Below are 107,500 nucleotides of genomic sequence, written 5' to 3' on the forward strand. Positions count from 1 at the left end.
CAAAGTTACCTAAAAGTTTCCCATGATTCATAGGATGAGATTCGACCTCTACTGAGCATATGCCATTATTTCTAAAACAACCGACTAAAAGTCTATCTTAGCATTTTCTTAATGGACTCCAAAATAGGGACGTGTGAGGGGCAATGTAGAATGGCATTTGTTTTACCATTTATTATCTTAATTTTTTTCACTAAAGGATAAAATTTGTTCTCTTCACCCTCTATCTCTACCCCATTGCACCCCATTTCTCAGCCAAATCAGCTAAAAATTTAAATTTAAAATGGTGAGGGGATGATCTATACAGGAGAACCTACACTGCCTATGTTTCACTTCGGAATGAGAGAGGGAGGGAGCCCCCCAACCCCTCATCACCTGTACGAAGGCACTAAAAAGCAAAGTTTAGAGAAGTCTGTTTCCTGGTCTTTCTCCAATGTGCACCAGACTGGACGTTCTTGTTCCCGGCGCGGTGCCAGAGGTCAGGCAATGCCACAGCATGAAGGTAACACCAGAGCATCAGATTTATAAGAAGATTTAAGAGGCAAAAGTGATTTTGCTAATAAAACAATTTAGCTCTGTTATTGAGTAGAACACAAAATATGCATAAGTGTTCAGGGTAAAACTGAAGATTTCAATAAATTTCACACATTGGGTCCTGCCTTTAGACCTCCCAGGGATCTTTACTCAGGACATCTCTGCAGAAAAGATTCAGGGTCGGCTAGCTACCATATCTGAAAAGCCATTATGACAAAGAAGAACATCTCAAAAGTCATCAATGCATCAGACCTTTACCCCCAAAATGACCTAATAACAGCTACTATGTATCTGCTCTTTCTGTACACCCTGTCATTCAGTCTCCACATTAATAACCTGGGACCTGAATATAATCATCCTCAGTTTAAGGTGAAAAGGCTAAAACTTTGAAAGGTTATATAACATGTCCAAAGTCACACAAGTAAATAAAATTTTCACCCTATAATCTGACTGATTCCAAAGCCCATTCTCTTAGCCAGAATGCTCCAGCTACTTCTGTCTGGTGACATACTGGTTTCCTATCCCCACTCTGACTGGAAAGGATTGCCTTGGACAAAAGAAAAAACAACAAAACAAAACAGCCAGGGATGCTGTGGCAGGTGGCTTGATGTCTCATAGGCAATTGCAGTAACAATTTCTCTTCAAATAGATAAAGTGCCAAAGTCATTTCTCTTTAGTTATAAGCAGTGAGAAATGCCATGCATGTAGACAGCAATCTGTTGAGCTCTGAAAAGTAGTGATGCATTCAATTTTTTTAAACTTTTCATGAAAACAAATATTTTTCAGTTGTTTGGAGCATTTCAAGATGTGGAAAATATCAAAGCAATTACCTTATGGAATTTATGACCAAAGTTTCATGATGATTCCTATCTTGTTCTTAGGAGTTTTCCAGATTGATAGAGTGTGGCTTACTCTAATTGTATGAACGAGATTAAGTAGCCTGTAAAACAGACCTGCAACCTAAACAGGTATAATCAGAGAAAGATCTGTGAGAGGTTATTTGCTAAAATCTTATTCTAGAGATTTTTCCATATGGTTCAATGTAGTTTAGTTTTTTAAAAACTAAAAGTCTATCTTATATAAACAAAAATGCCTAGCCAACATAAGGAAATTGTTTTAAGGGTTTTTATTAAATATGTATGCCATATATTTCTTCTTTTAAGCAATTACAATATTCACTCTGCCCTGGGAGGCTTTCTTCCTAGTGATATTAACACAAGAAAAAAGATTCATTGGCATGAATACGATATTTAACTGTTCAAATTAAAAGCAGACCTCAAAGCAGCCTTTCAAAGAGAGTATTTGAAATAACTTTCTGTGAACTAAAGCTGGTAATGACTTGGGGGGAAAAAAACACCTCTCTGTCCTTTCTCCACTCATATCCATCTACTCTGAGCCAAGGTATTCCCTGCTAATCATACATATTTTATTTTAATCCAACTTTCTAGGCACCTTAATTTAAAAAAGAATCCCATAGTGAAGTACTTAGTCAACACGATGAAGGTTCCCTTGCTTGTGCAATTTCTGTTTCATGACAGCCCTCCCTTTTTATAGTTCTTTTCATCTCTTTACTTTAAGGACTTGTTTTAGACTATAATTATTCTTGAGACCTGTGTTAACACAACCATTAAATCTTGTATAGGTGGATGATAAATTGGGAAGCTAACAAGTTGTACGATCTTTTTCTCAGAATTCTTCTTGTTTGAACTCAACCACCATAAAGCAATATGAAGAAATATCTATATTTCAGAGAGCAAAACGTACACACACAAACACACACACAAAATTTTACTGTCAGAAAATCTAGATATTATGAAAGATTATGGATAATACCTTGAAAATAATTCATTTCTATTAGCCTCTTGGCAAGTGATTTGGGGAAAACTTCTAAAAAAGTTATGTCATAGTTTACAAATTTTACTTTTGGTAGCTTTAACCATTTTAAAAGCTCTGTGGGCTTCCCTGGTGGCGCAGTGGTTGAGAGTCCGCCTGCCGATGCAGGGGACGCGGGTTCGTGCCCCGGTCCGGGAAGATCCCACATGCCGCGGAGCGGCTGGGCCCGTGAGCCATGGCCGCTGAGCCTGCGCGTCCGGAGCCTGTGCTCCTCAACGGGAGAGGCCACAACAGTGAGAGGCCCGTGTACCGCAAAAAAAAAAAAAAAAAAAAAAAAAGATCTTAGTCTTCCCCCTCCATCTCTCCAGTAGGAAATCATTGAATTGGCGTTTCCCTTAAAATAGAGGTAACATAGAATTCAAAGGTTTTTTGTTTTTCTATAAATAAAAACACTGAAGTGAAAATAATCTTATTTTCATTTTCAAAAATGACACTTCAGAACTTTGTCAAAAATTCCAGAGCAAGCAAAATAAAGATTGTACCCAATACCCTCTTTTCCCATATAGCTGAAGCTGCATTTTATAGATATTTCAGCCCATACCTATCAAAAAGAAAAAGAAATTCTGGGACAAAAATCTGTATTTGGGGCCTCTAATGCTGATCCTTTGCATCTTAATTAATGGTTGCCCATGACCTGGAGCACCAAGTATTGCACTTCTGGCATTATTTGTAGTTGGCTAAGATTCAATTAATTGAAATTTTTTGCTGTTGCTGAAGAAACTGTGAAATGGAGTATTTATAATCATGGATACCTGATTTTTATTTACAGTCAATTGAAAGAAATTTTACATCAGTGACTGAGCTGCAACATCTAAAGTTCAGGATGTCAGAAACACTTGACTCTCAGATGCTTTTAAAATGTTTTTAAAAACATATATGTAATATGTACTTTTTTTCTTCCTATGGAGAAAAATGCCCATTTTACAAAAACTTTCTACTGTGGAAACTTCCTACTGTGTCGTGGAAAAAAATAAAGTTACATTAAAGTCCACTCATCAATTGCTAATTAAATAATTCCTGATGCTCCAAGTGGACCTATAGCTGAGTTTGACAGTATTTTATAGGACTAAGTTATATTTTGACTTAGTTTTAATATCCAAGGAAACTCATTTCATAATTGGTAGGTGTGTAAATATGCTGGAACTTCCGGTTCTTTATTTTGTTAGGAAAAATATATTAGGAACTTCTCTTTCCCCTGCCAACTGAAATTACGGAGCAAGTCAGCATGCTTAAGTACCAAACACACCTTTTTCTAGGGATAAAGAAAAATAATATATAGAAGGAAAGGTTTTTTGTTTCGTTTTTTAAGCAGGTTGCATTTTATGATATTTCAACTTCATGTTTTTTACTAATATTAAGTGGCCCAACGACTGCAGAATGTTTTATGTACTATTGTTGCACTGCATAAGATCAGCTCTTGGTAAGCGATGGTATCAAAAGCAATACTGGCTACTATTTATTCTCTGCTTAGGTGGCAATGCAGTAAGTGTTTTACATACTGTATCACATTTAATTTTTATAACAAATCAGTGAGGCTTAACTCAGCTGTCTGAAGTGGCCTGGCCAGGCCCATCAGTGGAAGTTCAAAAAGCACATTTAAGGGAGGCCTGCTCCTAAGTCAATGTCATTTCCCAGACTTGCACAGGTTGTGGCTTTTTAGAGGATTTGAGAAATTTGGTAATCAGCTTCAGCAATACAGGAACAAACTATAATAGGACTGATGTGGGACATGTTGATTAAGAGAATAATTTCCTTCATAATGGTAGTTACCATTAATGGGATATGTACATTTTCTTTCTCCAAGAGATTTCAAAGTTATTTTGAATACTTTTTCTTCTGAAGCTACTTTTGAATACTTTTTCATAAAGCTACTGAGATAACAGGGCATATCCCAGAAAGATTTCATTTTGTTTTTCTAGTAGATTATCAACTGTTTTCCAATATCTGTCTTTACTAGCACAAGCAGTATGGTTTACATTAATAGATGAGGAAAATGGGGATTTTGAAAAGATAAAGCTGAAAAGTTGGTGGCATATTAAAATTAGAACTAAAAACTCTATCATCAAAGTTTTCTTTTTCTTCATATTATGCTCTTTCTATTAAAAAGTATTTTTCTGTAGCTTTAAATAAGTAAAAGGCCATATTACTGACCTATTAAAAAAGTAATGTGAACATTCTGATTTTCTACCATGGAATAATTAACAGGTGAATGAAATTGAAAAGCGCTTGATTTGATGACTGCAGAACATCAAATAACAATGCACAGTTATTTTGAACAACAACTTCCAGTGAGAATTAGCTTTCTGCGGGCCCTCATTGTGTTCTGGTGCCCCATTGTTTATAATTACACATGTACACTGTGATAGTGCAGTCGTTAAATTAGAAATTGAACTTCTTTGACAACTGCAGTGAAACTTGACAAAAGATGAATGTGATTTTTTTGTTTCCCTTCTTCCTTCACTTATTTAAACATGTATTAATTAACTTGTTCTGGCAAGTGTTTAGTAAACACTGAGCAAGGGCATTTCTTTAGTGGTATAATTAAAATTCCCTTTTAAAATGTTTTGCATGATATTTTATGCACAATTTGACTCAAGTAAACAGAGGTTCTAATTCAAGTTTGTAAATGAAGACCATCAGAATTGATAAAACACCCAGCAACCCATTCAAGCACATTGTCTTCCTGTCTAGTTCAAGTCTAGTGTGATGGTCGGTTAACATTAGCCTGAATCAGTTAAGATGTCCCCAACTTCACAGGCCCCCTTCTGCTTCAGTTAGTCTCAGGGAATAAACCTTTAAATGTTGCAGTACCTCTTGAAGTTGTTATACAATATTTATTCAATTAAATTTCTTCAAAGATACTACACCAGGATATTATGAGAAGGATCTAATTTAGGTTATGGATACTCTGAAAATAAAGTGTTGCATAAAACACACTGAATGAATGAAGCTATCCAAATAGCAAGTAGGGCTTCAATTATTTTTTCCCAGTAACAACTTGGTGTAAAAGGTTACACCTCTGTAAATAGTGCTGTCCTTCTGGGTGAGAACAGCCACTGTAGCTTTTCAATGTTAACAGGTAAATGTCCAAAGCACGTCCTCCCTTTTTTGCCATATTTCTCTCTGTGTGTTGGGGGAGTGGGGCTGGTGAGGAAGGTGAAGAGAGATGGAAAAGAATTCATTTTGCCTGTAATGCAATAATTGACCTGAAGTGAGAGATATTTTAAGAGAAGCTTTAAACTCCCAGTCTTTAAATTATTCATACTTCTTTTCCTTTTAGTGATGCTGTAAACAACTCCAGAAAGCAAAGCTTTAAGTGCAAGAATTGTTGGTAATTAATAAGTGATTTACTGGCTCTCAGGATCACTGATGTCTCTAATGATCTGTTTTTAATTCATGGGGGTTAAAACAGATTCTGCCCGATCACTTCCTTCAGACCTCCGGGTTCTCTACCTGAGCCAGCTAAGGGTGAAGCAGAAAGTTATTCCCTCTGGCTCTGAACTGTAGAATCGGAGCCTGCTTTCCAGAGGTAACAACCACTTCTGCTTTTGTAAAAGAAGAGCAAAATAGAATGTAACCCCGACTCCAGCGGGGAGTCTGCCCATTGCTGGGTTTACTTAGCAAGCCCACTAAGCTCTCAAACTAAGCTACCTATTCAGCCTGGCTTTTTGTTTTTGTTTTTTGGTTTTTGGGGTTTTTTTTGGTGATAAAAGTGAGATTTTGGTGTCTAACACTCCTTCGTGATTGTTGTTGTTTTCTTAATTTCTTTGAAGTTTGAAAGAGAAAGAAATGCTATTTATCCGGTGCTGCCACTTAAGACCCTAAAACTGTACTAGTCCCAATTTGAAGATGAGGAAATCGAAGCACAGAATATCAAGCCACTTGCCCACTTCTCAAGACTAATAAGTATTGATGCTGGGATACATGTGGGTGAACTGGCTCAGAGTGTGCGTCTAACCACAGTGCTGTTCTCTCCGTGGATATCAGCACACCAGCCCCAATGTCACACGTGAGAAACAAAAGGTCAGAGAGGTGGAAGAGCTTGCCTGAGATAAATAACGCAGGGAGTAAGAGAGAGAAGGACAGTGAGGCCTAACACCCAGCAGCGCTTCTAAATACCACTGTTGTGGGACTTCCCTGGCGGTCCAGTGGTTAGAACGCTGTGTTCTCACTGCCAAGGGCCTGGGTTCAGTCCCTGGTTGGGGAACTAAGATCCTGCATGCCGCACAGCACAGCCAAACAAATATCACTGTGGTAACTTTTGACAGTATTGCTTGTGTTTATCCTACATATCCATGCCTTCTCAAACCAAACATTCAAGATAACTTGGAACTCTTCTTAATGATTCAGAATCCTTATCATGACTATTCATGTGCTGGATTTCCTCAAGTGCTGTGAGGTTTTTGTATGTCCATTCTTTTTTTTATATTTATTTATTTATTTATTTATTTATTTATTTATTTATTTATTTATTTATTTATTTATTTATGGCTGCGCACGGGCTTTCTCTAGTTGCAGAGAGCAGGGGCTGCTTTTCGTTGCGGTGCGCGGGCTTCTCATCACGGTGGCTTCTCTTGTTGCGGAGCATGGGCTCTAGGCATGCGGGCTTCAGTAGCTGTGGCTTGCAGGCTCCAGAGCACAGGCTCAGCAGCTGTGGCGCACGGGCCCAGCTGCTCTGTGGCATGTGGGATCCTCCAGGACCAGGGATCGAACCCGTGTCCCCCGCATTGTCAGGCAGATTCTCAACCACTGCACCACCAGGGAAGTCCCTGTATGTCCATTCTTACAGTCATTAGTCCTATCATCAATTCAGGCGTTCAGTCATCCTTACATTCAGTCGCTCATGAATTCATCCATGCATCCACTTATTTTACAAATGTTTATCTGGTGTCACTGTGTGTAGACTGTTCTCAGCATAGGAGCACAGAGTGTCGCCTATCCACCAGGGCCGGCTCCTTACCTGTCCACTCTGTCTTTAGTTTTCTGCCTGTCTTTTGAAGCCTTTCTCTGGGCCTTTCAGCCACCCTCTCCTACTAATGGGACTCCAGCCTCCAGCACTCCTTACACTGTCTCTTTAATTTGCTGGGGATTTAGAAACCTGATGATAAATTTGTTCAAATTTTGTCTGAAATGAGAGTAAATAAAACCTAGATGCTGTTTCCATGAGCAAAATACAAATGAGATAGTGAATGTTATGGTTAAAAAGGAGCCTCTAGGGCTTCCCTGGTGGCCCAGTGGTTGGGAGTCCACCTGCTGATGCAGGGGACATGGGTTCGTGCCCCGGTCCGGGGAGATCCCACATGCCGCGGAGCGGCTGGGCCCGTGAGCCAGGGCCGCTGAGCCTGCGTGTCTGGAGCCTGTGCTCCGCAGCGGGAGAGGCCGCAACAGTGAGAGGCCCGCGTACCGCAAAAAAAAAAAAAAGAAGGAGCCTCTAGATTAACTGGGTTTGGTCCAGGTTCTGCCAACCACTAGCTGTGCGCCCTTGCGCAAAGCGTCCGGTCCCTCCAAGCCTCTGTTTCTTGTGTTTGGAGTAAAGGATAAGAATGGTGGTCTCCATTTCAAAGAGTTGTTGTTTAAGACTACATGTTTACAGAGCATTTATCCCATTGCATGGCACAAAGCAAACTTTGTTTGCTGTTCTTATTTAGCTTATACATTTTGTGACAACTATTTTTTACCTCTCAGAGGCCTGTACTGTGGTTATATGTTTAGGGGAGTTGTGAAGATTCAGTTGTAAGGTCGCAGCTATAATGAGCCAGCAGCCTGGCCTGTGACTCCTCAGAGTGAGTTCAGAGCAAGGACTCCAGAGTCTGATGCCAGGGCTAGAGTCTGGCTTCATCATGTACCCATTACCTGACCATAGACAAGTTACTCAGCCTCTGTAAGTTTCAGTTTCTCCTCTGCAGAAATTATAAGAGTATTATCCACCACACAGATTGTCATCAGAATTAAATGAAGACGTATTTGTGATGTGCGCAGCACAGTGCCTAGCACATAGTAAGTTCAGGAATAGAGCACAGCAAATTTAACTATTATTATGAGCTAGACTTCCTATAATTGGCAAAGGCTTAGATATTATATCAGCAAGGATAAATACAACATCTCCACTCCTCATAGCACTTTCATGAGTATGAGCCTTTAAAAAGCACCTGTAACGTGCCAGTCATTTCACAGTGACTTAATGGTAAACCCAACCACGTAACTCCTTTTGCAGTTTAATAAAGTTAAATCTGTTTCGAACTCCTCACGCCCGCTATGACACCCCTGTAGCTCCCAGTCAATACACTCGGGCTGCCTTTTCAATGAGCTATTGGAAGAAGACCAAACTCACTGAAATCATGCGCACTAATGCGCAAGTGGGTTTTGACATCTTGCAGTTTTGTTCAAGCGTCACTGTCTTAAATGGCTGTGCATTCAAAAGAAGTAAAGCTGCCAGAGAGCCTAATGTGCAAGCAGGGAGTAATATGAAACCAAGTCTTTCATAGATTTCTGCAACCTAAACATACATAGTTTGCTACAGAAATGTTTAAAGTTCATGCCATGAATAGCTAGTTAAAGGCATAAAATACTTTCTCTTCTCCTTTGTTCACACAAGTTAAAGAGAGCATCCACAAGCCCAAAGGCCCTGTGGAGCTGGGCAGTCAGGGAATGAAGCAAGCAGGTTTCATTACTCATAAAGGAATGAAGCAAGCAGGTTTAAGAAAACTGCAGAGAATGTGAGATGGCAAAAGACAATTAAATAGCAATTGAACACACAGTGGGCAGGCATCAGTAAGGATCATGGAGAAGCACCAGCACTGATTCAGGAGGCAGCTCCCTCCACTCCAGAAATGAAGATGTCACCAGAGCTTCTGTGGTTTCAAGTTAATCCAGAAATAGGCATGTACTGATCTTTTCTTTTTTTTTTACATCTTTATTGGAGTATAATTGCTTTACAATGGTGTGTTAGTTTCTGCTTTATAACAAAGTGAATCAGTTATACATATACATATGTTCCCATATCTCTTCCCTCTTGTGTCTCCCTCCCTCCCACCCTCCCTATCCCACCCCTCTAGGTGGTTACAAAGCACCGAGCTGATCTCCCTGTGCTGTGCGGGCCGCTCTCACTAGCTATCTATTTTACGTTTGGTAGTGTATATATGTCCATGCCTCTCTCTCGCTTTGTCACAGCTTACCCTTCCCCCTCCCCATATCCTCAAGTCCATTCTCTAGTAGGTCTGTGTCTTTATTCCTGTTTTACCCCTAGGTTCTTCATGACATTTTTTTCCTTAAATTCCATATATATATGTTAGCACACGGTATTTGTCTTTCTCTTTCTGACTTACTTCACTCGGTACTGATCTTTAAAGATGAGTGACTGACTGCAGTTTCTCAATTGTGAAAGGCAGAATAAGAAATGTGCAGGAGGCAAAGTGTATCCTCTGCTAAGATATTCTTTGACAACTTAGGTAGTTGTGACCATCTTACTAGCTAAGACCTCACATAGAATCATTCATTTTATCCTTACAGCCATCCTACAAGGTAGGCACTATTAATATCATTCCACTTTATAGATAAAAAAATTGAGACACACATTGGTCCCCTATTTGCCCAGCCAGTGTTGGGTGGGGCTGAGCTTCTAACCTAGACATGTGACGTGCCAGAGTCTGTTCTTAACCATATTCTGATACTTCCTCTCACAATAAAACAGTTTGGACTCCCCCCGCCAAAAAAAATGTGGAAAACGAACTGTGTCTTTTTGATTCAAGTTTTGGGGTTTTTTGTTCCCAAGTGAGTATTTCAAGCCAACAAATATTCCTTGAGCCTCAACTACATATAAAACGCCCTTTTATGGTGCTGTAACACATTTGATTTTATCTTCATTAATGCAATGTCTGGAATATGATTTTAGAACAAGGGTAATACTGTTGAAATAGGTTCATCTGGAAACACATCAGTTTGCAAACAGACTGGCGTATTATCCACAAATATAAACATTTACAAAAAGTTCGGGCATCATTCGATGACTGCTGCCATAATGATTCATTGGCACAAGAGGAATGCTATGTGATGAAAGATGCCAAGGCTGTTTGACACATTTCAGTGGAGTTCATTACACACACGAAATGGAACCAATTTTACTCAACAGTGACTTTGACATTTACAGAAAAATGAAATGGAGGCTTCGAAATGAAGACTTCATGTGAAATCTCTACCAAAAATTTTAAATTGGTTCTATCCTTATGTCACCACTTCTAGAAGATCAGCCATGTACTACAGACTTATTTTTATTCACAGCAGGTGGCAACCTATTCAAAACAAAGTTCCTTGGGTGATCAGAAAATCAATCGTGAACAAACTTAATTGGCTGTAAAACTCTTCTCTTAGAATAAAGAACGTATATATATTTTTAAAGATTTACTTGTAGGAAGACATGTCCGTTTGGCTTCACTCTGTTTAATTCATCCTGATATCACAGTCCTGTTTCTTTGATTTGCCGGTTTTAATGGAGTAAATACCATCCTTGTCCCCACTGCACCCAAAGATAGTGTGAGAATGGAGAGATTTCAGGCTCTCAAGAGTTGGAATACAATAGGGTCAGGAGAAATGTTAAATAGTTGTAAATAACCAGCTGTCTTCTGCTTCATTGACCATAGAATGTGAGAAGATGTACCGAAAATTCGGAAGGGATTTATGGTACATATGCTAAAAGCATTACTAATGGGTTATGCCAATGGGTTAGGATGACTTATGGGTAGATAATATTCTGTGAGCAGCATCATGCAAAGTGCTATGCTCTAGTATTTCTGTGCAACACCATTTATTTGAAGAAATAATTTCATAACAGATTTTAAAACATTCTCTTACTAGGGTAAATGGTTCAAGTATATTAATAATGTTGCTTTATTGAATGCTTACTTGCTTTCAATGCCAAAGTTAAGGCTCTGCCTGCCAAAGAATGAATGTACTTGGTTTAATTTGTAAGCCTAGATGGCATTATAGTAATATTGCACTGATTAGAATTAATCAAGAACACCAGAACAAATGTATGCTAAGTCTGAATTCTAAAACTTTAAAGTAATTATATTGCTTTTAAATCTGTCTAATATTTGCTTGTTTGTCTGTAAATAGTATAATAAAATCAGTATCTCAAAGCCAGATAATATAGTTGAGTCATTCAGACTGTTATCAAACATAAGTCACTGAAGAAGCAATTCAATCAATAGAGAAGTTTTCTAATTAGCATATTAATTATTTGCAAATAAAAGGTGATTCCAAAGTACTCCAAGGAACTAGAAGACATTGTAGTTTGTCTTCTCATTATATATCTCCTATGAAATATTTTTACATTATTAATTTCCAATGATCTAGTGGAAAAGATTTTGCTAATCAAAGGAAAACTTCAGCCCAGCTTCTGACATTAATTATCACATATTCTAAATTGGTAGGCCCTGAATTAATGAGGCCCAGGCTTCTTCTAACCGCCATGCATTAAAATAAAAGCTAGACTTGATTATGTATTCTTGTGAAGATTGAAGTATATATGCATATTGGCTGCCAGACAAATAAATTTTCAAAGTATGTAATTATCACTGTTATGTGGGCTTTGCCCCACTATCCGTAAACATCTTAATTACCTTCTACACATGACTAAGAAAAGGCTTCTGCAAAGATTCAAACTATTGCCTCTAAGAAATAGAAATCCACCCCCCCCAAAAAATAAATACACATTCTAGCAAAAAGAAAATAAAAAGTAGAGACTTGGTCTATTAAGTAATCTTTTTTTTTTTTTTTTTTTGCGGTACGTGGGCCTCTCACCGTTGTGGCCTCTCCCGTTGCGGAGCACAGGCTCCGGACGCTCAGGCTCAGTGGCCATAGCTCACGGGCCCAGCCGCTCTATGGCACGTGGGATTTTCCCAGACCGGGGCACGAACCCGTGTTCCCTGCATCGGCAGGCGGACTCTCAACCACTGCGCCACCAGGGAAGCCCTATTAAGTAATCTTTTAACTTCATTGCTAAACTGTCATTGGGCTGTAGTTAGGCAGGTCAAGTTTTATTTTTATAGAGTTTTTGATATCTCTAACTCATTTGCTGTTAATGTCATGAGGGGATGGGGGCAAAAAGATACAATATCCACATTGTTTTGTATTCTTTCCATTCCCACTGTCTAATCTTCTGGTTCTTTCCCTCTTGAATAACCATACCTGCTATTTTAAAATTCATTGTCTATGTAGGCCATTACTTTCTTGTCATTTTAGTTTACTTTCTGAGACCTACAGAACGAGCCAGCACATCTGATTACTACTTGCCATGTGGTTTTCCTGTATTCTGACTGCTCAGAAGTCAGCGACTTTCCCACATTTCTCAAAGTTGTGCTATACCAGGCCCTTTCCTTCCTTTCCTTGAACTCATGGCCATTTATCACCTTAAGAATCCTGTTTTTTGCATTTAACGTCATGTTTGGAATATGGGGTTTTTTTTCATTTCATATTTTTAGATTAAAATCTAAAATCTGTATATCATTAATTTCAACTATATTAAATTCTTATCCAATATAATATCAGCATGTTAAGTTACAAGAAGACATGTATGTCCAGTCCCATTTTCACAAGGGCAATATTGCTACATTGAAGCTAGGTCTGATTTTTTTTTCACCTGAATAAAGTAAAGATGATTTTCAAAACTTTAACAAAATGGAAAGGGGAAAAAAACACATAGATTGTATGAATGACTCTGTCCTCCAGTGAACTTTCCTTTTTGCCCATATTCTTCCTAAGGCAGGCAGTGGGCATAAAGCTTCTGCCTTCTCTGTTTCTACACTGTTACTGTGAAATACTGAATCGAAGTCTACACAAAGGCAAACAATTGGCAAACGGACTAATTCTGATTTTTAAAGTGCTTCTATTCTTTAATTTTAAGAGAATTTGACTTGCTTGGAAATGCCTCTTGAAACATAAAAAAAGTATTTAAAGCCTAAGAGGTAACCAAGCTATCTTTTGCAGACTTTTGCAAGCTGCTGTAGATGGATTCTACACTTGCAATGCAAATAATAGTAACAATAGTAGTAGTACTAATAATAACAGCTAATACTTATTAATACCTTACTGAGTGCTAGGCACTGTTTTAAGTGCATGCAATGACTCATTTAATCCACATATAACACCCTATGAGGTAGTTACTGTAATTACCCCCATTTACAGAAGAAGAAACTAAGGTGCAGTGAAATCAAGCATTTTCCCCAATTCACAGCAATTTAAACCCAGGCAATCTGTCTCCAACACTGATAATCTTAACCACTATGCAATCCTGACTATTAAGAAGTATTATATGAGAATTGCTAAGTTATGTATTCAACAGTGTAGAGTTTGTTGGAGTTTTTTTTAACTATAGAATTTCACAGAGAAATCTATCCCTTTAAACAGCAAATATGAGTGGATCATGGTAATTTTAGTAATTTTGCATATTGAGTTTTAACAAGGACACACCCTACCAAGTTGATACAAAAAGAGCTGGGTTACAGCAAAACTACATGTTCTACCATACTTGGAAACTCTGCTTAAATTTGTACCACTTTAAAAGCTTATTACCAGCCAAGCAGAAAAAAATATGAAATACTTGACATTTTGGTATCTGCGATATTCAAAAGAACTAGTATTTAATAGTCAAGTGGCAACAGCTTGTAGAGTTTGCATACAACATCCACAGGGATCGATTTTTCTTTAAAATGGCCTTTAGGAGTCTGCCTTTTAAACAGCTGACACCTCCATTCTCTGCATCCCTCTTTCCTGCCAGCACTGTGGGCCACACACTGAGTGCAGCAGCAGATGTGTAATTCTTCACTGCAGGATTTGTCTATGCAAATAATGGAGAGTGTGGGAAATTAAGAAAAATGTAATTTCCACTGAATCAACTTCAGTGTAATCTCTACTACTAGAAATGAATAGATGTCTTTAGAGGGCTTTTCTCCGTATGGTCTCTCAGTCCCCTTTATATACCATCCACGAGAAGAGAGAAGAACCGCCGTTACCTAATTGATCATCAGTCATTCCACACCTGTACCAAGGCCACATAATGACAAATATAGTTACCTGGCATTTTTCCAGCATGACTAATTGTCACAGTACTAATTCACTCACCTGTGGAAGTTTCAACTTCCCCAGCCTGCTGTCAAGAAGATGCATAATAATGGAATAAAGGTTTAAAAATGCTGAACACTGTGAAATATTTCACTTATATTCCAACAGAAAACTTCCACTTAAACATGTGTTGGGTGGCTATAATTATTCATTGCTGAGGTTAAAAAAAAAACTGATCATATATACATTTACCTGGTAGAAAAATAGGAGAAAAGGGAACAAATCTTTTCTGACATAGAGGGAAAAAAAATACTGATCAGATTACCTACAACCTGTTTCTTTATCTGCACTTATTTATTAACTGTACCAGCTTAATTACTACTATGTTCTACATTACAAAGCCCTTCATTTTTTTATTAGTATTATTTAAGAAAATATATTTTCTATATCAAATAGTAAGATGAAGGAGTAATTTATTGGATTTTTTTTCAAGAAACATGGGAAAGTTTAGGAAGGAGATATAGGCATGTATTACTTAATTTACATAAGATATTAAACCAAATTGTGACATCTTTGCCAGGCACTCTGGCCCAAGGATTTGTTTCAAATGCTAGGTTGTGTTTTTGAAAATTAGTATTTGTCATGGAAAATTATTACCGCAATTATAATAGCTGACTTATCTGAAGATCTTGACGTCGATTGCCCTCACTGTGGTATTGAGGTATATCTGATGTACCTGTGAAAATTACATAGAAATTGTTGGACCAATTTTAATATATATACTTGGTTGCCTCTGATACAAGTAAAATTTAGAGAGAAAAGCCCACCAGGATTTCCTAAAGAAATTGGAATAGAATTGTTCATTTTATTCTTTATTCTATTAAATACAAATTCCATAGGTTGTTCATTAACCCATCCTGTAGTGTTAATTGGGTTGTATGAGGAAAAAAATTTCCTGGTCAAGTTTGGGAAATACTGGATTAAATGCAGGCTTATCATCATTGCTACAAAATTTCACTTCAGAAACATCAATATGTATAAAAAAATATTTTTAAGACAAAAAAACTTCAAAAAAAAAACAAAAAAAAAGAAACCTCAGTATGCTAATGAGCATCCTGAAGGGAAGGCATTAGGTCTTTTCCAAGCTTATTTGACCCAGGCTGTTCCATCACAACACATCTCCGAAGCCAAGAGTCTGCAGAACGGCTTCTGCCTCCACATCACAGGTGCTCGATACACTGTAGTGAAATTTCAACATTATCCACTTTCAATTGAATCAAAACTGTCTGTGATATTCTTTCATGAGGGTAAATATGCAAATAGAATCAGAAACACAAACTCATTTCTTCTAACCAGATCTCACCCCACATACTCGGAGGTAAAAGAGTAGTGAAATAATCCACTCTGGCATGTTGACCTACAGCAATGCTATTACTTAAAATAGGATTTTTAAGTGATAGAAAAGGAGAGAGGAAAACAGCAGCTTCCTACTTCCATTTAGCATACCTGAAAGACTGTTTTCCTCATTTCAAAATTGATTGACAATTTATTTTTTGTTGTTTTGCTATTCAAATTTATGTCCTCTTTTTTTCCCAGAGCTTATTTGCTCTAACGCTGAATTTTAAGCATCTCTAAAACTGCTTAATATGTTATTATTCTTTCCAGATATCCTCTGAGAGCCAAGCCAAGAACATTAAGGAAGAGAGGAGGAATGAGGCTGGATACAGTGCAGTGAAAAAAGACACTTCAGGGAGAAGGGTACCCACTACTCAGAGACTGGACTGTGTCATCAAAATGAGAACTTACCGATACTTCTTGCTTCTCTTTTGGGTTGGCCAGCCCTACCCGGCTTTCTCAACTCCATTATCTAAGAGGACTAGTGGTTTCCCGGCAAAGAAAAGGGCCCTGGAGCTCTCTGGAAACAGCAAAAATGAGCTGAACCGTTCGAAAAGGAGCTGGATGTGGAATCAGTTCTTTCTGCTGGAGGAATACACAGGATCCGATTATCAGTACGTGGGCAAGGTAGGATTCCACTGGGCTCTTTGACATTCTGGTTTTAAAAGCCTGAAGAAGTTACTTCTCATAAATAGATGGGGAAGATGTGAAATATTCCCCCAGTACAGTAAGAACTGTTGCTTATCTGGTAAGACTTTTTTTTTTCACTTGAGTAGTTTCAGGAAGACTGTAGCAAGAAGCTGAGAAATGTTAGCACTGCAACAAAGAAAGAGAAATGCTTCCACTGAAAACAAAACACCTACAACCAGCTGCATAGGATTGTCATAAATCCTTGAATTTTTACTTTAGCTTGAAAAATGTGGTCCAGCTATTCTATAAAGTAGTATGTATTAAAAAAATAGGAATAGAGCGATTAAGCTGTAAGGAAAAGAAGTTTCCTTTTTCTCATTGTGAAAGGAAACATTCTGAGCTTTAGTCCTTTGGCCACATTCAAATTAACTATTTTTTAACTCTGCTACCTACAGCGCCATCCATTCTCTGAGCAAATGGAGCCCTTTGTCCTCAAAACACACCACTGCCTTAGATTTAGTTGTTACTGCTGTTACTGCTGTTTTGTCTTATCTCCAATAATTGGCAAGAGCCAGGCATTTCAAAACTTATGATTTAATTGTGGCAAGGTTCACAAAAGAGAAAAAATGGTTATGTAAAGGTGTTATTTCAAAATATCATCTGACCATCTTATTGACTCCAGAAAGTAAAATGAGGACGTATCGCTTATTACAGCCCTTCCAGATTACTGGAGCTGAGTCAGGGAACCAGCTTAGTTATACTGTCATCATGAGTTTCACTGAAATTTTATCATCAGCTACATTCCCACTGCAGAATATCTGCATCCCACAAATAAGTGAAAAAAGACAGGGACACAGGTTTGTACTTCGTAGGTTCTCTGTTTCAGAACATGGTATTGATAAGAAAAATAATTGTCATACATCCTTTACATAAACAAACTGGGAACAAACATAATAGAGATGATAAAATGTCTTTATGATTACAGCTACAATTTTAGAACATCTATATTTGGATATCACTCAAAAAGCATAAATTTTACAGATTCCAGGGGCTGCATGTTCACGCTTCAATCTGTTATCAAATATCCCTGAATAACCCTGTGCCAATATTCTCTTTAAGCATTTACCACAATAAATGAAGGAAAGCCATCCATGGCTTGGGCTGAGGTAACCAGGCATCGTTCCAGTGAAGTGAATTATTAATGTGGAATAAAGTAGGAGAGGAAGTATTCAGTGAAGGGGTGAACATCAACATGGATCCCCAAGGGTCTAACCGTGTATTTGCTGTGAAATTCACATACTGTGTGACTGCTGAAGACAGTCCACTTACTTGCACTTCACTCCATTTCCTCTGGGAAATTTGAATAGCACTACACTAACAAGGCTAAAAAATTATTGTAAAAATAACAATAATCTTATAATCTTTAAAGCACTTTCTACAATACAAATAACATTATTGTTATAGAAGATTAAGTTTTTTAAAGTGTTGTATTTAAATAATTGATCCCCCCTTTCTTTTCTTTTTCTTCTCAAATTGTGATGCCATTTTACATAAAAATACATGTATTTTTAAAGAAAGGCCAGGTAGGGCTTCCCTGCTGGCGCAGTGGTTGAGAGTCCGCCTGCCGATGCAGGGGACACGGGTTCGTGCCCCGGTCCGGGAAGATCCCACATCCTGCGGAGAGGCTGGGCCCATGAGCCATGGCCGCTGAGCCTGCGCGTCCGGAGCCTGTGCTCCGCAACGGGAGAGGTCACAACAGTGAGAGGCCCGCATACCGCAAAAAAAAAAAAAAGGCCAGATATTTCAAAATACTAGAAGCAACAATGGATAAAACCTCAGAAGAATCAGTTTTATGATTATAATTGTGAGAGGTAATATTGCCATGGGGAAAAATTGCGAGCTGTGGAGTCAAGCAGATCTGAGGCTGCATCGCTGTGCTGCCAATTGCCAGTTGTCTGGCCCACAGCAGGTTATTAACCTTTCCAGACTTTAGTTTCTTCATCTAGAAAATGCATGGAGCAATGCCTACCTACGGCATGGAGTTGCAGTGTAAAGTGAGACAAGAACTAGTGGCTGGCACGTAGTAGGTGCAGAAAGAAGTTATTGATGAAAACTCCATTGTATACACTCTATTAAATCTGTCTGTAATGCATGGAAGTGGATTATTGACTTTTATATCATTGAAAAAGTAAAATGATATAATTAACGGATCTCTCAGTGGCTGGCAAATGTAGAGGACTGTGGGAAAACCCCTTCACAATCACAGCTTCAGTTTGATTTGTTGGATTTGGATATTTTATTGGCAGCAAGATAAGTTTCCTTTCCTCATCATTATCTGCCCCTGCCCCACCTCCTTGAAGTTATAACCCATAAAAAATATACACTGGAAAAAAAAAGTCAAGGGCAATAATTGAAGTTATCGTAGGTGCCAGCATTGCTACATCAGATGCATGTAAGAGGCGTTCTTGAACTATTGATAAGGCATTTTCCTGAATCTGTCTTTGGACTATATGTTTTATCAACAGACAAAGGGATTAGACTACAATTTGTTTTTTACCACAATTAAACGTAGACAAAAAAGAAATATTTAAAAAGAAAAAAAAAGGTTCGTTCTCATGTGGCAACAGGTTGGTCCACTTTTAAAAGATTTGTAGTAAACAGGTACCTGATGAGATTATCCAAGTCCACAAGGTCAAGAAATTTGGGGGAGAAAAAAAAATTAGACTATAGCAGAGGTTCCAAAACTTTCTTGGTTCGCAATGCCTGTAACATCTCGATAATTTTTTCACAATGCCCTTAGGCCAAAAGGAATAATTAGACACAAACAACTTAATACATATTTATGTTCTAACAAATAAGTAACCAAAATAACAATTAATAGAAAAAATAATATTTTTATTTCACTCTTAAATAACCAGTTACTTCCTAATGGAATGTGGGCACATATTGGAATCTGCACAACTTCTCAGATTGGACACCGACCCCTGGTTTCCTTTTCCACATTGATTTTCACACGGTACTTGCTTTTTAACACGGGCACTGTGGGAAACCCATCTTAATAAATATATGACATCATCGAAAGGAATGTAGCACCACCTACTGTTGAAACTGTGATCTACGCTGAGCTAGTAATTCGCAAGATGTCTGATAGCTCGTGTTGCTGTTATTTCCCTCAAATTTTTAAAATATTTCCTGGTGCTGCAGTGAGTTCCCTGCTGCACCCCAGGGTGCCTTGGTGCACACTCTGGGAACCATAGGAATGTGGTTAGATTGGTATATAAAGGTGTACAAAGGCTAATAGAACCTTAAATTGTGCCATTAGCCCTACTAAATAATAGCTACTTAGAGCCTATTCTTGAGACCTAAAACTGAAAAGGTTGATCTGTACATGTAACATATAGAAGCATTAACTAAGGAAAAGTAATGTGGTTGAGCAAATACACTTAAAGTAGAAGAAAGAAGTTTTTACATTATAAGCAGCTGTTTATATGTGTGTTCCTTGGTTCCAGTTATTTGGAGGTAAGTCAATAGGGATGACAGTGACTTCACAATGGGGGAAAATGTGAGAATGGGTATGGGAGCAAGAGGCTACCTGGTGTAGAAGGAGAAAAAGAAAGTCACATAAGCATCCAAGAAGCAGCAGAAGATGGAGTCTGGAGGCTGGAGTGACAATGAAGTGAATATACAAGATCATGCTTTAAAATTGAAGCACAGGGACTTCCCTGGTGGCACAGTGGTTAAGAATCTGCCTACCTATGCAGGGGACATGGGTTCGAGCCCTGGTCCAGGAAGATCCCACATGCCGTGGAGAAGATAAGCCCGTGCGCCACAACTACTGAGCCTGTGCTCTAGAGCCCACGAGCCACAACTACTGAAGTCTGTGTGCCTAGAGCCCATGTTCCGCAACAAGAGAAGCCACCACAGTGAGAAGCCTGAGCACTGCAACGAAGAGTAGCCCCCACTTGCTGCAACTAGAGAAAGCCCGCGCGCAGCAATGAAGACCCAAAAATAGGTTAATAGCCAAAAATAAATAAATAAATTAATTAATTAATAATAATTTAAAAATTGAAGTACAAGCAAAGGTAGCAAGACCTTCCTTCTCATGCTGTCTTAATGCTCCTCAGCATTTCTCTGTGTCCAGTAAGATTAACGCAGAAACATGGACATGGCACAGCTGGGGAGGGATGCACTTGTAAATAGAAGTGAGGAAGGCCAGTTACAGCTGAAATATTAACACCCAAACTCTGATTTATGAGACAGTTCTCAACACCTCTACATACCTGAAAAGGTGGTGGCAGGTAGAGGTATCAGAGTAGAAAGAAGTGGTCTTATATTGGGTAAAAGTTTGTGAGCTTAAGATATAGATGTGGATACGGATACAGATAAGGAAGATGCTATTTTCTGAAACAGGGGTCACAACCCCTGGGCCAGGCGGCCTATTAGGAACTGGGCCACACAGCAGGAGGTGAGAGGCGGGCGGGCACCCAGGCGAGCGAAGCTTCACCTGCCGCTCCCCATCCCTCGCGTTACCGCCTGTACCATCTACCGCCCCCTCCCCCGCCCCACCGCCGTGGAAAAATCGTCTTCCGCGAGACCGGTCCCTGGTGCCAAAAAGGTTGGGGACCCATGTTCTAAAATACATAACCATTTGGGGGAACTTTTATGCTGATTTAGCATAAGTGGCATCTGTGTCTGGGAGCCTGTTAGAACTTTAGAGTCTTAGGCCCCACCTGAGATCTATTGAATCAGAATCTGCTTTTCAACAAAAGCAGAATTTTAGGTGAATTTTATGCAAATTAAAACTTGAGAAGTGCTGCTTTTAACAGTATGTACGTTGTCCTGGGTCTCACTTCCCCAGAGATTCTGATTTAGTTGGTTTTTAATTAAGTATTTATGATCCGAATATGTGGCGAAACTTGAGAACCATTGCCCTAGGAGAATATTATTGGCAATAATTATAATTAGGTGTGGCAAGCTCAGTGATAAAATGGGCACCCCCAAAGTATTGTGGAAATATAAAGGAGAGGGGCCACCTGGGCTCAGGGCTTCAACAGAGCTTCCTAGAGACAGTGATGGTGTTGGGACCACATCTTAAGGGAAGAACAGATGTTAGCCCATCTGGCAGAGGGAGAATTACCAGGACTTCCCAATTAACTGTTTGCAGAAGCCAAAGGAGAGAATGCAGGAGGTTCAAAAAGTCGGAGATTTCAAGATAGAACAATCAGAGTAGTGAAAGTGTCACTGATGCTGGCACAGAAGACAGAAACAGGTACATATTTTCTTGTCAAGGGCTAAAGGAAAGAGTATTTGACTTTATGAAGACTCACTTAGATTATCTTTGGCTTTATGTAAGCTGAATAGAAAAATAAGAGGGAAGCATTGTAATTCCACATTTTCAGAAAACCCCATGCCCCTTCTTCCAGATTTACATAATACAGCAATTCTTTGACAATAGCTGGTATATGGTCTAAGATTAAATTCAATAAGAAAAAAACATAGGTAGATATAGATTAGATTTTGAAGACATGGTTATTCATTAATATAAGAATGAATATCTTTAAAATCTCAAAACTATACACAATTTTAGGCAAAAGATTCGCATTTTATCATTAAACAACCCACAGCAACACTTAATTTCCTTGTCTCCACCATTTTATCCCTCACAATGTTCTTAATCCTCTCCTTCCACACAATGCATAGTCTCCATTAGAGGCATTTAAGATGCTTCTATTTTTAGCAGCATATCAAGAGATCTGTTTTTGTGGAATCTGATAAACCATATATTTCATAGATATTTTCTGATGTTAGCTTTTTGGAAGTTGGTGGTGGTTTCTTTTTTTTTTTCAATCTGCAATTTTTTTTTATTCCTAATATGATTTATCTATGCCTGCCCCCTTGGTTTATTTATTAGTCTTGCTCAAAATCTTCCTATTTTGTCTTTTCTTTTTTTTTTTTTTTTGGAAATTTTGAATTTTATTTTATTTATTTTTTTATACAGGAGGTTCTTATTAGTCATCCATTTTGTACATGTTATTGTATACATGTCAGTGTATACATGTCAATCCCAATCTCCCAATTCATCCCACCACCACCCCCGCCCTCCACTGCTTTCCCCTCTTGGTGTCCATACGTTTGTTCTCTACATCTGCCCTGCAAACCAGTTCACCTCTACCATTTTTCTAGGTTCCACATATATGTGTTAATATACGATATTTGTTTTTCTCTTTCTGACTTACTTCACTCCTTATGACAGTCTCTAGATCCATCCACGTCTCTACAAATGACCCAATTTCATTTGTTTTTATAGCTGAGTAATATTCCACTGTATATATGTTCCACATTTTCTTTATCCATTCATCTGTCGATGGACATTTAGGTTGCTTCCACGACCTGGCTATTGTAAATAGTGCTGCAATGAACATTGGAGTGCATGTGTCTTTTTGAGTTATGGTTTCCTCTGGGTATATGCCCAGTAGTGGGATTGCTGGATCATATGGTAATTCTATTTTTAGTTTTTTAAGGAAACTCCATACTGTTCTCCATAGTGGCTGTATCAATTTACATTCCCACCAACAGTGCAAGAAGGTTCCCTTTTCTCCACACCCTCTCCAGCATTTGTTGTTTGTAGATTTTCTGATGATGCCCATTCTAACTGGTGTGAGGTGATACCGCATTGTAGTTTTGATTTGCATTTCTCTAATAATTAGTGATGCTGAACAGCTTTTCATGTGCTTCTTGCCCATCTGTATGTCTTCTTTGGAGAAATGTCTATTTAGGTCTTCTGCCCATTTTTGGATTGGGTTGTTTGTTTTTTTAATATTGAGCTGCATGAGCTGTTTATATATTTTGGAGATTAATCCTTTGTCCATTGATTCGTTTGCAAATATTTTCTCACATTCTGAGAGTTGTCTTTTCATCTTGTTTATGGTTTCCTTTGCTTTGCAAAAGCTTTGAAGTTTCATTAGGTCCCATTTGTTTATTTTTGCTTTGATTTCCATTACTCTAGGAAGTGGATCAAAAAAGATCTTGCTGTGATTTATGTCAAAGAGTGTTCTTCCTATGTTTTCCTCTAAGAGTTTTATAGTGTCCAGTTTTACATTTAGGTCTCTAATCCATTTTGAGTTTATTTTTGTGTATAGTGTTAGGGAGTGTTCTCATTTCATTCTTTTACTTGTAGCTGTCTGGTTTTCCCAGCACCACTTATTGAAGAGACTGTCTTTTCTCCATTGTATATCCTTGCCTCCTTTGTCATAGATTAGTTGACCATATGTGCTTTCTATCTCTGGGCTTTCTATCTTGTTCCATTGATATATATTTCTGTTTCTGTGCCAGTACCATATTGTCTTGATTACCATAGCTTTGTAGTATAGTCTGAGGTCAGGGAGTCTGATTCCTCCAGCTCCGTTTTTTTCCCTCAAGACTGCTTTGGCTATTCGGGGTCTTTTGTGTCTCCATACAAATTTTAAGATGTTTTTTGTTCTAGTTCTGTAAAAAATGCCATTGGTAGTTTGATAGGGATTGCATTGAATTTGTAGATTGCTTTGAGTAGTATACTCTTTTTCACAATATTGATTCTTCCACCCCAAGAACATGGTATATCTCTCCATCTGTTGGTATCATCTTTAATTTCTTTCATCAGTGTCTTGTAGTTTTCTGCATACAGGTCTTGTGTCTCCCTAGATAGGTTTATTCCTAGATATTTTATTCTTTTTGTTGCAGTGGTAAATAGGAGAGTTTCCTTAATTTCTCTTTCAGATTTTTCATCATTAGTGTACAGGAATGCAAGAGATTTCTGGGCATTGATTTTGTATCCTGCAACTTTACCAAATTCATTGATTAGCTCTAGTAGTTTTCTGGTGGCATCTTTAGGATTCTCTATGTATAGTACCATGTCATCTGCAAACAGTGACAGTTTTACTTCTTCTTTTCTAATTTGTATTCCTTTTATTTCTTTTTCTTCTCTGACTGCCGTGGCTAGGACTTCCAAAACTATGTTGAATAATAGTGGTGAGAGTGGACATCCTTGTATTGTTCCTGATCTTAGAGGAAATGGTTTCAGTTTTTCACCATTGAGAATGATGTTTGCTGTGGGTTTGTCATATATGGCCTTTATTATGTTGAGGTAGGCTCCCTCTATGCCCACTTTCTGGAGAGTTTTTGTCATAAACAGGTGTTGAATTTTGTCAAAAGCTTTTTCTGCATCTATTGAGATGATCATATGGTTTTTATTCTTCAATTTGTTAATATGGTGAATCACATTGATTGATTTGCATATGTTGAAGAATCCTTGCATTACTGGGATATATCCCACTTGATCATAGTGTATGATCACTTTAGTGTGTTGTTGGATTTTGTTTGCTAGTATTTTATTGAGGATTTTTGCATCTATATTCATCAGTGATATTGGGCTGTAATTTCCTTTTTTTGTAGTATCTTTGTCTGGTTTTGGTATCAGGGTGATGGTGGCCTCATAGAATGAGTTTGGGAGTGTTCCCTCCTCTGCAATTTTTTGGAAGAGTTTGAGAAGGATGGATGTTAGCTGTTCTCTAAATATTTGATTGAATTCACCTGTGAAGCCATCTGGTCCTGGGTTTTTGTTTGTTGGAAGATTTTTAATCACAGTTTCAATTTCATTACTTGTGATTGGTCTGTTCATATTTTCTATTTCTTCCTGGTTCAGTCTTGGAAGGTTATACCTTTATAAGAATTTGTCCAGGGCTTCCCTGGTGGTGCAGTGGTTGAGAGTCCACCTGCCGATACAGGGGACACGGGTTCATGCCCCGATCCGGGAAAATCCCACATGCCGCGGAGCGGCTGGGCCCATGAGCCATGGCTGCTAAGCCTGCGCGTCCAGAGCCTGTGCTCCGCAATGGGAGAGGCCACAACAGTGAGAGGCCCGCATACCGTGAAAAAAAAAAAGAATTTGTCCATTTCTTGCAGGTTGTCCGCTTTATTGGCATAGAGTTGCTTGTAGTAGTCTCCTAGTATGCTTTGTATTTCTGTGGTGTCTGTTGTAACTTCTCCTTTTTCATTTCTAATTTTATTGATTTGAGTCCTCTCCCTCTTTTTCTTGATGAGTCTGCCTAATTGTTTATCAATTTTGTTTATCTTCTCAAAGAAACAGCTTTTAGTTTTATTGATCTTTGCTATCGTTTTCTTTGTTTCTATTTCATTTATTTCTGCTCTCATCTTTATTTCTTTCGTTCTGCTAACTTTGAGTTTTGTTTGTTCTTTTTCTAGTTCCTTTAGGTGTCACATTAGATTGTTTGAGTTTTTCTTGTTTCTTTAGGTAGACTTGTATAGCTATAAACTTCCCTCTTAGAACTGCTTTTGCTGCATCTCATAGGTTTTGGATTGTCGTGTTTTCATTGTCATTTGTCTCTAGGTATTTTTTGATTTCCTCTTTGATTTCTTCAGTGATCTCTTGGTTATTTAGTAACATATTTTTTAACCACCATGTGTTTTTGTTTTTTACGTTTTTTCCCTATAATTGATTTCTAATCTCATAGCGTTGTGGTCCGAAAAGATGCTTGATATGATTTCAATTTTCTCAAATTTACTGAGGCTTGATTTGTGACCCAAGATGTGATCTATCCTAGAGAATGTTCCATGCACACTTGAGAAGAAAGTGTAATCTGCTGTTTTTGGATGGAATGTCCTATAAATATCAATTAAATCTATCAGGTCTATTGTGTCATTTAAAGCTTGTGTTTCCTTATTAATTTTCTGTTTGGATGATCTGTCCATTGGTATAAGTGAGGTGTTAAAGTCCCCCACTATTATTGTGTGACTGTTGATTTCTTCTTTTAGAGCTGTTAGCAGTTGTCTTATGTATTGAGGTGCTCCTATGTTGGGTGCATATATATTTATAATTGTTATATCTTCTTCTTGGATTGATCCCTTGATCATTATGTAGTGTCCTTCCTTGTCTCTTGTAACATTCTTTATTTTAAAGTGTGTTTTGTCTGATATGAGTATTGCTACTCCAGCTTTCTTTGAATTTCCATTTGCATGGAATATCTTTTTCCATCCCCTCACTTTCAGTCCGTATGTGTCCCTAGGTCTGAAGTGGGTCTCTTGTAGACAGCATATATATGGGTCTTCTTTTTGTATCCATTCAGCAAGCCTGTGTCTTTTGGTGGGAGCATTTAATCCATTCACATTTAAGGTAATTATTGATATGTATGTTCCTATGACCGTTTTCTTAATTGTTATGGGTTTGTTTTTGAAGGTCCTTTTCTTCTCTTGTGTTTCCCACTTAGAGAAGTTCCTTTAGCATTTATTGTAGAGCTGTTTTGGTGGTGCTGAATTCTCTTAGCTTTTGCTTGTCTGTAAAGCTTTTGATTTCTCCATCGAATCTGAACGAGATCCTTGTCAGGTAGAGTAATCTTGGTTGTAGGTTCTTCCCTTTCATCATTTTAAATATATCATGCCATTCCCTTCTGGCTTTTAGAGTTTCTGCTGAGAAATCAGCTGTTAACCTTAGGGGAGTTCCCTTGTATGTTATTTGTCATTTTTCCCTTGCAGCTTTCAATAATTTTTCTTTGTCTTTAATATTTGCCAATTTGATTACTATGTGTCTTGGCGTGTTTCTCCTTGGGTTTATACTGTATGGGACTCTCTGCGCTTCCTGGACTTGGGTGGCTATTTCCTGTCCCATGTTAGGGAAGTTTTCGACTGTCATCTCTTCAAATATTTTCTCTGGTGATTTCTCTCTCCCTTCTCCTTCTAGGACCCCTATAGTGCAAATGTTGTTGTGTTTAATGTTGTCCCAGAGGTCTCTTAGGCTGTCTTCTTTTTTTTTTTCTGTGGTACGCGGGCCTCTCACTTTTGTGGCCTCTCCCGTTGCAGAGCACAGGTTCCAGACACGCAGGGTCAGCAGCCATGGCTCATGGGCCTAGCCGCTCCGTGGCATGTGGGATCTTCCCAGACCGGGGCATGAACCCATGTCCCCTGCATCGGCAGGCGGACTCTCAACCACTGTGCCACCAGGGAAGCCCTGTCTTCATTTCTTTTCATTCTTTTTTCTTTATTCTGTTCCACAGCAGTGAATTCCACCATTCTGTCACTCATCCGTTCTTCTGCCTCAGTTATTCTGCTGTTGATTCCTTCTAGTGTAGTTTTCATTTCAGTTATTGTATCGTTCATCTCTGCTTGTTTGTTCTTTAATTCTTCTAGGTCTTTGTTAAACATTTCTTTCATCTTCTGGATCTTTGCCTCCATTCTTTTTCCGAGGTCCTGGATCATCCTCATTATCATTATTCTGAATTCTTTTTCTGGAAGGTTGCCTATCTCCATTTCATTTAGTTGTTTTTCTGGGGTTTTATCTTGTTCTTTCATCTGGTACATAGCCCTCTGCCTTTTCATCTTGTCTATCTTTCTGTGAATGTGGTTTTTGTTCCACAGGCTGCAGGATTATAGTTCTTCTTGCTTCTGCTGTCTTCTTGCTTCTGTAGTTCTTCTTGCTTCTGTCCTTCTAGCTTCTGCTCTCTTCCCTCTGGTGGATGAGGCTATCTAAGAGGCTTGTGCAAGTTTCCTGATGGGAGGGACTGGTGGTGGGTAGAGCTGGCTGTTGCTCTGGTGGGCAGAGCTCAGTAAAACTTTAATCCGCTTGTCTGCTGATGGTTGGGGCTAGGTTCCCTCCCTGTTGGTTGTTTGGCCTGAGGCAACCCAACACTGGAGCCTACCCAGCTCTTTGGTGGGGCTAATGGTCAACTCTGGGAGGGCTCACCCCAAGGAGTACTTCCCAGAACTTCTGTTGCCAGTGTCCTTGTCTTCACGGTGAGACACAGCCACCCCCTGCCTCTGCAGGAGACCCTCCAACACTAGCAGGTATGTCTGGTTCAGTCTCCTATGGGGTCACTGCTCCTTCCCCTGGGTCCTGATGCACACTGTACTTTTTGTGTGCCCTCCAAGAGTGGAGTCTCTGTTTCCCCTAGTCCTGTTGAAGTCCTGCAATCAAATCCCACCAGCCTTCAAAGTCTGATTCTCTAGGAATTCCTCCTCCTGTTGCCGGACCCCCAGGTTGGGAAGCCTGATGGGGGGCTTGGAGTCTTCACTCCAGTGAGTGGACTTCTGTGGTATAAGTGTTCTCCAGTTTGTGAGTCACCCACCCAGCAGTTACGGGACTTGATTTTATTGTGATTGCACCCCTCCTACCATCTCGTTGTGGCTTCTCCTTTGTCTTTGCTTGTGGGGTATCTTTTCTGGTGAGTTCCAGTGTCTTCCTGTCAATGACTGTTCAGCAGTTTGTTGTGATTCCGGTGTTCTCGCAAGAGGGAATGAGAGCACGTCCTTCTACTCTGCCATCTTGGTGATGGTTTTCTTGGGGGAGTTTTTCCATAAATTGATATGCTGTGCTTTTTTAAATATCATGAAAATTTGGGTTCTCTTTGATGCTCTAATGTACAGGTCCTCCTAATATGCCTTTCTCTTGAGTCGTTAATGTCTACCCAATTCAATGAGCCACTGGTCATAGGATAATTAGACAGTAATGTTTTAACAGCCCATAAAAATAAAAGTTGTCAGCCATATACACCTTTAAAATTAGGAATGAACAATTATTTGTTTCTAATTACATAATCCAAATTCAGTCAACATGAAGCCATATTTTATTCATCTGAAAGACCATTTAAAAGATGCTGTCATTAAAAGATTGCTTTCTTATATTCCTTTTTTTTTTAAGAGCATAGACTTAGGAGTAGAGACCTCCTAAGGTGATTCAGAGACTAATTAACCACTGCTGCTTAAACAGGAACATCAGATTAAAGCATCTTCATAGCTAACACTCACTGAGTATTGTTTTGTTCCAAACACTCTGCTAAGTGCTTCAGGTGTACTATTGCAATGTATCCTCACCAGTGAGTTTCCACTGTAATCCCTGTTTTACAGAGGAGTAACCTAAGGCTCAGATTCGGCCAGTACTTTAGCCCAAGATCTCTGACTGCTAGAACCTGGCAGTCGACCTCTGTCTGACCTCACAAGTACTCAGTTATATCCCCTACCCTGTGCATCCACTACTTCACAGAGACATTTTGAGGCACAAATGAAGAAACAGTCCTAGAATATGCTTTGGCATTCAATGATTGCATTCAACTCAATACCACAAATACCTACTGAGGACCTGCTGTGTGAAACCCAAGGGTAGAGAGAAACAGAAAAAATATTTAGAGACTACTTTTAAAGAGCTACAGAACTGTGTTGCGTTATTATTCCACACATTCTTTTTAATTTTTCTTGTTTTAATTTCCAGAACACATCAGTGTTATTCAAAATAGTTATAGGTCAGCATTTTAAAATTAGATATGCAATTAGTGGTGTTTCTGGTCATCATGATGAAAAAGTCACTTTTCTTTTTATTTCCCTTGATAAACTCCTCTAAACATCTGTTCTGATTCAGTCACCTGCAATAATCTTTTCTCCCTGTGTCAGGACAAGTGCCTTGGGCACATCTCTCTTCTTCATCATTTAAATTTAATGCTCAGACATTTAACATTTTCATATTTCAACTGGTTAGTATATTTAAGAGAATGTGCCTTCACTTGCTCCTTGAACGTACTTTTTAAAAATGTTTCAAGAAGCAACTTCCCAACTGTCAATAACTGGCAGTAATGCTGATTTTGTTTCCACTGTCGGCCAGCTGATTTCACTTTCTTTATGACAAAAGCTTCAATTTGCTATTTTATGCGTAAGAGAATGCCCTGTGTAACAGCAGTTCTCTGAGTCTTAAACCTCCCTCTCTGCAGTCACTCACATGGAGAGCAGAAGAGTTAGAACGTCTGACCTTGGTCATATACCCAAAGGCACTGTTTGGCTACCTGGGTCACACAAGCAGAGTAAAGTATAGAAAGCCAAACAAGGACCCAATCCCAAATCCTCCAACTTCCATGTTATTATGCCTGTGGACTCCTATATCCTCTGCTTATAATTCAATTTGCTGAAAAAAATGGAGGGATCAAGTTGAACAAAAGAGAGTTAAAGGTTCACATCCTTTCCATTCCCACTGAGTTATTTTGCCTCCGTGCTCGCAAGCCAAACAGAGCTAGAGGCTGTCAGAAAGTTATAGAGACTCTGCATGCTCGTTATAACAAACCCGCCAGAATCTAGCCTATGGACGTTGTTAAGTATTTCTTTACTCATCACCTTAATTTGTTTATGAAACCATGTAAATATTTGATTTGCACCACAGTTCTTCATTTTTTGTCATGTATGGGTCCACCCTAGCAGAATGGGAATATAAATATACAGAATGCCAACATCCCAGTTTACATATCTTTTAAAATCAAAATCCCTAATTATCATTTTGATTGACTCATTTCAAAAATCAGTTAAAAATCCCTGACATATTGGCAGTCAACGGTCAACATATTCTGAAACCACTGATTTTCTTCATTTCCATTGATGTGAATTAGTACATTATTTTAAATATGAGAAACTAAGAATATATTGTAACAAGAAGTATAAATTTAACTTTTAGAGTACCCTACCTCTAGTCAAAATTAAAAACTGTCTTTCTAATATTCTACCCTTTTCTACCAAAAATAAATGGGTTTTTGGAAGGGGTCCTGCCTTTAACAACCTTCATCAAACTTAGAGATTATGTTTAGATGTTAATGTATCATTGGAAACTCAAGGATTCAACTCTTTTTGTATAGATGTAGGCTGCTGTTAGCAAGCTCCACCTTCCTACAATTTATTATGTTGCCAGTTATTAAGATGATAATGTAATATACATTGTCATCATATATTGATATATACATCATATATATCATATCCTCATGAGCGTGCTAAATATATAAATATTCTTTGAATACCTATCTTTCCACCTAGAATTGAAGAAGATATTAAAAGAAAGTACAGAATTCTCCATAAGAGAATTAGAGGTTTTTTTCTTATTGCCATTATTGATAACTAAGTAAAAATAACAACAGCTATTCTCAAAGGTCAATGTGAGGAATCAAATTTGAAATTATGCAGCCTGGAGTAAGAAGAAAAGCAGCATGCCAAAATGTTTCACAGGAAAAATATTTATAGTTTCTTCCAGTTTTCTATTCACAGAGAACACATATGCACAAGAAAAGGGAGGCACTTTAAAAGATTAAAATGTATACATGTTTGAGATATATGGATAAATATTTTAGGTGAATTGGTGTGTTTCAGAAGACCTGAGGGCGGTAATGAAAGCATAACAAAAAGCCTGAAATATCCGTCTGGATGTGGGATTTAATGCTGACTAGAGGGAACAGAGATTGGAGTTAAGAAGGCAGTTGAAGAATTTATCTCAGCTATGGCATTTTCAAATAGATTTGGAGAGAAAATGGCTTTCATTCATTCAACAGTTATTCACCAGAGACTATAAAGTTAATAGCATGGGCAGCCTGCCTATGTTTGAGCCTCAGCTACACTGTGACTATCTGGGTAATATTGGGCAAGTTATTTAACCTCTCTCTGCTCTCCATTTCTTCAGCTGTTAAATGAGGGGAGTAATAAAGTTGTTGAGGTGAGAATTAATTAAGTTAATACGAGAAAGAGCTTAGGATGGGGTCAGCATATGGTACTCACTAGTAAGGTACTAAGGGAGGACCAGAATAAGGAGGGAAGGCATCCTACTATCAAGTGCATCTTCAGAAAACAGGAAAGGTGAAGAGGATGAACCAAAAGTGCCCAGTTGATGATTCCACTAATGTTCAGTCTCATTCTCTGAAGTCAAGTATTATGGGCCAGAAGATGGTGCCAAAGCAGCTAAAGCAGCTGCAAACACAACTCATCACTAGCAATTCAGAGGGCCAAGTATATATAACAGTACAAAGTTTCCTTTATTATCCCAACCAAACTAAAAATAAAATGAGCACTACACTTTATGTAATTTGATGATCCTGGTAACTTTTATAGATCCTCCTATTAAGGCTATATATCATTTCATTTTAAAACATCATTACTTAACACCACAATTTGGAGTCTATGTTTTTGAATATTTAAACTACTGTGAAATGTTAAGAGTCTGGTTAGGTCTTGTTATTTTTTTCAATAAAACTTCAATGCATCTAACAATCAAAAATGACTATCACACTCAGGGTATAATAATGTTTTAAATTGGAATTATCATAGTTAAGTTAAGTAGGATTTAATATCATGAGATCCTTATATTATTGCCCCAAAGTTTATTATTGTGGGAAAATTACTTTTGATTTAATTGTTTAATTACATTTTTTAAGAGCAAAATAATTAATTCCTTGTTTAAGGTTAAACTTTGACCTTTAATATATTGAGTACTCTTTTATATTGGGTCCTAGGTCTGGTCTTTCAAATTAGTACTTTAGATATTGATCTTAAACCTTTGAATACTTATATCTTTATAAACTCTGCAGGACCTTAGACTACACCTCACTCATATTTTTATCCTTAAAGATATCTAGCACAGATTTTGCACATTGGAAACAGTCAAATATTACTTCAATTAAGCTGCAGGGACCACAAAAGATAAAAAACTGCTGTGTTATCTAAAAGCTGCCTCCCAATTTATTGATGTGGATGATTTGATATGGATATCATCAGTAGTGTTTTGTGTTGTTGACAACTGAAAATCTAGTCTTTAAAGTTCAAGGATATATTAGATAGTTAACATATAAACCAAATCATCATGAAAGTCTTTCCACAGAAACTACCTCTGGAAATTTCACATCAAAATGACATAGGTATTTTATGATATAATAGCAGAAAACTCAAGCTTCCTTAGTGCAAACCAGAGAAATTAAAGATAACACAGTTAGTTGTATGTGCATAAACTAACAGGAAAGATAAAAATGAAAATATATAGCAAATAGTATCACATAATAAAAGTTGGTTCCTTTAAGACCTTTACGAATGAAAAATCAGACATTATTTAGGATCTCAGTAGAAGAAAGTTTGAAACAAAATGAGAAAAAGCCGTAGTTCATTAATAGAAAACAAAATTTTTTCTTAAAATTCCTAAGCTACACTGTGCAGATAATTCAAGTGCTCAGTAAAAGAGAAGTCATTTAAGACCTGAGAATGTTGATTGCAATGATTCACAAAAAAATCAACTATACAGAAAAATGGGATAACACAGAGAGAGAAAAATTCTATATAACGACCAATTCTTTTTGTACCAATTATATATTCTTCTAATCAACATATTTTGAGTTCTCACAAGAAATATAATCATTTCTGGAAAATAATCACATCTTAACTCTTTCTACTGTTTATATTATGAGTACAATTCAGAAGCGAACATGAAAGAGGAGATGCAAAGACAGTTCTGCTTTAAAACAGTTATGCAAAACTTTAGCATGCTTTATTGTTTTCTTTTCATAAATCGTGAAGCATAAGAATGTGGCTCATTTACTTAATCTACATCTAGGGTTTCTTTTTTGTTTTTCCAATGAAGATACATACCCTCCAGGAAGCAAACTTTCCCTTTAGAAATCATGTAAAGCAATTTTTATATTTGCATCTTCTCTAAGTTTGAGATTATTGCCAAATAAAAGTGTTTAAAATTTTTTAAAAAGAAATCAATAAGGTAGAGTGGAGTAAAAGAAATTACTTTATTATCCATTTGTATCTTGAGTGTTCTATCTGCCCTCCCAACTGTGTGTATTCTGTAAAAAGAACAAAAGGGGGGAATCGTTTACCTTGTCTGAAAGCTATGATCTTGGTGATTACCAATCTACCTGCCTCTTAAAGGGAAATATTGTTTTAAAATCAAATCAAGAAAATGAAGTGACTTGGGCAGACTTCAGTGGCAGTACTTTATTCGGTTTTATCTCCTTTTCAACAGTCTAGACATCACTTACTTGAGTTTTAAAACGATAGGGAAACAGTCAGAATCTTTACTGCAATTCAAACCATCAAGTAACTTCAAGGAAGGGGAGGGTGCTGGGTGGGGAGGGACAGAACAGAAAACACAACACAAGGGAAGTCATCCCCTGGTAGGTGAAGAGGCTTCTTAGATGGTTTTTTAGCAGCGTTTTATTGCAGAGAATTTATAATGAGATAGGAGCAGTGATAATATTTTTCCACATTTTATCAAGTACTACAGTTTATAAAGTGTTTTCATGTGTACAAGCATTCCTCATGATCTGCCTAAGCACTCTTTCAGTTGAGCAGAATTCAATCATGGGTGTAAGGAAACAGTCCCAGAGGGGTTAAGAGACCACAGTGCCATTGCCAGCAGAGTGCCAAAGGTGAAGCTGGAGTCCATGCTTTTTGACATGGTTTAGTCTAATACCCTTCCCTTATACCACATTATTACCATGTTCAAGTAGTAGAGAGTATTTCAGGCATGGTGGGCAATGGAAGAGTAGCACAGGGCTTAGGAGTTGGAGCACTTGAATTTAGGGCACTAACATCACCATGAGAACACTTTCCCTAGCATGACCATCCAGACAGCACACATTTCTCTTCACTGATTGTTTCCCAGTTATTCCCTTGAAGAAAAAACAAAACCAAAAAACAAAGCTGTTCAAATTATTTAAAAATTTATAAGCTGTTCCCATGCAATAAAACTAAAAACTAATTAATGAACTCATAATCATTTCTCCTAGAATTGCTCACCATTATTTCCTTGAGTATATGAGTGGGTTACAGAATTCAGTTTAATCATCATTTATTGGACATGTACAGGATGCTTGAGAGTTATGAATTTGAATGAGAAATAGTCTCTCCCTAAAGCAAACTACTTGTTTTATAAAGATATGGCTTTAACTTTTTAGATTCTAATTAAGAATCTACATAAGAATATTATATCCTACATATATATATATATATATATATATATATATATATATATATATATATATATATATATATATATATATCCAATATGTTTTTTACCTTTGAAGAAAAACACATTTGGGGAAAAGTCCATTAACTAGTGAGGAGCATAATTTTTTTTTAATTTCTGCTGCTTGAATCATCACGTCTCAGATGTCTGCATTTATCTATTAATATTTTCTTCCAAAGTGTATTTGTCAGAGAGAAAGAGACAGGAGGCAAGGGGAGTGTGTGTGTGTGTGTATGTGTGTGTGTCCTTAGATTTGATAAGTGCTGAAGAGATTACATTATAAGGCAAAAAGTAGGATTGTAATTGGTGAGTTACAATGCCTTATTAAATCAATTTTTGACTGGATATCTGGCTCTCAGCTTGATTTACCACTGGCTTTTTTTAAATGAAAATGTTAGACTAAGCAGGAGCTCAGACTAATGTCTCAGTCTGCCAAAGACCTTGGACTTCCAGAGCCAAGCAAAAGGCAGTAAACAATGCCTTTTTGGGGAAATAACTTCATGCAGTGAATAAACCAAAATGCATTTGTTTAGTTGATAAATCCCCAATGAACAATAACATCTATCACAATTTGTACCATTTGTGCCAATAGAATTTACACATAATTTAGCCTGGGGTCTAATATAATAATATAATGAATCCAGAAACGTTTATAATCATGGTAGGGAGTGCTTTTTGGTAGTATTCTCTGATGTGAAGGAACAGACTTTGGAGTCAGGCAGATCTTGGTAACCTCCCTGGCTCTGCTCTTAACTTTGGATAAGTTACTTAACCTCCCTAACCTTAGTTTCTCTGAAACAAGTGGAGAAAATAAAGCTTACTTCCTGGAGTCATTATGAGTATTATTGATTAACAAACAAAGCATTCCTGCAGTACCTAACACATAGTAAGTGTTCACCAAGTGTTAGTTTTCTTCTTTCTTCACTGAAATTCTTGAAGGACCACATGCAGTTCCAGCTCACCTTGAATTCCAAGGGGAAAGAACTACCTTAGTGGGACTTCCCTGGCGGTCCAGTGGTTAGGACTCGGCACTTTCACTGCCATGGCCCCGGGTTTGATCCCTGGTCAGGGAACTAAGATCCTCCCCCCTCAAAAAAAGAACAACAACAAAAAAACTCCCTTCGTTTCCTATTGCTGCTGTAATGAATTACCACAAACTTAGTGGCTTAAAATAGTACAAGTTTATTATCTTATAGCTTTGGAGGTCAAAAGTCTGGAATGGGTTTCGCTGGGTTAAAATCAAGGTGCCTCAAGGTGTCTTTCTGGAGGCTGTAGGGAAGGAGCCGTTTCCTTGTCTTTTCGAGCTTCTAGAGGCTGACTACATTCCCTGGTTCATGGTTCCTTCCACCAAAGACAACAGCATAGCATCTTCAAATCTCTCTCTATCTCAGTCACTCTCTGACCTCTGCTCCATCGTCACATTTCCTTCTTTGACTCCAGCTCTCCCCTACTTCTTTCCCTTATAAGGACCATGGTGATTACATTGGGCTCATGTGGTTAATCCAGGCCAGTCTCACTACTTCAAAATCTTTATCTTAATCACACCTGTAAAGCCTTTTTTGCCATGTAAGGTAACATAGTCATTGGTTCTGGGAATTAGGACATGAACATCTTTGGGAGAGCCATTATTCTGCCTACCACAACTATTATAGCACTAAAGTTTTGTTCGTTTAATAGTTACTCTGGTACTTTTGACATTAAATTCAAGGTATTGAGTGTAAAGGATAAATGTCAAGGGAATTAATACATTTCTTCTGAGTTTAGATTTAAAATTCTTCTGCTTTTAGCAGTTTTGTCAAAAATTCTCCTTCACATAACACAAGGTCTGTTTCAGTGCTTATTAAATCTAACAAAGGTAAAAGATTGAATTGAGTAGGGTCATGTGGAATCTCTGCAAATGCAGAACACTTTACGGTATTATATGAATGTATTTTTAAAGTTACAAGGTATGCAATGAGGAAAAAGAGATGGAAGGATAGATTAGATAGATAGATAATAGACAGATGATAGATGATATTGATAGATGATAGATAGATAGATAGATAGGTAGGTAGATGATAGATAGATGATATTAACAGATAGATAGATATAGGATTCAATCAGTGGTTCTCAAAGGAGGCTATTTTGCCCCACAGGGGACATTTGGCAACGTCTGGAGACATTTTTGGTGGTCACAACTTGAAAGGTGCTACAGGTATCTAGTGGGTAGGGGCCGGGGATGCTGCTAAACATCTTATAATACACAGAATAGAGTTACCCAGCCCAAAATGTTAATAGTGCAGAGGTCAAAAAATCCTGAATTAGATAGATCTTTGTAACTCAGCACTTAAAATATTGTTTGGTACAGGATAAACCTTTAATGAATGTCATAGAACTGAATGTAAATATCCAGAGAAAATATTTATGTTGCAGTTAACAGACTAGACTGTGGTGTCAGGCTGCCTGGACTCCAATCCTTCTCCCGTTGGTTGTATGATTCTGAGAAGTTGCTAAACTCTTACCTTGCCTCAGTTTCCTCATCAGTTGAGGTGATAGGAAGAGGGTCATAATGAGTAACAAATTATATAATCTGTGTAACAGCAGCACATTTCCTGGCCCATAGGATGGGCTTCATAAATGTCTGCTATTATTATTTTCCCAAATTCCAGACAGACCCATTGCCAAATGATTGATCATATAAGAGAAAGCTTTAAAGATAAAATATTTACACTGTTCTAAAAATCAATCAAATTATTTATATTATATAGAAGGATATAATGTTTTCTGGTCATGATAAGAGGCAACACAGTATAATCGAAAAAGAACATGGGAGATGGAGGCAGCCTGATCCTAGGTTTTGTCAGAGGAAAAGAGATTGTTCTGATTCTTTTAGAGCCCATTTAACATATCAAGAGATGAGCCTGGCCAATTAGAATAAAACTTACAAATCCCATTTATAAATGTAGTTACCAAAAGTTATTGGTGCCAGGCTCTGGGCTATTTGTCGTTCTTACCCCCCAGTTATCTTCTCGTTTTTATGGTGGGAATTGTCTCTTCCTCCCACCAAAACTTAAGTGGTGGGGTATTCCTGAAACTGAGGGAGGGATTTCACATTCCTGGCTATTAAACACAAAAACACACAGCCCTGTGTGTATCTAAAGTCATTTCTACTTCCCTGAGACAGTGTATCTGAAGTCTGGAAAAGGGGGAAGTGGGAAGCAGTGGCAAGTTTGTGGATAAAGGTGAAGACAAAGTGGGTTTTTGCCCGTTTCCCTTTGAGGCAATCATGTGGTGGAGGAGAAGCTCCTTTTAGCTCCTGGGCTTCTCCAGGGCAAGAAAATGGTGGATGATCTGTTTGATGGTACCTACCAAGGACAAAGCAACCCTGTGGCTAAGTCCACATTTGCTAAGGGCAATGGAGGAGTGATACTCAGACATCAGGTGGTATGTGATACCAAGGAGGCAGGCAGGGTGGGACTAGTCACCTTGGACCCTGGAGAGCTGAGATCGTGATTCCACTTGCCAAAACCATAGATGCCCCTGAGGAAAGTAATGGATGAGAGCTATTGTCTAGAGACCAGTGGACCAGAGGCAGTACAGGACTGCCCTTAGCTCCAAAAGCCCCGAATTTCCGTCTGATCTGTGCCATGTGGGTCTCTCCTCTTCATACACCCAGATGTCATCTTGGAATGAATCAGGGGCAAAGAGAGAAAGCAAAACCCAGAAAGACTGGGATTTATTTAAAATAGTTATCTAAAGAGACTGAATTATTGAATCAGGCAGATTTTATTGGACTGCACTAAATTACTATATATTGACTGAATATTCAACCTAATATCGAGTTCCTAATACTCAATGGGATTAGAGCTTGAGGGATAAGCTATTAAAATAAAGAAAGAAATAATAAGGAAGCTGCATCTTTCCATGCACATCTGAATGCAGTGTGAGAAAATATGTGACCCTGCACCTCAAGGGAAGGACGCTTCTATTTTAGCTGACTTTATTGCTTTTATTATTCCAGGCACATACTCAAGGCCTTCTCTGATTTTCTCCCACACAGAGCCTTGAAACCATGCCACATGCTCATACTGGTTGCCAAGCCATTTTCCTCCCTTCGGTGATCCAACCTTCTCCAAGAAGTCTTCCTAAACCATCAAAGAGCTAACATGTCCCCTGACTCCACCTTGCCCAACTCACAGGTTCCCTCTGTATTGTTATCTAGCGTTTCCTTTACCTTGTTATTCCTAACTAATACTTAATAAGAATACCAAAGTGTCTAATTTCTGCTTTTATTTGCTTTCTTCTATGTATGGGTAAGTATTTCCAAGACTAATTTGCAAAGGTATAGAAGGCAGGTATTAGATGTTTTTTATTCATTGCCTTATGTGCTCTTCAGGCCAATAAGTGTTTTTAAATGGTCTTGGTTGACAGTTAAACCATACTTTAATAGAACCATGTTTCTGTGAAATGGAGAATTTTCCATTCATTTTCCATCAGCTTCATTCTTGAAACTTCTTCACCCTTAACAGATGACTTCTGTCCCAGCACTTATAATGGTCAAGGTACTTATAACTTCTGCTCTTTTGAACAAATCCAATACAGGTTGGCTTTATTATTGAGGTTTAATTGGTTATTAAAGAAAATTTTTTGTATCTGAGGTGATAACTTGAATTGCTCTCTGACTGCTCAGATTAGACAATGTGCTTAGTGTTTGGTAGTAATTGCTAAATCATCTGGCAACTTCAGGAACATATATTCTTGATACATAGAATTATCCTAAAATCAAGTGAGAAAGGGGGTGGAGGACACTAAGATTTATTGATTACCTTCTATGTTCCAGAAACCTTCATTGATTATTGATATTTTATCCAATTTTATCTTTATAACATTCATTCATTCTTTCTTTGCAATCATTAATTATTGAAGATCTATAATGTGCCAATATGTTGGGTGCTGAGAATACGGAAGTGAACCAGACAGGCTTAATCATGAAATTTGCCATCTAGCTGTTTGCTGACTGAAACATGAAAACAGCTGTGAAATTCTCAAACAAAAAAAAATTGAGAATGTACTAACTAACTAACTGGCTAACTGGGGAAGAAATTGGGAGTGTAGAACAGGAGGCTATAGCTTAGACTAGCAGCTCAGGGAGAACTTCCCTGAGGAAATCAAGATTACACAGACCTGATATATGAATTGGATTAACCAGGTGAAGATGTTCAAAAGGACTTTACACCAAGGGGACCACATGCAAGGAGGCCTAGATATGAAAGAGTCTAATGTATCTCCAACCAACTGCAATACGTACAGTACACTAGAACAAAGAGTGTCAAGGACAGAATGATGGCTGATGAAGCTAAAGAGGGGCAGAGACTGTGGTGGACTTTGGAGGCCATGCTGAATGGGGCTGGGGGCCTTATCCCAAGAGTAAAGAGAAAACACTGAAGGATTCAGTTAGAAAAGAGTGGTATCTTGAAAGTTGTTGATGGTGTTGTTTAAGTTCATCTAGTCACAGAAAGGAAAATAGATGGAAAGGAAGCAAGACTGAGTGTGTGTTCAGAGAGCTTCATTGCAATAGGTCAAAGAGAAATGGTGGTGAATCGGACCAGGGTGGCACCAGTGGGAATGGAGACAAGTAGGCGGTGAGTCAAGATATAGGTAATAGGTAGAATTGGCAGGAGTTAGGGGCCTAATGAATTTGGAAATGGAGGCAGAAGGAAGGTTCTAGGGTGACTCTCTGGTGGTCCTTACAGAGATGGGACATACAAGAGGAAGAATGGTTTGGGAGAGAAGGTAATGATGTCAACTGGGAAGTACTGAGTGTGAGTTGTCCAAGAGACTTGCCTGGGAATCACTGTATCCTTGACTCTGTATCTCATGAAAATGTCTGTCCTGAGGTTATATAGAAATTTGGACATTAATGGCACAGAGATAATAGTTTTATCCATGAAAATAGATAATCTCATTTGGAGAGAGTATGTGAAATGAGGAAAGACAAGGACCTAAGACATAGGCCTAAGGAATATCCACATTTAATGGACAAGTAGAAGAGGAATATCTGGCAAAATTAATTATTTTGAGTTTTGTCTTAAAGATGACCTATGAAAACTATGATAACTTAATTAATTAAGTTGATTAATAGGAAAGTCAGAATTCAGACCCAAATGTTTCCACCTTCAAAATCCACCTTCTGAATACTTCCTGTTTGTGATGTAAGAATAATTTATTGATGCATATCTCTGAGCTAGGCCTTCTGTTAAGCATTTTACATACACTGTTTTATTAATTTTCAGAGCAACCTACCTGTAAACTAAGTATGGTATTATTCTTATGTAGATGAGGCAGATAAGACTTGGAGAAATTAACTAAGTTCCCCAAGGTTACCCAGTTACTACATACCCACTCCTCTCCCTTGCCCAAGACCATGCACGCATTATGATTGTACTAGTTAAGGCAGTGATTCTCAAACTTGAGCTCTCATCAGAATCACCTGGAGGGCTTCTTAAAACACAGATTGTTGGGCAACACCCTTTGAGTTTCTGATTCTGGAGGTAGATGGGGCCTGAGAATTTGCATGTCTAGTTCCAACAACCTGCCACAAAAATATGCTGCCCTCAGCATTTTAACTTGTAAAAAAAAATTAAATATAAATATAAATTAGATATAAATTAGTTAACTCATAATAATCATTAACATCCAAATACAGCATATTAAAATATGTAATATAAAATTGTATTAAAAGATATTTTTATTTACCTACCCCTATGATCTCTGAAACAGAATCTACTCCTAATCCCTGCCATGTACTTCAAGAAATTTCTTCCTGACATAAACTCTACCTAACAAGCTCTTCACGATTTTTACATTAAGCATATTTATTAGCATGATGTATACATGCATTATGTAGAGAGATGTATGTATGTACACACTCATATATACATATACATATTAAATTCAGTTAAGCTTCAATTTGTCCTAAGTTGATTGTAAATTTATTTTCCCAATTTAAAATAATATTCAATCTATTTAGCACAAAGGTGTTCTCTCTGCTGTAACTCCAGTTTCTATACTTCAATCCCAATCAGACAACATCTTTTCACCACAGCTGTTCTCTGATTCTTATAACATCTCAGATTAGCAATCATTACATTTCTTATAGGGCCACATGACACTCTATGAGCATATAAGTCATAATCCATTTTTTTATTTCAGCAAAAAAATCACATAATTCCTTCCCTAAGCCCCTTTCAGGCTGTTGTAGGTACTTCCAGATGTGCCATGTAGGTAAACTTCTGTTTAAACTCTGCTTTCTTGTCTCAACGATGCATATGCTTAGAAGATTCAGTTTGGTTACTGACTTAAGACAAGTGACTCAGTGACACCTAGGGAATGGGGGGAATGGGGCAGCATTAACTAGCTCCATAAACCACTAAAAATCTGTACAGTTAGTGTTATACCTTTGAATTAGAGACAAAATCAAGTTGGGAGGTGGCATACGTAGCAGATAAAAAGATACCGGCACTGCTTTGGTGATGCCTGCAGTGGGGCCATATCTACAACCCCAGATCCCTGTATTTATTTATCAAGATGCTACACTTAAAAAAATAATGATAAGTCAACATAAAAACAAGCAAAGACCAAGAGCTCCTTCTGCAACAAAATGCTCCAGGTACAGTAGTAAAAAGTCCTGCGAGCCCCAGATGAAATGTGACTTTCCAAGGGAAGTGGATAATTTTTACTTGATGGTGAATCGTTAAAAGTGAACCAGGGCTTCCCTGGTGGCGCAGTGGTTGAGAGTCCGCCTGCCGATGCAGGGGACACGGGTTCGTGCCCCTATCCCGGAAGATCCCACATGCCGCGGAGCGGCTGGGCCCGCGAGCCATGGCCGCGGAGCCTGTGTGTCCGGAGCCTGTGCTCCGCAACGGGAGAGGCCACAGCAGTGAGAGGCCCGCGTACAGCAAAAAAAAAAAAAAAAAAAAAAAAAAAAAAAAAAAAAGTGAACCAGATGATTAAACTTAATGGAACAGCCACATTAAACTGAAATTAGTAAAAACATGCCTCGGGCAGCCTACAACCTTTTATTTGTTGTTGTTTAACTTCTGCCTTTTACAGTGGCCATGATGAATGACATCACAAAAGAAAAAAATCCAATTAAAATCTAAGAGCTCAATAAACCCCTAATGTCTGCTCGTCACCACCGCTTTCACTTGCACTGATGTCTTATGTTTCCTCTTTCCCCAAGAAGAGGAAAAAGAACTGGCCTCAGGGAGGTTCAGTGGAAGGGGAGTAGAGGGGGGAAAGAGCACACAAAGGCTTCTGGAGGTTTCTATTCTGTGTGCTCCATCAGATGCAGACACTACACTGGGAGGGGGATGAGGTTAAATTGTTTTATTATTATACAATGCCTGAGTGCAGAGATGCATTTTCCCATTAGTTTTCAAATATTGATAAATCAGAATTGGGATCTGCAGAGCAATCCCTGTCCACGCTCTTAGTTGGCATCTCCACTGCCCTTTTATATTGTCTTGGTGTTTGTTCTATAAGTCATCGAAATGGTCTCTCCTGACAGCTAAAAATGTTTCTGATTACTTTTACCTGAATAAATCTTGTGATCCAATGTGGTATTCACCTACTAATTGTGCAACAACTACATATTGAACGTGATGAAAGAACTGGCTGAGGGGAGTCTATAATTTTGTGGAATTCAGAATACAATAAATCATGTGGAAAGATAGCAATGGCCACCTGATAGAAGCATACTGGCTTTTGATAACAGATTTTACCTTAGAGATACCATGTGTTTGTAAAATTAGGTTTTCAAAGTCCTCAGAACAAAGTTCTCAAAGTCAAAAGCAAAAACCTGTTTATTGTGAACTAAGAGCTAATAATAGTAACAATATCTTAAATTTGGAAGACACTTTATAATTTATAAAACACATGCTTTTATCGCATTTTTATGTAGGAATTAACATAGTATTTGTATATAGTCTCATAGAATTTGTATGTAGTCTCTTAGTGCTTCACTACAGCCTTGTCCTGTAACTCAATTATCTTCATTTTCTGATAAGGATCCCAGGGCTTGGAAGTTAATTGACTGTTCTATTGAGAGAGAGAGAATGAGCAAGGCCCACACTTGGGACTCCTGGTGTGGTGCCCCCTGAACTGTGCCAGGCTGCTGACCATGGCTGACCTAGAGCCAGATCCAATGGGCAGTGACATTGGTTTCATTACTCATGAGTTAATGAAATAGCTTTTTTTTTTTTTTTTTGGCGGTACACGGGCCTCTCACTGTTGTGGCCTCTCCCGTTGAGGAGCACAGGCTCCGGACGCGCAGGCCCAGCGGCCATGGCTTACGGGCCCAGCCGCTCTGTGGCATGTGGGATCCTCCCAGAATGGGGCACGAACCCGTGTCCCCTGCATCGGCAGGCGGACTCTCAACCACTGCGCCACCAGGGAAGCCCTGAAATAGCTTTTTAAGAGCTCTCTTCAGTCATTAGAATTTGATGATGGAGAGTTAAAACTTTCCCCAGTGACTCTTTCTGTGTAGTCAGGGTTTCAACGTTTTCTTAGCATATCACATTGCACAAATCATGGAGTGCTCTTGTTTTACATTTCTTATTGCGTTTGTCTCACTTCTAAGCAATTTCCTCCCTGTTCGCATTTATCTTGCATGATTTCTGTCAAATTGCTTTCAAGGCCACTAATTGTATAAATAATATTCTCTCCCTCAAACTCTGCTATTAACTAGTGGTAGCTGTGTGGCATTAGACACAGTTTATCTCTCAAAATGAGAAGGTTGCACGGAATAATCTATAAGCCTCTTCTTGCACTCAAGTTCTAATCTGACTCTCACATGAGCTGTGTGATTTGGGAAACAGTACATATAGGAGCCTCAGTTTTCTTGACTCTTGCAGTGATGGATTCAATTATCTCATGTTTCCCAAAATGAGTTTCTTGGAAAACTGTTTTGGGGAATATCAATATGGATCACTCCCAAAAAGGACTCATTACATAAGAAAGTTCAGGAAAGCTAGATTAAATGATGTTTAGTACAGTTTTGGACTATAGGTACTCACAGCCTTTCCTAAGTTAATGGGCACTGGGTGACTCTAAGAATGAGGAAGAATATGAAGTATTTCCCAAAATTATTGGGTCACAGAACGCTTTTTCCTCAGCATTTTGTGTAAATGATATTCCATGGGACACACTTTTAGAAAGGCTGGGTTACATATTTTTTAAGTCCCTTTTTCCCCTGAGATTCTATTTTCAAATGTGTTTGTAAACATTACTCTGAACATTCCATTCAGTATCAATCAAGAGAACACAGAGATGGTTTACCTGCTGCTGTTGTTGCCATTACTGTTGTAACATAGCCTATACTCCACTTAGACAGAGTTGAAATAAGGTAGAGATTGTTGCCAAACAGAACTTGGGTCTGCTCACCTGCTGCACAGCAAAGCCAATCTACTGACACCAGGTTGTAATGAAGGAAAGTACAGTGTTTATTGGAGGCACCAAGCAAGGAGAATGGGCAGCTCATGCTCAAAAGACCCAAACTCCCCAATAGCTTTCAGGAAAGGGTTTTTAAAGGCAACATTTGGCATGAGGATTGCAGCTCATGGACCTTCTTCTGACTGTTTGGTGGTGAGGTAACAGGGTGATGTTTCAGGAATCATAATCATCAACCTTCTGAATCTGGTGTCTGCATGCTTGTGGTAACATGTAATCACCATTCTCTACCTTGTGTGGGGGAGCTTAGTTTCTGCAGAACTCAAAGATATATGTCAGATTGTTATGTATATCTCTTCAGGAGGAACTAGGACTCTGTTTTATCACTGAACTATTTGCTTTTCCTTTGTTTCTGCATTCCCTCACTTACCTAATTAGTAACTGCTTGAGTCTGCTCTTTGGAACTCAGGAAAGACCTAGGAGACTAAAGCCTTTCTCTACAAACAAGAAACAGGAAGCATAGAGGGGCTTTTGTACCCAGGAGGGCCCCACAGGGTCCTACTAGCCATTAAAGCTGACTTGTCTGTATGTAGCTGATACTTACAACTGAGATCTTAAAACTTACAACTGAGAACAACAGTTCTCCTTGGTAAAAAGCACTTTTTGAAAAAAACTGTGAATAGGGTTAGATTATCAGAAGACCTATGAGATACTGCCTAAACTTTTGCTGAGGTGGGGAAAAGGGAACTAAAGAAACAACAGGGAAGTCAATAGAGTGGATATAAAGTTCAGGACAAGTAACCCATGGGCTGCTTTTCCAAGTTAGGATCGCCCTCTTCACTTCAGTGGTATCTTCATGTTCATTACCGCAGCCCTTTACCCAGACCCATTTCACTGGCTGTTAATCTTATCAGAGCCTCTGCTTGATGACCTTCAGGAACAGAGAACCCACTGCTTCATAAGGCAGACTATTCAATCTAATCTTTTAGAAGGTCCTTTCCCATATTAAACTAAACTATGTGTTAAATATTCTTTTCCAATTTATCTTGTAAATTTATCTTATTCCAATTTATCTTGTAAATTACCTAGTCAGGGTGGTTTCAAGGCATTGTCCCTGGCAGCACTTAAGATGTTTCTCAAACACTTTGAGTTGAATTTCATAAATAAATTTCACATCTTCCTAGAAAATTGACTATAATCTCCATCATATTAGAATCAAGAAGATTGACTAGCTTTCCTAAATTTACCAAGATAGCAACGTGTAGAGGCAAAATGTACACTCTGATTCAAAAACCAAAATCCTTTTCTCAGTAGTATATTGCTTGTCTAGTGTATCTGTGTACATAAAAGTGAGGGGGAGAGTATATTAATAGATCTGAAAGCTGTAGTGAAAATAGTTTCGTTCTAGCCAGGCCTATATGTCCTTGGGCATCTTACTATTGCTGTGGCCTTTAGTTTTCCATTCTTCAAAATCAGGATTACTAAATTTTATCCAAGCTCTGTTCCACTTCTGGAAATCTCTGTGATTATAAGGGAACACGTCCATTAACGAATGGCATTTACTACTGAGGATTTAAGTAAATAGTAAAAGAAAAAAATCTGCAACCCTTAGAAAGACTTTGATGAAAATTAACATAGCATTGCAGCATAAAGACAAACAGTTTAGGATCACATGCTTGACTTTTACTTTCTTTAATTTTTTTTTCTACACTAGTTACATTCAGACCAGGATAGAGGAGATGGATCACTTAAATATATCCTTTCAGGAGATGGAGCAGGAGATCTCTTCATTATCAATGAAAACACAGGAGATATACAGGCCACCAGGAGGCTGGACAGGGAAGAAAAACCCGTTTACATCCTTCGAGCTCAGGCCATAAACAGAAAAACAGGGAGACCCGTGGAGCCCGAGTCTGAATTCATCATCAAGATCCATGACATCAATGACAATGAACCAATATTCACCAAGGAGGTTTACACGGCCACTGTTCCTGAAATGTCTGATGTCGGTGAGTGAGATGTGATTCAACCATTTCCTCTAGTACATCAACTGAATAACAAGTCCTATGAGTGAAATTTGCTGAATTGAATGAACTTAGCTACTAAATTCTAGAAACACTGTGTTTCAGACAGTCTATTTATGTCCTTTTTGTAAGTGCACTGGTGTCTCCTAATATTACTCTAGTCTTATTATTTTTAAGAAAACAGCATTTCCTCTAGTGATTAGGGTGTGAAAAGTGGCAGGGTGAGAGGGGGAGGGAGGAGAGACCATTTCATCTAATTCCTCTCCCACTCAAAATGCCCACTTTATTTCTTGGACTGAAAGGCAGCAGCCCTCTCTATTTCTCTTAGCCCATAGTGGTATTAGGCTTCAGGTAAGGATCTCCCCAATGGAAAACAAAAGCCCTGAATTTACAGTCAAGACTAAAGAGTAATTATATTTGAGAAAGAGACTCAAAGAAAACTTTTTTAAAAATCCATAAACAGTATGCAGACGATAGCTAGAGGATATGTTCTTTACTAAGTGGTAACAATTAAGAGAATTTCATGACATTAATATGGTAAATTAATATTTTGTGCACAACTCTACTGCCAATTTTAAAGTTAATACGTGTGCATTTAATTTGCTTAGATTGGGAAAAGGTAAATAGAATTTAAATTAAGAAAAAAAATCCTACTGACATCACTGTCAGCCACATTAAAACACTTCAGGGGAGACAATGACAAATGTTCAACTATTGTGTAAAGGGTTATTTTAAGTTATATTCAGTGTCAAGTTCAAAAGGGCTAAATTACATAATAAAAAACATTTCCATAATTCTGCAAGTCAGATATCAGAGACATTTCAGTTCACAATTCTAAGACTTGGAAAATACATAATCTACAGAAATGATTATAAAACATCTCAATTTTTCCCATAAAGAAGTTACTCATCTCATTACTTGAAGTCACCTTTTGTTAGAAAAATCACAAACCATCACCAAAGTTAAGAGGAGGATTAGAATTCTTTTAAGAGGAAGATTTGTTAGGAAAAATATTTTTCCTCTACGTGGTAAAGGGCAGGAAGAATTAATGAAGGACAGCCTGGTCATCAGCACCACGCAGGGCAACTCTAACCAGATGTGCAAAGTGTAACTGCACAGTATAAGGGGCAGCATACTCTTGAAGTCATTACAGAATTAAATATGTTTTATAAATATTTGAGGATAGCTGGCAGTAACAGGTCTTGAGGAAGAGAAGGCTTTTTCCAATCTGCACGCAGGCACAGTTATGTTGACATTCATCATTATCATAAATTAACATGTCACTATTGTGATAGTAAAGGCATCCCAAAGGAAGTACATGAAGGTAGTGGGACAATAACAAGGTAGTAAAAATGGGCTTCGGTGTCAAACAGACCTATGTTTGAAACTATCCCTACTAATAAGCAGCAATGTGGCCTTAGGTAAATAAATGACTTGATGTCTCTGATCCCCCAGTTCCATATCTATAAAAAAGAAATAGGGCTTCCCTGGTGGTGCAGTGGTTGAGAGTCCGCCTGTGGATGCAGGGGACACGGGTTCATGCCCCGGTCTGGGAAGATCCCACATGCCGCAGAGCAGCTGGGCCCGTGAGCCATGGCCACTGAGCCTGCGCATCCGGAGCCTGTGCTCCGCAACGGGAGAGGCCACGACAGTGAGAGGCCCACGTACCGCAAAAAAAAAAAAAAAAAAAAAAAGAAATAATAAACATCAACTCCTAATCCTTATCATAAGAATGAAAGGAGAAAACAAGTGCAGAGCCCCCAGTACCACCTCTGACAACTAATAGGCACTCAAAATATCCAGATAACCATATTCTAAAAGCAATCAAATTTTGTATTGATGTCAAATAAGAATATAGGTGTTTGTTGACTTCTACTACTCCTCGCTTTAAAATCACATGCTCTCATTTTCCCTACGTACCTTGTCAAATTACAAGGATGGGTGCTCTATCTCATGCATCAACATGCTACATCCAGAGCGTCCAACCCTAACACAGTACAGTATATTTGTTCAATAAATGGAGCTGGTTAGATATTACAAAAGCAATGTAAAAATTCTAATATTCCCTAAATGTGACTTCCCTGCCCTGTTGATGGACAGGAGAATTCTAGCAGTATGCTTACTCTTTGTCTAATATGAATACCAAAAGTCAGCCATAAAATGATCTTAATCAGAGGGTCTTACCCTTTTTGGAAGTCACAGACCCCTTTGAGAATCAGATAAAGTCTATGGAACTTCTCCTCATTGTAATATACATGTAGGCATACACATAAAAATTTGCATGGAATTTCTTGGGGGTTAGGGATACTTTGAAGGTTATTATTAACTGTGGCCTCTAAGATAAGAATGCCAATCTAAATCAACATAGCCTTCTTTGTGCATTTAATTATAATCATCTTTTGGGATTACAAATTCTGGATGTGTATCCTCTGCTATTCCAATTAATTCTTTATTTAATCCAAAACTACTTCTCATAAGGTTCAAGGTCTTTCAACCTCTTAGAATTATCAGATAGATTTATCACTTAGGATGCTTTTATTTGTAAGTAACAGAAAACGCAATTCAAATTACTTTAAACAATGGAAGTATTTATTGGTCACATTACTTAAGTCCAAAAGTAAAGTGGACTTTGAACATAGTTTGATTTGTGTTCTAGATATTTCTGTGTAATTTTCTGTCCTATTCAGCTTTGTCCTCAGGCTGTCATTGCTAAGATCACAAAATAGCTACTGCATTTGCAGGCTCCACATCAGCACGTTATAGTCCAGGAGTAAAAGCACCTATGACAGAGCAAATTTCCAGCAAAATCACGAATGGCCCCCTGATTAAACAATACCTACACTAATCCTTGTAGAAAAAATAGTGCAAGATGCCAATAGATTTAGGCCTAGATAACTTGAAAGAATTGCCGTAGCAAGAATCCAATCAAATCTCACCCTTGGAGATGGGTTGGAATCAGTTACACCCAAAGTCATGATCATTCCCGTGCTTCCCTTTAATTTAATCCTTACAATATTTATTAATGTTGATCACATTCCTTCAGAGAAATCCAAGGCTTTTTAGCCTAGCATCCCACTGTAGTTCTTCACTCCCTTGCCATGATAGTTTTCTGTAGAAGTAAGATTGTGCTTTTTCCTTATGTGTGGGTATCCAGGACCCATCATTAACCCTTAATTTATTTTCAATTCATGTTTCTGTCATTACAGGCACATTTGTTGTCCAAGTCACTGCAACTGATGCTGATGATCCAACGTACGGAAACAGTGCTAAAATTGTCTATAGCATCCTACAGGGGCAGCCCTATTTTTCAGTTGAATCAGAAACAGGTTAGAATTCCTTTTGTATCTTCTTTTTACAATCTGTAATTTTAATTGACATGCTCAACTGAGCTAGCATATTTTTTAATAAAAACAATCAGTGTGATTGAATTTTCTTAGATTCATCTCCCAAACACCAGTGATACACTTGTAAATATGACATCCAGATCATTTTAAGCAAGAAATCTGACATCTTTCATCCACCATGTTTATTCAGAGGAGATTCGGAAAAATTACACATTGTTTTATTGTCTTTTCCAGTTTGAGATGAAGCTAAAAGGCCAACCCCTTCTGATAGCCAGTAGGGCTGTTTATACATATTCTGATTCTTCTTTTTCTAGTTATTTAGTGGGAGTGCATCTCTCTACCCTGCTGGGAAGCTATATGTAGCCATGTGATTTATTTGGGCCAATAAAATGTAGCAGTGATACGAGTCATTTCCAAGCGAAACTTTTAGACCTGGTGCACAATCCACCATGTTCCCTTCCTCTTGCCACAGTGATCGTGGATGGAAACCAGTATCGAGTGGATCTCCAGCCTGAATGCCTAAGGGTTTTCACGAGCAGAGCTTCTTACTGGCCTGCACAGAGCACTACAGCTCTGTTAAACCACTGAAATTTTACTTTTGTTGTCACGTTGTCTAGCTTATCCTAACTGCTGCTGCCCTAAAAAACAAAATGGATTGCCTTAATGGAATCATTTTTCAACATCTCATTTTTCTGCACTATCTCCACAAAGTAGCATACTATCTTATGATGAACTGTTTTTTAAATAAATATCACTTGTATTGTATAGTAAATTCTACACATATTTTTGCTGTCATAGTAGGAGTAGAGTTCCTTTTATACGATTTTTAAGCATCCATTATTGTTAGTAGAAATCAAAACCTTTCTAGGTTACTACATCCAGTTGGAAATCGATATAAGAGGTGCAATGAACTTAGAAAGAATCCCAAGGAAAAAGAAAATGCTGAGTTTAAAAACAATGAGGATGAAAAATTAGAATTATTCAACTTAAAGGACAGAAGGCTAAGGTGACCTCCTGTGTTTAAATAGAGAAGTACTATTATCTGGAGAACAGAAAGCAGCTTCACTTTCACTGAAGCCAGCACTGCAGGAATGAAATTGAGGTATTCATTCCTACCTATTGTCTGAGGTATTCTTGTTAAAAATAAAAAAAGATCTTTTCAGCTTCACTAGTCATTAAGCACTGGAATGTGCCACCTGAGAAGGTTATAAAGCCTTCTCCAGTGATTTTTGAAAGAATGCTGCTCATTTAAGCATACGCCTTACATAGAAATTAGACAAACTTTTAGAAGTTCTTTAAACTAATTATTTTATAACTACCTAACAATAGAGATAAATTTTACCTAACTGAAGAATGTTGCTCACTGCTGGGACCTGTTGAACTAAAGTTCACATCAGCTTTAGGGAAGAAATTCTCTAGGATCATACAAGATGACCATTATGAGACAACTGATGTTGTGTTTTTATAAGACCACAGTTTTGTGGTTTAGAAGATCCTCAGAACATTCATTATGGTGGGTATATTTGATGAGGAATTAGTTAATTCAGCAATGTGAAACTCAGGAGTCAGTTCAAGTATATATGACTTTATTAATTTCCTCATAATGCACCTACTGTCCTTTATCAAGCAGCTACAGTAGTATAGCACTGTGCCACATGTCAAGTTATATTTTGCTGTGTCATCTTATACCACTTACAGTCTGCACTATTGCAGGATGTGACTTGTGCTTGTTTTTATTCTCCTTGCATTATAGGTGTATGTTTTTTTCAATGTATCTATGTAACTACCTCCCCTATGTGGGTTTAATTTCCTTCAGTACAAAGGCTACCTATCATCAATCATCTTTATGGTCACCCACGACATCTGCATAGTGTTATGCATATGGTGGGTGACAATCTATGTTTGTTTGCATAAATAAATGATTTTGTAAAGTATTTTTAATATATCCCTTTCCATTTCTGAACTTCATATCCATAGGTATCATCAAGACAGCCTTGCTCAACATGGATCGTGAAAACAGGGAGCAGTACCAAGTGGTGATTCAAGCCAAGGATATGGGTGGACAGATGGGGGGATTGTCTGGGACCACCACAGTGAACATCACGCTGACGGATGTCAATGACAACCCTCCCCACTTTCCCCAGAGTAGGAACATTTGATTGAATGGGTGTCTTCAGTGCACTTTTGTAAAACTGTAACTTTAAGGATGATATTTATTTCCCATTATTATTATTAATTGCCAAAGTTAGTGAACTTAGTAAGAACTGGCACATTTATTAAAATGAGTTGACAACAGTGATGCTCAGTAGATGTGAACATTTATTGGTAATTAGCTGAGTGATAGTCTGATATGGCTGCTATTATAAAAGCAACATCATTGTTTTATTTTTCCTTATTAACAAGACTACCACAGGCATAAATATGCTTGTGCAGAACATATATATACAAGCATGCTGCTATTTGTTAGGAAAAATTTGACTTTATATTTTGTGAAATTAACCAGGCATATAATCTCCCTTAAGTCGTCACGAGGCTTTGCAAGGGGAGGATTTATCATTTTACTGTTTCTAAAAATACAACGGTGGAAATAACTTTGTACTTAATCCATTTGTAATCATAAATAGTTTTCTACATTATGGTTAATTGAGATGCCAAAAGTCATCTCTAAAATCTTTAACGCTCATGATTAGGTAAGAAGGAAGGTAAAGGAGAAACCAGCATTCGTAAATGCCCACTCTGTCTCAAGCAGTACACTTGACCCTTTCACTTAGAGACCTCAAGTAGGTACTGGTTTTAATGTCATTTTTCTTCCAGGATCAAAATTCCTTTCTGACTATGATTTCCTAAGAAAACTACCTGAATCCTGTCTTCCAGGAGAAAATAGCTGCCATCATTAAGTAGAAAACCCACTTACTCAAGCGTGGCCCTTTTGTAGAGCTGGTCAGCTAATAAGGGCTTCTTTTATAATGGAGATACACACAGATCAACAGGAAATAGTTTTATCTTGTTTATTTTTTCAAGTATTTTAGTCACAGTTAGTTAAATGCAAAAACAGAATAGCTAACTAATTTCTGATTTAACGGGGAGAAGAAAGGTTTTATGAACGCTAAAACATCCCCCACAGAAGCCTGAAATGAAAATATCAGGATCACCAGCACTTTTCCCAGAAACCTCCTTTTCCATATGGGGATGTCTTGGGGAAGGATAACAGAAGGATTACCCATACCAGGGGACCTTCCCCCTCTGTGCTCTCTCCTTGAATAAATAGACTGTGATCATTACTGCGTAATGTCCCGAGGCAAGGGACCCGAGAATATAGAAAGGGGCTGGAGGCACCGAAAGGGAAGTGGAATACACTAGAGAAAAACTTGGCATGTTTTATCATTTTACCAAGGATGAGCTCAATCAATACTTAGTGGATTAAATATTGTTGAAGGACTATATTTTAGTAGTGTCAAAGTCTAAATTTTTTTTTCCAAAGCAATTTGTGTAAATAGTTGGCAAAATGTAATGGGTGAGAATAGAATAAGTTTTGTTTTTACTATATGTCTGTTCCTAAGCACATGCTGGCCTGACAGATCTAATTGAAACTCACATGTACTCTCCTTCAACGAATTTTCCAACATGAGAAAAGTGTACATCTAGTTTTTTAATTAGTAATATAAATACAAGAATGGGAGAAATCTATGCAAAGAAAAAACACCAGTAAAATTTAAAGGAAGAAATTAGTCAAAATTAGAAAAAATTAAGAGCTTTTTTCTCAATGTATCTATCTATATCCCTAACTGCAACTAGACCAGCTTCATGTAGGAGTGAAGGAATCTCTACTTGGATACATTCTGGAAGTGCTATAATTTGTTTTCACCTTCAGTTATTATTAGCAATGACAGAAAGAGCTCTTTTTTTTTTTTTTTTTTTTTTTTTTTTGCTGTACGCGGGCCTCTCACTGCTGTGGCCTCTCCCGTTGCGGAGCACAGGCTCCGGAAACACAGGCTCCGCGGCCATGGCTCGCGGGCCCAGCTGCTCCGCGGCATGTGGGATCCTCCGGGATAGGGGCACGAACCCGCGTCCCCTGCATCGGCAGGCGGACACTCAACCACTGCGCCACCAGGGAAGCCCAGAAAGAGCTCTTTTAAAGAACACCTAGTAATTGGCTTAAAGTCACAGTTCAGGTTAAATTCTTTTTTATTCTTTCTGCTAGATTACATTAACAGGGGTCTTCACAACCTTCTGCGCCCTCCCTTCACAGTTCAGACTTTCTCACAATCACACCATAAACTTGGAAGCCTACTTACAGGACAAGAAAAGTGTTTTCCCTTTGCCACGAGACAGGTCATGAAATAGAAGGAATATTCTTAACAATCATGAAAGGAAAAACGTTAAGGAGACTAGGGCACCATTAATTATTTTAAGGAAAGCACAAATCTGCCTGCATCCATGGTAATGTCTGAACGAACTGCTAGAGAATGGGTTTTGTTTTTAGTATGATGCAGGGTAATTAGTCTGTGTTTGACTTATTTCTGTCTGGTGATTAATAGGTACATACCAATTTAAAACCCCTGAATCATCTCCGCCGGGTACACCAATTGGCAGAATCAAAGCCAGTGATGCCGACCTGGGAGAAAATGCTGAAATTGAGTACAGCATCACAGAGGGAGAGGGGCTGGACATGTTTGATGTCATCACCGATCAGGAAACCCAGGAAGGGATTATAACTGTCAAAAAGGTAATGCATTTTTAAAAATACCACACAAATGAAGGCATTTACTTTTCTCTGGTCCCCAAGTAACTGGGGGCAATTACATCTCACATGAACGTTGCTCTCAAGTCTTATTTTATTAATTTTCTTTTTAAGACCTAGTCTAATCACATTGAGAGTTCTTTGGTTGGCTTTCAGGGGTCCTCAATAATCTTATACATTCATTAATTCCATACTTTCAATAAATTTTTATTAAAAACTTCCTAAGTAAATAAATTATATAAACAAATGATAGACAAAAAATACATGAAATAAATAATGTAAGTGAAGAATAATAAAAACAGTTCCAGACAGTGTTCTAGATGCTGGAGGTGCAATAGTACATTCAACAGGATGGTCTCTCCTCTCAGGGAACTGCTCCCATGGACAAGTAAGCAAATAAACAAAGAAACATGTATAACTACAAACTCCGTTACATGCTTTGAAGGAAGAGAATAATACAAGCAGTGATAAAGATGGTTTGAATTAGAGAGGATATATAAAGACCACAAAAATAAAGTAACAAAATTTCCTGCAAGCTCTTTAGCTACTTTTTTGGAACACAATAATAAAATTTTTATATTCTAAATTCCTATTTTCCCCTATGTACTTATTCACTATTTAACCCCCAGAATTGTTTGGTACCACGGAGCAGTATACTAAAATATGGCAAAAATTAAAAACCAATAAACTGTGTGCTTCAAAGCTAAAAATAATATTCGTTTTGGTTACTTTTTTTAAAGATTTCACTTTTATCATGTATGGTGTAATATTTTCTCTCTCCTGTTGCATATTGTTGTATTTGCTGGTAAATATAAGCGTAAGTAGATGTAAATAAGAAGAAAAATTTTCCTCTTAAGCTTTGGATTACATGCCTTAATATCTGGAAACACAATAAAACATGTTTAAGTGACATTCAGATCAATGTTTTATACTATAATATAATTAGGAAGCCCATTAGTGTGCATTAACCTTTTTAATATTCTTGGTGCCTTATCATATTCAAACTGAAATTTTGCCTAGCCGACTAAATCACATTCACTAACGTCTTGATTAATTGTGTTTCTCGTGAGCCTTGTCATATTATCATCTAAAACTAAAAGTCAGCAACAAGCATTTGGGTTCACTATGTCTCCAGAAGCAGAGATACTTCTCCTAAAGACCTCTGACAACAGTGATCATTACTTTCTTTGGCAAGTAATTAGCCGGACGCCCTTATCAGGATATCACTTGGAATATTTTATCAACTCATGCCCAAAAAAACCCCATTTTTAATCTATTTTATCTGAATCAAGAACAGGGAATCATGCTGCAGACCAGTGGTTCTCCATCCTGGCTGCACAGTAGAATCACTAGGGGAGGTGTTTAAAAGTATAGATTGCCATCCCCACCCCAGATATTTTGGTTTAATGGTCCAGGGTGGGGCTCAGATATTGGCAGTTTTTTTAAATTAAAAAAAATTTTTTTGGCCGTACCACGCAGCATGTGGGATCTTAGTTCCCCGACCAGGGATCAAACCCACACCCCCTGCAGTGGAAGCACAGAGTCTTAACCACTGGACTGCCAGGGAAGTCCCTTGGCAAATTTTAAGCACTCATTAGCTGTTCAATTACAGCCAAATGTGACAACATCTGACACAGAAGGATCTACTACATATTTGCCAACCTGCCCCTGGCGAGGCTCCCTGTAGTCAAATATAAGGATTTTTTTTAAAGGGGGCCTATTCTAGGTTCCCTCCTGCTTCTAGGTTCCCTCTCCTGCCCATCATAACTTGCACATAAATCACCCTGGTGCGTGATTTCAGCCCACACTTCCATCAGGATTGTGTGGTATCTGAACTCCAATGTCTTTACCCAATATCATGCTGTGTAGTGATGTCTCAAAGCAACATGATCACTTTCATTTATCAGTGATTTGCACTAAAAATGGCTCATGCCTTGGCTTTCTGTGTCTTGGCTGCTTTAAATATGTCACTTCTTCCTCCCCACATCCCCCGCAAGCTCTTGGACTTTGAAAAGAAGAAAGTGTACACCCTCAAAGTGGAAGCCTCCAACCCTCACATTGAACCCCGCTTTCTCTACCTGGGTCCATTCAAAGATTCAGCCACAGTTAAAATTACGGTGGAAGATGTAGACGAGCCCCCTGTCTTCAGCAAACTGGCCTACATCCTACAAATAAGAGAAGATGCTCAGATAAATACGACAATAGGCTCAGTCACAGCCCAAGATCCAGATGCTGCCCGAAATCCTGTCAAGTAAGCACACTTCTGTGACATGTCTCTTCCATAAGTTTGTTGATTTATATTCAAATATTCACTTGTAAGTTGGAAAAGAGGAATCCCATTTTTCCAATTAGTTTTGTCTTCCTGAAAAACTGAAGTACCTTTACTAACTCTGCTCTCCTTGCTCAACATAAAATATTATTTTAGCAATGATGTAAACCTAAAAAACTCAAAATTTGGGGTGAAAAAACATAAAATGAACTATAAGGAGGTTACTGCTTACATGGAAGTGGTACGAGGTAATGCAGCTGAATGGTCTGGGTTTTTTTTTTTTTTTAGATCTTAGATTTGTCAGAGATTGGTGTGGAGTGGAGAAAGTATTTTTAACAAACAAGGCGCTGTGCTTGAAAGTCAGTTTTTCAAGCGTGGAAGAACCCACCATGTAACACTTACAGGCAGAGTTATGCTCCATTTGGATGCATAATTTTTTTCTGTTGCAGACATGGATAAAAACAAGCACTGTTTCATGATATACGTCTGTGAAATCCTGGGGAAATTAAATTAATAGAGCTGAATCCAAATATATACTATGTAAGCAAGCTCTATTTTCCCTGTACTTTCCTTACACCTTTGTTGTAAATCATGTTGTAAGAAAGACTCATTGCCCTTTGAGACCACCACTGCTTAAGTATTCTAGAATCTTATCATGAAAGCACTGGAGTCAACAACTTTGAGCCTTTACCAGTAGCTTAGTTGACTAGATGAGAAAAGTGCTAAACCAGAATATTATTGTGTAAATTATTCCTCATGAAGAAAGTAAGCAGACTGAGAAGCTGTACCAGTGAGTCTACAGATCTATTCTGATCAGGGCACTTGCTGTGTGCCAGGCATGTTCTAGGCACTAGAGATATGACAGAGAACAGTACCAAGTCCTGATCTCATGGAGCATACATTCTAATTGGGGAAAACAGAAATAAGCAAATGATAAATATATGCTATGTCCGGTGAAACTAAAGTGTAAGCAGTAAAATAAGACAGAGTATAGAAAACAAAGGGTATCTGGGGTGCTATTTTAGATAGTGTGGTCAGGCTTGGCCTTGTTGGAAATCATCTGAGTAAAGATTTGAATGAAATGAAGGGATGAACCACACTGCTCTCTGGGGCAGGAACATGCCAACAAGAGGGGAAAGCAAGGGTAAGGTCTGCTATCAGAGCTTGCTTGGCAGGTAGGAGTAGAGGCCTCCACAGCTGAGAGAGGGACAGGTGGGGAGTGGCATGGTATGAGGTGACAGGGAGGTTTGGTAGGTGGTGAGTGAAGCAGGGCCTACTGGGGTTTGTAGGCGCTGGTAACCACTGGATTTTATTCTGATTGAGGTAGGAAGCCGCTGGAGAGCTTTGGGTAGAAAAGTTAAGTAATCCAAAGCTACTCTCTAAGAGGACCACATTGGCTGCTGCATGCAGAGTATTATTGCAGATGAAAGAGTTTGAGGCTCTAAGGCAGTCGTTTTCCAACTTTTTAGCCATTGAGCCCTTGAGTTCAACTTTTTAGCCATTGAGTTCAAATGAAACCTCATGGCAAGTCCCACATCTAAGACTCAAAAATGCCTGGCTTATTTTCAGGGACTAATTTTAAATCTTTGGGAAAACAGACTCTGTTGTCTTATCATTCTACTGGAATACCTTAAATTGGATGATGGGCAACCCAAAGCAGCCACATGAGAGCCCCATGGGTCAAGTGTTCCTCCGTATACATTTAACATTATTAATAAGGAAAATGAATGATGGCCTCTGACCCTACAACACAAATAATCTTAAGTACTTTCCCAACGTGCAGAGTTCGTTCTACTGCATAAGACAAAAATCTTAGCAGGTCAACATCAAGACCAATTTAAAAGTGCTAATGCTGGAAGTTTATAAATATGAGCTTCGGTTACCTCTTTGATCAGTCAACATGCTTTTAATTGAAAGAGATAATGTCTTCTGGGAAGGTAGGCTTCATTTTTATGTCTGTTTTACTTTTTATACCAAATACCACTTTTACCCATTGCATTTATTTTATGTTTTATTACAGGAAGTAGTTAGCTCGTCAGGTTAGGTTGGCTGTCAGCTAATTTTAAAGTTTTTTCTGCCAGCCTTCCCTTGGTACATATGGATTTCATATATAGATATAGCTTTAAGGATAAAAATGCACATAGATATATTGGTATATAGATGCATATTCCAGTGGGTTTTTTTATAGGATAAACTGATTCTTATATTCGGAAATTACAACCACACATAGTTTTCAGTTATGCAAGACATAAATATTGCACAAGTAAGTGCTAGACACAATGTTAGGTGCACAATTAATACTGGAGAATTCTTCCCCCAAACAATGCTTTATCATTATGTAAGCACAAATCTTTAATTCTTTAATCACATAAAATAATTTTCTTCCAACAACTTCATATCACAAATGTCCTTGATTTCCATGGAAGTCTTATAAAATGTCACTCTGAATACTTATTATGAAAAATTTACATGCAAAGATATTTTCTTTTCCTGACCCACAAATCTCTCTTCAGGATACATGAGAAGACAAATTACTGAATCACAGAATACAGTAAAGTTCTAGGGGAAAAAACGAGGTACCTAGCAGAATGATCTGCTATAATCATGATGAGATTGGTTACATTTTTCCTTATCAGTTATTAATGTGACTGAACAGTAAATTTCTGGATATAAGTAGAAATTACTTTGGAAAGGAAAACAACAAACAAATGAGGCCTTGTGTGCCTCAAATGAGATATCTTTCCTAAACAATGTAGACATTTTAGGTTTTCTATTAATTTTTAAATCCCCAATTAAGGAAAGAAAATAATATACAATTATGGTATTTCCTAAACAGTCCTCTCTCTTTAAAATCAAAAGCCACCTTCAAGTAAAAATTCCTCACCCCCTTACCCTTTATTTCAAGGCTTGATTGGAAAATATGATTACTTGTAAAACTTAAAACTATAGCAGGAAGAAAAGAGGCAAAGAGCAAGAAAAGATTAGTGCTGTGTATAATTGTTAACAGCTTATAAAGGCAATAAGCGTCATGTCTTAAACTTGACATTTTTCATGAAAGAAAAAAATATATTTGTAGAAAATTATTAAATTCCTTACAGAGGCTATGAATACTGAGATTTCCTTTTTGGTAATTATGTCCTATAAATATTTATCGTTCTCAGAAATGAAGAAAGGTGATCAAGCAAGTTCAATGCAATCGGCTAAACTCTTAATGAATGTTGATTCATGACATAAATGGCAAAGCTATTTCATCTGTTTCAACCCTTTTGATAATAAAACACTAGATTTATGTAAACTGAAACTAAAATTCCATCTTGACATATATGAATCCATTGTGAACTTCATTAATTCTCTTTAAAATCAAGTTTAATTAGCCTACAATAATGGAATATATATATTTTTAGACACCTCCTAGATGACAAAAATAGATTTTATTCAGATAACATTGTTTATTATAATTCACTAGTAGTACTTTAAAACAAAATAATTAATTGAAATAGAATCTTGGAACATGGTACACTATTTGCAAGTTAGTAACAAGAGTTTTTTAAAAAAGCATTCATAATACTTCCACATGTGTATGACTAGGTAGGACATTTACTTAAAATATATTTCTACTGAGTTGACATTTTAAAATCTCCTATCATGATGTTCATTTTGAGAATTCAGCTAAAATAGGCAATTTTTTGTTCATAATGGCCTTCGCATATCAACTTTCTTCTGAGTTTTCTCTTTAATGCTCCCCCCATAAAACAGGGTGTATACATATTTTTCCCTTACATATGACTATTCCAGACACTAGTAATACATTTATAAAGAAGATAACATTTCTCAAAATCTACTAGTCTTTCATCAATTTCAGCGTTGAAGACTTTGTCCTGTTTGGGTTTCTAAAGCACCTCTTGGTTTTCTTTGAATTCTCCAAACTCTCCTTTTTAAAGATTTATCAAATTCCTACTCTACTCTGGGCACTGTTCTAGTCCCTGTGGGTCTCCATTCTCCCGTTCATCCTTTAAGCAACTCCATTCTTTGCATTTTTCCCCATTCTCTTCCTAGAGTGTTGAATAGGAAATCTAGATTGTCAGTCTGGATGTTTATCTTGAGCTTCCTGAACTTTCCTCAGGCACCTCAGCCTCAACATATCAAAACTGGAACTTAAGATCTTCCCCAAATCCTGTTCTTCACTCCTATCATTTGTGACAGCACTGTCCAACCATTCTCCAAATTCAGCCAGTGATCTTTGTTAAGCGTGAGTTAGATGGTGACACTCCTCTGCTTAAAATCCATTGGAAGATCCACATGAAGTTCAAATAAACTCCAACTCCCCCCCACAGCCAGCCCATCCTTCTACAGTCCCAACTGTGGATCTCTCCGCAAGCTCATCTGCTATTTCCCTCTCCAGATTCACTAACCTCAGCCACATTAACCATCTTTTGCTTTTTCAACATAACAATTTTTTTAATAAAATGGATAACAGAAAAGTAGCCAATAACCGTACTTATGCACACACACACACACACACACACACACACACATTAAAGTCCTAACCAAATGTCTAAAAATTTAAGTTAAAATGTAACAATTACTATATAAACTTGATCTAAATTACATTTCTTAGAAATGAAACTTTAGTAATGATACTCAAAATCATGCAACTTGTCTAGTGGGTGTACTATTAAGACCTCAATTGTAAAGAAATAATTTATCAGAATATTTTGCTTAATATTAAGTTACCGATATTCAAATACGTGCTACAGGTACAAAAAAATTCATGTAACAGATTTTCTGGGAATAGTTTTAGGATGTGAGAATAGCAAATCAAAGAAAACCTTTCTAAATTCTGCTCTGCATTATCAGGTATTCTGTTGATCGACACACAGATATGGACAGAATATTCAACATCGATTCTGGAAATGGTTCAATTTTTACATCGAAACTTCTTGACCGAGAAACATTGCTGTGGCACAACATTACAGTAATAGCAACAGAGATCAGTAAGTCCACCCTTTTACCACTGCTGTCCCTGATTGACAGAGAGAGCATCTCCATAAGGGCTAGTGAAATGTGGCTGAAACTCGTCACCATGTATTGATGATCCCACTCGATACTTATTGAGGGAAAGAGCTCTGCAATGATTTGCACTAATGTTTCTTCTAGACACATGTTGGTTCGTTCCTAAATACAGAAGCAACTGTGGAAGTTCTGCAGTTCGGGAACAATAAAACAGGAATGCATCTGTCAACCTAGGTTGAATTGGTACATGTTGGATTTGATTCCAAAAAGCTTATAAATCAGAACATTACAGAAGTAGCTAAAAGAAATGGGCTCACAGACATTGTGTGTGTGTGGCTGGGAGGAGAGGGTGGAGATCAAGTATATTCTAAAATGTAGGCATTGTTTAGGAATCTTTTGGATAGTCATCCTTTAGCTTTTTGTAGAATGTCTATTTCAAAATTGTTACAGAATTAAGAGATATAAATTGTAACTTTTTCATGGTACACCAAAGTGACTAGTACTAATCACCAATACTAATCAACACAATGTTTAGAATGAATTTTATGGCAGTCCCCATGAAATTTAAGGCAGAGAAAAATAGGGCCAAAGGAATACTTCAAATAAAATGGTTATATACAGTGAAAACTGTATAATGTAAACACAATGTATAGACCTAAGTAGATGAAAGAAAAATGATCTTTAAAATAACATTTAAATGTTTGAAAACAGGCTTCTAAATTATAGCTCATTTTTTAGTTTTTGTTTTTGATTTTAAAAGTTCAAACATTTTTAGCTCAGTGGGGTATCTAGTGTGAAATACTCCATATCAAATGGTATAATACAGTAATATTCTTTGTCAACATAACTCATGAGATTTGAAGTGACTGAAAGATATTGAATAGAATAACAACCAACGTGGACAAAATGAAGCATTTCTTTCAGATAGTGATAAGAACTCCTCATTATAAATTTGTTAGGTAGGAATTTGATTTTCAGAATTTATGTGGACTATTGTGGATACCAATGACAGAATACTTAAAGCTTTAAAATTACAAAATTATTTCCCACTGAAAAGATCATTTTTTATAACATCATGAAATTTTATTTTTTACTGAAGTAGTCATCTCATGTGTATTTTAAACTTTGTACCTAAAAATTTCTGTTTTTAAGATTTAATGTTTCTATGATATCTTTGAAAGTACTAGTGATAAAGATCTTTTAAAACTTCATCTTCTGCAGCTCTAACTTGGGAAGAATAATGTGAGCAAAATTTTAGATGCAAAGGAACCTAAGAATTTTACTGTCCAAACTTCTTAACTACCTTTGATGCCAAGAGCCAAGAGCTTGTATTAAACCAACTGTCTCCCACTCCAGGGCCATTGCACTTGCCATTTCCTCTACCTCGAGAGCCGGAAATATTCACATGGCTTAATCCTTCTCTTCATTCATATCTCTATGCAAATGGCATCTCATCAGAGAAGCCAATCCTGGTCATCCCATAAAAAGCAGCACCTTCATCTCTCTCCAGTCCCTTTTACCTGTTTAATTTCTCCATAGCATTTGCCATCTGGCACATTATATATTTATGTGTTTACAGTTTGCCTACCCCCATAAGAACAATGCTCCAGGAAGCAGGATCTTTGTTATGTTCCCCATGTATCCCAGCACCCCAAATAGTGGCTGGCACTAGTTAGATATTAGATGCTCATTAAATATTTATGAAGTGAACAAACAAATAGACATGAGTGAAGTGAGTGCAGAGACCTGAGGTAAGAGATTCCAGCTCCTGATTCTTTGAACAGGAATCTGCCTTCCATACTACCCAGGAGATTATCAGAGATGACAGCCAAAATACTTCATTTATCTCAGGTCTTCAAACACTGATTCTGCTCTATCATTATCCTAGATGAACAGCCTAGGCTTTGGAGTCAGACAGACCCAAGTTTGAGTCTAGGCTCCAGTCTTTACTATCTCTGTGAATATGGACATGTTACCTAACTTCTCTGTGTCTCATCTATAATATGATGTGTTTCCTCATCTATAGTATGGGGGCAATAATTATATTTATCTCAGAAGTTTATAAGGATTAAATAAAATATAACAAAGTGCTCAGCACAATGTCTAGCTCTCAATCTAAAAAACTAAGACCATTAACAATCATTATTATCCCATCCTTTTTCCTTCTGCCCACATTTTTCCCATCTGCCTACTTCCTTGGCTTCCTTTAAAATATGCTTCTAAAATTCCTCTCCTGGAGAGCTTTTCTTTATTTTGTGTTACTCTGGGGTTTGTTATACAGTTGCACTGTACCAATAGAAGTAGCTTTGTCTCCTAGATATTTCCATCAGGTGTATCCAACTCCAGAAGTACCAAACAATCTAATTCTACTTTTTTGTGACTATGATGATACATAATGCACTGTGGTACTCACAGGAGCCTTGGAGAATCTATGTATGAATGAGAAAGGAGTGAGTAACCATCATCTAAAGGGGACTGGCCATCAGCATATAAATGCCTCTTCCTTTCTTTTTGGCATTTTGCAGATAATCCAAAGCAAAGCAGCCGAGTACCGCTGTATATTAAAGTTCTAGATGTCAATGACAACCCTCCAGAATTTGCTGAATTCTATGAAACCTTTGTCTGTGAAAAAGCAAAAGCAGATCAGGTGAGTTTCATAAGAAACTAAATTAATTAACTCAGATTAATTTAGATCTTCTAATAATTCAGATGATACACAAAGCTGAGGGCAAGTTTTGAATTATCTATGAAATAAATGCCAACAAAATTATTACTATAAATAAGAACGAGGATGAATGTTTAACTTGCATTAAGAGAACAAACAGTTTTTAAGAACAGGAAGTTCATCAGTGTCAAAGACTGATGCTGATCCCAAATCAGTCTTAAGTTTTGATATAAAATAGATTAGTCACAGCTTTATTGGAAAAATCTTTATTGGTGAGCAGATACTTTTAATTACCATATATACTGGAAAGTAAAAGCTAGAACATATTTTACAATTGCCTATAATTCATAGTTTCACTTACTTACATTGCCCATCTGTACAAGCAGTACAAATTCATGAATGTTTTACTGTTTTACACATTTGTCCCCACCTGAAATCAGTCTTTTCTGCCAGTGAAATAAAAACTATGTTACAGTTTGTCAAAATAGAATTGCACTGTTAAAATGCATGTTAAAATGAGAAGCTGAAGTTGTGTGTTTTATATTCAAACTAGCTTTTTTTGCAGGTTGATGGCTTGTGTATATGCCAAGATTGCATTTCTAAGCAGGCTGTCCAAAGAGTGCCTCCATTTGCTTAAGTTGCAATATTGTCATAGATCATTGTGATATTTTATAGCTTGGTATCACTCTAGGGCCATGTTTCTCAACCCAGGTGATATTGCCCCCCAGGGGACATTTGGCAATGTCTGGGGACATTTCTGATTGTCACAAGGAAGAGGGTACTGCTGGTTTGGAAGGAGGAGACCAGGCTTGCTGCTAAAAATGCTACAGTGCACAGGACAGCTCCACAACAAAGTATTGTCCCTGGCTCTATTTCCGGCCTATTAGTTCTTTGCATACAGTGGATTCATTGTAAATTTTCTAGAGGCTATCGTTTTAAAAGTAAAATTAGAAATCATTTGATCAAGCCATTTACTGCAAAACTGTAAGAAACACTTTTGAGTTAGCAAAACTTGATGGCAGCTTTATGGTTTCAATTTTAGTTGATTCAGACCCTACGAGCCATTGACAAGGACGACCCTTACAGCGGGCACCAATTCTCATTCTCTTTGGCCCCAGAAGCAGCCAGTGGCTCAAACTTTACCATTCAAGACAACAAAGGTAAATGAGCCCAAGTTGCCTTGTCTGTCTATATATCTATATCTGCATCTATTATCTGTCTACTCCCATCACAATTGATCCAATATATAACATGGTTTCCACTTCCATTCACCACTTTGCTTTCTGGTTCCAGACAACACAGCGGGAATCTTAACTCGGAAAAATGGCTATAATAGACACGAGATGAGCACCTACCTCCTGCCTGTGGTCATATCAGACAATGACTACCCAGTCCAAAGCAGCACTGGGACAGTGACTGTCCGGGTCTGTGCATGTGACCACCAAGGGAACATGCAGTCCTGCCATGCGGAGGCCCTCGTCCACCCCACGGGACTGAGCACGGGGGCTTTGGTTGCCATCCTGCTGTGCATCGTGACCCTACTAGGTAAACTGCTTCTCCCTGCATCCTATCTCCCCATGCTGAGGGGCACACACTGTTACTGTGGCTCTCTAGATTTATCCGCCTCCCCCATTAAGGCATACAGCCTGATCTAGGTGAGTAGAGTTATGTGCTGAGAATCTTATGTTGTTCACCCATGAACTAGTTTTTGCTTGAAAATGGCTTTGGAGAATGAACAGCTGTGAAACTTGCCCATGTCTTTCCCTACCCAGGGAGTCATTCCACCAAAAGAATCTCTTTTCTATCAGAATGGGAATGAATCACAGGGGGATTTGAGGGCAATATAAATATGCCCTTTCCATTTCATTTGTTGTTTAATATTTAACCTGACAAATGTTAAATTTTCAAAGAACAAAAGTCATTCATTGGACATGGGGTATGTGATGAAGGCCATTTCTACAAAGGTAAATTTTAAAGATCAATGGGAAAGTGGAAAGAGAAATGTGATGACTTTTTTTTTTCTCATACAGGAGAATAAATAGTGGTGAAATTTTCTTTAACTCAGAAAACTTATTTGGATCCACCCACTTAAATAACTACCTTCTTAGCATTGCTCTCTGATTGCCACATACACGATGCCTATTATTTCTCAGACTCTCAATAATAAATAACTTTGTGACTAAGGAAATAAATCTTTGACCTAAAAGAAATGAATGAATAGTGAAAATCAAGATCTAACGGTGATTCAAAGGAAATTTTTACCCCCAACCAACTAATTAAGTGCACAAGTTGAGCTCAAAATGCTCCAAAGTCCCTTGACTGTTGTGAACTAAGAAATCAAACGTTAGCTAATGCAGCCCTTCGAAAAAAAAAAGTTAAGATTTGAGGAGCTTGCCTACACCATGGGGGGAAAAAGTAAGCCAGAGTTAACCTGGATTGCACAGAAGGAGAAAAACTCCTTTTTAAAAAATGACAATATAGTGACTTCGAAAAGAGGAAAGGAAAACCTCCATTTCTCCAAGAAGAGAAAGCCTAGGGATCCCTGTTCAAGAGTTTCACATTCCAGATCAACTCTGCTAATTATAACAGAGTCTTGAAACTTGGCTAAAGAACTGTGATTCTCTTTGTCAGCTAAGGTTTGGGGCAAGTATTTTAAGATATGAGGGTAAATAAAAACTGACAGTATGCAAAGACAAATTAGTGTTCCAATGGTGTGAGTCTGTAAAAATTGTTTTCCAAGAGAAAGATATGAATATCCTTTTTGATAAAAAAAAGAGGTTATATGGGCTTCCCTGGTGGCGCAGTGGTTGAGAGTCCGCCTGCCAATGCAGGGAACACGGGTTCGTGCCCCGGTCCGGGAGGATCCCACATGCCACGGAGCGGCTGGGCCCGTGAGCCATGGCCGCTGAGCCTGCGCATCCGGAGCCTGTGCTCCGCAATGGGAGAGGACACAACAGTGAGAGGCCTGCGTACCGCATTTAAAAAAAAAGGTTATTTTTAGAAGGGCTAGACTGGCATGCAGTACTCAGGTAGAATTCCATGGACTCGTGGTCTATGGAGGAAGAGCCAGCCTTCGCCTCATAGAGGTCATGCTTCCCTTCCCTCATCATCTACCCACTTTGTCCTCCCCCTTAGTTTCCTTCTAACCAGCTCCCTATGTCCTCTCTTTTCGTCTTTTCCCTCCAGTGACTTCACTGTCTCCTCATTACTTCTAATTTGCCTCAGTGTTTCCCACATCTTGTCTAGTCTCTTTGGAATACTGTACCTAATTAAAAAGGAGAAAAATGGGATCTAATCTTTACTAGGCTCACAGCATGGGCTAGACACTGGGCAAGACGCTTTACAAATGTCTTTCTCACTGAATCCTCAGAACCATCTAGTCTATATTTACCTGCATCTTACATATGAAAACTGAGGCCCCAGGGTGTGAAGCCAAGTTACACAGCTAACAGGTGGTAGAGCTAAGTTCCAAACGCAGGTCTTTACCCTGCCGACCCCTGGCGCTTCCACACTGTACTCTAGTTTCTCCATGAACTTATAGAATGCAGTGTAACTTTCAGGCTGAAAGAGAGCTCGAACTAAAAATGAGACCATTGAAGAAAGTGGCAGCAAACCTGAGAGTTGGTAAGAGAAGGAAAGCCACATTGATATAGGAGGAAATCTGCCATCAAGAAAGTGGATCATGTGGCATCTGTTGTTTTTGTCAATAAAGCAACAGTTAAAAACAACTACTACATCTCGTGCTTCTTTGGTGCTTTAGAGTTGGCATAATAACTTGCACACTGGGCACTGTGTTATTGCTTCTCTTTTACAGAGAAGGAAACTGAATTAGAAAGGTCGGATCGTTTAAGTGAACCTAGATCTGCTGATCTCAGATGCCTTGCTACCTTCCAGTTTTATGATGGGATTTGAACACAAATTTGTCCAAGCACCCTGGCCCCGAATATGTCACTGCTGTCCTCTGGCCTCAAGGTGGTAGAGAAAAGGGAAAGGCTCAGTTACAGAGAAGACAGCATTTTACTTTCTCAGAGTGTTTTTGTTCCATGTGCTTAGAACTCACATTTTCGGTTTATAAAAGTTAGCTTTGAAAAAGATCTTCCTTTTAGACAGTTACACCCTCAAGAAATTCTGTTCAGATATGCATTGGGCCAATAAGAAAAGATATAGGCAGTTGTAACAGTAGGAGAATTAGGCAGTGCACAAATGCCTTTAAATTACTGAATGCGCCCTCTGTCTTCTAGACAATTGCACTTTCAGGCGTGCACAGGAGTAAAAGACAAGATATAGGCACCTTAAGCTGGGGAAAAATCAGGAAGTGATAAATGCCTGCTATCTCGCCTTAAATGTTGGAATGAACCTGTGTCCATCAGAATGTATTTCTTTGAGCGACAGTTAGCTTGATCCTATTCTCTATCCCAAAGGCTGTCCTTACTTACAACCCTCTGTTTTGCAAATCCGCGTCACACTGGGTACCAGCATAAAAAGTAGATTAAGAGCATCCCTCCACCCAAAGCCATGCAATTTTCCACCCACCTGGACCCCCCGGGTAAAGTGAAGGCGTACAAAGCACCCACAGCCCCATTTGACATGGCCCTTCCTACTCCGCCCGTCTCCCCGGCACCTCACACGCTGCAGGCACACACCCACCCCGTGGCCTTCCTCCTAGCTCTGCCTTCTTCTCCAGACAGTTCCTTGGATAACTCCTCGTCTCTTTGCTCAGATGTTACTTCCTCGATGACGCAGTCTCCCCCCAGAAAATATATACAGCCCCTCAGACGTACACGGAAGTCCTTCCCACCCTCCCTACTCTGCTCTACTTGTTTCCATTGCACTTATCACCTTATAATAATTTCCTTATTTATTACATACATTGTTTTTTTCTGTCTCTATCCGCCACCCCCCCCACCACCACTCCTGCCTCCCTTTTTCAGACAGGCTCTTGATCTCTTTTTTTCCATTGATAATGCTTAGAACTATACCTGGCACAGAGTTGGCACTAAATATATATTTATTGAATGAACAAATAAATAAATACCCTGAATAAAAGGGATAAATGAGGCATCAGGATACTCTCTGGCAGCAAAAGAGAATGTCTACCGTTACACAACCGCATGCTTGAAAACAGCAAAATTGCATATCCTTTAGAAATAGTCTGCAATCCAAACATGCTTCAAAGCAGGGTAATTAAGAGTACAGGCTTTTTAGTCTGACTGACCTAGATTTCAATTGTTCGTATGAGAGACATCTCTAAACCTCAATTTCCTCTTATGTAAAATGGAGTTATAATGACGGTACCTACTTTGTAAGACTATTATGATAATTAAATTCGATTCGGTATGTAAAGCACTTAGCACAGCGCTTGGCACATAGAACTATCTCGATAGATCACCAATTAGTAACACTATTAACATCTGAAATGTTAAATATATAGACACCTGGGTGTGCCTATATCCATTAATATAGAGATAGATATACACATCCACCAAAACCCATTATTCTGTCATTCTTATTGTGATAATTCAATTTGCATGGCTCATAAAAACTGGACCATGTTATGGATGAGAGTAAAGAGAAGTTACTGGTACTAATCTCCCATGGACAACCCCAGGTTAACAATGCATTTTCTGCCCTGGATGGCAGTTTCCTCTCTAAGCTGTCAGTATGTTTTCACTTTCTCATCCATGTGTTCATTCGTGGATGTGTCTCTTTACAGTAGCCAGCTGTTTTCTACCCAACCAGCTATGAAGAAACACCAGGAGCTATTTAAACACAGTTCTTGCTTTGCCTCTAATCCGAATTAGGAAAAATCAAAAGAACAAACATTCCGGTCAACAAACTTACAGAACATGAAACTCTGAGAGATTTTTTAAGTTCCCACTTAAATGTGTTTATTTTGTTTAGCCTAAACACAGATAATCTGGCATGTGCACTATTACCTGCCCCCTTCAAACTGGCTGATCTTGAAGTCCAAAATGGCTTACTGAATTGTATCTGGGTCTCTGCAGGTATTACCTGTACTTATATGTAAGAAAGGTATCCAAACATCCACGTCTCTACTTTGGGTTTTAAACTAACTTTATACTTTTCTCGGGAAAAAAAAGAAGGCATCAGTGCCAAAGTTATTTTAGAAGTGGAGTTATGCAAACCCTTCAACACATCCCCGAAGGTGCCAGCCTTGTGCTTATAAACAGTTTCAGAGCATTTCAGGTGCTCAGCATAATTTTCACTCTTATTGCAGTACTCTCACTGTGTTTGAGCTCTTTTTTATTATTATTATTCTTTTCCTTACCTTGAAACTAGTCTGCCATTTTAAAGCAACAAGGAACTACTGACAAAACATGAAGGTGTTTTATCCACTACTTAAATCCTAACTTTCTTTCAAATAGTTACTCGATTTGGGGGTGGGAGAGGGTCGTGGTTTGATCATGCGTGGAGGCACGTGCAACCTTAAGGAAGCAAAAGTTGAGTCTCGAGTAGTTTCCTCGGAAACTTTGAAAACTTCGCTTTGGAACAGTGTTTCTTCCTGACGTTAACTGGTCGGCAAATTAACTTTCCCTTCCCTCGCTGTTTTGTTTCTGCTTCCAGTGACAGTGGTGTTGTTTGCAGCTCTCAGGCGACAGCGGAAAAAAGAACCTTTGATCATTTCCAAAGAGGACATCAGAGACAACATTGTCAGTTACAACGACGAAGGTGGGGGAGAGGAGGACACCCAGGCCTTTGATATCGGCACCCTGAGGAATCCCGAAGCCATAGAGGACAGCAAATTACGCAGGGACATTGTGCCCGAAGCCCTTTTTCTACCCCGACGGACTCCAGCAGCTTGTGATAACACCGACGTCCGAGATTTCATTAACCAAAGGTTAAAGGAAAATGACACGGACCCCACTGCCCCGCCCTACGACTCCTTGGCCACCTTCGCCTACGAGGGTACCGGTTCGGTGGCCAATTCCCTGAGCTCGCTGGAGTCGGTGACCACGGATGGAGACCAGGACTACGATTACCTTAGTGACTGGGGGCCTCGGTTCAAAAAGCTCGCAGATATGTACGGAGGGGTGGACAGTGACAAGGACTCCTAATATGTTGCCTTTTTCATTTTCCAGTACGACACTGAAACATGTGAAGTGTCTATTTCTTTCTATTTATCCACCTCTCCGTGAAGGGTTCTCTGTTCTACCCGTTCCAAAAGTCAATGGCTGCAGTCCGTTCGGATCCAATGTTAGAGACTTTTTTTCTAGTACACTTTTATGAGCTTCTGAGAGGCAAATGTTTATTTTTTAGTGCATCCAGTTAACCATGTCAGCCCAACAGGCACCGTGCTGGAGGAGAGGATGGGGAGTAATCTTCTCCCCTGTTCTGTTAGTGCAGGTTTGGAACGTGCTCAATTTCACTGGCCTGGTCTCTTACTACATTGCATTGACTCAAGGTCAGCTGACTGCTCTGTACATTTCACATGCTAATGGGATAAGGGATTATACCTTATAAAAATATAGTTTTAGTTAAAGAAATGAAGGAGGAACCACTGTTCCTGGTATATCAGCTCACAAGGAGATCATGAACTATATATGGGTGTGTATTTCTGTCACAAAGAATTTAAAATGATATTTGCCAGTCCTGTTTACCCTTCATGATCTTTTTCTGGCACCAATAACTACTCAAAACATCAGATCCACCAATGTTTTGAGATTCGCCTTCTTCTTTAGGAAATGATGCCAATTAAATGGTAACATTCAAAGATAACCAAAAAAAAAAAAAATCTTAGTAAGACCTCATTCCTTGTCACTGACTCATAATTTGTTATATATTAGACATACAAAAGTTTGCCCTTGCACCATATAAAGGGAAAAGAAAAATAGCTAATAAATGTTAACAAAGGAAATATTTAGCATATTTTAAAGTTTGGGCCACCAAATGTATCAGGGATCACTTGAAATTATTTCAGCCATCAGTAGGCTAATTACAAATAAGTCTAAATTGTTTAAAAAGTTCTTGAAGGAACTTTTCTGAGACAAAGTTTAACTCCTTGTCTGTAATTGTCAGTATTATTCTAATATACTTGAAAGTAGCAGTGTGAAGTACAGTAATTCATATTCTTCAGATACTTCTTATACACTTAAGTTGCATTAGTGAAGGTAGATTAAATAAAACTCAGATCCCTCTCTCAGAGTCTAATGGGGAGGTAAGAGCCAGTCACACTTGAACTTGACACCCTGTCCTTCACGTTCAGAAATATCCGTATATTTATATAACATGGTACATATAGATGAACATTGAAATCATGGTGAAAACCTACATATTACATGTTTGGAAGACAGTTACAAAGGGAAAACTTGGATTCCCTTCAACAAGGGTGTTTAAGATTGTAATTAAAATGATAGCTGACTTTCAAAAGCATTAAAATTTTTTCATTGTTTTTAACTTTGTTTCCATGGCAATCCTGCTATCCTTGTCTTTGAAATAATGATAAAGTAATGGTCTCAAACTGCAACAGAAAAGTAATGTACAATCCATCGAATCCATTATTTCTCTAATTATGCAATTAGCATCATAGCTATCATCCAGAGGACCCAACTGAACTGAACTAATCCTTTTGGCAGGTTCAAATCATTTATTTCATATGCTGTTCTAATGATTTTTGTCATTAGACTCTTACATTGTGCAGTCATCAGAAATTTCCAAAGTACTGTAATGAAACATCCTTGTTTTGAAAACTTTGAAAAAAACAGGCTCTGTATGTATATAATATGTACTTAAGAATATGCTGACTTCAATTATTAGTCTTAGGGATTTATTTTCAATTAATGTTAATTTTCTACAGATAATCTTAGTGCCACTTCCATTTGGGGATAATGTCCTATCAGCACATACTTTCTATTTGGAAACACACTGTTGTTTAGTAGTTAAGTTCTAAATAGGTTTATTACCCAGGAAGTAAAGACAGCACCTTTACAATAAGAGAAATATAGTCTTTTGGGTTACCCAATAGAGTGAAAAATTTTTACAACCATATCATTCCTTGTGTTTCCTGAATGGATGGACTTCCCTGTATACTAACAAGTATTTCATGGTTGGGCTGTTTCCTGCTTACAAGGTTTTCTTTTCTAGTTCTTCACACACACACAGACATAACACACACACGGGAACGCAGACAAAATACTACAGGAGGGCTTCACTGTAACGAATCGATATATATCCTAGTCACAGGTAAGTGTTGAAAAAAAGATAGCTTAGTAAAGTTAATTAATAAGAACTAGTTATTTATAGCAATAGAACAGCACCTTAATCACACAACTTACTGTAAAATTTAAGAGCTCTCTATCCTTATATTTCATGTCATGTAATAAAGTATATCAAGAAAGATAGTCCTGTAAAAAGAATGGTATCATCAGAAGTCTTCCTTTTGAAATTTTGGCATTAATTGGAATGTGTGTGGGTTGATGCCAGCAACTTCCATGTTTAAGGGTAAGGTTTACGCTCTCCTCCTAAGTGAAAGTAAGAAGTTCTGTAGTGGAATTTCTGAGGTGAAATTGGAAGTTATCTTATTCCACCCTGAAGATGGGACAGTTATGCCAAAAGCAGGTTAATATGACTAAGTAAATAACTGTTAAATCTCTTACCACAAAAGCTGATGATGAAGTGAATCTCTAAGAAATTGGATAGATTCGAGCTGAATATTTTGCACTAGGGTCCTATAAATGTCAAGACTGAGTAATATTTTCCTAAAATTAAAGCTGCCTGATGTCGTGGAAACAATAAGAGCCATAGTTCCATCATTATGTGCTGGTCTCACTTCCTTCCACCAAGACGTCAGGTCAAGAACCTGGGTTGACATGAATGATTACTGGAGAAAACATTAGTTTTCAGCTCAGTTTTCACATTGTCTCTGTCCTGATATTAGATGTTTGTGATGAGAAAGAAGGAAATTGAGAAGAGGTAAAGTTGTTTTAATATTTGCTTTAATCACTGAGAAACTAAAATTCATTAAATATAGGAAGATTGCCTTTGTGGGTTGTTTCAAGGACTTTGAGGCCCTTCTCATTTTTTTTTTTTTTGGCCCTCTATTCAAAGGGGAAAGTTTCTTCATCACTGAGATGTTCCCTAGAATAAGCTGAAATTTTAAAAACATTAAGCTATTGTGCATAAGTTTAAAGCCCCTTCACTTCATGGCACTTTCTTCTGAAAGGCCTGGAAAACATTCATTCCCAAATAAAAAACTAAATCAAATGAGGGAGAATCAAAAATGGTTTCATAGAGCCATAAGAGAGGGGACCTGGGCCCAGAAAATATATGTTTTTGTAAGAGCTTTCTTAGCTTTACAGTTCAGGTGCATATAGGGAGGTTTGGAAACAAATCAACTCCATTTTCAGATGGAATAACACCTGGTGTTATATTCTAACTCAGTATAAAAATTTTGGTTTAGTGTTCATTTTCAGCTCCCAAAAAGTTATACAAAAAGTTCTTATAAGTTGAATCTCTGTCTTAGAAGCATCCAAATTTTATGGATCCAAATTAACTTCAGAGTGTTTTCATTAGTTTCATTTTTAGGTAATTTTTAAATTTAAACATTTAAGTAATACATACATTTTAGGTGTTCTGATTTGCTGAGCAATACCTTATACCAAATGCTTTGTCCTGAAATGGGTATTTCATTGGAGATAGTCATGTATAAACTACGAATTGGGCATTCCTCAATTCTATATACTTGAGGACCATTAAAAAAGTATGCAGTTGAAAGGAAAGAAGAAACTTGATTCCTGGGCACAAACTAAATATTTAAAGCAGGTACAGCTAAATTTATTTTCCCCAGGGACAGAACAAACCACCAAATAAATTATTTTTTCATAGTCACTAGTGTTGAAGTGGTGTAATTACTTTGGAAGAACACTAAAAACTCATGATCTCCACTATTTTGAAAGGTATCCTCTGAAAAGGATCATTTTAGTGTAATTTTATTATTATTATTATTTTTTTTTGTCTAGAGGAAATCTTTTTTGAATTGTGACAGGAGATTAAAAATCCAAGCAGTCTACTATTACCACTACAACCCAGCCTCCTTTATCAGATTATAAGAGTGGAAAGATTAAGACTTCGTGTGTGCATCTTCAGGAAAATGAACTATTTCCTGAGGTCTGACTGCAGCTTTCTTTTGTAGAGAATACAAAATTACAGTATCATCTCCTTAAAAGTTCACTAATTCTTACGGTTGCAGCATTTTTAATCTCCCTTTGGCATCTTTATGGAATAATTTTCTAAAGGGATAATTTTCTACTAAAAAATATCAGACCCTGACCATATTTTCTATGCAGAGCAATACATTGACTCACACACTTGTTAAGTTAATAAAGAAATAGTTCATTTTTAAAGCCACAAGTTTATGGTCTCTGCATTGTCAATTTAATTTAAGCATTGCTGAAACAATCTTTAATCTACTCCCCATTTGGTAATACCTTATTTATGATGCATTTTCATGTTTTTAATTTGGGGGGAACATTTGCCCGACAGAGCCAGCAGATGAAAGTGCTGAAAGGAGGTCAAATGGAAACAAAGCCTATTACCCACTGTATTTCAAACAGGACCAGGCACTTAGCCGAAGAGCCACTGGGTTATTAGATTAATTTCAAAAGAGCTTTTACAAGTTGCTTAATTCCCTCTTTTTAAAAACACATGGACCACAAACTCAAATTTCTCCTCAAAGGGGGTTAATCTGACAAATGAGGCATGGACCCAGCGTTGTGGAAAAAGCATTCCACTATAATGAGATCTTGGTCTTCCTTGCAAGACTATGCTATTTATGTAAATATGTCTAGAGGCACCTGCTATAAGCTTTTAGTTTTCTATGATCTATTAGTTTAGTGTTTATTAAGGAATCATATGTATAGAATTACTAGGCATTCAGGAGGAATGCTGTGTAGCAAACGTAAAACTGATCTGCTCGGGAGAAACATAGGAGCGATTCAAAACCACTGTACTATTTTGTTTGTGATTATTTTCATTGCTTTGAAAGTAAACTGCATAAGAATAGGACTTAAAATAATTGCTATGGGCATCTTCAGTAGCACCAAGCTAAGGCAACTTGGCATTCTCCTGCTGTGATTTGTGATTTTAAACCCCCAAAATAAAAGCTTTTTGGTATTGATTGTTTTTAATTAAAAATACTCCCAAGTATAAATTGAAGCTGATACCACCTTCGAAGATCTACTGACTGGAGTGCTCAGTTCATATGGTTTTTCTCGGTATCGCTCATGTCTTTGGCAACAAGAACACCTGATGGAAACAATCACTGCTCAGCTTTCATCCACATTTCTAGCTAGGGAGATCTTCGTAAGTTCACAGTTTACATGAGAAAGTTTTCTGTATTAGAAGAATGGGGTTGAGACAATTACCTTTTAGCTCAGTGTGGCCGGGCCTTTTGTTGTAGTCAAATGGCAAATACACTCTCCTTGAAATGGCTTCTTTGATTTTCCTTTGTTTTCTTAGACGTAAAAATTTGAAAAGAATGCAATTTAAAAAGTGATTTCTCACAAAGAGTAAATATGCCTTTTGCAAATCAATTTTTGTAACAAGTTATTTATATGATATTACTTAATAAACTGGTTTTTTTCTAACTTGTTTTTTTTCCAGTTCTCTCAAACTGTTGTTTGTAATCAGAGATCTTTAAAATGTACATACTGATACCCACTTTATCTTTCCAAATCTGCTGTTTTAACCTCTCAGACAGCTAGCTAAAGCCAACTTGTTATACAATAATTAGCTTGTAAACAAGAGTTTCTCCCAACCAGCAATATATATCATTGGCATGGCCCTGCAGACTTCTTACCACAGGGACGTCAAGAATTCTACTGTTATTTATGGAATCGCTGTATTAAGAAAGCTGTTTATCCTCATGGTAATTGCTTTAGATAAAAAAGGACAGTTCTATATTTTTGCCCATCCCAAATCTCTATCCTTTATTTCCCTCCCATAAAAGCAATTGTCTATGGATCTCTGATTTAAAAAAGAAAAAGGGGGGGCTTCCCTGGTGGCGCAGTGGTTGAGAGGCCGCCTACCGATGCAGGGGACATGGGTTCGTGCCCTGGTCCGGGAAGATCCCACATGCCGTGGAGCGGCTGGGCCCGTGAGCCATGGCCGCTGAACCTGCGCATCCGGAGCCTGTGCTCCACAACAGGAGAGGCCACAACAGTGAGAGGCCCGCATACCACAAAATAAATAAATAAATAAATAAAAAGGAGAAAGAAAAAGGGTTAGTCCAAAGGGGAATAAGAATAAAATCCTTCCAGCATTCTGATACTATGAGTAAATAAAATGTTTTCAGCATATTCAGAGCTATAATATTTTACCCACTTGCTCTTTTTTAAGCTGCCTCCTATTTCTACAGAGGCAGTTTCCCACGTTTTTAGCTGGGAGAATTGAATTCATTGCTTTGCTATGGAGATTTTTATTTATTCATTCATTTGTTCAGTATACAGTAGGCACTCCACTGTGTGCTGTGGAATATTCAACAATAAGCCAGATATATTTTTCCCTTCTCTCCAGATGCCTGTCCATGAGGAAGGGCTGCCATAAACTCATAACTGGAGTACCTACCAGAAGGTGACATGGGATGTTTTCAGAGAGATATATATGAAAATGTTCATAGGACTTCATAGGATGGAGAAACTCTTTCTGCCCAGGTAGAGGAGGGTGTGGGAATTAGTGGGATTGAGACAATAGCAGGAAAAGGAGAGAAAAGAGAGGGATGTTTAAACAATGCCATTGATCTCAGCTGAGGTTCCGTGAAGGGGACTAGGTTTGGAAAAGTCACACGTCACCAGAACACAGAGGATCACCACTGCCATAGCAGCTGTTTTTCTTATTGCTTTGTGTTTTCATTTTTTGCCGTTTGGCTTAAAGTTAACTTGGTGGGAAACAGAAAATGATGGAAATGAATGATGCTACCAGAAATATACTTTTTGAAGGATATGTACATTGTACACTAGTATGCACGGTGCACTAGAGCTAAGCCCTTCCTACCCCGCTACCCCATCCCCAGCTCTGGGCCACCCCAAGGCAAGCACAGTCTGCAAGATCTAGGAAACCTCCCTGACCTAATAGTAACATAAGCAGGAAGTGCAATGTGCTTTCTCAAGGACCCAGTTCAGGAAGCAGATTCCTGCAAACATTCAGACGGGCTAAGCTCTTTCCCATCGCCTTAACAAACCACTTCCCATAATGATATTTATTAGTAATTCACGCTAGCTGCTGCAGTAGACAAAATCCAAAATCTCTATAAAATTTATGTCTCACCCTTGTGAACGTCAGGGTTGTTGTGGGCCTTTCTCCCTCTTGTAGCTATGCCATCCGCAGCTCGCTGCCTCCAAGGGCTAACATGCCAGGGGAGCAGAGTGAGCTGGATGATGATATGAGCTCTTCCTAAAGTCAGGGCCTACACATGGCTTATGCAACTTCTGCTCATATCTCATTGGCCAGAACTCAATCATATGGCCCCAAAGGCACTGGACAGAGGCTGGGAGATGTAGAAAGATGAGCAACATGTGAATCTGTTCAGCACACGTATATGTATCTGCCACATATAAGTTCAGTCTCTGTCAATCTTGCAATATCTTTCCCAATCCCCGCCCCAATTTCAGTCACCATCATAAGCCATATCCCATAATAATCTTGAGTGTGTTATCAGAAGAGCAAGGAGAAAGTCATTTATAGGGAATTCCTTGGCGGTCCAGTGGTTGGGACTCGGCGTTTTCACTGCTGTGGCCTGGGTTCAATCCCTGGTTGGGGAACTAATATCCTGCAAGCCATGAGGAGCAGCCAAAATAATATCATTTATAAATTCAACCTCCAAGTTGAAAACCCTTGTAAGAGTTGTTTGTCTACCATCCCTGGACTCTTAACACCCATGGTGGGCATTGCTGATGAATTGACTCATGGATTTCTAGCCTTAGCATCTCTAACAGGAACGCTCCAGCAGCCGTCAACAATAGAACAATGTTGACCTATTTGCCATCCCAAACCTTAGAGGTTAAGTCCTCTTGTAAAAGACTTGCTTTTTTTTTCATTCTAAATTTTGTTGACTACTGGCCACTGACATTTGGGGAGAGCATTCTGGTCTTGAGGTTATCAAACATTTGGAACAATTAAGGAAGCTAAAAGGCTCAGCCTGTCATTATAATTAGCTCTCATCTTTATTTCATAAATCTGAACCAACAAGCCTGAATCTCTTTCAACAATTCAGATGTAAATTTCAGCCTTGTTATTGCATCTCTCCATAGTGATACTCATGATCCTTTATATTCATTCTGCAAAAACCATTTGAGAATTTACTATGGGCCGGGCACTGATCAAGGTGATAGGGATACAGGGGTAAAAAGATAGACACACACCCTGCTCTGTGCAGGGTGTCTTCCCTCAAGACTGCCCTGATTTAATCTCCTGTTATTAATCTTAGTTTACCTGACTAAACATTTTGTACAGAATGACACCCTGACCCTTTAGATCACTTTTCTGGGTCTTATATTCCTGAATTCAATATTTTTCTAAATATGCTATGAATAGATATGGTTCTTTAGAAGGAGTAGATTGTCTCCTACTTGTCTATAATATACTTATTCCTTTTTTTAAATGTCTCCCTTGACAGATTAGATCATCTTTATTGCTTCCTGAGCCATTTAGTCTCAAAAACTTAACTTTTAATGGTGAATATGTCTTATTTGCACATTGATAAGAAAATGTGTCCTTATAGTCAGTAAAGGATAGGTTCTATTAAAGCTTTTAACTTTGCTTAGCTGCCTGATAATAATGCCTTACTTTTATGCAGCACTTTAGAAATAACTATCCTATACATGACTTAATATAACTCTCACAAATGCCCTGTACACTAGGCTGTATCACTCCCATTTCACAAACAAAGTGGCTATTTGTCCCTAGGTCCCATCACAGGAATTAGGATTAAACTCAATTCTTTTAACTCAGGCTCTGCAATCCTGCCACTGAATCCCCCATTTCCCCCTTTGTACACATAGTCCAATCCCATCCATCTGAGATAAATATTTATTGGCAGAAAAAAAGGATTCTTTTTTCCTTTATATAAATTCAGATGAGGTTGGACTCCACTGATGGCTGCAAACTTAAAGACATCCCTCTCGGGCTTCCCTGGTGGCACAGTAGTTGAGAGTCCGCCTGCCGATGCAGGGGACACGGGTTCGTGCCCCGATCCGGGAGGATCCCACATGCGGCGGAGCGGCTGGGCCCATGAGCCATGGCCGCTGAGCCTGCGCGTCCAGAGCCTGTGCTCCGCAACGGGAGAGGCCACAACAGTGAGAGGCCCGCGTACCGCAAAAAAACAAAAACAAAAACAAACAGAAAAAAACATTCCTCTCCATAACATCACTCCAAATGCTCCGTGAAGGAAAAAAGAGACTGAAAAGCAAAATTCTGCCTATTAACACCAATCATCCAACTGATTCCTATTATAACATACCACTGAAACAGCGTTCCCAAGGAAAAATATTCCTGAGAAACATAAAATTCCACCCCAGACTGCAAAAACTCTAGTTGTTTATATAATAATCATCTTGACAGTATTGATATTTCACACCATCAAATCGTGGTAAGCCCTCTGTAGGGTAACCATGCCCTTCAAGAGATGGGAGAGAAGGAAAAGAATTAGGACTTCCTGTCGCAATTCAGATTTCATGAGTTTGGAGGAACAAAGGAGACTTGCTCTAGCCAGGAGCAACCATTGAATCCAAGCACCCACACCAACAGCCCAGTGTCTGTTATATCCTTGGAAAACCCAACTGCCCAGTTAGGTGGTATCCATGTGCCAGAGCAGTAGCTACAGATCTTTGTTTACAAACTAAAAGTAATGTACTTTCCATATTTTTCTACAACTGAACTTCACTTCTGTTTTGAACCTTGATTCCTGTGAGCAACAGAGGCTCAACTTTAGTCATTTAGGGTTTCTTTCCACACCCTTTCACTGATATTATAGCTAAATTCTAAGGGGCCAAATTAACTTCAAGAGTGGGGGTCAGGAGAAAGACGAGGCATAGTCAAAGCTTAAAGCCAACCTGCTAGGAGGAGTAGATGGATTCCAGAAAAAAATATGATAATTCTCTTAACCCTCCCTGTCTGTCCTCCCACCTATTGCAAAATGGGGAAGCTGAAGTTTATTGATCAGAAATGCTTTTTTATGTTATTGTCATTTCTCATTCTCAGAAGGTCAGGATCAAAAGCTTAAGAAAGACACCTGTTTCTTTCCTGACTTATGGCTTTGGCAGAGATTCAGAAAGAACTCAAAAGTTGCCTTAGAATGTCACTGCTTCAAACTGAATGCTAATTTATAACAGTGCTTTCTTATTCTTTACTATCTCAAGCATTATAAAAAGTATTCATGATAGTATTAAAATATAATAAATAATATATTAAAATTGAGCCAATCTTCAAAGATTTCTGAACATCTCTTATGTGATGAAAACTTTACTACCTACTTTTTGTATAAAATATATTTTTCCCTTATAATCAAGAAGATCATGACAAGGTATTTTCTGACTTGTGAAAACATTTATACAAAAGAATCTTGCAAAGTTACAAAAATTAAATCACAAATGAATATATATTTAACAAATAATTGGTATTGAAAATAATAAATGTGCAATCCAGACTGTTTGGTTCCCTTTGGATCCAAAGAACTATATCTACCTTAAAAGAATTTGGCAAAATGACACCAAGATTCAAATGATAGCTCTCAAGTGAGAAAAGGTTGAGGGGCAGATTGATTTCGGCATTAAGACCTGAGCTGGGCCTCAGAAGGAGTGCTAGAACCTATGGCAGTGTCACTGGAATGCTTCTCTAAAATGCAAGTTCCCTGGTCCCATTCCACAAATAACCAGGGCTATTGTATGTACTCCAGAGGCTGTAGGCATTCCAAAGTTTGGAGGCTCCACCTTCACTATATTCAACATATTAAATTATACCCACACTTTACCTTGAAGATGTGAATCAAGCTGCAGTTCACTAGTTTACACAATATTGTTATATATTCATATATATATATGTATACCATTAGACTTGTATTGATTTTATATTTGCAATTTTCCTTCTGTATTTTAAAGCCTTTTTTAAAAAAATTAGGCTTTTCTGGGGCTGCAGCTCATCTGAGAGCATAAATAAATACTGTGTGTACTGTGCCTAATATATTAAAAGATGTCATGGGGCTTCCCTGGTGGCGCAGTGGTTGAGAGTCCGCCTGCTGATGCAGGGGACACGGGTTCGTGCCCCAGTCCGGGAGGATCCCACATGCCACGGAGCGGCTAGGCCCGTGAGCCATGGCCGCTGAGCCTGCGTGTCCGGAGCCTGTGTTCCACAATGGGAGAGGCCACAACAGTGAGAGGCCCGCGTACCGCAAAAAAAAAAAAAAAAAAAAGATGTCATGGAGAAAGGGAAGACAGGATTGGAAATCTGCATTTCTAGCAAGTTCCCCAGTGATTTTTATGCACACAGAGTTTAAGATAGAAGAAATTCTGTTGCGGTAACAAAGGCAAGGCATGCTCAAGGAGCTTTGGGTAGATGGATTTGACTAGCAAAGAAGGTTCTTGAAGGGAGGAGGAGGGATAGAAGTTGTAATAGTTGCACGTGCATTCCAACTTTCCTTTACTTATTGAATACAATGCAGGTACTTGCCTAGCAAATGATAAAGGAATTAAAACAGGTGCCCTCCCTAGAAAAGTTTGCAAGTTTCCAATGAAAATACCAGGAGTAGTTCATACACGTTCATTTAAATCCTCAGGTGAAGCTCTTCACTCTCCCATCTTTTTTTCAGAACTTTTCTGGCTATGTTCCCTGCATATGTCAGTCAATAAGTAAATAATTGAAATCCCTATAGAGTCAATTCTCCAGTCTTCCTAAGCATTTGCTTCTGTTTCTCTTTTTAAAGTCAGCTCTTATTCTATGAGCCTCAGCTGGGGAACTCCTCCTCTCCCAGGGTCCAATCAGAGTTCCACTTCAGTTAGCTTAATTGGAAGAAGACACAACCAAATTTCCAATTAAAGTTCTAAATGAGCTATTAGAACAGGCTATTTTTGTCTTTTCAGAGAAAGCTCTTCTAATAGTCATTTTTTAAAAGGTAAAAATGCTTAAAGGAGGAAAGGTGAGCACAATCCGATCAATTACCACTGTTAATCATTCCTCCTAGGAAAATGGGTCTTTTCACTTAGGTATTTTGGAAGTAAGCCACTTATTCATCCTTTTATTAATTTTAATTTTCATTAAGTTAATATATGTATATGGTCTAAAATGCCAAATTGTTCTATAAAGCTTATAAGCCAAAACTTCCCACTCTACCCTCACTCCCTTTACCCAGAGGTAATCCCCTTCTACTCTTCCACATAGTTTACTTCCATATTTCTAAATAATGCTTACGTTAGGTTGAATCATAAGAAATTGCAATTTTTGTAGGTGAAAAGTTGTTAACATCAACGGTTTCAGATGGTTCAGCTTAATACTCTACTATCTCTGGGGTTTACAGTTCTGAACATTGTCTACTGACTTCCCACTATGGAGAGAAAGGGTTTAGATTTCCTACAACAACCCCCCAAACACACACACACACATGCACGCACACGTGTTCAATTCTCCCCCCATCCTTCCCATATAGTTATAGCACAACTGATGATTAAGAGTTTACTTATGGGGCTTCCCTGGTGGCGCAGTGGTTGAGAGTCTGCCTGCCGATGCAGGGGACACGGGTTCGTGTCCCAGTCCGGGAAGATCCCACATGCCGCGGAGTGGCCGGGCCCGTGAGCCATGGCCGCTGAGCCTGCGCGCCCAGAGCCTGTGCTCCGCAGCGGGAGAGGCCACAGCAGTGAGAGGCCCGCGTACCGCCAAAAAAAAAAAAAAAAAAAAGGAGTTTATTTACATTATTAGCCTGTGTAAATATGTTGACTCACAGTTGAGCTTTACACTATACTGTGATTTCACGTCTTTTCTTGCCCAACTTTATTTTTCCCTGAAATTAGTAATTGCCTCATTTTAAACTTTGCTTGCTTTTTTTATATACCTGTCATAATTCAGCCACAAACATCCTGACGTGATTCTTAAATTTCTGTCAATCACATAAGGTAATCTGTCAATTCTCTTTTGATTGCATATCCGTCTGGAAACTCTCCATCTCTCTGATATCAGGAATTAATTTTTTAAAAACATTTTCTTCTACTCCTGTTTGCTTATCTCTGTTTTTTCTGAATTTCTTTTCTGTTTGCTTTGGTCTTTGTCTTCCACATTAGAAGTCTTCCTCAAATGTCTAGCAACCCTTAGCTGTCTGTTCCTAGTTAATAGCGAGGTACTGAAAAGCTAATTAGAAGGTCTAGCTGGCGGCTGGCGGGCCTCCCCATAGTGTGACTGAAGAACCTATGGTTTCACTGGGGCACTCAAATGTTGGCATTCATGAATGTCTTGTCTTGGGTCAATTTCCAGTGAGAGGATTCTTCCAATCTCCTCCCCAGGGATCCAATCCTGGTTGCCAGTATTTAGAAACCTTTACACAGGGAAGGAACTGGAGGAATCCCAGTGTTCAGAATAGAGATTTTTCATGTAATTCACCTTTAAGGTACAGCTCTTCCCCCCTGCCCTCAGCCATACCTGTTGTTACTGAGCACAGGATTTCACTGATTCAGTGTTTCTAGAGAGTAAACCTCCTACCTTCTGCTGGGATGGGGAGAGAGCAGTGAAAAAAATCAGCTGGATGTGCAGGGTAGGAAAGAGGATCTGGAGACGAACTGCTCCTGATACAGATTTACAGTCAATCTGCTTCCAGCCACACCCCACCCACTGGCAATCAGAGGTACCTGGCACCACTACGCCTTGACCTTGCCTGAGTGTTGCATTATAAATTAGCTTGCTTCTTATTACATTCCCACCCCACGCTAGAAATTAGGCTTCAGTTTCTCCATTCTGCTGAGTACGTTGCTACTCATTTATCCTCCTTTCACCTTCTAAATCCATCAGTCAGTGAATATGAATAAATATTTATGGTGATAGATGTTTGAGACTACAGCTTTGAATATGACAGACACTCGGGGTTTATAGTCTAGCAGAAAAAACACCAAAAAATTAAATCAGCAGTCATAATAATGTGCTAGGATAGAAGTATGGGGGGAGGGGGAACGTAGATACAAATCATAGCTTCTGAGAGGAATGCATGATTATGCTAAGCAGTGAAAAATAGGCATGAGGGGACTTCCCTGGTGGTGCAGTGGATAAGACTCTGCGCTCCCAATGCAGGGAGCCTGGGTTCGATCCCTGGTCAGGGAACTAGATCCCACATGCATGCTGCAACTAAGACTCGGCACAACCAAATAAACAAATAAATATTTTTTAAAAAATAGGCATGAGATGAGAGAAAGAACATACAAACAAAATGAACAACCTATGAGAAAACCTAGAACTGGCAAAAACCATGGTATATTTAGATAACTTTAGAAGTTTGGTGTGATTAGAGTGTAGTGGGCGTGGGGACGGGAAAGGATGGTGAGATCTAAAAGAGAAGGAGCATGGAGACAAGGTGGTGAAGAGTAATGTAAGACATTTTAAAGAGCTGGGACCTTAAAATGGGAGCCATTGTAATATCTGAAGAAGAGGAGTGACATGATAAGATTTTATTTTGAAAGATACCTCTGGCTCTAGTGTGGAGAAAGACTTGGAACAAGATGGATTTACACATAAGGGAGCACAATAGGAGGCTAACGTGGTCATTCAGACTGGAGGTGAAAATAGCCAGTACCAGCACAGTGGTAACAGTGATTTTATTTTTATGTGCTTGGATTCATGAGAGATTTAGAATGGTTTTGCCCATTGACTGGGTTGTGGACCATCCCTACATGTTTCTGGACTGAGAATTTATGTGGCTTGTGGTGCTCTCATAGAGAGGGTTCAGGAAAAGGAAACAATTTGAAAGAAAGATAATCCATTCAATTCAAATATGCTACGTGTGAGGTATTCGTGTGACATTCAAGAAAAGTCAGGCAGCAGTTGAATATATGGATCTGAAGTTTAAGGTGAGCAATTCGGGATGTAGATGTAGCTTTGGGAGCCAGCAACATATAGACAACAACTTCAGGCATAGGAATGGAAGAGACTGTGCAGAGAGAGTCTATAGAGTGTGAAGAGGAGAGGGACAAGACACAACCTATCTGAACACCAGCATTTAAGGAATAAACAAAAATAAAAGAACCTGCTAAGTAGACTGAGAAAGATTTTCTCAAGAACTAGGAGAAAAGCAGGGTTTTTTTTTTTCCAATTTAGGGTAAGAGTTATAATAAGGATGGAAGGGTCAACAGTACCAAATGTCACCCAGGGGTCAACTAAGATAAGAACTGAAAAGTTTCCAGTGGACATAAAGAAGAGGAAGTAGTAGATGACCTTGGCTACAGCAATTTCAGTAAAGATGGGACATTAGCCAGGGTGTAACGGGTAAGGAGGTGAAGTCAGTGAACTTTGCCGACTCTCTGTGGAAGCTAAGAAGTGGTGAGAGAGTGTAATGGCAAGGAAGGGAGGCACTCATAAGATAATAGATTTGGGGTCAGGAGGTCCTGTCATTTCTGTGGAGAAGCAGGCATAGCTACCTGTGTAGAGAGTAGGAGAGAGAGATGACTGAAAAGAGAAGGCTTTCCAGGTAACACTAAGATCCAACTTAGCATTCAAGACCGTGAATTTACAGTAGCTCTAATCTGTAGCCTGATGTGATTAAAGTTTGAATCATCTCCTTTTTCCCTAAAGCCAAAAAAGATGTAACGTGATATAAAGCCATTCACCTTTCCATCAAACTTTGTAAGATGCATAGAAAATTTAGGGAAATAGTAATACTGTATTTTGTAGAACAATTCAATGACATATTTAGCAGTGTTAAAATTTCAGTCTCTTGACAATCTAGTTTACAGTTTGGAACCTCATGTTTCTTCATAGAAGAAGCCTTTAAATGACTCTCTTAAACAACCTGTTTGATTATTCTTGCTCCCTTACTTTCAAAGGCTATTCATTAGATCTTTAGAGAATGAGCAGCTTCCTATACATTAAAAAAAAAAATCCTTCTAATCATGGGATTCCAATGTTGCATTGCATTGACACTTTTTGTTTTAAATCTGTATGATTATCTCAGAGAACAGATGACCTCTAATCAAGCCAGGCTTATCTCATTTCACTTGGAAATTTTTTAAAGCATTGGTTCATAGTGTCTGTTCTTGACCAGATTTGGTCTAGGACCACTTCTTCCACAGAGGAGTCATTTTAAATTCTCCCTGGTTACTGGTAATATATAATGGATCTTTGGGGGGACAAGGTTGTTAAAGGTATACCTGGTCATGTTACTAGTGTACATAAAGAATAACTTTCAACACCATTTACAGTAATCAGTCCTCCTCATTTCTGCTTTGTTAGCAAAGCCCTCTAGGAAATGATATACACATGGTCAATATCATATGTTATACATCTTTGTTATCCATCAGGGTACCTGCCATACACAACAGGCTCCCAGTGAATATTTACTTACTACCTGAATGAGTGAGTTTTTATATCTTTGAAGAAGAGTTACTCTTTAATATCTGTTCTTCGGGAATGTCAGGTTGTGTCTATAAGTAATCAAGTGTGACAATTGTAATATTTTCCTAAGCTTTTGTACATTAATTTACATGCTTTCACATTCACTTTCAGATAGCAAGTGCATAAAGCATCTTTTTCATGTTTGCAATGATCCCACATAGTCAAGATTCTCAGTGGAGCTATCACACATTGACCTTGAAATCTCGACGGTACAACATCGGATGGTGACTCAGGAAAAGACGTGTGTGTTGTTTTGTTTTGTTGTAGGGTTGAATATTGCAGCTGGGCTTCTTAATAAGGAGACAAGAGGTTGAATACCTGAGGGACAACACACTGAAAGGCAACGTTCATCTCTTCTGAATACATGATAATGGAGAGGAGAATGGTGCTGAGCAAGCAGTATGTTCAGGATATTAGTGTGGACAATGAAAAACTGCTGCACAGTCAAAACTGATAGGAAAAGTCTCATCGAACAGCTTTGAAAATATTTTTTTTCCATAAGTTAGATTTTTCTAAAGATTTGGGATTAAGAGTGCTTTCTGAATTTTTGGCTCTTTGTAAAAAGAAAACATTGTTTTCCGAATTTGGCTACTTATGTCTATTGGTCTATAATAGAGGTAAGGGTGTGACAAAGAGAGATTGCTGAGGCACAGCACCAGAAAGTTCAAGCCAGGAAAAAACTTTTTAAATCACTGCTTTAGATAAAAATAATAATTTTCCAAATGAGAGTTCATGAAATGGATAACATTTTACATGTAAAAACTCTTTTGTTCTAAGTTTACTCTCAACATCCCAAACATCGAAGACATTCAGTGTGGGTTTTGCTTTCAGCACACTCTTGTACTAACTTCTCTTTGTTTCTGCATCCATTTTTTTCAGTTGTTTCTAAAAGCATTTGTCACGCACCTGCTCTGTGCAAAGTTCTTTGCAAAGTCATGTCAGAGATAAAAAGAGAGTAGGATTCTTATTTATCCTAGAAGAGCTGTTAAATATTTTCATGCTGGGAATGGTTCAGCATTGTTCATTAAAAATGTCTGTATATACTCTCAGCAGTTAGAAGAAGAAATTACTTGATTCTCTAGCTATTTTACCCATAATGGATGCTCTTCTAACTAGTCTGTTTTGTGGTTTGAGTTAATAAATTCCAAAGGAGAAATTAATAGGCTACATTTCCATTTGCAGAATTGGATACATTGAATCATGCTTCTAAGTGTTTCAAAGTCTTTTACTTTGCATTATCTTGCAAAGAGTGAGGAAAGAAAAAAGCTTTACAAGAAGTATTTTTTTACTTGTAGTAAAATTTTAAATTTAAAATAGTCCAAATTACTAGTGTCCTTCATTGTATAAATTATTAATTCCTGTCATGAAATTAGTGGATAATTATTATAAAAATTAAATATTTAAGCATTTTATTGGTGTAAAATAGTATTTGATGTAGCTAAATGTGTATAATCATTTGATATGTATTTCTTATTATTTTCTTGTGTCTATTTTCTATGGAGGAAAGATTTGTATTTTTTTAGATAATTTTCAAATCCGGAGGAAAACAGTATACCTTAAATGTGTTGATAGAGCAGTGTTTTTATTACAACTTTCACAGTATTCCATCTGATGAGGCAAAATTATGTTACCAACGAATCTGCATCAAATATTTTTCCCAAGTACCAAAATAACTCGTAATTAAGGAGCATACTTAATTATCAGAGTTCATCATGTTATATCTGTAAAAAACAAGTATGATAATAATTCATATGAATTCAATAATTCATATGAACAAAAATGAAGGATATAAAACCCTGTATTTAATAATAATGCTAAACCAATACTAAAATTGGTTTGACATTATTGAATTGCCTATTGGAAGTGCCTATTTCTATTTTCACCAGAAATAGAAAAAAGATGGACTTTCAAATATTTATAAGCTGGTTGAGAAACAAATGGGTAAACCAATGAATATTGTGGTAGACACCTGTGGAGGCATGTGACCAGCCTTGACTACCTGAGGACAGACAATCCCACCCCAGTGTGATTGGGGTCTCCTGGCCATAGCTGATTAGGCAAATGCTTTAGGTAGCTCAAGTTTTGTTTCTATTGCTTCTAGAGTCACTTATATAGTTTGCTTGCATTATTTTGCAGAGAGTGAAGAAAGAAATAATGTTACTTTTGTTTCTGTTACTCACCCAAACAAAATGTTACTAAGAAAATTATAAAAGTGGTAGTTTGGGGTGCCAACAATAGGCAATGGTCAAATCCCAGAGGACTCTGCTCAAACACCATATGCTGGTAGCAGAAGGAAGTCCTTCTATCATCCCAGATCCCACATGGGGAAGAAGCTCTGACTGAGGAATGGAAGCTGTCTATGGATGAGTGTGGCTGAAGCACCATAAGTGGAAAAAAGACCCTATGCCACTAGCTACCAAAGCAATAACTACTCCATGAGGTTTTTCCCTCAGTGTGAAGGAAACCAGCCAAGGCCTTCACATCTAATCTCCTTCCATTCCCTCTCTCAGCACTTCAGGGCAGGTGGAACAAATTCTGGTGTCTGTCACCTCACAGCCTGTAGATGGCAGATATTTGGGCAGCAGTGGAAAATAATTGCTTTAGGATGAAGAACCATTCCTGAAGTAAAAATGCAAGGAATGGCTGCTGCAGCTGTCCTGTCTCATGCTAAGTGCCCAGCTCCATGGTGCTTGTGAGAATGTCCTTCAAGGGAAGACGGTCCATTCCATCCATCACAGCAGGCCATGCCTTGCTGAGCCTGAGTTATCAGCCCCTTCTGTTCTCATGTAACCACTTCCTAGGGCAAAAACAGGTCCCATGTGAACCCATTCAAGGCCATGTCAGCAGCACCTAAAGTCCAGCCTTTCACATCTCTCTCTGGACTCAAATTAGCATTATGTGAAAAGCCTTGCCGTCCTTCCTTATCATTAGACATTCATCAGGTCAAGGCTGTAAGCCCTAAGGTCTCTACGAACTCAAATGTCTCTTCTCTTTCAGTGGGAAGAGACAGAGGAGTGATTAGACCATCTTTCCCAGACACCTCTGAGTTTCCTATGCAAAATGCCTCATCTCTGCTCCAAAGCTGGTCATACCCTAAGACAAGGATAAAGATCAAATTACACTTCTGGACCTGAGTTAGACCTTGTCTGGTGCAAAGCACGTCTGCATGACCCTGGTCTAAATCCAAGGTCTCTCTACATTTTGGGAGAATGGTTGTCAGGATCTGTCAGTGATGAAGGGAAGAAAGCCCCCTATTAAGGTACCCAACTATCTAATGAAGAGGACCCTGTGAGAGAAGTGTGTGTATCTAACTCATAAAACACTTCCTGGAAAGGCATGATGAGTTTTAAGGATGAATAGCAATTTTCCAGACAGAATTGGCAGTAGTCTTCCAAGCACAGAGTAGTGCAAATATGTGCTTCCCTGTAGCAAAGGCAAGTAATTTAGTATAACTAAAGCCAGTGTGGGAGAAATTCAAGCTGGAAATCCTATGCCAAGGAGTTTGGATTTTCTCCTGAAGGCTATAGGATGTCATCAAAGGAGTTGAGGTAGAAGAGTGACATAATCAAATTAGGGATTCAGAAACTTCAAAACAAGAGCAATGTAGAGAATTGAGTAAAGCTCTGAACTATGAGGTTATTATACAATTATAATCAAGAAGTAATGAAGGCTAAGAGTAGATCTTAAAAGTTCTCATTGTAGGAAAAAATGTGTGACTATGTGTGGTGATGGATGTTAACTAGACTTATTGTGATGATCATTTTGCAAAATACATAAATAGCAAATCACTATGTTGTACACTTAAACTAATATAATGTTATATGTGTATTATATCTCAGTAGAAAAATAAAAATTAAAAAACTAACGAAGTTTTTGAAATAAGACCACTCAGTGAGAATAAAAATTAGAGGAGATATTTGGGAAGGACAAGTGACAGAACTTGTTGACTAACTGAGAGTGAGGAAGAGGGGGAAGTGGAGGCTAGGATGACTACCAGCTCTTTCTGGTCTAGTCAATGGGTAGGTGTGGAAGAAAAGAGTTAACATTATATTTTGGTTTAGCCTCTCTTTGCAAAAGTATTGCAATATTCCCTTACTTCTTCCCATCCAGAATTTATCATCCGATTTTTCTCTGAGACATATGAAGCAAGTGAGTGATGTTTATATATTAGTTTTCCATTGCTGTGGAAAAATTGTTACAGACTTAGTGACTTAAAACATCCAATTATTAGCTCAAAGTTCTGTAGGTCAGAAATCTGGCATGGCATGCCTACATTCTTTGCTCAGGGTCTCACAAGGCTTGTAATCAGGTGTCAGCTGGGCTGGGCTCTTATATGGAAGCTCTGGGGAAGAATCTGCTTCCAAGTTCATTCAGGTTGTTGGCAGAATCCAGTTCCTTTCAGCTGTAGGACTGAAGTCCCCAATTATTAACAACTGTCAGCCAGGGGCTATTGTCAGCTTCTAAAGGTCAGCCACATTCCTTGGCATATGGTCCCTTCCATCTTCAAAGCTAGCAACGCTGTGTTGAATCCTCATTCTTTGAATCTCTGTGACTTCCTCTTCTGCCACCAGCCAGAGAAAACTCTGCTGTTAAAGGGTTCGTGTGATTAGATCAGGCACACTCAGATACTCTCCCTTGTGCCATATAATATAACATCATGGGAGTGATACAAGGGGACAATGGTCACGGGTGCCATCTTAAAATCCTGCCTACCACACCCTACAAGGGTGGAGCTAAAAGAAGTGATTCTCCTCCAAGACCAGATAGTGTGAAGAGGGATATTAAGATCAGAGCAGAGAGTTGAATAAAAAGCCAGACTCAGAGAGCCAAAAGGAGAAGTCAACAGATCTCCAAAGAGAATGTCCAAAATCAGAAACTGAAACAAGGATATGGACATAGAGGAATAAAAGCCAGGAATATAGGAGTCCAATGAGTCAAGACAAAATGGAAAAAAGGAACTGTATGTAAAATGGTGACTTGAGCAAAGATGTCTAACTCTCTTCCCAGGCTCTTGTTACAGTGACACAATGATTTTGAAAACAGTGAACAAGCTGTCTCAACACTTGAACGAGGAAAAGTTCCTCCACATTCTATGACTTCAGAGAGATACAACAGAGATGGAACAAGATTAAAATAAGTAGAGGAGGTCTTGGGGAAATTCCAGCAACATCTTCCAAGTTTGAAGGCTGAAGAAAAGAATGGATCATGGGAAAAGCAGGAAGTGTGTCACAAGGGAACCACAATCATCTAGAAGCAACTGTTCTGTGAGCCCATAAGCATGGGCCAACCTACCTAACAGACAGTTGGATGGCAGCTGGGCTGGATAACAAAGTGGGTAGAAGAAACAGAAAAGGCACAACTCCATGGCTTGTGCTTGGGGTAGAGGTTGAACCACATCAAACATAAAATATAGATATTTGGCCCCTGGAAGACAGTTAGCAGAGACTCAACATACAGATAAATGGAATTTCTGAAAGAGACCAGAACAAATGGAACAGAAGCAGGGCTCAGATAAATGAGAGAATAGCTAGCATTCGTTGAGAACTTATGATGTTCTAGGTGCTTTGCTAAGCACAGAACATATATCACCTCTAGTGGTACTCCTTCCATTATTATTTTTGGGAATAATCGCAACCGTGTGGATGACTCAACCAACACTCTGCCTTCTCAGTTTTTAACTAGTTCACTTCTCTGAGCTGTCGTTATGATTTATCTTGGATGATATTCTAATAACATTGCAACCCCTGCTTCCTTTTTGTTTGCATTGGCCTTGATTAATTGTGGGGTTTTTGTTTTTTGGGGTTTTTTTGGCAGGGGAGGGGGAATGGGGGTTTCCACACACCTTTAATTTTCAACTTTGCTAAGTTACTTTGTTTGAGATGTGTCTCTTTTACAGTTCATCTTGTGGTATTACTTTTTTTTTTTTTTTTTTTTTGCGGTACGCGGGCCTCTCACTGTTGTGGCCTCTCCCGTTGCGGAGCACAGGCTCCGGACGCGCAGGCTCAGCATCCATGGCTCACGGGCCCAGCCGCTCCGCGGCATGTGGGATCTTCCCGGACCAGGACACGAACACATGTCCCCTGCATCGGCAGGCAGACTCTCAACCACTGTGCCACCAGGGAAGCCCTGTGGTATTACATTTATTCAGCAATGTGAGGTATGAGGAGTTTGTTCGTTTGTTTTTTTTCTTTCTCTCAACAGATTGTTTACTCCATTTACATTTATTAATTTGACACTATCTTTAGTCTTAGTTCTATATTTTATGTATTTAATACTGCCGTTGTTTTCTGTATTTTCCTATGTGATCTGGGTTTCTTTATTTTGTTTTTGTGTGATTTTGTGTTTATAATAAATTTTTAGTTTTTAGATTTTATGCTTTCGAATAATACATTTAAACAACTTTTAAAATTTATTCATCAACCTTAAACAGCATCTACCAATTTCCCCTAAGGAAGATGAGGAAATTATCATACATATCTATCCTACTAAATTTACACACCCTCCACATACTGATTCGGTTGGTTATATTACTATTTTAATTTATTCCGGTGTTACCTATATGCATTAAAATAACACACTTAAACCTTCATAATTTGAATTATCAGCATTTGTTAGAATTTCCTATGCTCCATAATGAAATAAAAGGAAACAAACGCTTCCTCTCATCTCTTTTTCTTCTGACCTCCTGATTATTGTACTGAGATCATTATTTCTATGTTGTTACAATATATAACCTTTGCATTCTCTTCTAATGCCATAATTTCCAGGTGTTTAGTCCTGGTACTATAACTAAATGGTATCAGTATTCTCATCATTCTATTCCTGAAATCTTTATTTATCTCTTATCTCTTGATTGGCTGGATTTCATAATCAAATAGTTTTTTTCTCCCCCAAAAAAACTAAAGAGCGCCATGTTGCCTGAGTTCTTTGGTGTATCAAAATAATGTTTGTGTTCTATATACTTGAATGACATTTAACTGAGTATAAAAATCTCAGAACACATTTTATTTCCCTGAAGACTTTGTAGTAATTGCTGTAGCATTTTCTAGCCTTGTTGCTAGGAAGTTTAAAACTGGCTTGGTTTTCCCTTGAAATAGCTGAATTTCGTCATTTTCTGGCTTAGTTTCACTCATTAATTCAGTGAGTATTAGTTGAAAGTCTACTGTAATAGGTACTTTTCTAACTGCAAGATCCACATCAGGTTCTTCGTTCTTGACGTCCAGCAAATTTACCATTATCAGTTGTCCTATGGCAGTGATTTTTTTCTTTTTACCTTTAAAATGTTATGGGGTTCCCGTGAATTCTGTTCTCTTTTTGTTGAAAAGTGCTTTAAATTTTATTCACTGCATGATTTAATTCATTTTCTGACGTGTAGTATCCACTTGCCTTTTTTTTTTTTTGCGGTAGGCGGGCCTCTCACTGTTGTGGCCTCTCCCGTTGCGGAGCACAGGCTCCGGACGCGCAGGCTCAGCGGCCATGGCTCACGGGCCCAGCCGCTCCACGGCATGTGGGCTATTCCCGGACCGGGGCACGAACCCGCGTCCCCTGCATCGGCAGGTGGACTCTCAACCACTGCGCCACCAGGGAAGCCCTCCACTTGCCTTTTTAAATGTTCTCTTTCCTCCACTCACGCCACTGGCTATTTTTTTTCTTTATGTTTTTCTTGTTTTTCCTATCTTTCAAATATCTATACATTAGTCTATGCTAGTTTCTTTCTAATTATGACTCATTTTTAAATGAGAGTGGCTCCATCTTGTTCAGCTTTTTGCACAGGAGTCATATCAGGAAGGAATGTGGGGGAGAGCCAGAATCACAGGAGCCTCATTGAAGCAGTGTCTTCTTAGAAGACTTTCTCATCAGCTCTGCTGTGCCTTTGCTCCAAGCACATCTCCTCCCCATGACCCGCATTCCTTCTGGGAAGGAGCAGAAGATTTTGAGACTCATGGGGAAGCCCCATAAGGCTCAAGTTCTCTTGTGGTGAATTGACATTTATTTTCATTCTCCTTCAACTGACCTTGAGCCACTGATCAAAGTTGATTCCACGTGCAGAAGGCGCGGGGGTGAAGAGGACAGGCTCTATAAATGACCAATAAAACTGGGATCATGATAGTACCCTCACCATAAGGTTACTGTGAGGATTAGCGGAGTTGGTCCATGTAAACCATTTAAAGCCGTGCCTAGTACATAGTAAACACTTGATAACCATCGGCCATTGTTATTGTTGATACTATTATTAGTGGTATTGATATTCCCATTGTATGCCTCCAGGATGTTTCCTGCAAAGGGAATGGATTTTTCTCCTTCCAATCCCATCGGGTCTGCAGTTCCTCAGTGTGGGATGTGGAATTAATGGTTTCCAGTAAGGGGTAACTGGTGAAGCAGTTCTGAGCAGTGCCACCTACTATTGGAAAATTCTGCAGTGTGTGTGTAGACTGTCAAGTGTGAATCTACTTTTGGCATCCTTTTGGAATTGAGGCCAAATGTCCCTATATTTAGAAGCAGTTCTTCATAGTTTGGGGTTGTATCTGTCTCCTGGTTTCATTAAAGATAGACTCTTTTTTAAGAATTTGTGTTGCTTTCAGTTGCTATTAGAGAGTGGTGTTTAATCCAATTATCTTTATGCTGCCATCTTTAAGCAGAAGCTCTTAATGTTTTTAAATCCAGGAATATTTTTAAATAAGTGAGAGAATGATGAGCTCCTCCTTTTTTTCCACTGAAGCTTAAATATGAAGACATTATAAGAAGGATTTAAGAGTTAATGCAGTTTAAAAGGACAATTTAAACCTTAAAATCATTTCCTAAGGGAGATTATTAAATCTTATTCCAATTTTATACTTGTGACTAAATATTTTTTATTTAGAAAATGGCTTTGCATTTGAAATGGAAGTATAGTTATAAAATCTTGGTAAATACATTTCAAGTTGTTATTTAAAGCTTCTGTGAAATTTCAACTGAGTATAAATAGATTTATTTTATATTTCTATGTAAATATCTATGAATGTGTCTGTGCATATATATGTGCATATGTATATGTATATATGAACATAGATATTCAAAAGATATATTTCAAATTACATTAATCTGGTTTTAATCCATTTTACCCAGGACAGAGTTTGAATTTTATGGATTTTACTTTCCCTTTGAGTCTATGTCTTACTTAGTATGTTGAGGGAAGTAAAATAATTAAAGCAGTTGATGGTTATTTGTTATTTTCATGATGATGATGATGATGATGATCTCACAGTATGTTTGTAAATTATTTCATTTATTTTTCAAACAGTCACATGAGAAAAAGCAATTGTTATGCCTACTTCACTGATAAGGAAAATAAGGCTTGGGGGTAAGTCACATGCTCAGAATCATCCAACCAGCAAGTAGCAGATTTATCAAGTCACACTGGCTTAAAACCCACACTCCTAAATAAATAATGTGCTAAACTACCTCCTCTCTTTCTCCAGTACTGCCTACTTGTGTCACAATACTCATTTTACAAGGGGAAAAAAGTAAACTTCAATTCAATAATTGTCCAAGGTCACCCAATTCAAAAGAGAAAGAGATAAAAGATGTTCTTTTCACTACAGCTCTTAAAAATTAGAAAATTGAGGTTATGAGTCCCAGAATAAAGAACAAGTAAGAAACTTTTAATCAATATTTTAAAATTCATTTATAATTTCTGAGACCTATTTTCCTGTACTAAGGCAGCAGGGGGAAGAAACACTCTCAAGAACATTCTTTTCCATCGATGGCCAAATCTTCCAAAGTATGAATGTATCTCCAAAACAAATGACCTCTTGGCTATTAAACATAGGGAAAAAGAAATTGCTCTGAACAATGGTGCATATAAACTGAATTTTTGAGGTATAATAAATATGATTTTCCTTGAAGGTGATTTTTTTAAAATTCAGGCTGCCGAAGTAAGTCAAAAGAGAAAAATATAGCTCTTCGCTTCTATATGCCGAGGTTAATCACAAAATGCATCTTTGTTTTAAAATCCTATGAATGTCAGAATAGGAAACCATCCAGTGTCATTCATAAATGGACCATTCTGTTTGAAACTTTGACAAATGACTCCCTGGCTTTGCTTTTCTTTGCTGAGGAGGAAAGCAGTGGCCTTCTGGGGCAACTCCTTAAAGATATTTCTATGAGATTTATGTGACACAAAGCACTCTCAAAGACAAATCAATATATCCAAGTTGAGCATTCTGATATAATCACACTGATCAAGAAAAGTGCTTCATCGCCACAGATCTGTCATTTCTTCCTTTCATTGTGTGGTGATGCCTAAAGATTGTATGTCCCTGAAACAAAGCTCTGAATGACTGTCTTCAATCGTGTAGGGTATTAACAGAATTCCATAAAATCAGCCATCACTCTGGATACAGAACTTATTTCCCTTGGGAAAACCATTCAAGCTCAAACTTGGTGGGAGAAATACATATCAGAGAGCAAAACTTAATGAAGAAAGATAGGCCCAGATTATGGTCTTATAATTAGTTGTGAACCTAAATATACACACAACGTTAACCTCAGATATTTTGGCAAATCATAAATTCCGTAAGGTTGTAGAAATGATGATCTCATTGCCCCACACTGTTTCTGAGGGAAGACGTACAGTCGTCTTGATTACCAGGGGCTCAGGTTCTCACCAGGCACTGTCCTGAACTCTCTCCAGTTCCCAGAGATACACAGCCCAGCAACCCTCCCCTTACTGGGATCCAGCCTCTGAGCGTCACTGACCTGCTTTTTCTTTAATGAAACTACACAGTGCCCTGATTAAAATTTTCCTAGTTCTTGGCATTGAAGCGAATAGAGTGAAGGGGGAAAAAATCAGTCTCAAAATTGTGTGTGAGAATGTATTTAGAAAGGGAACAGGATAGGGGCTGTTGATGAAGTTTTAGAGGATGAATAAATACCATTGTCTCTCTGTTGTGGGCTGAATAGCGACCCCTCCTCCCAATCATATGTTGAAGCCTTGACCCCAGTACCTCGGAATATGACTGTATTTGGAGAGAGGGCCTTTAAAGAGGGGATTAAGTGAAAATTGCATCATTAGAGTAAGTCCTAATCTAATATGACTGGTATCCTTACAGGAAGAGATTTGGACACAGGCTGCTACAGAAGGAAGGATGATGTGAGGACTGGGGGTGGGGGGAACAACCATCTATAAGCCAAGGAGAGAAGCCTCAGAGGAAACTAACCCTGCTGACAACCTGATCTTGGATTATTAGCCTCGAGACCTGTAAGGAAAAAATTTTTATTGCTTAAGCCACCTGATCTGTGATACTTTGTTATAGCAGCACTAGCCAGCTAATACGCTCTCCTCCAGAGCTCTGAACCAACTGATAAATAAGAGGTGAGGAACAGAGAGATGGGAGCAAAAGGTCAGCTGTATTTTTGATAACACTGATTTAGGAATGTGGCAGTAAGGTGTACACTGAAATGAAAACATCAGGCCTTCCCTGGAAACATACCGTATGGAAGAGCCCAGGAGGCACTCTGGGTGGGCAGACAGATCTGAAAGAAGGAGGGCCAGAGCCAGTCAGGAAGAAAGAGGATCCCCTGTGAAGGAGTGAGTGAGGGGGTGGAGAGAGGTTGGGAGTGTTCTTCCCCGACCTTTCTTCTCTGGGTGGGGCCCTGTAATTTTGTCCCTCAATGGAAATGTGAAGAGCGAGAGATTAGCACCTCCCATCTCCCACCCCCAGCTGATCTCAAGCTTTGCAGAGAGCTGAGGGCATCTCTGCTCATCTTCACTTGGAAACACCACATGCAATGAAAATGCCCCAAATGAAATCTCATGTTGCCCCCTTCAACATGTTCATCTTTCTACAGTTCTTTTCTTGAGGAATGACTTCATTGTCCAGCCAAGGGCCTGAGGCAGTCTCTGGAGGTTATCTAGTTTTCTCTTTCTTTCTGTCCACCAGTAGTCTCATGGATTCTTCTTCTTCAATGGCTTAGAAATCTGTCTGCCCCACTCCAGCCCCCTCGTCAATGCTTTAGTACATCCCCCTCCCCCTTCTCCCTGGATTCCCCCAATCTTCCTAAATGGCCTCTCTGCCACGTGCCATTTTCCACACTGTCATCAGAGCGAATCTTCTAAAACCCCAATCTGGCCACAGCACATCGTCGATTCAAATCTTTCATACTCCTTATGTAAGCATTAGGAAATCTGTCTGATCTGGATGCCTCTCCCTCTCTGTCTAATCAGAGCCAGGCGGAGCCAGAGTTGAGAGGCCACCATGAATCAGGGACCTCGGGTACTGAAAATGAAGAAAGGGAAGACAGTTTTGCAGGAGGTCACGGGAAGGCCCCCACTGTCAGTAAGAGACCAGACCCCAGGCCTATCTGTGGCCCTCTCACCCCTTTCTCCCCAGGGAAGAGGAAGGACTTACTGGTGAATGAAAGAAATGGGCCAGTATATCCCTCTTCTCTCAGGGGCCTGCCTGCCCACAGAGACAGTGCCATTCTCTTGGGACACGGTGTAGGTTTTCATTCAGAGGTTCCGTCCCTGCAGGAAATCCTGCATCCCGAGCACTGACTGTAAATCAGTGAATCTAAATGCTCAGGAGCAATCTAAGGAAGTCCATCTGAGCCTCACACTAAGCCTCGTTCTCCCACGGTTTTACTAAAGATACTATTTAGATTGCCATCTACCTGACTTTAGAGTTTCATTTGCAAACCTGCTTAAGGATCCCTAGTGTAGGCTTATGATCCTGCCCCTGGGTTATGGCTCTGTGATGCTAAGAGCCAGTGAGATGACACAGGAAAAAAAAATAGGTCATAGTTAACAACTTTTGCTCATAAAAGAGGTGAATTATAACAGGGGGGCCCCTTTGTTTTTTAAGAATTAAGAATCAGCTGCCACGGGGGCAGGCAGTCTTTACTGCCCCTCTTATGGAGCTTGTTGCTCTGCAAAATACCTGTGCCTTTGAAGGCTCCATTTTCGTGAATGATAGATACCACTTTCTTGCTCAGCACAGTGACATCAGAGCTTCCATCAGTACCACTCCGCCTTTAACCCTTTAGAACTAATTTATTACAAGGCCATGAAGATTCTCCCATCTTAAGTCTCTCATGCCCATCATCTCTTTCCACTTCTTCGCTGCCAGCCAACTTCATTGCTTTTCTTCTGAAAACGACAATAGCTTCCTTACCTGTCTCCCTGAGTTGTGTCTCTCTCTGCTGCGATTCATCCACTTCATTGCTGGCAGATTAATATTTCCAGCAGGCATATTTGGTTATATCCTTCCCTTATTCAAAACCTGTCAATGGCTCCCCACTGGTTTCTAAATTAAATAAGACTCCTCCTGCTGGAATTCAAGGAAAGCCCATCACAGTAAGGCTCCAGCTTTCCTTTTCAGCTGCGTCTCCCAGCATTTTGTATTGTAGTCATGCTACATTCATTAGTGTCACTGTAATACAACTCGACAGTTTTCTGCTTTCTTGTTTTTGCTGCCATGTTCCTACTTCTAAGGATGTCTTTTTGCGTCTCTAACATAGACCTTTAATGATATGTAGGAACCAATACACAACTACTTAATGAAATATTTTCTTATCTCCTGAACGTTGACAAAAGGTTGACCCTTTCTCTTTTTGACACCATAGCATAAGTACTCTGTGCTTATCTTACTGCATTTATTTTATTCTACTATTGTACTGACTCACCTCTTCCCTCCAGCAATACACAAATCTTTCTTTGGATGGACAATCGCTCCTTTCCTATTCTCAGCCATGTAATTTGGGTGGAATTTACTCCTCCTTTGTTTTTATAGGAGGAACATGAACCAATCCACTAGTTCTATCTCCTCCCCGCCCCCAACCCTACCCCTGAGTCTTGGTATTTTGTTTAGGGAAGAAGATATGATCCCATTAAGGTCATGAGGCTTAAGAAATATTTACTAGAGCTTTGACAATAGAAGGCTCCCTTGTCTTCCAAAGACAGCATAGTCAAGAAGACATTCTCTCTTTCTCAGGTGGTGGTGAGGGTATGACGGCTAGAATTGCAGCAGCCATTTTGCTAACATGAGGGAAGCCGGCCTGAAGATAAATCTGGCACAAAGAGGAGGGGAAAACTAAAACAATCATGGAGAAAACGTGATATTTTGAACTTCTGTGTGAGACAGTACTTGGAGCCAGGCCTAGTTTTAGACTTTTCAGTTAAGACAAAAAATTCCTTTAGGTAATAATGCCATATTGTATATTTGAAAGCTGCTAAGAGAGTAGATCTTAAAAGTTCTCATCACAAGAAAAAAAAAATGTTTGATGGATGTTAACTAAACTTACTGTGGTGATCATTTTGCAATATATACATATACCAAATAATTATGTCACCTAAAACTAATACAATGTTACATGTCAGTTATATCTCAATTAAAAATAAAAATAAAATAAAACATTCGGTGAATAACAAAACCAAATGATGAAGGCTGATGTCAGCCAATGATGAAGAAAGTGTATATAAACATAAATAAAACATTAATCTTGACATGCTATTATGTGCCTATACCACCTGTATGAGAATACAAATATTCCTCAATTTGTTTAAGCCAGTCTAGGTTTGGTGTTCTGATCCTAGCAACAATCTTTTCTTCTTCATACTAGACATAATGGTACCTTCTCCTTTAAAGTTATTGGAGAGCTTGTAGTAACTTACATTGCAGCCTTATAATAGACATCTTTTAACGAGATTGATTTTTGCAATGGGGAAAAAGAAAGTTCCCATGAATTCACTGAGACAAAATTTTTAAAAAGAAAGAAAATAGAATAAATAGTCACTAAATGTTTGCTGAATTGAATGGGATATGCTGATACTGACTAAAGGCACATTTTATCAAGCAGATTGATTATGGAAAATAACGTTCAAAACGATTTTTTAAAATTCTGGTTGTTTAGGAAAGTAATCAGTGGACTCTTTTTGTCAAACTAGATTTAAAAATGTGTGTGTGTGTGTATACATATGTATATATATATGTGTATGTATATATATATATATATATATATACACATATGTATATATATATATGTATATATATATTTCTCAGACCCAATATATGAGGGTAACCAATTCTTAACATTTGACCATTTTAAGGCCAGTTGTATATTTAACTTAAATGGCCTAACCCATGGATACAAATAGAGCCGCGATGGTATGTTAATAACAAAATTATAAGGGCTCTGAGGCCCTATGCTTAGCTTCAGAAAGGTCAGTCTTTCATAAAGATTAAAGTCTCCAAGGGTAATTTCTAAGGGTTCCAAAATTTGTCCTATTCTTGGCTCATCTCAGAGGGTGGGCAGAGCTCTCATACATGTTCGGCTCCAAGTAAGAGTTTCACTGTTTAACTGAGTCTCAGTCTGATGAAAGCTGGAGTCCATGTGCCCAGAATTGGAGAAACTGCAACAGCAGCACATACTGCTATATTAGTTATCTATTGCTGTATAACAAATTACCATAAATGTAGTGGCTTAAAACAATACCCATTTATTAGCCCACAGTTCTATAGTATGAGGTCTGGCATGGCATGGTTATGCTCTGTGCTCTGGTTACAAAGGCTGACATCAAAGTGTTTCTGGGTTGAGTTCTTATCTGGAGGCTTTAGGGAAAAATCTGCTCCCAAATCATACATGTTGTTGGCAGAATTCCATTCCTTGTGGTTGTACAGCTTAGGTCCCTCTTTCCTTGTTGGCTGCGAGCCAGGGACCACTCTCAGCAGCTCAAGGCCACCCATATTCCTTGGCATGTGGTCTCCTCCACCCTCAAGCCAACAATTGTGCATCAAATCCTTCTTGTGCTTAGAATCACTGACTTCCTCTGTCTCTGACCTCTAGACCCAGATTTGAAGGGCTAGTGTGATTAGATCAAGCCCACCCAGATAATCACCCTATCTAATGCCAACTGTTTTAAGACCTTAATTACATCTGCAAAAATCCCTCCATAGCAGCATCTAGATTCGTGTTTCACTGAATAACTGGAAGAAGGTGTGTATGCACCAGGGACCAGGAATCTTGGGGCCACCTTGAACTCTGCCTGCCACACCTGTAAAGATCATGAAATGCCAGACCCTCCCACCAGGACCCATCAAGATCTCAGGCATTAACAACTCCTCTGAATCTTGGGTGTTTCCGCTTACTCTTGGCTGGCTTGATCTCTTGTAAAACCAGGGTGATATGAAAATCAAGCCTTACACCCCTACCCTTATTTTCTTTCAATATCTTAGTCTGCTCAAGTTGCCATAACAAAACACCATAGACTGGGTGCCTTAAACAACAGAAATTAATCTTCTCACAGTTCTAGAGGCTGGAAGTCCAAGACCAGGGTGCCAGCATGGTCCAGTTCTGGGGAAACTCTTATAAGGACACTAATTCCATTATGGGGACCCCACCCCCATCATGACCTCATCTAAACCTAATTACCCTCCAAAGGCCCCATTTCCAAATGCCACTGCATTGGGGGTTAGGGCTTCAACATATGAATTTGGAGAGGACCACAGTTTAGTTCATAGTAGTATCAAAATAAATGACAACAGCAAAAATTCCACCCATCACTCAGGGATGTTGGGCATTTTGGCAGAACAAAAAATTTCTTCCCACCACTATCTCTACCTCACTCCCCCACTGCACACTATTGCCCACAAAGAGCAACAGTAAATTTCCTGGAGACACATTTCTATCTAAGCTGAATGTAGAAAGGTATGCCCCTAAAATAGGCATTTAGCTCCTGGGTCTCAAACATCCATAACCAGCACTGGCTTCAGCCCAGTCCTCTAGAACAAAGGGTAGGCGGAGACTTACATCTCACAAAGGTCAAATCAACAGGTTTGCCACAATAGCTCCTGAAAATTGCACTACTTTTCAATTACTCTTTTTAAAATTAATGACTTCTGTTAGTTTCCTGCTGCTCCTGTAACAAATTACCACACACTTAGTGGCTTAAAACAACACAAATTCATTATCTTACAATTTCTGAAAGTCTAAAACTGAACAACAGAACTGTGCTCCTTCTAGAAACTCTAGGGGAAAATCCATTTCCCCATTCTCTTGCCTTTTCCATCTTCTAGAGGCCATTTGTCTGCACGTTTGTCTAGTGGTCCCTTCCGTGCATCACTCTGACCTCTGCTTCCATCATCATATGCTTCTCTTTGACCTCCTGGCTCCTTCTTATAAAGACCCTTGTGATTACCTTGGGCCCATCCAGATAATCCAGAATAATACTCCCATCTCAAGATCCAATCACATCTTCAAAATCTCTTTTGCCATGTAAGGTAACATATTCACATGTTTGGAGGATTAGGACATGGACATCTTTGCCAGGGGAGGACCATTATTCTGCTGACCACACTCCTTTTTTTAGTATAATGACTTTTGTATCCCAAAGCAGACTAAATCAATGAGCTATAAGAAGTGATATTCTGCAATTATACTTTCAGGCAAAGACACACCAATTTTCAGGCCAACTACTTCTAGTTAGAGAATATCATCTGAAATAAATTTGAATTGTGTACATGTTTGGATGTTTTGCTTTGTGGACATATACTGAGCAAGAGAAATGAAGAGGTGGTACCTTTTACTAATCTTCAGTCTGTTGTACCTATACTATTTCCATGTCTTTCAAAGTGCTCCCATGTTTAGGCTTTATTTTTCCCTAAAGATATTTAACTGTGCTTAAATTTATTTATTTATTTATTTTTTTATTTTTTGCGGTACACAGGCCTCTCACTGTTGCGACCTCTCCCGCTGCGGAGCACAGGCTCCGGACGCACAGGCTCAGCGGCCATGGCTCACGGGCCAAGCCGCTCCACGGCATGTGGAATCCTCCCGGACTGGGGCACGAACCCGTGTCCCCTGCATCGGCAGGCGGACTCTCAACCACTGCGCCACCAGGGAAGCCCCTTAAATTTATTTTTAAATGCAGTTTGAGTACAAGATAATCACGAGCCCTAGAACAGTTGAAAACTGGTGAAGAAAATGGTGCAGGGAAAAAAGTGTAATAAGCCTCCATTACATTACATTTTATGTCTAAATTCTATCTATGTATTTTATAATTGTTGTTTATTAACTAATTAATCTGGTTTCCATTATCCAATTGATACATTTCTCTCTGGGAGAAAATTGTTTGAGAACCTTGACTG

At 38.5% G+C, this 107,500-nt stretch overlaps 1 protein-coding gene across 1 annotated transcript; it reads left to right on the forward strand.

The window, feature by feature from the left end:
* Positions 1 to 16,260: 16,260 nt before the first annotated feature.
* CDH6 (cadherin 6) lies at positions 16,261 to 73,475 on the forward strand. The gene is made up of 11 exons (XM_081231774.1): positions 16,261 to 16,503; positions 47,451 to 47,745; positions 50,967 to 51,086; positions 53,082 to 53,249; positions 55,643 to 55,830; positions 57,843 to 58,096; positions 62,972 to 63,108; positions 65,653 to 65,774; positions 66,835 to 66,952; positions 67,086 to 67,337; positions 72,378 to 73,475. The coding sequence occupies exons 1-11, from the start codon at positions 16,276 to 16,278 to the stop codon at positions 72,866 to 72,868; spliced, it is 2,373 nt and encodes a 790-aa protein (XP_081087900.1). The 5' UTR covers positions 16,261 to 16,275; the 3' UTR covers positions 72,869 to 73,475.
* Positions 73,476 to 107,500: the final 34,025 nt, after the last annotated feature.

The sequence above is a fragment of the Mesoplodon bidens genome, assembly GCF_964165515.1.
Source record: "Mesoplodon bidens genome assembly, chromosome: 4".
Lineage (NCBI taxonomy): Eukaryota > Metazoa > Chordata > Mammalia > Artiodactyla > Ziphiidae > Mesoplodon > Mesoplodon bidens.

Bases quoted from the DNA above. Each gene is read 5' to 3' on its own strand.
- CDH6 (XM_081231774.1), top strand. From the start codon at position 16,276: ATGAGAACTTACCGATACTTCTTGCTTCTCTTTTGGGTTGGCCAGCCC. The intron at 65,775-66,834 runs GTGAGTTTCATA...TTTCAATTTTAG, and splicing joins AAAAAGCAAAAGCAGATCAG to TTGATTCAGACCCTACGAGC. The intron at 66,953-67,085 runs GTAAATGAGCCC...TTCTGGTTCCAG, and splicing joins TACCATTCAAGACAACAAAG to ACAACACAGCGGGAATCTTA.